Source organism: Sturnus vulgaris, chromosome 2 (genome assembly GCF_052056855.1).
Source record: "Sturnus vulgaris isolate bStuVul1 chromosome 2, bStuVul1.hap1, whole genome shotgun sequence".
NCBI classification, from domain to species: domain Eukaryota; kingdom Metazoa; phylum Chordata; class Aves; order Passeriformes; family Sturnidae; genus Sturnus; species Sturnus vulgaris.
This window is the reverse complement of record NC_142244.1, coordinates 11,278,818-11,383,801: the sequence shown is the minus strand read 5'-3', so window position 1 is coordinate 11,383,801 and position 104,984 is coordinate 11,278,818. Positions and strand designations below refer to the sequence as shown.

The window sequence follows — 104,984 nt, the reverse complement described above, 5'->3', positions numbered from 1 at the left end:
CCAAACTGAATTTTGCTCATGATTTTGATATTTAATAGCAGCCGTTTTTTAATACATAGGGACCATCTGAAATATGACTCAGCAGAGTGCAGATATGTAGGGATATGTTTTCTAAAAAATGCTGATACAAGCCCCTCATTTCAGAGATTTCTTCCTTTTCTGGAGCAGAGGCCAAGCTTTGGGTTTTGTCCTTGAGGTTAAACCTCTAAAAGGCTTTGGGATCATTTGTTACTATACCTGCCCAAGGACAGAACTCGAATGCCCTTTCCTGTGTAATTTCCGTTCTGTTTCTCCCTAGCAAAGCAGCTTAATGAATTCAGTGTGTCAGTCAAGGCCTCCTCACCTGACTGACTCCCTGGAGGCCGGGCTGCTCCCTGCAGGATTACACAGCACAGGCCACCTGCCTGGGAGTCAAGTCAAGGGGAGCATCCCAGCATCTCAGCAGGCTTTCTGCCCTGCAGCAAAGCTCTGCCCAGCCAGAAGCTTCTGCAGAAGCCGCTGACTCCCCTATAGTTGGTTTGGGCTCCTGCAGAGTTTGAAGGCTCAGTCCACCACACATATTCTGTAGGCAGCACATGGACTTCAGCAGATGTACTTAGAAGAAGTCCAGAAGGACCTCATTCTTTCCCTCCACATCTTCTCCATGGACTATTAGGACCTACTCATGGATACTCCTAGACTCTGCACAATGATGCCAAACTTGTCTTACATCTGCAAAATAGGCAGAACTAATCCTAGTAATCTTGCCCTTGTGTTTTGGGGCATTATGTCTTCTGTGTCTTCTGCATCACCTTTTTTTACCTGCTCTCGTTTTTGAGAGGGAGGCCTGTTTCCATTTTCCTCCATTATCTGAGGGAGTGCTACACTCAGTAATGGATTGTTCAGGAACAGAAGAGAACATTCAGTGTTTCTGGAGAAAACAGCTTGATTTTGCACAGAATAATTCAATATTCATTAGGCAATAGAGGGAGGGGTTTATTTGTCTGGGAGAGAAAGCTATGGGTAGACCCTGCCCCATGGAGTGCCTTGTGGGGAAAGCATAAAAGTGTTTGGGGCAGACACTGGAAAGCTAGTTTTGTTTTCCTGGAATGCTGTGCTTTTGCCACTTCCCTGTAACAGCAGGCAAGGCACATACTCCGTGGTGAGCACCCCCACCCGAGGGTAGGCAGTGCAGGTTCACACCTGCACCACTGCTTAGCAAAAGCTGTGATAAAGCTTCTCTGGATGCCCCCGAGTGAGGGGGTGCGAGGTGCTGCGGTGCCAGGGGCTGGCTGCTGGTCCTGGGCTGCTTGCCTTGGATACCTGGGCTGGGCCACACCAAGTGGCCTTTGGCCACCACACGCTGGGACCCTGACACCCGCCTGCCTCTGGTGTGAGTGTAAAGGGGGTGTGCAGCCAACTCCCTCCGAGGGGCTGGGCAAATTCTTGTTTGTTTATCCTTCTTAGTGCATCTGTTCACTCTGCTAGTAAGCTGTTTATAACATTTCAAATGCTTTTCAGGGATTAATTTCCTTCAAGGGGCTGTTCTTTTCCCCTGGTGCTTTGATAGGTGGAGGTAAACATGTTTTTGTCTGCAAGTAGCTTGAGGGAGAGAGTTGTTCTTACAATGTAAGAGCAGAGGCTGGTTTTAAAACAGTCTCCCATCAGATGTGAACTGGTGTCTGCAGGAAAAATCCTGCTTCACTGGGGATTATCACTCAAACCCTCCACCTGTGATGTGCTAAACACAGTTCAAGCATTTGGTGTGCGTGGAATCAAATACAGCTTGTTTTCATTTGCAGGATGCTTTGCACCAGCTTTATCCATGCATTTGGAGAAAAGGGAATTGAGTTTGCAAAGCGTCCTCTCTTCTGCTGTTGTACAAAACAGGGTTTTATCATTCTAGGGTTTACTCAGTGAGTGTTTTCTGCATTGTCTCCATCATTTTAAAGCCAGTGTCTGAAACTGAAACACAGGATGCTGGGATATGGTCAAAGCACAGTGTGATCCCGTCAACCCAGGATGATCAATCCGTGTTTTCCCACTTTGAAGGAGGAAGGGAGAGAGGGATTGAGATTCACTTTGTAGGTGGAGAGTAGAATCAATGTCTCTCTGAGAAGGGAGGTGATTGATGCTAGGCATTTAGGAGATGCTAGAATCTGAAACCTCATTTTCAGTTTTTAACTTAGATTACAGCGCCTTAGTGCGAGCACATTGTCAAAATTGCAGAAATCACTGATAGTTCCTTTCCCTAATTAAAACATTGATCTTCTGCTGTATATGCTTGGGAAAGAGAAGAATTTAACCAGTTTTCCTCTGACAGACAGTTCAATGTCAGGCAGCTGGATAGAGGAGCATAGCCTTCAATTTAGATGCAAAAGTTTCCATTAAAATTCCAGCATATAGCCTAAAGATTTCTGGCTCCTGTTGAGTGGCTGACTGGCCATGGCTGGGCAGGGGTGTGCTGAATTCTCCATTAGCCACCAACTCACTCCCCAGCTGGAGGCAGCAGGAGCAGCTCAGGGCTTCTCCCAGGATCCACAACCCCGGGGAGCTGAACCATGAGGCGTGGGAGGAGTGCAAGGAGCTCCCACCAGATGTCTCTGCCATGCAGCATTCCTTCCCCAGATTGCTTTTGGTGTCTGACAGATACCTGCAGATTCATATAAAGCATATTAACCTTTAGCAGTAGTTATCCAAAGTCTTGTAAAGGTGTAAGTCATGAAAACGGTGCCACATTTTCATTGCAGTTTCTTTAATTGCTTTAACATACCCATTTCACCGAAACCTCATGAAATAATTTTGAGGTTAACAATGAGATTACTATTTCCCCTTTCATGAATACAGTTGCAGTGATGCCAGTATAATGTAACCCAGTAGATGTCTAAGAAAAACAGTTAGAAAGAGGAAAGAGATTTTCACAGATTTTTTTATCTGTCCCACTTTTCTACTTGAATTTCAGTTGCTCTGAATGCTGATGCAGCTTTCTGTGGTGTGAGAAATAAAAGCCAGACACATTTAATTGAAGAGACAAAGCAGTTTGGTACTTACTGGTCTGGTAACTGAGAGCTTGTCTTCCTGCTTGACCATGGTGAATGGCCCAGTGTTACAAGGCCAAAAGGCAATTGTGAGCTTGGCAGGATTCTCCCCAGCTACAGCAGCCTGGGGTAATAGCCCTGAATCATGGCTTGGCTTGGATTTGTGCTGGTGCCTGGACACATCTTCCACCTTCTGCTCAGCTTGGGTGTCCTGTGTAGGAGCAGGGAGAGTGGTACTGCACAGGGTGACAGGAAAAGTGATCACTCACAGCAGTGTTTGCAGCACCCTGCTGTATGGGAGGCTGCAGAGCTCAAGGATGGGATGGCTGGGAGTCTCATCATCTGCACCAATCATCATGGTGATAATGATAATGAACAAGAGTTCCAGCAGTCTCCCAAGAGGCCTCTTTACCTCATTCATGTTGTTGCTGTGTATATGAAATCCATACAGATGTCAGTCAGGCTTGTCAATTTGGTGTATTGTAAATGACAGCAAAAGGATAAACACAAGAATGCACTCAAATAAATATAGCTGCCTGAACAGTGAGCTCCCCAGGCAGAGGAGAAGTTTTGCAATATGTGTGGATAAAGAAAAGTTCTGTTCTTTCTTTCTTTCTCTATTTAATTAATTTTTTTGTGGAATACTGAGGCTGAAGTATCAAAGTATCTGTTTTACATTTGTTCTTTTCCTGGAGGTATCACCTACAGTACCTCAGTGGGTTTGTACACTGGATAAGAACTTTTGGGTCTTTACTGTGAATCTTTTGACTGGCACAGAAGATCTATTTCAGTCACCACTTAGAAGTAGTGCTATGGTACTCCAGGAGCAACTATGTTCTGCCTATTTTCCTAGAAGTCCTAGCTTCCTGGCCCATATTGTTTCCAGTTCAGGAAGAAATAATAGGTAAGAGCATGCATTCCTCTTTGCATTGTGTGAAGCAAAGGAACACTGAAGGTCAGTGACTCAAGAATAAATAACAAGCTTGGAGGGCCAATGCAGTTTGAAAAAAGATGTTTCAAACACTGTTCCAGAGATTTCACAACAACATCAGCTTTCTTCCATTATTTTTAGGAATCTGTATTAAACGATATCATTAAAGATTTGATGGGAGAGAAGTGTCCTCATTTATAATTGCTCTTTGGGCAAGGTGGTAATGGCACTTCCAAATGATCTTTATAATACACATCTGTCCTGCAGGAACCAGAGTCACCATTATTGTGTAAATGCCCAGCATACTTCACTTTAGTGGATACTTTATTCAGATGCAACTGAGATGTGAGCAAGCTCATCCGGTATTATACAAACTCAGTTTGGTGTTATTCCTGAGTGCCATATGTAAGACCAATAGCACTTAACAGCATAGGCCACCATGCTTCTTTCATACTCCAGACCCTCTGAAATAAGGAAAGAAATGTTGAGAACACAGAAGAAGAAAACTGTGTCATCAGCCTAAGTCAAGGTCCTTAGTGTTGCTTTGTACCTTCCCAGAACCTCTGGTCAATTGGCAACCACTTCACGTTGGCTGTTCCCTGTGCCAAGGCTTGCAACCTACCTGGAGGGCTCTTAAACCTATTTCTGACAGTATTGATGGAATCATTCCGACGTTACTCGGATTACTCTTACAAGACAAGCAAAGATGTCAGCCACACCATGTCTTCTTTTTTCAGCATCACTCCCCCATGCACTGTCGTGTGTGTAGCAAGTGTCTGTTTAGCCTGGAGAGAAGTTTGTTGGATGCAGATACTGTAAAGTTAGAGACATTCCAGAAGAAATGTGTGTACAGCTGGGGAAAATGATCCATCCACAGAAACAGAGATTAGCCTTTCTGTGCAATCACAATAAAATAAAAGTCCCATGCCAGTTTCCTCTCTCTTTCTTGAATGATTGCACTGTATGTAGGTCTGCTGGACTGTATCAACACCTTCGTGCAGCCCATAATTCATTGCCATGCTTTTGGCTCCGTTCTGCAGCTCAGATATGCAAGTGTTTGAAAAATCAGCTACTGCTTATGCACACTCAAGCACAGGCAGAGACTTTACAAGAACTGCAAAATCTGTGTGCCAGCATATTTGTGGGCGCTGAGCCCTTAAGCTTCAGAATATTTTTACCAAATACAAAATACTGATAAAAATGCAACAGTATGTTTATGTCATGGCTCTAAGAAACATTTCTGCCTGTGTGCAAACAGTCGCATTGGGCTGGACTGCCTTTTTTTTTTTTTTTTTTTTTTTTTTTCTGTTTGCAGTACATAGCGCAGAGGGCTCTGTGGCTGTCATCATGCTAAGGTGCTCCCACAGCACCCACAGGTGCAATTAACCAGTGTGAGGGAGCTCAGAAAGAGGAAGTAAAAGTATATAAATTTCTGCTGAATTGTTTGGACAGAAGAATGTATCTCTTCATATGGTCTGGAGAAGTCCCAAATATTTCCCATCTCAACGTAATGCTCTTCTCTTGTTGTAAGTCAGTCCCAAAGTGAGCAGAGCTGACAGATGTCGATTCTTTCAGATTTTCCCTTTCCTAAGGACCTTGACAGCTTCAGTTGCTGAACAACAAACTTACTCTTTCTTTTTCTCCTTACCTGTTTACTCCTACTGTAGCTGTCCTCTGTCTCATGAGGAGATGTAGATTCAGTTCACATCATGCAACATCAATACTTTGTGCTCACTTTACTGAAAAGGATCCAAGGAATAATGCAACAAACTACTTGTCCTTCTCTCTCTGCTGTTTATTGTAGTCACCATCGTCTGCTTTCATTTCAGAAGCAGTTAGGTATGACAGAAGCACTTTAGGATAGACACAGATATACAGTGCTGTGCCAATCAAAAAAATAATACAGTTAAAAACCCTGCAATATGTGTATCAGCAAAATAAAACAAATGGAAAAGAAAGGTGTTGCAATTTCAGTAGTAATGAATAACTCAAATTGCAAGATCTGTCTGCATCCTTGTTGCTACTACATTAATTGAAAGCAAAACAATACTTGTATATCATGCTTTGTATGGTTACACCTACTAAAACACAGCTTTTTGAAGTTGGATTACACATTCTGGGTCTATATATGGAAAACATGGCATGACTGGATAGTTCCAAAGTGTATGGAATTGGGAGCCAAATAGGTAAAACTCTTTGGTAATTTGATTTCGTACAGGGGATCTCCTATACAATAACATTGAGTTTTCTGTTATCTGCAGTTATTGAGAGTTAGTAATTCACTGCCATTTTGTTTCTTCTTTCTAATTATTGTGTGAGTAAGAGTTCTGTTGGTAAGCCTCATTCTGTATAACTTTTACATATTTTAGTTTCAAATTCCCTGGCCCTAAAATCTGAGCAGGACAAGCAAAGTTTTTCTGTTTTGTTTTGTTTTGGTTTGGTTTGGTTTGGTTTTTTTGGTTGGTTTTTTTTTGGTTGGTTGGTTGGTTGGTTGGTTTTTAGTTAGACAAAAAGCTCTATTAGCTGAAACCTTTTCCCAATTCTCAGAACTCCTTTTTTTTTACAGCAAATTGATAGATTTTAGTTCAAGTGTGTGATAAACAGGAGCAGAGCTCTTCCTGTAAGAGACAGTCCTGAGAAAATGCAGCTATGATAATGAGATAATTTATGGACGGCCTGTCAGGGAAAGCAGCTTGCCATCTCTATGCGATTTTTAAACAATGTGTATTATTTTTTTCCCCTTCACTTTTTACAGAAATACGAAGCTTTCTCTATATTACACTGAAAGATGGCAATGGAAATGGGAGAAAAAAGCACTTTTCTTTTTAAACACAAACATTTTAATCCACCTGGGTGAAGTGATTTCTGTTAGGTAATGGATCCACCTCTCTGCTTCTCCTACTGCTGATCCCCATGCAGTTGGGTGCTTTGTAGCCTCCCTTGCACTGACTTTGTGTGGCTCCACTGGCTTTTCCAGCTGGTGGAGCATCAGCAGAGCCCTGCACATGAACACAGTGACTCACATTCCTGCCCCTCTGGGGGGAGTGCAAAGCCCAGTTATGCTGTTGGTAGCAGAGTCTTCAGGCCTCCTTTTCAGCAGTTAACCCAAGAGCCCATTGCAAACCCATCTATGCAACAATATTTGGTGCTAAAAAAACTTGAGAAAGTCAGGACTGGGGAGAAAATTGTTCATGATAGAAGAAAAAACCTGCGTTTGTTGGGTAGTGCTTTAAACCAGCAGAACTGTCTGGTTTAACCTGCTCTCTTTATTAGACCTTTTCCACGTCTATTTTCCAGCTCTTATTTTTTTAATATAGAATAAATGTTCTGTCTGTAATTACATTTAAGTTATTCTATGAGATTATAACATTCTGCTTTGCTGTCTGAGCAGTGTCTGTTCCATCTGAATTGCAAAATGGATATAGGATTGCAGTAGTTAGAGAAGGAAAAGCTGTATTAGACTGGAGTCCATCATCCTGTAAGGGTATGATATAACACTGTGACAGAGGCCGTATCAGATGTTAAATTGCTATAATACAGAAGTGTTTTACACTTTCTTAAATTATAATGAGAAAGAGCAGCCCAGGAGTGGATTTCTTATGAGTGCAGGAGCTGGGTTACCATAAGAGCAAGAGGTAATGCACAGACTATTGGAAGAAACAGTCTGCCAGGTTGGTTCATGTGCTTAAACCTTCTCCAGCCTCAGCCCTGAACATTTGGGACCATAAGGTCCTGGGTGACCTGCTATTGTACTTCCAAGCAGAAGAGCCTGGTTCTGTTCTTGGAAATAACAACTGTGAAATAAAAGTAAAAACTGAAACAAAAACTGTGAAAACCCAGTGGGTCTTTTCCTGTTATTTTGGAGCAAAGCAATTCCCATCTCTGTACTTCCCCGAGGCAGGAGGGGACTCTGTGCTGTGGTAGATTCACTCTGTTCCCAGGCAGCCCTGTGCCCTTACAGAAGGCACTGGGCAGCTGGACGTGGTGGGTTTGTGCTTAGCACCTGAAGGCAACTTTGTCTTGTTGGGAGGATGAAAAAATCCCATGGCATGTTTGCACAGGAAGAGATATAAACCTTTTGGCATCCTGGCTGCTCCCAAAATTCAGTGGCTCAATTCTGCTTAATTTCTCCTGCATTTTAATTGATGCAGCTGTAACTGGTGCCTTGCTTCACCCAGAGTGAAGTGGGCTTTGAAATAGCACTTTAAATGTATATACACTCATCTCCATTCCCCCAAATAACAAGTAAAACAGCCTTGTAACACTTTTTGTTAACTGGTACTGCACATTAATGCAGTTGTGGAAACCACCACTTTACAAATATCCTCTTTCATAACTATTTTCTGTAGAATTGTTTTCAGCAGAGTATGAAGCCATGGGATAGAAATACTTTTATAGTTTTCTGCTTCTGGACATATTATCGAGAGATAAGGAGTATCTTTAGTGCAGAGCTTTAAACTCTCACAACAGTTTTTTTTTCTCTCAAAACACTTGTAACAAAAATACATTGCACCAGGTGCCATGGTTTCATTTCTGCATGCTCCCTTCTCAGAGGTTTCACATAACTCAGAAATGGAAAGTCAAACTACACGGTGTGCATTTGCTGCTGATGGGCATATATACAGGGGCAGACTAATAAAAATACTGTATTTTTTCTCAATACAGTGTACATTTCCAGTGCTGAGTAAATACTAAACGCAATGGCTGAAAGATCCTGTTACTAAGGCAACCAACTCCCATGTTATTCTTAAATATATATACATAGTCTGTCTGCTACTTGAAAAGAAAAATTCTTGTCAAGATTTGCTGAACTGAATTCTTGATGAGGTCTGTCTTATAAAAGGCTAAATGTTGTGGGTGCCTCAGACTGGACTTTCAGGTTGACAATAAGAGCAAGAACAGAAGCTGATGGGGAGTATAATGATTTTCAAGTTGCAGAGTTATGACCAACTTGTACAAAATGGTGGTAGGACAAAACTTTTCTAAGGCCTGTGCATGCCATAAGTGACTTCATAGAATTAATGTATGTAAATGTTTAATAGCACCTTCTTCTGAGACAGCTCTTGTAGCTTGCTATGTTAGGAAGACCAGTGTATTTCTATGGTAATTCCTGTAAGGAATGAGCCTAAGCAAAGCAATGCCCAGTGACATGAAGGTGGTGTGCAGCCTGTACATTTTGCTGTTACTAGTTATTTCCAAATACATATTTTTGATGTTAGAGCACATCATATCCTACAGCTGGCAAGAGGCCATAATTCAGTGCTACTCCAAAAGAGTGAAGAGTGTAGTTGAGATACCACTATAGTAGTATTAAAGTAGATCTTTCCCAGCTTTCTCAGCTATGACTAACTTTTTTTTTGCCATAAATGTTGATTTTGAGGCCCACTCAGCAGCAGTTTTCATCCAATGTAAAAAGAAGAGTTCCCTCATGAAGGTTTAGTTCTAATGCAGGTGCAGTGTCAGTTTACTTCAGGACTGAAAATTAACTCGGCAACAACACCCCAGCAGAGAGGGAAGTTGAGAGCCCAGAACTTCATGGCCTGACCTAAACCATCCTTGGAAGCAGTCTTTGGTTTCATGGCAGGTGTCCTGTGGAGTACAAATATTTTGGTGGACCTTGGACTGGACAAGTTTGCAGCTTCTTGACCTCATCATGCTTTCAGTGAAGCACTACAGGTATTAATAAGTTCTTAGTAATAAGAACTTATAAGAATTAATAAGTATTTAGGCTTTAGGAGTTACCTTAAAAATATATATATATGAGTAGCTCCAGCTTAGTGCCTTATCCCAGTAGCTTGTGACACTAAATGAAGTTATCTGTGATGGTGTTAATCACCCCATGTAACTCTGAAGAGCAGGTATAAAAGCAGATATAAAAGAGGTCACAGAATAAGCTTGAGGAACAGTGAAATGGTATTAGGTAAGACTTTCCTCTCCTAGTGAAATCTTAACCCCAGTCTGTCTCTCAGAGACATAAGTAATGAGGCAATTCACAAATACTTTTTCCCTCTTCTGTGTTAAGTCTAAGAATTTTTTGTCCAGAACCAAGGAAATTCACCTGTGGGGCACAAAGATCTCTCACTGCTTTGCTTTCCTTTTTTTAACACTGAAAAAAATGTCTCTGCCCTCTCTCAAATCATGTAATAAGGCTAGGAGGTCCTTATCCGTGTCCCTCAGTTGGGTTGCTCTCTCTCCATGGCTTGAGTCCAAGTACTTTCAGCTCTTTTCAGCATCTCAGAAGTGACACCATTCTGTTCCCATTTTTAGAAAATACCAGGGATACACTGAGGCTGAGAAAAATCCTTGCTCCTAAATAAGCTGTTCTGGATAAAACTTTCCTTGTCTCATTTCTTTCTGAGTCTTTTCAGAGGCTTCCCTAGTGTGGTCGTAAAGGCGGTGCTTGTAATTAGGGAAACTCATCATTCCAAGCACAATTGATACAGTGCTTTTGTCAGTTATCCCCCAATAGGGATAATAGTATTTTATCCTTAAATCCAGAGGTTAAATGCGTTTTAACCAAAGTCCCTAACCCGATGCTTAACTGCAACATGTATGAGGTCTGTCCCACACAGTCTTCCTGGCTCACCAGCAGATGCTCGAGGAATGCACCCCTCCCCTTGGAGACCTCCGTCCATCTGGAGTTCCCAAGCAGCCCTCAGGCTGCACTTCTCCCTTTTCATCCACAATAAGCTCCTTGCTCTCAAAACCTTCAGGGAATGTGGATTACACAGGCATGGAAATGGGATTTTTAGTAAAAAGTGGCCAAATGTTCAGACATCTCCTCTAAAGACATTTGTGCTTCTAGTGAAAAAAAGAGCCTGATCCCAATAAGGAGTCTATTTCTAATTTAATAATAATTTTTAAACCCCCTCAAGTCTGAGATACATTAAAATACAAGGTGACATTTGAATATGTGCTATGGGTCAGACTCTGATGCTCTAAGGCACACTGAGTACTGTTTTACTTGCAAGTAGTTCCATTAATTTCAGTGACCCAGTTATGGAGTAAGACACCACTCAGCAAGGGAAGAGATGTTAAAAATCTGCCCACAATATTTGATGATAATTTGATTTCTCTACTGCCTTCCAGACCCAGTCACCCTATTCTGCTTTCACTATAGTGCAGCATCTCTTTCATAGATGCTGACATCTCTAGACGGCTGTCAGCCTTTGTGTTGAAGAATATTAGAATAACATTGCAGCTGTGTCAATAAAGCAGATACGCATCCATTCATGAAGAGAATGTTTTTGAGCAATTCTTGTAAAATTCCTTGTTTTTTTTCTCCTCTAAGTTGATATTCAGGTTTCTGTGACTATGGTAACTTCTGTGCATTTGCATATTGTAGGCTGTGCAGCCACAAAAGGAGATAATTGATTTTCTCCCCAAAGTAATTTGGTGCTCTTCACTTCAGAGATCATCCTTTGGATTATCGACTCCTTATTATTAGTCATTTGCAAAATTATTGCTGTAGCTATGAGGTTCATAGCCCTGTCAGACTTTTGGCTTCTTTTCCTCTGGGTTTTCTTCCTGACCAGGAAGGCTTTAATCCTCTTGTACATGAGAAAAAGAAAAAGAAAAAAAAGCCAGCCAGCTGTACTGGCACCTCCTCCCATAAGGCTGACATTTCAAATCAGTTCTTTATCAGCACATGCTTCTTGCTTGCCTTTACGATAGCCTCAAAAAAATGTTGCAAAGAGCTTGGTCAGTGGTGATAACCTCTCCAAAGCAGTGACCTACAGCAAGGAGAGGAGTGTTTCTGAGCAGCTATACTACAGTAGCAAATAAGTAGTTTGTACTTGACTGTCACTCTTTTCAGTGTTCACATTTGGACTAACACTGTGCCTGTGCCTGCTTTTTTTTTTTATTTTTTTCCCGTTTCAAATATATTTATAAAACTTAAGTAAAAACCCTCAGTCCAGGTTAAATGGTATGTCAACATTAATCATATTATTTAGACCAAGATTTAAAAAATTCTCAGATTAGCTTTTGAAGACTCGGAGTGGACCTAGTGTGGGAGCTTTTTTGGTTTGGGCTAGACATTCTTTTAAGGACAAAAGGTGAAGTTAATGTTTTTTGGAAAAAAAAACCCAAAAAAACCCAAAAAAACCAAATGTACTGATAGCACCGTGCTTATTTTCAAGTGTAATTTTCAAAGCATTTAGGAAGTGGTAGGGCTAATATGAATTCAAGGTAATATTTGAGCTTCAGACACAGCTATTTCTGTGTTTGCACTCTGTTTTCATAGTGACATTTCTCGGGCTCTGCACTGTTCTAACACTGCAGGTAGCAGTAGGAGTGACTCAGTGCTTCCATTTCCATCTGTGGTTCTCTGCCTATGCCTTTGATGATTTCTGGCTTGTAGTTAAGGTAACCAGTGAGTAGAAAGGGCCGGGTGTTGTGCAGTTGTATCTGAAGTAGGCATGGAGGTGAAATGCTGGAGCTGTCACAGTAAGCTTCCATGGCAGTAGCATGGTTGGCAATCCATGGCACTTCCACATCCTGTGTTATTTTGGTTGTAAATCAAGCTCTATGAGCTTCCTGCCAAGCTCACCATCCTGTGGGACAGATAACGTAGAACTGTAGAACCCAAATATCTATGTATGCTTTTACTGATGTCCCAGTCATGACTTCCTTGGTGTTGGAAAAAGACTGATGTGGGACAAAGCATGTATTAACAATAAGGGCTGTGACTACTGATAGCATTTTTTTTGTTGTATAGTGTTAATTACAGCAGTGCATTACATTCATGTGCACACACACAAACCTCTCATTTTCCTTTCTGTTTATTAGGAGCCATCCTTGTCTGCCTGTGAGGGGCTCAAGATCACCTCTGTGCAGTGAAGAAGAGCTTTGTATGTCCTTAGTCTTAGCCTAGCCCTGACAGACAGGCCTCTCATCTCAGCCACATATTTCTCCAGTAAAGGAGATTCTGCAAACTTCACTGTAAACTTGTTCCGTAGCCTCTTTTCCAACAGTTAAAACATTTGCCTATTATTTAATCTAAATTCCCCCTTGCTGCATCTTAAACCCATTGCTTCTTGTTCTGTTCTTGTTCTCTAATGAGAATAATTGGTCTATGTCATCTCTGTAACAGCCCTTTGCATATCTGCAGACAGTAATGCTTCCCCTCAGTCCTCTTTCCTCCAGACCGAGCAGCCCCTGCTCTCATAACCTTTTCTCAGAGGTCTTATTTACTAACTCTTAAATCATTTTTGTTGCTCTCATCTGAACTCTCTCCAGTGTCTCTGTCTGTTTTAAAATGCAGTGCCCCAAAATGAGCGTTGTTCTCCGAATGAGGCCTAGCTGGTGCTAAGTAGAGCAGAATAATTATCCTGCTTGTTTAACATGAGGTATTCCTCAGCATGGCTCTTGCCTCGGCTGCCAGGGCTGGGTCCCCTGGCCTCCCCATCCATTTGTTATCCTCTGCAGCCCTGCAGAAAAACAGGAGCTTTCTAATGCAACGTTTTTAGGGCAAAAATAAATAAATTAAATCCTGATGTCTTGATCATTCCCCATTCCAAAGGGGAGGCACTCCCCTCTTCATCTCCTCACAGCATGGAGGGGCTGGCAGTGTCTGCTGTCTCCCCATGTGTGTTCCATGTTGGCTCTTGGATAAATCCAAGCCTGAGGTGATGGCTGCAGACCCATGGCACAGAGCTCTGTGTGGGCAGTGCTGACCCAGGGCTCACCTTTGGCTAAGGTGCACCCCATCATTTTTAGTGTGGGAGCACTCTTAACCTCTTGGCCAAGCCTTGTGACTCAGCCATTGCATTTTCCCAGTCCACTGCATCTCTGGAGACCTGCACAGGAGCCTTGTGTAGGTGGGAAAGGCAGGTCTGGGGAGTGGGTATGTGGCTGCCACTAGAAATAGCAGGGTCAGAGGAGGAAGAGCACTTGAATTGTTTCAGTCCCATTCAGCGAGGGAAGGATAACTTCAAAAAACGTTATCAAAGCAAGCGCCTTTATTCTGTTTTCATGCCCATACCAGGAACAATTTGCTGGAGCATCATTCCTGATATTTGTTTGGGCACTTGGTGTTTAAAGCTTGAGGGGGAGGCTGTCCAGCAGCGTAGGAACTGCAGGGACACCATGGCCTCACAGGGAAGGCTCAGTCTGGTGACAGGCAGGCACTGCTTTGAAGCTCCCTTGCAGATAGAAGCTAAGAGGTTATTTCCAATTCTGTGCTGGCTCACACCTGTGAGAGCTGAGGTGCTGATACCCTCAGAGGTACATCATCCAAGGAATACATGGACAAATATGGGATATCACCTTTAATATCAGCCACCACCATTTTGTAGGAGCCTGTAGCAAAACTCATGTCACTTTATGTTACAATTGACACCCAATATACAAGGAGTATTCCAAGGAGTGCCATGTGGCATACTTAAAATGTTTGACAGGCTTTGGGGCTAAATACAGAGCCCTCTCAAACATCCCCTTTGACTTTGCAGAGCTTGGAGTCAGCTCTGGAGACCCTCTGACTGGAAATGCTGCTGAAGATTATTACTTCTTTCAGAGAGTAAGACAATACCTGCTGACACATTGTTTTGCCTGCAAAGAATTAAAAACTTACCAAATGAATTCTGCATAAATGTTGCAGTCAGACTGCAATAGAATGTGAGTGGTAAAAATACACCCACATCTCAGGCTCTGTGTTCAGCAAAGGCTCTGGGCCAGAGCTTTGGCTTTGCTGAGTCCACGTTTGTTGAAGCAGAGCGAGAAACTGGTTATGACTTCCTAACTCTGTCTGGCTGCCAGCCCACAACCAGGCTGGGGAAGCCGTGGAGCTGCTCTAGTGTAGCATCTAACAGCGTGTCCAAGGCTTTAGTCCCAATGCATACAGATGGCATAACCTGGGCACATCCCCTTGCCCTTCTTTCCCTTTCTTGTCTCTGCCTCCCCTGCTGACATGGGCCTTGGAGCAAAGGTGGCAAAGGAGCAGCAGCACAGTCTGAGGGAGCATTCCAGTGCTGGCAATCCATCACGCATGCAGGTAGCACAGCTTTTCTCTTTTACCTCAGCACCTCTTAGGCGATGCAGAGAATGTGCCCGGGATTTACGAGGCTCGTGCTGAATGCAGCCAGCATCACTGCCTGCTACATTTTTCCACCTCGGTGCACCAGTATGCTGCTTAATAGACCTCTGGCATAATGTGCAACAGTACCCAGCTCTGTACCTTAGAGCTAAAAATGAGGAGACAGGAAGAGATGAACAGCATAGCTGTTTTTCATGCCGCACAAAGGGAAATTACACAGGAAGTAAGTCACCTCCTGAAGAGACTAGACACAAGGAGTTATCTCTCTCCGTTAAATTAAAAAGAATGATTAAATGCCAGATAGTTCAAGCACGTCGGGCAGATACTGCACAAGCACTTTTCTTGCTAAGAAAGTAACCAGGGAAGTTACTAACTTTAAAACAACTGAGAAACTCTAGTTGTAAAAAGTCACTATTGCTAATTTACCTTCTGGCAGGTGTAGGAACCAGTTTGGGTTCCAAGCAGAACTTCATGCAGTACTACAATACTGCAGCTTGTAAAGAGCACCTGAACATGTGAGGACATGGTGTCTGGGTTGCTCCATGCTTGACTGCTGAACTTGAATGGCCCTCACAAAAGGTTCACATATTGAGCAAAGAACTGTGAAACCCAGCCCCAGCTGAATGCATAGTCTGCTGTCTCTTTTGGCTTTGCAAAGGTATGCAAGACTGGATTCACATAAACTGACTGAAGCTGGAGACACTGGAGCAAGGTATCCTCGAATCTCCTATCACATCCAGCATCTCTCTGGCATTTCTTGTTAGCTAGGTCAATACACCTGCCACAGGAAATCCTTTTCTCTTGCTGTCTCAACACTAACCCTGTTCTGTCTCAGTCACAGCAGGTAAACTAAACCTGAATAGTCCCTCCAAAGTGTTAGAGAGTTTTCAGCACAACCTACGTAGCAAAGATCTCCATATTAGATCTTGAGCTAAAGGAAAGATTTTTTTCATCTTTCTATTTTTGTCACTTTACTTGTCACCAGCAGCACATCAGTCATATTTAAAGGAAAAGTACAGCTCATTTTAAGACTGTCCCATCCCAGTCTGTATGAAAACCTTTCCATTCATCTCAGCAGATACTGGCAAGTTTTAAACCTTACTGCTAAAGGACAATCCCATAGGGAAAGGGATTCATCTCATCTCTAAGCTCTCTGATTCTGGGGTTTAGCAATTTTCTCTTAGTGAAGATTTGCCTCCACTAAGAAATATGTGCAAAGGGTTTGTAACTGGGGTGTAATTGGAACCGATTTGTACAAAAACTTCCCCTAAAACCCTCATAAGGAGGAAAGAATTACTGCAGCCAAATAAAATTGTCTGCTCAGAGACCTGGCACAGTATTGCTACCCCACATTGGCCATTTCATGTGATCAAGATTTACATAACACCTACAGGCCTTTCAGCTCCCCAGGCAGCAGGAAAATTAGGGGAACTTCCTCGTAGTCTCCTGCTTTTTCAATTACCAAAAAAGTCTCTGAGTCAGTGGAATTGTAGTAAAAATAAAGTAGTGGTGTGTGAACTTATCTCTTTGGTGTCCCAAGCTGCAGAGAGAAGCAGAAAACCTTTGTTATTCAGATCAGCTGCTTGTCTTTGGTTACTGCTCTGACTGCAGTCTGGGGGCAGGAGGGGAAGGAGAACAGCACAAGCTATCATTTGCAGCTCACATCAAAAGCTGAACAAGCCAAAGCAGCCTTTTTCTCCCCCACCCTTATAAATGATAGTGATAACTTTTATGGGATGGGATAGGAAAAGATCAAACTATTGTTACTATACCTTGCTCCTTTGAAATATATATATACTTCTAATATATATATTCCTTCTAAATCCATCTATTCCAGTTAATAGGGCTTGGCACAGCCACTATGTCTACTATTCCAGACCTTAAAAGATAATTTATAACAGAACTTTGAATGTTTCCTGGCTCAATGCATTTTTTAATATACTGGATCATTTGCATTAGTGTCTCTGTTCACCTTATATTTCATGAGTAAGTAAATTGTGGAAGGTTAACCTCTTCAATAAAAAAATAGGACTTTATGTGGAAGTCAATATTGGCAGAGTCTGGAGAAGAACTCTGTCTCAGCTGTCAGGGTAAATGTTTTGTCTGGCCTTCATTGCAATTTTGGTTTTACTCAGTCTTTCTTTCCTTTTATTTTTTTTTTCTTTTTTTTTTTTTCCCTGAAGCTAAAAAAAGAAATTTAATAAACTAACATTAGCATCAAATTCTCTAAATTGCCAAGTCATACTCTGGCTAGCTTTTCCCCCATGCTGTGCACCACGGTGAACATTTATGCTTACAGCACATCCCTTCTTGAGTAATTTATAGCATTTAAAAGCTTGGTTGATCTTGTGGGCTGCTTAGTTCCTTGGTGCTTAAGTGGACTCTTGGCTCTGAGGTAGTGGCTCCAGGTCTAGCAGGCAGCAGTGCCCCCTCAGTGTTTGATTGCTCCCCTACCCATCCAAGGACATAACTAGCAGTATGAAAGATTTCTCCCAAGACTGATGCACACAATTAACTGAATTACTTCAACAGGGTGTAGATAGGATAGATTTAAAGTGGAACCTATTACTGTGCCAGTGGCTGGATGAGGATCCTGCTGTGCCAGTCACAGGGAAGAAAATCCTTCTCTGCCAGTTCTCAGTGAAGAAGTTCTTGCTGTGACAGCAGATCCAGCTCACACACTTGATATAATGCCCTCAATTACCATATCTTTGTAATTATCATCCCCGTCTGATAAGTCTTGTGGAAACTATCAGATCTTGAGTAGAGGATCTAGCAGACTTGTAAGAATATAATGTCTTGAATTGATCTGTCTGTTTAATGTTTCATCACTCTGCCACCGATTGATCATTCTTTGAATAAAATGATAGCATAGCTGTATGCCAACACTTGTGATTCATTTTCACTTAGCTAATCAAAATGTTGTTTCACAAGACCCTTATGATGTTCAGGATGCCTTTTAGGAGGTATTACCTTACACCAAGCTGGCTGACTCAGGTGGTCTTTTTCTTATAACGTTACCAGACCAAGCCCCATGATTTATGAGGTTTGCTTTCCTCTAGCAAGTTCATACGAGGGCAAAGAACAGTTTGATCAAAAAGTTTATCAACTAGAGAGAAATCATAGTAAGTATCTTTTTTTTTTTAGTTGAAGGAACTGCAACATCCCCACATATCCCGGATCAATAACTGAACATTTTCTCTTTTTACATGAAATTTAAGGATTATCTGAAGATTTCTGCCAGGTCTGTACAGATCACCCATTCATCATTAGCTAGACAAGCCAAGCATCTGTTTTCACTCTATCTCACACTGAAACCATATTGCTAAGATTCAGACACTGACTTGCTTTTAGGAGGGCTTCTTTTAGCAATGTGAAAAAATGCAAAAAACCCTTCTTACTGCTTCTGTAGTCATGAACTGTGTTCATGTTTGTAGCTGAGCTTTGAAAGCACACACTCATCAGCCAGGGAAGTGACTCTTACTTTTTTATGAATGCTGGTTGTTCTTTTTACTGCTGTAATCCTGATGAGTTAAACAGTGTAATGCAGTTTGATGTTTGCTGTAGCAATGAAGTGGTAAGTAAAAATCACCTCTAGGAAGAATTAAGCACTGAAGTAGAAGGAAGCAGTGAGTCAGGATACTCTAATGTCGTTAAGAGACTGTAGTTTTCAGACTACAATTGTAGGCAAGTATTTCATAGGCCTTAGGGACACAGGTGAATTTTATCCAGAAAACAAAGCCTTTTCCCATAGGTTTATGTCTGGTATAATTATGTTCTAAAGTTCTCGCTGTTTTTTATTTTTTTATTTTCTGTGAGCCTCAGTAGCAGTAGCACTGGAAAAATTTCTTTTTAGCACTGAACACTGTCTGCCTACAGCAAAGGCAAAGTTCATAAAGGACACAGAAAGCACAGAGCCCCTGTTAACCTTCTGAGAAGGAAGGTGTGTTTGTACGCACCAAGAAAGCAATCTTTTTTTGCCTTAGGTCTTTGTACAGTCTCCTATGATTTCCTTCTAAAGAAAGGAGACACCACTGTAGTCATTTTGTAACTATCATCAGCTTTAAAAAGACTATAGAAGCATCTGGCAGGGCCAGAATTGTGATTCATCATGTCAGCCACCACCTTGCCCATTATTTTTTAAGAATTGAGTTAAACAGCCTCTCAAACACAGACAGGTTGGATAGAAGCCTAACTCAATGGCTGGTGGCTGAAACGTCCACTGGAGAATGTCCTGCTAAGTGATCAATAATCCAGGTCAGTTTTTTGGGTTTTGGTTTGGGGGTTTATTTTTGAGTGTGTTGTTTTTCTGGTTTGTTTGCCTTTTCTATTTTTTTATTTTTTAATTAACAGTGTAATTATTAACTTTGACAAAATAAGCAGTTCTCTAAGTCCAGGGATTCACCTGTGTTTTCAAGTGTGATTTCAAATATTTAATGCTTCTCTCCCAGACCAATATGTCAGAGTTCTAACCACTTGCCTTTTCCTTCTACAACATTGCTGGCCCTGTGAGTTAGTGATGCTTGTGCAATTTCGGATGAGAGCTCCCAGTGCTCACGTGGTACCACTTCTTCCTGATTAAGCAGAACAAGTGAGCACCTGATTGACTTTTACCATAAATGCTGACATTCTGCAGCCAAAGGGGGGGGAAAACCTTTTGATAGTGTTTAAGGCACACAGGCATTTTCAGCAAGGATTTCCATTTCAAGAGATTTGTTAGTGTAGTCTTGGATTAGTGTATGCATCGAAAGCTTTACTTAGGAAGATTTTCATCCTTTGAGGCACACACATACCAAAGCTCTTTGTTGTTTCGAATCCATGATTATGTGCTGAATAATGAATATTTTTAAAAGCCTTATGCAGCCACACTGTGATACCTTGACAATTTCAGCCAATCTCACTCTTTTTTTTTTTTTTTTTTTTTGACATTTGGTAACGTAAAAGTTTTAGCAAAGACATTTAGCAATTTAGAAGTTCTTCAGTGCCAGGCAACCAAATTGCTGAGATACTGATTTAAAAAAAAATGAAAGGTATCTTATGTTGATTTTGTTTTAGAACAAGCTGACTAGCTGCAATTGAGGTTAATTGACCTTTATAATGGATACACAGGACAGTGCTAAAGCTGTATACATAAACTGCAAGTTTATTTGTTAGCAAATTGTGTTAATTGACATTCATTGTGCATCTTTCTGTTGTTTATTGCTAGTTGCTCATGTGAATAGTTTGTTGATATTATAGATAGGACAAACATTTGTTTCAGATAAATAGGATTTTCAGTTGAATAGGTTTTAATTAAATGATCCCCTGTATTCAATTTTGAAACTATGAAGTACTGTGCAGTATGTACCTAAACCTCTTATCTAGGATCTTATATTGTTGAATCATGTCTCACGCTAATTTGTTTACTTTTGTCAAATAATGCCTACTTTTTCTGCCAGTTGGGCAAGATTTAGGTATTTTGCCAATGGAAAAAAAACCAAAACTAAAGTGCTGAAGAGACTGAATTTATGCAAGGATTATAGGTGACTGCTCTGCATATGTTCATGCCCAGCTCCTGTTCTGCTGGACACTCAGCCATCGTTTTCCATTCACAGACCTCACTAAACAGCTGTAGGGCTGACCCATTTAGCTACAGTCTTCATGCTTTTCACAACATACAAAGTTTCTCATACCTTAACTAAGTGTTAAATATATCTTCAAATTCAGTCCAAACCAGCCAATTTTCCCTTTTTTTTCTCTAAAGATATGAGACTGTAGCTGACAAAGTCACTGGTCACACAGCCCTTTCCACTGATGATGGCTTTCCCTCCACTCTGCAAGCAAATGAAAAAACAGCCCCTCCAAAGCCTTTTCTAGGTCACAAAGCACGTTTTTCTTAACCAGGTTAAAATAAGAAAAGACTGCTATTACATTCTGGCTGAAAAATAAGGCAGAACTAAGACAGGTAGATGTCCTGCAGGCATGTACATACAATTGAGTGATGCACAGCTATTAGTTAGCTGTTATGATCTTTTAGCTCCTTCTGATACTTCAGCACTCTCTTTAAATAGCCATGTAGCCCAAAACATCAATAAGAAAGTATTTGCTGTATATTTTTACCAAAGAGACATTTAAAGAGAAATAACTGTTCTTGAGTGAGTTACATTTTATTTTAATATGCTCATGTAAATAATGATAGTCATTCAGCTGTTATGTTAGAGATGAGAACAAACTTAGAAGGCAACATAGTTAGGTAATAATATACAGAGATTTCTTTAAAGGAGTGCAAGTTCCTCGGGTTTGCTGTATTCATTTTTCTCTAAAGTGTTTTTTTCCCCACATGAGTGGCTTTCTATTTCCACTTCTTTTACATTTGCACTCTCTAAAGTCTAAGGTTATTGCCTACGGTATTTTGAGAAGTGCCTTCCCTGGAGGATTTTTTTTTTTTTTTGATAGGTAGCAAGGGACTGCTCTCAAATATAATGGTGAACATTTTGGAGAGATTTGTGATGTAATGTGCATCACAGGCATAAAGACCTTGTTTCTTTTCAAAGAAAAGTGGCAAAAGGCTGAGGCCTGATTTTCATCTCTGGCTGAGGTAACTAGCTACAGGAGCAGTCACTGAGACCTGCACTGGGTACTGGGTATCAGAGCAAAGCAGGTCAGTCGTGTCTGGACGAGGTGCTGCAGAAAATGGGAATAGAAACAGCACAGGCTGTCTGTGATGGTGGCAGAGTGTACACTGCATGCAAACTCCACCCCAAATCACTGAGTAACCCTCAACACTTTTATGTTTGTTTGCATTCAGGGTATCTGATGTGATTTACACTGTTTGGTTCCTTCTGCAGGAAAGCTGAGGCTTGGGAATGATTCAGGTTGAAGCCCTCCCTCAGCCTATGGACATGACTGGTAGCCAAAGGGTGTCAACCAGCCTTGGCCAGAGTCTGTCAAAATTTCCTGATGGTCCTGCACGGTCCTGACCTGTCTCCATGTCCTAATGCTGAGTTGCACAACATGGCTACATCTTTGATGTTCCACCCTAAAAACCTGTGTATGGCACACAGCACTAGAAGTCTTCCAGAGAAATATTCTGATTGGCTTGGGGAAAGGGCCTTAGGAGCTGAGGACATGTGCTCTGCCCAGGAAGCATGCACTGTGTGGGACACTGGCCAGGCTTAAATTAAGCAGCCAAGGTGTGTGAACTGCTAAGGAACACCACTTGCCCTCCAGTCCTCTCGTCCTTCATTTGTGTATGACTTCTTGGCACAGCAAGATTTTCTATGCTCTTGGTGTCAGCAGACAGTTCTCAAGCCTAGCAGAGATTTCTGAGCATGTCAGACATAATTCTGCCTAGGCACAAAAAATAAAATGACCCTCTCAGACCCTCCAAGCCTATCATGGATCTCCTCCCACATGTCCTCCTTCTAGAGAATACGTATTCCCCTGAATACATAATTCATGCTCATTGCAATGACTGCTGTTTATGCATACATGATGTAACTCTGTAGATTCAACAGCTGTGTTGCCCTGAGTTTATTACTGTTCTCCATCTCCTTTTTCCCATGTATCTGTAGTGGCATTTGTTGGCCTTTCCTAGCCAGGAGAAAATAGAAGGATTGAAACCACTTTTGTTTTGCAGTGAACAGACCAGCCCTTCCTCTAGGATCAGTTAACCACAGAATCACAGAATTATAGAGCCATATAGTGCTTTGGGTTGAAAGGAACCTTACAGATCATCTATTCCAACCCCCTACTCTGGGCAAGGGCATCTTTCAGAGGACCAGGTTGCTCAGAGCTTCATCCAACCTGACCTTGAACACTTCCAGGGATGGGGCATCCTCAGCTTCTCTGAGCAACCTGTTCCAGTGCCTCACTGCAAATATTTTTTCCTAATCTCTAATCTAAACCTACTCTGTCAGTTTGAAGCCATTCACCTTTGTCCTGTCATTCCAAGCCCTTGTAAATAGTCTCTCTCCATCCTTCTTGTAGGCTCCCTTCAGGTACTGAAAGGCCACAATTAGGTCATCCCAGAGCCTTCTCTCCTCCAGCTGAAAATTCTCTCAGCCTTTCCCCATAGCAGAGCTGCTCTATCCCTCTGATCATCCTGGTAGCCTCCTCTGGCCTGGCTCCAACAGGTCCCTGTCCTTGCTATTCTGGGAACCCCAACACTGGCTCAGTTCAAGAGCCATCAACCTTCAGCAAGGATTCCAGCTTGTGTCAGTCCTCTGGCCAATGCTCAGGACTGACACAGGCACTTGAGGAGCTGCAGGCTGGTGTGTTCATCAGATAATACTGGGGACATAGAAACTGAATGCTCCATACAGCCATATTATAGCCTCCTCCTTGTTCTCCTCAGTTGTAGGCAAAAAAATCTGCTTATTGCCTACCAGGAACCGAGGATCAGGGACACAAAATAATATCTCATGCAGGAACTCTTAAACCAAAGGAATATACTTGTACCATTGATGTCACCTATTCCTGGATCCAAAGAGTGTCATTGTACAAAGCAGTACTGCAACATACGCAGTCAGAGCATGATGCAAATAATCTATTCAGAAGCTAACATAGCCCAAAACCTCATCTTTGAGCTGTGGAAAAGGCAGAGTGCTTGCCAGGCTGTTACTAGACATGTTGAGACTGCTTCTCTCTGACGTGACAAAAGGCTCAGGCATCTGTGACACTGTGACTCAGTTGTACAACTGCCATCAAAGCTGTCTTAGTACAGATACCAAGCTGCCACTGTGACCAAGGCACTGGATCAGTCTGTGCCATCTTCCCTTACCTGTTGGCCACAGATCTGTGCGTGTTTGTGTGGGCAGAAAGAATTGTACTGGCCTTGACTTCATAGAAAAGCTGATTTCCAGGCAAGGGGCAGGTTGTACTCATCCTGTGAACACTGTGACATCTGCAAACTGGCTTGTCTGTTTCTCAGCACCCATTTATTCTTTCAATATTGCCTTGTTATTTGTGCACCAGCCTTCTTTACAAATGGGTCTACCAGTGTCATGCAGCTCCATGACAATGCCAGAAATTATTTCAATTGCCACTATGTAGGAGAAAGTGCTGTGATATAAAGGCACCCTTTATATCACAGCTGATGAGCTGTAGGCTTCTGCATATCACAGACAAGACACTCAGGGGTAGAATTGGTGATGTTTGGGATGGAAAACTGAGTGGTAGGGTGGGTGAAAAATTATCTGGGTTCAGGGTCGTATGAGTGCTGTGAAGTCCAGCTGGCAGCCTGTAGTTGGTTGAGTCCCTCCCTCAGAGATGAACCTTCTCCAGAATTTCCACAGAACTTCCCACATTCTTCTTTGTGCTTCCTGTGCTCAGGGGCACCTCAGCAAAAAGAAAGCAAACCCCTCCGTGCTGATAGCCCCTTCACTGCTGCATTCACACACTCTGACTTTTAGAAGTGTTGTTACAAATTCTGGAGAGCAGGATGCTGCCTCCTGGGATCTGCAGGCTAGCCCACACGGATCATAGGGCTGAGCTGGCACTCAGCTCCTCTCTTTGATGGTAGAGCAGCCCTCCTTTAAAGTGATGACAGCTGTGGATGGGGCTGAGCACGGGGCAGCACTGTTAAACACTGCTAACTTTGACCAGAGATGTTTTTGCTTTGGGGAGAAGGAGGCCTGCCACCACATGAACTTTTGTGGGGGTCACCAAAGTCTCTCTGAGTTGTGGCTTTCACTGTGGGCAGCAGCAGCACACGTGTCAGTAGTCAGCCCTGGAGAGTCTGCTGCACCTGCACCACAGCCCTGCACAGGCAGGAAATCCCCACTGCCTAAAGGCCAGAAGGGCTGCCCTCCTTAGCTCTGCCTCTGCTATTACTGACTGGTTTTGCATCTCTTTGTAACTGCAGTTACAAATAAGAGACTTGCAAATATTATAGTCCTCCTTAAATGTAGAGGAAGGTTAATAAAAATGAAAAGGGACGTGACACTCTTGAGCAAGTGACAGAGAGGAATAAATTCTCTACTGCTTTCTTCTCTTCCCTATCTCAGGGACATTTTAAGGATTACTTGAAAGTCACTCAGATCTCCACTAGACTTTTTCCAAGAGTTCCTACAATGACCTTTTCAGATTCAGATTCCCCAGCACTTAAACCAGTTGGAGGAATGCTTCTGCTATTCCAAACAGTTTAATCCACGATCAGTGTGATTAATGAGATCACCAAGAGAAGAAAGAAAGTTGGGTCTTCTTCTTGTAGGAAACATTTTTTTTTCTTTGTGGCATAAAATTTCCTCATTCTTTTTCTCAGAACAGTGTGAGAGAGAGGAAGTGTCTCAAGTTTGAGATCTAATCTGCTCTGCCTTCGCAGGCAGCTACAAAAGTCTCAAACAAGTTTTCAGTTGATATATTTTTCTAAATAAGAAGCCCTTTGGACAAAGCCTTACTGATTACAGATCAGAGTGGTTACAACTCATGCCCTTCGTTCCCAACTACTTTACCTTACACCTGCATCCCCTTGCCATCAGCCCAATAGGCACAGTTTCATTCCTATGAAATATAGCAGCTGTTGGGTATTTTACTTTGTTGAAAGCTTTGCCTGTCTCACTGCAACTGGCTAGTTGGAGGCCTATTTTCATTTGCAAACCTGTGCAAATAGCATTTCTCAAAGGCACAGCTCTGGTCTCTGTAATTGTTAGTCCTTGATCCAGCTAACTGAGCTGCTTCTTGACAGTCACAGTCATATTTAAGCTCACCTTAACATACTTTTACAGGTTTTGCAGATGGCTTCAGAACCTGAAGATTCAGTGCCTCTGCCACAAAAGCCAAAAGATAAGCTCCTCTGAGAGGAATTCAAGCTGAATTTAGTCCTCTAGAATGAGGAGATGATAGAAGCCAAATCAAACCCATTATTTCAGACTTTAAGTCATATTAAGTAGTGTCAGTACTGCATGTCATGATACACCACTGGCTGGAAGAGCATTAAGAAACAAATGTAGCTGCCTGATACAAGCTCTCACATCCTTCATCCCCAAGGGCTCTGCATCCCCACCATGCCTGGCAGTATGAGGTCATTGCTGTTAAATGATGACATCTGTTGCTGGTATGAAAAGTGAGTTAAAAACAGAAACAAATTATAGTAGCTCCCTTTCTGGTGTATTTTTTCTAAACAGAGTTTATATATTCCACATCTTTGAAATCTTGTTAATGCAGTTTTCTAAAATTGCAATTTTTATACTGCAGTCTTCAAAGCAGATTTGTGTATTAGGAGTCTGACAGCAGTAGTCTTTTGAGAAGTCATGAAAAGTACAGAAAACACTTACATTGGGGAAAAGAGAAATAAAGGGAGAAAAGCTTTCCATTTGTTTATAGCTTCTTCAGAAATACTGTTTTTGGGGTGGAACATTTTGTGTTTCATGTCTTCTGAAGGTGATTTTCTTTCAAGCTGTCAGCAATATGTGGAAACTTTTTAACATAAATGCAAAATTCCTTAAATTGTGTGAAAACTGTGACTAATGACTGAGAAAAAAGTCTCTCTTATTGATTTGATACACAGATTCTTATGCATGCTAAAAATGCTCAGTGGAATTACTATTTACTGTGTTAGTCTTAGACGAGAGCAGAGCAGTCTTTGAAATGCAATGACTACTTTAAAAATCAAGTATTTTTAAAGGGCTTAAACACATGATTCTGTTTATTATTGAAGGAAGTACTCTAAAAGAGGACAGGCAGTTAAAATGTGTATTCCAGTGTGAAATATACTGGGAAAAGACAATAAAATCTCATATGAAAGACAGTCATGTACAATAACCATGTTAGCTTCCGAGTTCTGTATACAAACAAATACTCTATTAACAAACTTCACACCACATACAAAAAGAAACATCTTCACAAAACGTTATCATAAAAGCATAGCATTGATCCTGTTGTTTTTTTTTTTCTCCGAGTTTGGATTCTCTGTATAATGCTTGGGACAAATGAGAACAGGTGGGAAAAGAACCATTAAAAAATTGCCACTGCATAAGCCATCCACAAGACAAGGATCACAGAGAGTTGAATTCAGATTCAGCCTACAGTTCTCTCATGCCTCCAGGAAAAAGTACAGGAAATGACAGCCTACTTTAGAGCTCATTTTGGAGAAAAGTGGTGTGAAACAGCTTTAATATTAGTGAGAATTGGCTTGGTACTTTCCAAAGTAGAGTGTGACGGCATCCACCTTTTTATTATAATGATGTATAAATGAAAATACATTCCGTTCACAAATCAGCAAAACACAGCTGAAAATAGAGACAATATGATCAATCCATATATTTTTAAAATAAATATGTACAATATTTACATTTTGGACAGTTCCAGAAATGAACATCTCCAGTATGAACTACTACTTAAAAAAAAATTCTCAAATATTATAGAAAATGCATTCGCTGTACAAATATTTATAAATACTTTTGTATAAACTTTTTCAGGGAAATACTTGTGAATTCATTGAGAAGAAAAACATGAGAAATTCTTATTATCAATTAACATTTAGCTATCAAGTGAACACATATGAAACAGAACATCGTGAATCAGAAAAACAGTAGATTTTCAGTGTTGAGAATATTTTGTGTTCTGCATCTGTGTCATCATACTGACAAACGTGACTGTCTTTTCTGAATATCTGCAGAAAAGCAGCAGGACTGAATCAGTTTGACTCACTGATTGTTATTGACTGCACCATGTCAGACAGGGCTTCTGAGTCGGCTTCTTCTTTACCATTATCTGAATTTTCTGATGAGATGTAACAGCCAGAATCTCTCGGACACTCATTTAACTGTGATTTGTCAAAACTCTGGTGAGGGCTTAAGTTCTGCGTCTCCTGACCACCTTCACTTTTCTGCTGTTCTTCAACTAGAAAGAACAGAAAAAGAAAGAAAAAATTGTCAATACAAGTACCTTGGGAAAGAGCTGAGATAGCAGCATGACTGCTCCTGAAGAACTTTGGAAACAGAGCTGGTAATCTACACATGACTGCATCAATATCTTTTGTCCATCAGAAACAGATACATCAGCATCAGAGAATTAGCAGTATGATTACACGAGTGTAACAACATCTGAGTTGACATTGAGGTTGGTCTTTTTCCCTCGGGATGTTTCTCAGAGAGGGATGCTGGGGGCTTTGGCCGTGCCCGCAGCAGGGATGGAACCTTTCCCCCTCCTGTGCTCGCGTGTCTCAGAGTGGGATGCTGAATTAACCACAGAGCCCACTGTGCCGTGTTTATCGCACACTGCACTATAGATCCGTGTCTTTTGAGTGCAACCCCCGCCACCTGATGTGCTCTCTGCAGGGAGAGAGATTGTGCTGGCCTTCAGAAGTGCTGGGCACAAAGACGTGCTGACCAGCTTTTCTAAAGCACCGAGCTTTTCAGCAGGAGTGGGCGGCCGATGGAAACTTCCTGAGCTTAGCTTGATATCCAGAAGGTTATTTTCCAAAACACAGAAACCTCAGAGGAAGTTAAGATGCCTAATTTCTGCTGTATGGTTTTTTGAAATCTGTTCCAAAACTAAGTAGAAGCAAATTACCTTGCAAATAATTTGCCCTTGTTTAGCTGCTGTATGACTAATCTGTTCAAATTCAAAATTCTGGAACTCAGTGGCAGTATCAACAGACCTCTCAAGAAAAGCTCAACAAGAGAGGACATACATGTATATAATGACTCTTATATGTACTGGTTTTAAATTTCTTCTTCCTGTTCTCTGGCTGTGAAATACATGTTTACTCACAGTAAATTTCTTAAGAAAATAAACTATGAAATACAAATATTTCCATTTCATACATTTTTTCTTGTGCTGTTACCTTGTGCTGTTATTCCTTTAGCTGTAGTTTTACTTCAAACTGTATGTGGCTTTCCAAACAAAGTATGGGGAACACATCTCAGAGGAAACAGATGGTTTTGCTCCAGATTTTTAGCCTATCAGAAAAATGCTACCTTTGTGCTTTTGCAAAGAAAGTTCCCTTCTTCCACTTGATTTGTTCCTCCTTGGTTAAACAGTCAGATCTGGATCTTTAGTCATATTTAAACTCTCTCAATTTAAGTTCGGGCAGAATGGAAGTCCAAAGATAGGAAGGATTTAATGCTGTGTCAAAATCTAAATCTATTTTAGTTACTAGAATTTTAAAATTTCCTCGAAGAACACTCACGCTGACTTTTATTTCAATTGTTGGAAATGATAACATTTGGTAAAATGAGAAAGATTGTAAATTTGATTTTTTTTTCTAGCTTGTATTGAATAACACAGAATAAATTAGAAATGAAAGACTGAATTTTTTTCACTCTTTTATAATGAAATGGAACAGTGGGAGAATTTCTTTGGATACATTTTTCATTGTGTGAGATTTCAACAGCTTATTTCACAATGCATTTTGATTTATTGAGAAGCATTTTGAGGTCTTGATGGAAATCTTGTAGATTTGCTTGGCCTGGTTAAATCTGCCTAATATCTTCCAACTTCCAGTTGCCTAATAAATTGAAAAACTAAGCCGATATTTTAAAGAATCCAAGGTATCAACTTAGTTATTTTTCAATAAAGTCTGAGGGTATAGGCATAACCAGATGTATTTAGAAGAATAATAAAACAATCACTTTAAATATTTTCCAAGGAATAAAAGTTCCATCTTGTTCCCAAATAAATTAATGGTTAATTGCACTTGTGTGAAAGAGTACACGTTGCAGCAGATTTAATTGATATCTGTAACTGTTTGATCTCCTTCTCACTTTACAGAGCACAGTTTGTCATGTCAAATGTTATCTCTCTCTTTGCAGGGAAAATATTTGATCATGTAGGGTTCCAATTGATTTCTGATTGAAGTCAGGAAGGAATTACAAAGGCACCACACGGGTGAAGGTATTCCCGCTGCTGTTGGCAGCGACAGAAGCAGCTCAGCACAAAAGACAGGGATGCCCCAGCAAAGCCTTGTCCTGAGCGTGTCTGCAGCTCCTGGCAGCACCATCCCACCGGGGCCAAGGGAACCGAGCCCTGTGCAGCCCTGGAGCCCTCCTGCCCTGCTGCCTCCCCCCTAATCCCCTCGGCTGCCTAATGCTGCTTGCTGCCTTCTCGTCTGCTGCTCCAGCATCATCTGCTGCCCTGGCAAGCACTGACCTAAAAAGTGTTAATCCTGTTTACATTTTCAAGGTCAGAGAGGAGCCTCCATCCACTTTGTTTGTTTTACAATGGAAAGAAGACTGAGTAAGTAGTGGATTAAAAGGAAAATGTAGTCTCAGTCACTGTATTAGTGCCTTGTAACTGGCTGTCTAGATAATCTGAGCCATTCCTATGTGAACAACAGATCTTAATTTTTTTTTATCAATGTTTCCTTAATGTGTTTCAAGGAAAATTGCACGAAAAACTGAAAACTGCGTTTGAGACAGTAAAAATGTTATATTTTCTATTTTTCATTCTAAGCAGAAGTTGGAAGAACAGCCCTCCCTCTCCATTTTTATGAAGAAAAGACTGAAAGCAAACTTTGGTGTCTTTTTTTTTCTTTAAAGCAATCTTGAATATCATGCAGTAGCTACTAAACCACTTGAACAGGATGCTGAGTATTATAAAAATACATTGCATGCAATTTTAGAAGTTGCCGCATGAGAAGAGCAAAGCAAAAGTTGCTCTTTTTTTTTTTTTTAAGCTTTTGGCTCTTCTATTCTGCTTTACTTAAGTCATTTCTCTAACATGTACACCCTCGAGTTCTACATTAAGAAAGGTAGGTTTGCTGCCTTAATCTTTTGGACATCAGAAGAAAGCCACGCTGCACAGAAAACAGGAATTGATAAAATTAAACTGCCGTTAGATGTTGCAGAATCATCAGAAATAACTATCTTATCAACAAATGGAAGTCCTATCATTTTTCTACAGTAAAGCAGTTTCACATAAGATAAATGGCTCTCAGTCACTGTTGTCTATGATATGGCCAGAAGAGCCCAAGATATGCATCATTTTGACACATATATTCCAGTACTCTTTTAGACAGTAGGATTATATTCAGACTTCTGAAAAAAATGTGAGGCCTTTAGCCTTGGTAAGAGATGTGTGATGCATCCCTTATCTTCCTCACTATTTAGACCCTTAAAATGAGTTTTTGTTATTCAATGACTTAGATGTGCATGACACGCACAAGGATATATTTCCTTTTTCCTTCACCAGCGCTTTTTCCCTTCCTAATGAGGTTAAAGTCCTGATTAGGGAAGCACTTTAAGCTTGGGTTTAAGGGAATTCAACTCAAGAATGCACAGAGGTCACTCTGACTTCTGTGCAGTTATGTCAGTTTAAACCAGATGAGTGGCAGGAGGCTTGGATTTTGTCTTGGGCAAAAATAAGGTCATAAAAGAGCATACCAAACTTCATGAGTGTGCTGTCTGAGGGTTTGCCTTTGTGAATCTTGTCCAGGAGAACTGGGCTAGGAGCACCATGCTTTAGGCTGAGTCACTCGCCTGCCCTCCTGGGAGTTGCAGTGGTGCTGTACTGATCAGTACCTTACAATAACTAAAGACTCAAAATCACAGAGTCACAGGATACTTGGAACAGACCTCTGGAGATCATCTGTTCCAACCCCCCCTGCCAAGGCAGTGTCACCTGGAGCAGGTGCATGGGAACGTGTCCAAGTGGGTTTGGAATGTCTCCAGAGAAGGAAAACTCCACACCTTCCCTGGGCAGCTGCTCCAGTGCTCTGCCACCCTCAGTGCAAAGAAGTTCTTCATGTTGAGCTGAAACTTCTTGTGGTTTAGTTTATGGCCATTGCTCCCTGCCCTGTCACTGGGCCCCACTGAACAAAGTGAGTTTTGGAGGATGAAGCCAGACCTGTGTATGCACATAGGTCACGTATCACCTGTACCACTTAGACCATCTAAGTGTGAAAATGAAATGAGAACTCACAAAGCATCAAACTCAGAAAGGATCATTTTGGAGCAGTAAAGGGAGTTCTTGGAAAAGATGCAGAAAAGCCTGAAGTGCAATACTATGGGCATTCAAAAGACTAAATATTTGTGGATATTTACAGATACGCAACTTAAAATATTGCATTCACTGAGGGAAAAGTTCTTGGACTTATGTGAGAACTTGTGGTGAAAACAGAAATGAGAAGCTTCTTTTTTATCTAAAATCTGAAAGCAAACAGATGTGCCTGAAAAAAAATGTGAAAAATGCTAATATCCATGCAAGGATAAGCTTTCTTGGGAAATCTGTCAATTTTATGTTCAGGCCAATGAGTTGTACCACACTGTAAAAGGGGAGATTGTGTTTGAGCACTATTTGACCTTGACAAGATACTGTGTGATCCCATGCATTGAAAGGGACTGCCCAGTGTAAAATGAAACTCTGGGTGCCTGATTCTCACGTAAGGAATGTGACTGAAAACTGAAAGTTGTGTCCTTATCTATCTCCTATCTTGCTGTCCAAGAACAATTAATAAAGAATAAACCTTATTTGGTATTAGTAGTGGAATTTAAAGTATGATCTGCACTTAAATACGGAAAGTAAGCTAAGGAAATGGATTTGGGGAGATAAGTAAATATGATAAGATACATATTCACCTTTTGGGGTTTTTCCATAAAATTAACTGAATGCACATATCCAATGAAGTCTAATTTTTCTTTAGCTCAGAATAGCTTTGGACTAGTGTAACCCAGTGGATTTCAGGGATGAACTTGTTGATTTAAATCATCTATGTGAGAAGAGAATCAAGCCTATTTTGCACACACACAAACGTGTGTCCTGGGAAGCGGTCAAGAAAAGAAGTCCCAAACTTCTTTTATTACTTTATTCATTAACCATCCTTCACTTTGAAATGCTTTGCTTTAAAAATAGCATCCTACAAAAGCACAGACATCCATCTCCTGTCTAGAAGCCATCTGGGAGAAGAATGGAAAGCTATTAAGAAATACTTTATGAAACAACTTTTTTTTTTTTTTTTTCTCACAGCCATGAATTCATGGAAACCAAGACTTTTGCCCCAAGTATATAGGTCTGACCAACTTATAGAAAATCTAAAAAGATGTCTGAGAAGGGGTCACGAGGAGCTTAAAAATCCTTGCAGTTCTAGGATAGCCTTACTACATGAAGTACTTGAAGATGATGAATTTGGGCCTGGACTCCCAGGCAAGGAAGAAAGAAGATAGTGCAGTAATAGAAAGAAAAAATCTGCTTTAAAAACACTGTGTCACAGCATTTGCTAAATAAAACTTACTCTTTTAAATTCATGCTATAAGATGGGAAAAATTTATTCTTTCAAATTCATTCAGGTCTAAATCAAATGTAAGATTTAAAAAAAAGTCACTGCCAAAAATCCTATATTTTGCATGGCTTTAAGTAGCATATAATGTGGAAACTACTGCTTCAGGTCTTTTGGTTAGAAAATTCAATAAATGTTTATTCTGCAAAATGAATTATACACCGTGAGTATGTGTCATGAAGAAATTACTTAGTATAACATACAATAAATGCCAAGAAAAAGCCAAGGAATGACAAAGAAATTAAAAGCCTTGTAAAAACCTCTGGACATCTCACAAGATCAGATTTCACATGAAAGAAATATGAAATCTTGTCTTACTGCATTTATAGGAGGGTCTAGTAAAATGAGGCTATGTTCCAGCACACTTGGCTGTTCTGAGTAATAGCAGTGTCACAAAAACTCAGAAACCCTTGTATTTCAACTCTGGGCCATACCTGACTCTCCATCCATTATTCAAACACGTGCTTCATGAAAGCATGAATGGAATGCAGAGGCATGGAAATCTTCCAAGCTCTGTGAGAAAGATGGGCCTGGAACAGTAAATACAGTCTATAGCCTTAGCTTATTTTTTCAGAAAGCTTTTTTTTAAAAAGTGAACTTTTTACCTGGAAAGTGCTGAAATTCTATCTAGAATTCTCCTGGCCAGTAAACAGATTACATTGTAGCTGTGGGTAATTATGCAGCTCACTTCTAAGCAATGCAGAAAATCAATTTTAATTAAAAAATCATTTATGCTGGACTGAGCCATGCCCATTTAGGAAAAAAAAAAAAATTGACCCAGGAAAGTTCAGTCCAGATGCAGAATTCACTTTCACAGTAGCACCCAGCTCTTTCAACCCAATTTTCCAATCTGATTGACAGAAGGACAGAGAGGTCAAATGATTAGTACAACGTCAGACTCATGCGGAGCTTATCCCCAAGATCATCTTGACTCCCTGTCTTTTGTTATAACAACTTAACAGATAGCTTCTATCCATTTTGGTCTTTAGTATCTTCCTTTCTGGAACAGGTTGTTCAGTTCTGTCCCCACCAGTCATGTGACAAATGCTCTGATCACTTTGCAACCAGAGGAGGAAAGGATTCAAGAATCAAACTAGGACAGTATTTACTCCTGGCTTACCTTAAAATAGACACGAGTCTTACAGAATTTAACTAGACTTAAATGAATGCTTATAGCTGGCATGACACAAAAGGATGTTGTGGTTCTGGTCCCTGTGAGCATTCATAAATTCTGGGAAAACTATTTGATTGAATTTGAATAGTGGAAAGATTTGCTATACCTGTCTAAAGTGCATGTGAAACAAATGTTCATTTCATCTCTTGAAATAAGACTACAGTGTTGTCACTGATTCTGAAGCATGGACCACTTTATAAGATTTAATGTAATTATTCCCAGAACTGTTACAAGAATTTGAACTATTAGACTACCATGCAGATAAAATCAGGGACACTGTTTTGCCTGGAGAAGCAACTTAATCCTACACTGCCAATGTAGGAAGAACCCAGTTTGGATAATAAAGGTGAATATATTAATTTTCAGTATATGGGACATGTAAGGACCTTGTTAGGTTTGGTTCTTGCACAGGTGCATTAAGTGTCAAGACACCTTCAGTATCAAAAGCTGCCTGCTCTGCTTTTTGTTACCCAGCAAATACAAACAGCAAACCATACTCTCACCACTACAGAATACTTTGGCACTCGTGTGGTCTGTTGGAAACCATTACATTTCGGTTTGGCTTTCACAGTGATGCAAAACTGCAAAATTACAAACTAGCATTTTTCTTTACTGTTTTTCTGGTGTTAAATATGTAAAAACATTCACAGTAAAAGGTGCAGAAAGCGCAGCAAGGCTGGTTTCCACAAAAACACTCTATACTCAGCATATACTTTTTCAGGTGACTTCCTGGCAGATCTCTGTGATAAAACTTCTGCAAAATGTAACCCTTTTTTTTCTGGATGCACTCTTTCAATCATTGCTTCTACATAGACAGCCCTTCAAGAGTTCTTTTCAAACCTGCCATCTCACAAAGCTATAGACCAGAAAGAACTTCTGAACCTGGAGGTCAAAGAGAACCTTTCCAATGCCACTCCAACACATCTGCAAGAGCCTTTCTCTGGAAGCTGAATAAGAACAGGAACAACTTAATGTACAAATGGGGTTCCAAAAAAATCCCATTCAGTAAAAAAAAGAAAAGCTGCCTACATACTGAGGTAATAATAAGTGGATGCCTGACAAAAATGGATATTAAACTATCCCAGGAAAACATTGTTTTTCTTTCTCTCTCTTTCCTATGTTTCTCAATTGGAAGTGCACATTTGATGACATGACTGCTCAGCATAGGGGGACTATGCACAAATATTAATGAAGACAAAAACCCCTCCTGTTTTGGCTGAGTGTCTAATTAAGTAGATACTTAGCTGTAGTTTCTACAAAATTGATATAAATTATTTACAATTCGAAGTCAGACTGGAAATATCATTAAAATAGCATGAGAAAAGTTTTCCTGTTCTGTGTCCTAGCTTTTCCACTCCCCACAAAAGGAACTATTGAAGAAAACAAAATGGTAATCAGTACATGTGCATATACACACCCCATATGTTCAACTCTTGGAAGCTCACCAGAAACACAAGTTAGATTAATTTTGAGAGAAGAATGAAAATCAGCTATTAGTGGTTTTTGGTTTTTTTTTGGTTTTTGTTTACAATACTTTCCTACCGAAAAAAAAGCTAATTTGGATAAGGTTTTAAGTGTGGAATGAAGTGAGGGAAAGAAAAAAATTGTAATTATCTGCAGAATATTGTTTAAAAAAATAAAGAAAGTTCTTTACTGAAGCTATTTGAATTAAGATCTCTTTTGGTTAAGATACTAGTGCATATACTGTTAACAAATCTTTAACACTTACTGTCACAGTCGTGTAGACTTTCAATTACTGATAACAATCTTGCCCTGTCTTCTGGGTTGGAAATATTTAATTCAATAAGGTGGCTTTCCTGTAGATCCTTTAAGTCCTCTAGAGTTTCATAGCCATTCAGCAGGAGGCTTGAGGCATATTCCTACGAAATGAAACAAGCACTCTGTTTAGTGGAGGAATAGGCACAGTTTCACTTTTTCTTTTAGGCCAGGTTGAAATGGGCTCCAGTCCACTTGACTTAGCTTTGGTAGAGGTGGAGAGCAGGAGGGAGCAGAGGCAGAGATGCCTGGGAGCCCTCCTGGCCATGCCAGCATCTGTGCCTGAGCTCCATAGCACAGTCCAGCAGTAAACAGCACCAGGGCAGAGCTCTTCCAGAAATTATTTAATCTGCTTAGTGTCTGGGCTTTTGTGGGTCACTCCATGAGTGTCTCCCACGCTGAGCCCAGGAGAGCCTCTGAGGAAAGGAGTGCTCTGCCTTTTCACAGGAGGAGCCCCTCGATACCAGCAACGGGAGAAGCAGAGGGAGCCCTGGACTCTGCTGTGTCACACAAGGTCCCCCTTGAGCTGTGTGTTGACTCAGTACAAAACTCTGTGCATGCTCCAGGGAAAGGAGTGTTAGCATCAGCAGCAAAGCAATTACCCTTATTAAAAATGTTACTTGTAAATCATGACCTCATTACACTTTGACACTCAGTCAAGATCTAGGGTTGCAGAGAGCGAGAGAGGCTCAACATGAGCATAGTGCAAAACCATTGCTGTTCCCTAAAGAACATTAGGAATTAGAAACATAAATTCTCCGTTTTGGTGCTGGAGTCAGACTGCAGCTGTGTCCCTGGAATGTCCACAGCCACACACCTCCTATACTTGAGCACACAGCTGCAGTCAGGCTGACCTGACAAGTCACCAGTGTCCCTCTCTGAGTGGAGTCTCCTAGCCCAGCCACATGATGAGGTCAAATGCAGTTCTACAAGCCACTCGTGATGCCTTTCCTGGTCTTAAAAACTGAGAGCCAGGCATGGTTAAGGGATAGGAGGTTTTTACCTCTGTATTTTAATAAGGTGCACCACTTTGCCAAGGTGGAATGTGCCACAGTGCACACACACGATAGATCCCATATACAATTTATAGACCTTACAAATTAGAATATCTAACAAGGATGCCCCAATGGGAGGCCTGGATGAATGGTGTGATATTCCCCCATCTGTGGAATTTCCCCCTGGATGGGCCAAATCTCTAGTTTACAGGACATGTTCTAGAGAGGTCCTTGGTTTCCCTAGATAGTCTTGGGTCTTCTGGCCTCCTGCTATGAGGCCTTTAGGATGTTTGGTCTCCTGGCTTAACTAAATACTAGGGCCACGCTAAGTTATCAGACTTAAGGAATTACAAGGTAATTCTTTCTTTCTCCTTTTTCTTAAGGAAATACAATCTTGCATGCTAAGAATATTGAGGATACACTGAAGTTATATAAAAGGTATATAAAAGACAAGGCAAAACATCATCTTGGCATCACTCACATCAGATAAAAGACAGACACGAGGTTGCTTTGCTTTGCATTGCTGACATCAAAACTGCTGAAACCTGCCTTTCTCCTCCTGCCTGTAAATGACATTCAAACCCGAGCGCACAGAGAGGGAACGTTTCAAATAGAGCTGGGAAATGCCTTGGCTGACCTGCAGGTGGACACATTCCAGGAGCTCTTGCAATGTTTTAGGCTTGGTCCTTTTGCTTCCTCTGCATGGGTTTATCTTTCTGGGTGCAGCTTCTTCTTCCAAGATAATATCCACGTAAATGAACTTGAAATTTCCTACTTTGTTGTTCAGCATGCCAGTCCATATGCCCATGGGAGTTTTGCAGATGATATCTATGATGTCTCCTTTCTAGAACAATAAAAAAAAGCACACCACTGCTTACACCTCTGGTTTGTTATATGTAGCTTTTCCTCTATGGACCAAAACCAGCACGAGTCAGTATGAAATAATTTTTTTTTTATTACCTAGATTTAGTGCCTTTGCTTTTATAAAATCCCAGGAAAATAATTACAGAAAGTGGAGCATGTCCTTATCTCCAAACCTTTGCAAAGCAGACGTGAGCATAAGCAGCCTTCTCACTGTTTTGTGCTCTACTTGGTCCCTGAAAAGGGATAGGGTTGCATCAGCAATTAACTTTTGTCATGGGAAGTGGGCATAGTTTTGGCAAAGAGCAAGGAATTACTGTAAGGTTATTTTCAAAATATGTGCCATAGCATTTACAGAATAATTTTATTATCTGGCCTCTCAAGGGTCTTCAAAAACAGATAGCTGACCTATGTGAAAGGTGGACTCCTATTCATTTTACAGTAAAAAACGCTGACTACTCTTCTCAAAGATAATAAAGAACATTTAACTCCCTTTACAAATATGAGTGCTTACAAAGGTGACAACACAGCTATTTCAAGAGGGTTTTTTGGTAAAGGTTTTCACAGCCACACTGTGGGAACCAAGGTCTCAGCTCAGGAAAATGGTCATTCTGAGTAATTCTCATAGTAAAAAGGCTCTTACAAAATCATACACCCTACACAACTTGCTCCGAAGGACCTCAGAAATGAGCCCTCTCTTGGCACATATCACAGAAAAACGTTGAAAGCCTTTGAAAAGTTATCCAACTAATGCCTTCTTCGTTTGAGATGCTGTTACAAAGTTAGAAATAAAACTCAGTTTGTTAAGATATGTCCACAACTCCAAGAATTACACCTTTTCTGGTCTGGTCAACGACCAGCAAGTCAAGTGGTCACCCTAGTTTTGGTACAAACCCAAGTACAAAATTGATTGTGAGCTGGTGACCTGGTTTAGTTAGAACATGGGGGCTCAGAGCTGTGAGCACATTTGAAATGGAAACTAAACAAACATTTATTTAAATCTCTATAAGCACATGTTATTCTACAAACTCATGCATTCAGATGTGGATGCAGGTCAGGATTAGGCAGTGGCTCCAAGCCAAGCTGCAGAGGTACTTTGAATTCAGATTCAGGGTACTGAAATTTTGTGTGATAAATATAGGGAATTTCAACCCTAAGTATTCGTTTATCATTCCAAAATACACCACCCTAGTGACTAAAAAAGAAACCTGTGTGAGCCAGCAGATATTTGCCATTTCATGACCAGTTAAATAGTTAAAACAGTTAAGCTGCATTAAAAGAAATGCCCTAGATGTGGGTGGAAGTGGAGGGCAAGTGCTGAGGGCTGCAAGTACCACCAGAGCAACAGCTCTCATGTAGGCCAGAGAGGAGGAGAGGGAGTGTGTGTGAGATACAGGATTTGGCAGAAACGAGAAGCTGTGAAGAAGAAAAGAGTCTGAAGGGCTGGGGTTTTTTAGTAATGTTCAACTGGGCCCCTGTTTATTGCTCCTCTTCCTCACTCACTCAGCCCAGACAGCCCTTGCCATATCTGGGCTGAAGAACATGCATAGTTCAAACATAGGCTTAAAGAAAAGTTTAATGAAAAGACAAACTGTTTTTCTTAAAGGCAATGAGTGCCACTGAGCTTTGAATACATCTTAGCTGTGACTGGGAAAGCTTGAGGAGACAACTTCACATCCCCTGAGACTTTACTCTTTCTTACTCCAGACCATGTATATGGGTAGCAGCATGTATTTTACTCTGAGGAAAGCTGGGGTATTTAGGGTGATGCCAGGTTACTACTTGGAATTTGTGCCTTAAAAAGCCTTTAGCATCACTTGGTTTGCAGCCTTGTCTGAACTAAGTCCTTATAGAAGCACTGCGAAACCAGATCAGCCTTGCTTTTCGAGTGCTCCACATGCTTAAGCAGTTAAAAACTCATTATTAAACTTATAGTTTGTATGTAAAAAATAGTCCCCTGGCACTGTTAGAGGGAAGGAAGGAATCCTGGTGTCTGTCTCACCTTGATTTTCAGCGAGTCGGTGTCGTAGGGGCTGGGTGTGAAGTCGGTGTGGACTTTGGCTCTGCCGCAGAAGGGGCCATTGTAGGGCACCTCGTCCTCCAAACGCAGGCTGTCCCTGTTGCTCGTGCCATCAGAGCAGCTGGTCACCCCACCTGGCAGAGAGGCACCTTGAGACACCCCTGCACCAAATGCCCCGACACACAACCCTGCTCAGCAGCCCAAAGGAAAGCCACAATCAACGCCACACAATCAGAGACAGAGAGGATTCTGTGTGGGTTTGACACCTTCCAGGATAACTACATTCAATAAAAATCATGCTACAAGAGACAGAAGAAAATGGGTAGGAGATCTTTCATCAATATCTTCCCTAAAGTAATCTTTTTCGGGTGATGATACTAATAGACTACGCATTTTATTTACAGACTTTTTGAAATATTACCTCTGCAGATTAATAAAATGTACCCTAAAAGTGCAATTTAGGGAAATAATTCTGCTGAACTTCTCCTGTTTATTCAGAGAAATGAAAACAAGTACCGTAGAAGTTATTTTATTTCATTCCACAGCTAGCTGAAACATCAAAGGAACCTGCATTGCAGAGGGAAATTTTAATCTTATCAACATTTCTGCCTGTCATTTTATCCAAGTTGAGCAATAAAATATCAGCAGAGTAATTCAAGCAAATTTGAGCAAGCTCTGCAATATCCCATCCAAATATGTTCTTAGATAAGAGCAGCAGTGTGTTGGAAGTAAACTCCCATATACGATTTTCACAAATCACGTCACAGAAAATGATCATAAAAACGGTTTTGTTTGAGGTGATTGCTTAAGTGCACAGCTCCATCTCAGGGCCAGATTAACTCTAAGTGCAAATGGTCTGGACTGCAGCTCCAGTCTGCACTCAGAGCTCAGGCAGTGCCTGCAGGGTGGCACAGCAGTGTCACCAGGGACAGCTGTGCCTGCCACCCAGCAAATATCCACAGCAGAGCAACACAGAGAGAGGTGGAGGCACATTTATCATCACGGACTCCTCTGCCTTCCAACTGAGACTACCCTGATGGGAGAGGGTTTTCAGAGGGTTTCAGATGGGCTGTGTCTCCCTGCATCATGCCCCAAAGCTGCCAGGTCAGACCCACATCCCCCATCATCTCAGAGAAACTCTGTCTGCCTCACATCTCCAGGGCAAAGGATGAGCTCACAGCCAAGCCACCAGGAGAGGATGCTCGTGTGGCTGCACCCAGTGATTGCAAACCCAGCACTATGGCACTGATAACCCCACAAAAATTTATGGCATATATACCAGCAGTATGCACTATAATTCATGGTTTGTTTTTTTCTTCAGTTAATATTTCCACTCTTAAAAACACTCAATTTATTTCTGGATAGATACATATCTACCCCAGCTGCTACCCATTTAACCAAATTGCACTTTTGTCTGCCAGAATGAAGGGCTCTCTACCATCACATTTTTGATCACCAACTCTGATTCCACAGACATAAGCAATAACTATATTGATCCAGTGACTGAATAAGAAGTATAGGTGTCTTGTACTTACTAGATGAGCTCTGGCCACTGTTCAGACTATAGAGACTTTCCAAAGAGTCACTGGCTTTCAGGGAGACCTTCTCAGTGTGTGTTCCACCACCAGGATCATTGTCATCTTTTCCCTCTTCATTCTTTAACACAAAAATCAAATATTAACCCCCAAGAAACGTATTTTAGAGAATTTTTTTTGTTTGTTCTAAAGCATCATTGGAGATTAGCTCATCATTGCACTTTATTAAGAACTCCTTTGTGAGAGAAGGCATTTTAGAAGACCGTGTCCTACAGTCACTCCCAGTATTTTATGATCCTGGAGAAACTCTGTCTTGTTTCTGCCCCACTCACTTCATCCCATCCCTGCTCAAACTAGGAAGTCTGCAACACACCACAGCAGAGCTGAAAGCTTGTAATTGGAAATTTGTAGGCAGCCTGATAAGATTTTGTCTGCTTGTCTCAGAGAAAGGAATGTAAAGCTCAGTTCTGAAAGCAGGTGGTGAAGAGCTGGCTGACACAGCTGTGTTTTACACTGAACTGTTTTTAAGCTGTGTTTTACACAGTTTTTAAGTTTTTAAGATGGTGGTTGCTTGGTGGCAGGCTGGGGACACTGGTGTGTTCTAGCACCCTGCTCACCACACTTCCCAACATTCACCCTGTCTTCAAAATCCAGTGCATTCCAGAATTAACAGGTATATATGTTTCTCTCACAAAGTCTAATGGTGTATGAAATTGGCCTCTTGAGTTTATACCAAGAAATCACACCTCAGGAATCACAGCCTGTTCAAAACAATAAGATCCATATTCACAGTTAAGAGAATGTAACAGATAAATTAAATAGGGATGATCTTTCAAACTGAGGGATTTTCCAGCAGAATCCATCATGTTGCCAGTGCATGTGATATCCTGATGCCACTGAAACTTCCTTCAGCACATAGTATTTGGGGAAAAATTAGTTATTAACCATTTAGATGATGAAGCAAAGATGACAGTGCATGTGTGAAGAAGACTCATACAGGTTCATATCAGGCAGAGCACTGAAATGAAGAACTATATTGGTTCTCAACAAGAACTGTGCTTGTTACACCAGCCAGCAGCATAACAGATTAGTCAGGAGGCTGGTGCTGATTGTCATCATCTCCTGAAGGAATGAAGATCATGCTACATGTGTGTCCAAACAGATAATCCATTGAATTACTGTCATGGAAATTGTTGCTTTAAATGTGCAGAAAGGAAATATAAAAATATAATATAAAGATAATGGATTGCATTTTAGAAAAAAAAAAAAAAAAGAAAACTAAACTAATGAAATACGGATCCTTGTCTTGGTCCTCCAAAAACTATTTAAAGGTATCCTGTGAAAAATTATTTTCTACTTGTGAGGTTCCTCATTTATTTTCCTTACTTGATATTGACACATGAGATAGGATGCAGACTAGCTAGATTTTTTTGGATTGTTAAGTGTGACAAGTTTTTTGCCTTGTGTTTTCAAATTTTGGAACTTACTGATAAAAAGTACTGAGAAAACGGGGTTTGCAGTATATGCAAGATTATGCTTTTAATGTTTAGTAAAGATAGTTTCACTGAGATTAGATAAGGTAAAAGGAGATAAGGCATATGAGTTGGAATTCTCTAGGATGCTGGCTGACCTCTACAAAGTGGACTTCAGAAACAATTATTGTATAGGGAGATAAATTCTTGTAATGAAGCTCTTTGTACAAACTGAGCATCAGACTGATGATAGGGTTCAACCAATACTCCCTTGTGTCCACATCAGGAGGGGTTTTTTGTGCTCATACACACATACTCATACAATTGTTCCTTGATGAAAAAGCAAAATTAAATGATGTAAAGCTCTTATGACTCTCTCGGGCCCTTACTATGTGATTTGTGTGTACACTAAAGTGCACATGAAAGAACAGGTACATAACAAAAGCTGGCTTAATTCAGTATGTGTTGTTACCCTGGTTTTATGGTTTGTCACAGCTGAGGACAGTTGAAACATGAACAGAAAAAATGCACATAATATTTTTACTGTATTTCCAACAAACACAGGGCTCTTAGGGTGTATTTACCATCTCCTCAGAGAGTGCCTTGATGTATTTTTTGCCCATCTTTTTCTTCATGGTAAGTGAAATGGCTCTCATCTTCTTACTCAGACTTCCTCCATTGTTTGCTGCTTTGATTTGTACTGTTTCCCCAATGTCACTTATAGTCTCCAGCTCAGATATCTGTTTTGAAATCAAAAAGCAAGCAATAACTCACCACAAAAATACATGCAGCATACAGAAGCAGGAATTATGGGGAAATATTAAGGACACTAACAAAGTTAGCATGACAAAATTCAGTCATGGCCATTTTACTTGGAAACTGTGTGCCTAAACAGGTTTGCAGCATAATACTCTATGCATGAATGACAGAAAGAAGATATGTTATATGGTAGGTGATGCTGTTTCCCATTATTTATTGTCCCTAATATCAATAAGAATTGAGGGAAATTTTGCAGAGGTCTTGAAAACAAAAGTGAGACACCTGTGGGTTACTTGTAAAGTGCTGGTTATTTTGGGCATGTACCAGTGTGAAGTGCAGGTTTGTTTTTTTTTTTTTAATTGTTTCTATTTTAACATCAAAGTGCCAAAGTTTAGGTGTGATTCTCTTGTATATTTTTGTCAAGACCTCAGCCACTCAGATGCAGGTATATAAGCAAAATTCTCACTGATGTAAAATTTACACAATAGCTTCCCAATGTTTTTGCATAACTGCCATAGGAAAGGGAACTGCAGAAATTTAAATTTTGTGTTCTACAGACCTCAGCTGAATCATCTGTCTTGGATATCGAGTGATGCCTGAAACGGTCAAAGCTTCCAAAGCTGCTGGTGCGCTGCAAAAGAAGAAAAGACAAACCTTCACCCACTGCTGGTGGTCTGCTTTGTTCTCTTATCAAGACTTAAATAAAGCTGTCAAGCCACCTGTTGGTGTTAAAAATTCCTTCCATATCAGTGGACCATGAACTGCTACATCCAGCTAGAAACAAAATATGAGATGCTTGTAGGGGGAAAAAATGGTGACTGTACAGGCAGAAGTAGAAAAATACAAGTAAGAGAAACAATGCTGCTTCAAATTAGGTAATGAATATGATTATGAGTTGTTTTACATCACATTTCTTCTGTGTATAGATAACCATGCATTATTTACAGATAAGAAAGGTTTGTTTATGAGTTTCAAAAAAAAAAAAAGGTGTTTTCATAAATATGATACAAGCAATAGACTTGGTTTTGGTGTTGTAAATTGTGGCAATTCATACAATGTATTTTTGCAGCTGGGGAGACAATTTATGGTTCTTTACCATCAGGAATGAGCAAGGACTGCTGAGGATTATGAACACATCTCATCCAAAATGCACACATTGCAGAGGAAGTAAGTAACAGAATAATCAGGCAGGCCTCGTGCTTTTCTTCCCAATTTCCCAATTAGAAATTCTGGTTTTCAAACATAAATAGGTACAATTTTCTGCCATGCCACAGCTTTACCTGGCATTAAAAGGCTTCATTGCCTGAGCTGTGCATTAAGAAACAGTGAATGGATTGCTCTGACTTCCCTCTAGTTTTTCCTCTTTCTGCATGTGGATAAATGACATGAAAAGGAGGGAAGTGGCACAGCAGATTTTGAGGAGTGGGCTCATACAGAAATACCTGTCAGACATGACAAGGCAGAGCTGCCTGACACTGCACTGCCCATGGTGGCAAAATGCATAAAATTGGCATTGATGACAAATTGGGAGTGTGTCCCTAGAAAGAGCCAGAATTTGGACATCTCTCCACTTTACAATGTCTTTAAGAGCTTGTTTTTATGTCTTCACCAATACTCACAGCTAAATCTAGAATGACTCGGGATTTTATAAGTACTTCCCTCTTCCATACTAAATGAAAGTCTTTAATGCAGTATGAGAGTTCTTGAGCAGGGTTCACTATTATATATGAGGCAGTACAAGCTCAGGCTATTTTGAGTATTCAAATTCCCCTCTGCAGGGGAAAAAAACACTAAACTAAAATATCAAACCACAAAATAAATACATTCTGCCTGATTTAATAGGTGATTTCAGACTATCTGGGCTTCAGCTTTTCCTGTACTTGTTCATCCTTTTGCCTTGCCCATGTGATCTCAGACAAACTAGTTCCTTGTTCCATTGCTTTCTTCCCCCACCTCCAGCCACGAGTCATATTTTCATCTCCCCCAGGTTTCTAAAGCCTCCACTGTGCACTCTTCACCTGGCATCTCCAGCTCCCTCCTTTTGCTGTCAATCCAGGAACTTCACAAACCTCCTACCCCAAAAAATGAATGTGGACATAGAAATGGGAGCCTGAGCAGAGTCAGATGGAAGAGGAAAGTCTACCCATATTCTGGCTCCATATTCTAAGCAGCACAGCTTAAAAGAATAATAACATCCTCTTCCCCTTCTGCCCCCCCATATTTCTGGGCTCATCTAACCTGAAAAATATTTCAGCCAAAGGTTATTTGAAGAAGCTGACCCAGATTTGTGAATATTTTTGGACAACTATAATGACATTTACTATTCACTGAGGGGGGAAAAAAAGAAGACAAAATTCACACAGCTCTCCTCTTAACTGATTATAAAATCTCTGTTATCTAAACATTGTGGTGCATTTGTTTGTTTTCACATTGTGACAATTGAAAATGACAATTTGAATCCTACATTTAATTTTTATCTAAAATTCCCATAAAGAGCTTTGCTATTAAGTAGATGAAGAACATCCTGTGACAAGGGGTTAGCTCAATAGTATGATATAAAAACACAGCCCTGAGGATTATGGTTCTATTAGACAGGATTAACACCTTTCACTAGCTTGTCAGCCCAGCCAAATGTACCCTGCAGCACAGAGCAGGAGGAAGAAGGGAGCCTGGGATTCACAGCAATACTGGGAAGGGAAAGTACAAAATTGTCTCAGCAATCTCTAAACACACACTGACCTTTCTGTTGCATTCCAACACTTCAATATGTCTAGTAGGAATAAGTGCCTATTAAAGTGCAGATGTGCTTGAAATATTTTAAAATGAACAAGAGGGAAAACATTGTTTAGTGTTGGTCTTACCTATAAACAGCTTGAGCACAGGGAAATCAGTTATTCTTTTTTGACCCTCGAAACAACCTTATATCCTACATGTGCAGGAGCCTTGGGCTATTTGGTGGTGTACTTCAGTGTTGCTTCATCCTTATTAAATATTAATAAGGGTTACAGGATGATTTCCACTGTTCTAGATAATGGTCTTGCTGCACTGGAGAGCACTGAATAGGGCTGCTTCAGCAGTTCTCTATACTAACTTTTTCCATTAAGTAATCAATAGGCACCACCTTTTAAAAACGTATCCAACCCCATTATACTGATAACGAAAAGCAGATTTAGGAGCTCCTGGCTGCAAAGGAAATGGGACTATTACTTTCAGTAGTGTCAGTCACTGCATTAGTGTCAGGGAACACCTACTTTGTGAAGATATGGACAGGCCTTATTTCCAGGTGAAGGGAAGCTTTTAAAGTAAATGCAAAGCTGCTAAGAGAAAATACGCTATTGACTTTTGATACCAGGATTCAGCATCCTATAAAGTTAAGTGGTTTTTCTGGCTCAATTCATGCAAGAGCTACCCAGGGATATGTTAAGCAAATATGAAATTGCTCAGTAAAATCTAATGGAGGCCTGGGCAGAGGGAGAAACAACTGTGTTTTCCCGCACAAGGACTGATCAAATCATTTCTATAAATCAACGTATTAACTTTCATCTCTTCTCATTCAGTATCCCACACTAACATGATAGAAAATATCAAAGATACTTTAAAGTATTTGAAAACCTTCTTCCATCGTCTCCTATATAATTTATTCCCTGAAATCCAGGAAATTTAAATAATCCTTTTAAAGGGATAAGTGCTATGTAATTGTTGGTTATTTTAATTTGGACAGTCTGAAGTTGATTGTCTAGTTTTTCTGTAAATAGCCTATCATTTTTCCCTAGAAAATAATATGGTATGGTATGCAAATAGTAAGACAACAACAGGTTCTGCAATAATCCATGTCTTTCTTTTATAAAACATCCTTCCCTTGTAGGACATATCATAGGAGAAGTAAGTTCTTGTCTGTGACAAACTAGTCAGAGCTTCCCTGTGTCTAAAAACAACCTTTGAGCCAAAACTGACAGCAGTTATCCTGATAAATAATCATTATGGGAGATATTAATCCCATATTTTTCTTTGGACAATTCACACTGCTCACCAGTCTGGTTGCCTGCTGTCTAAAATTCTGGCCCATTATATTTTGCTTCAAGTCCTATTCAAAATATCTTTTAAGTCCCAGTGTGTGTCAAAGGCTTTGTACTGACCCTCTCACACAAGTAAATCTCTTAAAATTCCTCCATGCATTTTAATTTTTAGCTTCCATTCATCCTTAGACTACCCAAACCATGTAAGCTGTATAGGGGCAAACGTGGACACTGGAAGTAATAAAAAGGGAGCTCAGCATGTTGCTCAATTTCCTTGCCTGCCACAGACACTTGTCTTCTTCCCTCTTTTTTGAAAGCAGACACAGCAGCCCTCAAGAGAACAGCCTGTTCTTGCTGCTCTGATTGATGGAGATAAGTGGAGATCAGGATTTGATTCATTTGTTCTATTCTCTGATGGTTCTTGTCCCTTCAGAAGGAGGAGACCACTCTGAGAATGAAAGAGTTACCAAGTAGGGATAAATATTTCCACTCTGCTAGCTTATCTTCTTGCATAGATAATCAAAAGAATTGTCTCCTACTTTCCCAGATGGCAAGATAGCAATTTATAGCTTTTTGGATGTTCTGTGGGAAAAAAAAAACCACAAACGAAACACCACCAAAAAATACTCACTTCAGTATAAAGAATGAGAATTTCCATAAAATATTACTCAACTCTCCAAAGGGTAAGGGAAGCAACAAAAGAGAAAACATCATGACCTCTCTACCACATGGAATTTTTCCTATTTACACATTAATTACACATACAGAACTTCTGACCACTAACCAACACATTAATATAACTTTATAGCCCACATGAAACACGGCCTAAACCTTGCACTTCACCAGTCAAAAGCAATAAAAAAGATACAGCTTGTTCCTGCTAACTCAAATAGAGCAATCTACTGAAATGGCATTTTTAACTGGCTTAAAAATGACTCTATAAAAGACTGGTTGTTATCATGGCCTGGTGTTCAGTAGCTGCATGGAGGTGGGGGAGAGAGGGAAGCAAAGTGAACTTTGAACAGAACTGCCACCATGAAGCCTCAGATCAAACATCCTAATTTTAACAGCGGGAAAGGGCTGGAGAAGCAAAGGTGAATTAAAAAAAAAAATGAGTTAATCATACCCAACACTCCCCCAGGTGAACAAACTGCGCTCTCCAAAGCAAACACTGAGCAGCTGTTTTATCAGTGCCTCTAAGTGGTACCAGTCTCCCCAGCCTAAATCCCTGCTGACACGAGGCACGTAGTTCCCAATAGCCCAGCCAGAGTCTCCACTACAAACCCAGCCTCCAGTGCTTCCTCCCAGGGGCACCTTGCCCTGGGCAGGCACTGGGGCAAGCTGAGAACAAGGCACAGCTGCTGCTCTTGGACTTAAACCAGGGTGGGATGGCTTGCAAGATCTGCAAGTCTTCCTCTGGAAAGGGGCAGCTGTGTAGGACATCTGAGCAAAGAGGCAGTTTAGTCTGGCAAAAAATGTGCTGCGTTGATTAAACAACTTTGTGAGGGACTAAATAAGGAAGCAATTTAGGCAACGCCAGTCTTAACACTCAGAATGTTTCCTGCAAGTGAGTATTGCAAAATGTGCAAGGGGGGAGAAAGGATCAGACTCCACTTTCTTTAAATGCACATTGACCCTGAATTTTGAGCACCGTCGTTCCTGCCCAGTTGCTGCAGAGCACTCTGAGTTCCCGGTGAGAAAAGTCACTCCAAGTGCTCTTCTGGCAGTCTGTCCAATTCTGGGAGTGTGCACACAGGTATTTGCAATAATTATGTAATTAAGACTTTATTATTTATATGACATTTAATTAAAAGTGACTTTCAGTGGCACACAAAACCATGAAAAGAAAATGACTTTAAAAGAAGGTTAAGGATGTGTGACAAACTCAGAGGAGCTATGAAAATGACAGTTAAGGATTTGGCATGATGTGCACTTCCACCTCCCTGCTATCCTTTTTTTACCCTTCATTTACACATGGGCAGAAACACGGAGGGATGAGCCTTGAAATCCACCCCCCACAAAACCACCACTGCAGTGGAGGGGAGCACTGCCTGAGTAGAGGCTGGTTGAACACTTCGTAAGCATTGCAGGCTTTGATCTTTAATCCCTTAAATACCAACATCTTTCCTCTCCTGAAACTTCCTCCTCTTCAAACCAGCTGAGTTCACAGACGAATTCTCACATTTCAAAACCAAATCACCTAGCAGCTTCAATTAAAGTACTTTCTCTGCTTACTTATACAGCATGATTTTAATAATGCTGTGTGTTATCTAGGTCCTGACCTTGCAGGGTTTTGCTGGATTTCCTATATGGGAGAAATTACTCCCAAGCATGTTTGCTTTAAGTGAAGACAAAAATGCATATGCCCAAAGAGGAGCTGAGAAGAATGCAGCCCCAAAGGTTCAGTTTTACAGACCCCATGCCTGGCCAGCACACTCACAAGTGGGGCAACCAGCGTGCTCTGGCAGAGGAGGTGGGAATGTGGCTGTTCAGTGGGAGGTGTTCCTTGAAATGACCTTCCAGATGAAAACAAGATTAAAAAAAATAACCTCTAAGTCACGGTCAAGTCTGACCATCCCAAAAGCTCGTTTGTTCTTTTTCTGAAGAGTAAGCAAACTTCAGAAAGCCCTTACACGAGTTTTACTGCCCTACTGTAGTCTTACCCTTGACAACAGGTAATGACCAACAATAAGCTAATTCTAAGAAACTTGGGGGAGGGGGGCAGAAAGAGAGTTAGTTTTTATTACTTTTAAATGAGTGTTTGATACATCATCTTGGTTCCCCTGATTAATGTTCGCAGCAAACTCAGCCATTGGAGTTGTAATGTTTCTGCAAGCTTCCCTACAGCAAAGCCTAGCCATTAATTCAGTGGCATATGTCAGCTCAGCAGAGCAAGGTCACTCTTCTCTTTCAAGGGGAACCTTTTTAGAAATAATAAAACTGACAGAAAGTTCTTTTTTGCATGCTTTATGTCACCTGAGGTTGAGTGCTGCAGTTAATATAGCAGAGCTTATAAACATTCCCATCTTCAGCAGTCTCCAAACCCACCGGGCTCTTAGAACCTCAACATTTTTTATTTTTTTTAAGTAATATAGTGTCAGCTTTATGTGGGGCAGATATACCATGTGTAATCCTAAATGAGTAAAAAGTAAGTAAAAAATGAACAAATCTTTTCTTGGGCATTTCAGAGGAGAAATTTTGGAAGACACTAAGGAGTGCTGATACTGCAGGATGTTAGTGCTTAGAGAAAAAGATGTGGGATTAGGGACTTTATCTCCATGGATGCTTACATCTTTGGATAAAGGGAGGAAATTTTAAAATGCAGCAGTCCACCTTGTTTCCATTTCACTGCTAACTGATACTGCATAGGCATGTGATGTAAAGACAACATAAAATTAATTGATCTATTTATGGAATGATTTTGAATTTGTAAGTAAAGATGTCCTAGTCATCTGTTATGATAATTAATTGCAACTGGAACTTATTTATCAGGGTACAAATATTATGGAACACGATAAACAAAATAACTAGCTGAAGAATAAGATCCAAACACTAGGCCATTTTTCCCCCTCATTATCTCCCTTCAGACATCCTGACTACACTTGATTAATGAATCCATAGTGAGATTATCTGAAATTGCCTTAATGGAGATGCACTACAGTAGAGAAGCAAAATTCAGTGCAGCATCTATCATCAGTCACTGTGAATTTGAGTGCTTCATCAGATCTATATGTCCATTTATTTAAATTATTTTTATATTGGAAAACAAAGCAAAAAACCAACAAAGAAATAAAATACTACACTCATCAGAGTGGGTTAACTTTTGACTCCTTTGAAATGTAGACTAGGGTCACCATTTTTTCTCTTTCTCGTGTCTTCCCTTGTCAAATGGCTGTGTCCCAACATTGGCTTATTGTCATCCACAGGCCAAAGTTATCCTTATTGTCCAGTTGAATAAGGCACATGTGGTACTTCATTGCAGCTTGTCAGGCTTCAAAATTGAACATGCTCATACAATTTATGCACGGGAATCCTAAATATGCCCCTTGGAATTTTGAACTCATAAGTTCAGCAAGCTTTTGGTTTTGTATGGAAGCTGAAAGAAGGTTGCCAGCTCAGGGATTCCATATGATTTGGGAGTGTGTAAGAATCCTTCTTAGTGCACAAGTTATAATGCATTAAATTCCATCTTTGCTTTGTAGTGTCAACTCAATAATCGCAATCCTAGGAAAAAAGGTAATTCTAGGAATCTGATTCTGTTCAAGTCACTCCAGGAAAGGAATTCATACAATCAACACCTGACTGAGGTGCCAGTAAGGGCACATCAATTCCCCTCTCTCCATTTGATTATCTCTGTGGCATGGGTCCTTGTGATGACAGCGCAGTAGAAAACTACAGCTTCATTTCATGAAAAACAAGTGTACCACAGGTGCCTGAAGTGTGTTTTCATCATGACACATGAGAAAAGTGAGACTGAGCACTTCCCTCCTGCCCTGCTCCCACAACCTCCATGAGAGCCACATGTAGTGAAAAGACAGCAGGGAGGTGCTGCTGCTGAGGCAGCGACAGCTGTTAGGGCTTTGAGGTGTGCTTTCAGCCCCAGATTTAAGGACATATTCCAAATCCTATTGAAATCAGCCCTATCGGGGACAATTCCTAAGGGAACTGTGCCAACTACACGATTTTAAACTGTCACAAAGGGGTAGGAAGATGTTACCTCTTCCCATTCCTTCAGATACTGGCTAAAATCGCAAACACAAAGACATTTTCAAACATTTTACCACAATTACCAAGATATATTAGTCAAGCAAATATAAACTCCGTTACAGAGACAGAAAGAAAATAATGTAAACATGCCAATAGCCAGCATCAGAAGAGCCCTGCCACCTGCTTGTGCTAGAGCTGAATGCCTGCTCTACCATCATCAGCCATTTCATGCATCCTCCACAGAGGTTCTGAGCTGCTTATCCAGCAGTGAACAATGTCCCCTTTCCAGCTTTTTGAAGTGGTTTTTGAACCTTACATCTGATCTTAGAGAAGGAGGCAGAGAGACAGAAGAGTAAGAGCCAAAGAGCAGAGCTGTGGTGAGTGAAACAGTTCAGGGGCAGTAGAGCCGAGCATCCCCTGTGCACAGGTGGAGGCAGCACAGAAGCTGTGTGAGCTCACTCAGCTGTCTTGGCCACTGTCTTGTCTCCTCTTCACACATCTGCTTTTGGCTGTTGCTAAGTGAAGTTGATTTCTTTATCTCATGGCTGCAGCCTGGCAGTGACACATCTCCATCCCTGTCTCTAACATAATGGTAGAGGGAAGACATGAAACCTCACCATGTTTTCTGGTTGAGCAGAACTCCTCTAGTGTTTATATTCTCCCTGAAGAAGCCATGGGGAACACTGCAGAAAAACCTAAAGCCAAGTACTCAAGTCTTTGGGGACTCATGTCCCACTTGTCCTTGAACATACCTGGAAGAACAGCAAACCTGCCACACTTTCTGATGAGGTCAGCATGGACGAGTAGAGGAACTCTCACTTCTTACAGCTCTCAAGGAAGTGACCATTCAGCACTTCATGGAAATCAAGTTCAGCAGTGTTAGGTTACATGGTTATTCTTGTGAAGATGATAAAAGAGATGAAGACATCGAAGGGTAGCAAAAGGACTAAAACTCCACCCAGAAGACATAATGGTGTAAAACAGCAGGTCACTACAGCTTCTTGCCAGAGAAAACTTGTCAGCTTCAGTGCTGGGTGATGAGATTAGAAGACCCTTTGCTCTTGACTTTCAGCTTTCCAGAAAGGGCCCAGAAGATGTTATGACTGCTTATTAAGCAGCCTGAAGACTCTGTACAGGTGAAGTCATTATCCAGATTTCTGTGCACCCATGGAATAAACCAAAGAAAGTATGGAGACGAAAAACTGGCAGAAAGGTATATATTGTGCATAGTCAAAGAAGCAGCTTCCCTGAAGAAGTCTCCAGACTTTTTCCCAGGCTGGAATTTAGCTCTCAAGTTGAAGAAGAAAAATAGTAAGAACATGCTCTTGGGTGCACTGTCAGTTTAATAAAAAAAAAAGCCACAACGGTAAGAGTAAGCATGAATACAGAAGAGATTTCACTTAGGAAAAAGATAAGTGGTCGTTCATCTTCCTGTGGAATAACAACACACACACAACACACCTCTATCTGATTTATGAAACAAAGTTTTCCATTAGGATGGTTTAAAGGACATATGATATTCTAAATATTCAGAGCGTATATAATCTGTAGCCTGGTGCCAAGCAGCAAATGTTGAGCAAAACCACTGACACTGCCAATTTGTGGAACAGAGTATAACTGTTTCTAACAACTGGAGTAACTCTGCTGCCTTTGTTGCAGCCTTTCAGGAGAGAAGGCTTGAGGGATATTGTGATTATAGAGACTCAGAAGACTTTTTTCCCTTTCTCAGGAGTGGGTATTCCCAGCTGGTTCTGCCCACAGAGCAATGGGTTGATTCTTCTGGCTGAAGTGTTTGTAGCCACCTGGAAAGTGCTTATACAGCTGCCAAGTGATGACTTTATAACAGCTTTTGTCTGAATTTATGCTGTGACATAGATTAGTAGATGAATACTGAGGTACAGGAAATTGGAGGCCACATCCTCTGCTAGTCCTGCCCCTACACTGTTACTGCTTTCTTCCCAGCAATGACAGATATCCTGACCAGTGTTTACTTTGGGGTATTTTGGTTTTCCTAGAAACACAGTAAGTAGGTCAACCACTCTTAAACAACTCTTAAAGAATTAGGAGACAACTAATGCTGATTTATGTCACCTTGGTGGCTGTGCTATGTTATTTATCAGAGAGCAGAGTTATAATGCTGTGGCTGATAGTCTGGTTTCTAAAAATGCCTGGATAAGGTGGTTCAAGCAGACTTCTTGAAATGCTCCTACTTGCTTAAGAAAACAAATAAAACCCTGGATTTGTTACTGTAAGCAAAATGAATATTAATGTGCAAATATTCCCTTCAGAAGATTGTTCTCACTTGTTTTAAAATATTCTGCTCTTAAGGGTTTAAGCCTTGCTAGTGAAGGAAACCAAGACAGGTAAGAAACAAGAAAATTAAATGAGTATTGTTCAAAGTTGCTGAAAATGTAAAAGATTATTTAATGAAGGGAATACACAAAATACATCAGTACTGGAACAAGCCACAGATATTATTTTTCCTTTGTAACAGAAGTTAGCCAAGAGTTGTGAGAGTCCTCAATGAGATTATGTCTTGATGTGAGCATCAAAATGGGGAGTGTGGTCATCCTAATCAGCCTCCTGCCAAGGGCCAGGTGAGAGATGGCTGTTCTTTCCCCACAAACACTCTGGACCTTAACTTCCTGCTGAGAAAAAAAATTCCTCGAATTTCAATAGCTTTCTAGAAAAGATATGTTAATAAAGTTAAGACACAACTTTCTGAAGCTGCTCTTGAAAAAAAAAAATGATTAGCTGATGACCGAGAAGCATGATGAGAATATAAATAAAGAAAAAGAAAAGCAGAAGTGAGAGGAACAGTAATATGATTGTAGAACCACCCCCTCACACAAGGAAAATAACCCAAGGTTCACTCTAACCTTGTTCCAGTATTTTATGAAGCCTAGGGGAGACAGAAAACACCTTCTGAAGTGTCACCTGCAATCCCTCCTTTCCCCATCTACACACACATGTTTTTTACAAGTATCATTATTTTTTCTCTGAACCCCTCCCACCAAAGGCCCACAGGTATTTACACCATAAACCAGGTTCTTAAAAATACTTCCCAGATGTTGTCATCTGTTCCTGCTTATTTACCAGAGTTCAAATGGATTTTGACAAACAGTCTTTCTTCAAGAGGCAATGCAGTAAAGCCCTTTAATGACAGAACTATGTGTCATCTTTGCCTATAAGCATAAATTTGCACAGCGGGCAGTACGGTGAAAACAGCTTATCATCAACTCATCACCTCTCATCATTGTTAGAATGAAATGCAAATGGAAACGAACATCACTTCAGTCATGGCTGTGAAAATTAGCATCTGTGACATTAGCAGTGGCTCATTTATTATGCACTTGAAATTTCAGGGGGAAAGAAAAGAATATAAAACTTCATAACTCTACTAGTCTTTACCTTTGAAATAAAATTAAAACCTTCAGCTTTCCCCACTCAAGGATAAATCCTAGTTAATATTCATTAACACTGAGCAATCTCTTCACTGCAGATCTTGTCCTACAGAAGATCTCATTATATCTCAAATTATTTTTGGTGTTTAGGTTTGCTGTACCTATTTTCTATTTTATTTTTTTTTAATAAGTATTCCCCATTGGAGAGGCATGAGCCGCTGTCTGAGAAAAATGTGGCACCAGAAAACTTTCTTATAGCATCTGGCTGCATTACAGGCTCCAAACACTTAGGCAAGCGATAAACTTTACTCAGATAATCCCACTGAAATCAATGGGATCACAGCTAATTTATTCATTTAAGTCAGAATTAGGATCAGGCCTTCTGTGAAGAATATATAAAAAGGTGAAATTCTGGCCTCAAGTCTGTGGCAAAAATGTGCATTGATTTCAGCAATGTCAGGGTTTCATTTTAAGCTTATGAAAAATAAAATTACTGGTATGAAATTGTACTAGGGAATAAATTTGCATATTAAAATATCTCCTCCTGTTGGATTTGCCACTTTCCTCATACCACGAAAACAAATAATTGGTTTATTACCTAAGTAAGCAAATATTGATTTAATTAGAAGCTTGGACATCTTTTTGCCTAAACAAAATGTAGAGGCATTGACCCTGAATTGTCTTACACATCAGAAGTAAGCTGAGTTTAAAGCACCAAATCCATTTGGAAGCAGAATAAGGAAACAAAAACGTCTCAAACCTTTAGCATAAACATAGATCAACTGTCATGTAGAATAATGACACAAGACTTTCTTCAGTCAAGCCAGAAAAAAATGGCACAAAGTCGTCTTTGCTTCACGTTGAAGTAAAGCCAAGAATCATCAGGCAGTTCTCAAGTTTGCTGTGTCCGGAGGAAAGGGGAAGAGAGAGACAGAGAGAGAGAAAAGGAGTAGGCTCTGCCCATCACGTTACATGTGCTGGCAAGTGGGCAAGACAATGCAGGGTTGTTTTACAGATTATTTGCACCTGGACAAATGTGTAAAACAGTGCAAAGTGGAATGCAGAATAGCTGTGAAGTGCTTTAATGAGGTTTTATGTGTATGGTGCTGCCTGAAGGGTGTACAAAAGAGAAGACTAGAACCTGTGTAATTTGTTAGAGTGTTTTTTTCCTACCATCATTCTCAATCTGCTTCATTCCACTCCCCAGATGCACTGACATCTGTAACATCATAAGGCTCAAAGAGGCTGAAATCCAGGTGATTTCAGGACTCTCTCCTTCATCCTCCAGGTCAACTGCTCTCCTCCTCCCCAGCTCTCTGAGGGGTGGTGGGACAGACTGCACAGCCCCATAGCTGAAACACATCTAGGACGCTTTTCCCCTCTCGTGTTCCCACTCTGCAGTGCTCCAGGATTGCAGGAGCCACACGCTGTCCCTGCAGTGAGCTGCTCCGGCCATCAGCGTGACCATGGACCTCAGGGCTTTGTGCAAGACCTGCTTTGTCTGACCTCACCTGCCCACAGACATTTCCACAGCTCTGAGCAGCTACACCATGCAAACCAAGCCGTGTCTCATCTGGCAGAAATGAAAGGAGGGCAGGTAAGGACTCCCTAAAGGAAGGGGTGGGAGATGCACAGGTTCTCTTGTGATAGAAAGTCATTTAAGGTCCTGGATAGACACATAGGTTAGATTAGACACTCTTGGAATAGAGAGTTTAGCCCTTCAAATGGTTGAATTTCTTCAACATTAAGCAGGGTATTTTTAACCTTTAGGACTTTTCCTTTATAATTCAGCTTCCTCAGCTATTATACAAGGTATAAATGTACACTAGTATGTGCAGCTACAATGGTAAACATTTGCAAAGGATCAGAATCCTTCCAGTATCTCCTTGGAATGTGTTTCTCTCTCATTTCTCTCCTAGTTTTCTCTGGAATGACACCTGGTTTAGATGTCTTTCTGCCTAACAATAAATGTTTATTTATATAAACGCATTCAGTAGTTATATGCATACCCACGAATACACAAAAGCTGCCAGACATTCAAAGAAGTTATTAGCATGGCTGCAGCACTACTGAAATCTTGCTGCATGACAAAAAAACCTTGCAAAACTATTCTTTTGTGGCATAGATCAACTTTTTTGTAGTGTACACTGAGAGTATTAAAATAGATTTTTGTCTATGCAGCATATAACACACCTGCAAAAGTCCCTTAAGCACCACAATAATAAATATATTTAAATGCATTGCACATAGTGAACAGTGAGATACTGAACCTGTATTACTCTTGCACTGGTCATTGAATTGCCCACCAACATGAGGGGCTTTATGCAGGGACAGAAAATTGCCTTGAGAAAGGCTTTAACACCAGCCTTCTGTGATATTCATTCTTCTTTATCAAAAGGCATCAATTCATGCCACTATTCTTCACATTAGAAAGTAATAAAAAGAAAAGGGTTAAAAAGATAATATTGGCGAAATACTAATTAACACACAGAAACTCTTACAGTTGTGATAAAGACAATTAGTCACCATGGTTAAGGTTCAATTACCTAAAAATATATTTTTGGTGTCCCCTTTGAGGGTCTAAGGCTGAAAACCTGATTTTCATTTAAAATGAAAAAGAGGCCTTATGGCTCTCCCACAGGTCTGTGTGGATGTGTTGGAGACACTGGGATGTCTAAGTGGCCTAAAGGCAAGATGAGGCAGCCCAAGACCTGCCCAGTGGCAATGGTATTGTGCCCCGTGAGCATGAGGAGGGACCAAATGTTTGTGTCACAGAGCAGGACCAGCCAGGACGTGACCTACAGAGGTCACTTGTGAAATCCTGTAACTTCAAGGGGTGAGGACCTGGGTCCCTTCTTACCCAACTCAGCATTAAGCAACTTGAGCATTTACGTTGCTTCCCTGGGACAAGTTTCGAAACGTGCTACAACAAACCAAGATTCCCATTCTATGCAACGTGGGGCTGCCTGCTCCCCTGCCCTGGTTGTGAGCAGCACATTCAGCAAAGGTGTTCTCCCCGTGGAAAGTTTACACAGTTCTGTGCAAGACTGGGCTTTTAAAAATAAAAATCAGACTATTGTTAAAGAACGCCTTATTCTGGAAGAAGAGAGTGAACAAAACTGGCTTTTGAAAATATTTTACAGACAGGGAAACAAAGCCCATCCCCAGAGGCTTTCATGGTCATTTCTTGATTAACTGATAATGTAATTAGATATTAATTATAATTCTTTCCTTCCGTTAAAAAGTATGAGCAGAAAAAAATGCATACCACAACAAGCAGTGCAATGCTTGAAAATATATTAAAATGTGGGGTAAATGTTATCAAAATCGCTTCAAATCCATGGAAAAAGCCGTTAATTTTAATTGTTAGTGAGTCATAGTCTAAAATTGCAAGCACAATCTACAAAAGCCAATGCTGTGTAAAACCAGAAGGCATCCTTGCAGAAACAGTGTCTGCAGAAATCTCTTAGGATGCAGAAGTCACTAAGGGAGGTCTATTCCCCAACAATGAGAAGGTAGATCTGTAAATTGGGAGACACTCATTCTTGAGAGCAGAGAATACTTAAAGGCTTTTCTAATCTTGTTAAATTCTCAGCACCAATAAACTGAGGCAGAAATGGAGACTGAAGTACTCAGGTCGAGCAGTAGCTGTTGCACTGCAGCCTTACAATACTGTACAACACTTGTACAATACCATGCACAGAGGTCATTTTGCACTCAGTCCAGGGACTAAAAATAAATCCCGAGCATTGGACAAATCCTTATGCATCTTGCAAAACTCTCACTTCCATTCTTACAATTCCAGGTTGTGGAAAGTGTGCAATACAGCACATGGTCAATCTGTTCAGAGTATTTCTTTCAGACTGATATTTTAATGATTCCCAGAGAAATTAAGATGACAAACACTGATTGCCAAGTACCCTCTTCTCCTGTGGTTATGGTGATGCAAAAGCGAATTTATTAAAATAAGGAACAAATTGAATAGCTTTTCTAATTCTTCACTGATTCTAATGCTCCTTTCTGGGGCATCATTGGTTTATTATAGATACAATGGAGAAAGGGGATTTTGTGTGCTCATCTGCTAAAAGACTGGTGCAGAGCATAAAACAACAGACAAAGTCCAGCAGCAGAATTCTTTAGCACAGCTATAGCAGCTTCACAATGATGATTCCTTGAATTGGATCTCTACTATTAGAAAGTGGGTATATGCAAACAGATTCCTGAGATTATAGCAATGAAGTACTTGCAAGTACATAAGAAAACCCTGAAGTTAGGATTTAAGAGAAAACCCTCATATTAAAAATTGTTAAGAATTCCTGATATTGTAATTAATTGATGATAAGAATGAGGAGTTCTTACCTTTGGCTTTTGACTTTTCTCCTTATCAGACACGTTAGATGGTTTTCTCTTCAGCATGTTTAGCTCACGTTTAATCCACTGGATGTGCAACTGCTATGAGTTTGTAAGCAAACTAAGAGCAAGGGAGGGCACTCCGGACGTGCACATGGGTTTTGCAGTTCCCTGTTCTGTCAGGATGTGACTTCACACGGCTGCCTTGATGCAGGGGGGAGTAAAACTGAATTCTTCCTTTGGGGAGGGGGTGAGGAAGGAGAGGAGGAAGTGACGGGGATAAGAAAGAGAGAGGTGCACTAAGGAGATGAGCTGAAAATTAGGGCAGGGGTCAAAGTGAGAGATGCTTTAAAACTTATCTGCTGCTGTGTCACCATCAGGCCTTGGTAAGACTTTGGACAACCTCAAGAAAATAATTCTCTTTTCCTTTCTCAATGTTTCCCTCTCAGCCTTATGGCTCTAAGTGCATCTTTATTTCCACCTGTGCTGGGACTTGAATGTGAAGAAGGTGTGCTGATATTCAGAGGACCAAGAGATATTCTTGATATCAGATGTGAGCTACACTGTGGGTGTAGCTGGCCCCTAACTCCTCCATTCCTCTCTTGGCTCTCCAGCAATGCAGTAAAAGCAATGAGGTTAAAGGTTGCTGTTTGGTAGAGAAGGGAATTACCTAAAGGGTAGAGAAGGGAATTACCATCTTTTTCTCTGGCATGGTTAAATAATTTCTTGCCATTCACCACAGAATTTCCCTTGGTTTGCTGAAAAAGTCACAGGAGAAAAGGCAAGTCTTTGGAGAATTTAAATAAAGAGGCTGAGGGAAATGGCAGGCGTCCTCTACAACTTCTTGAAAACCAGCCCAAAAGCTAAGAGAAAGTGGAACTATTAAAATTGCTTAAATTCCAGCTTCATTTTGCTTGAATTTTTTCATCTTAAAAAAACAAACAAAAGTCTTGAGCATCCTAAGTAAAACTTATTTGTTGTGAATCATGGGCCACAAACCTTGAAACTATGAAATATTCCCAACTTTTTGCTGAGCAATGGAGGCAAATTTTCAGTTCCAAACTCCAAATTTTCAGGCTCCCCACAGAGCTTCAATTAACTCTTAATTTAAGATTACTATAAACGTAAAAGAAATATCTTAGTAAGTTGCAAGAAAAAGGTTCAGGAGTAATTGCCAAGAAAAACTTCAGTAATTTTTCTTTTCCAAAATTTTGTTATTTTTTCAAAATTATCTTTTTTCAAGCCAATATATTCTAAGCAGCCTTAACTCATAATTTTGGCATAAATAAAAGCTCTTTAAAAAATACTCTTCTTTCTCTTCTACCATATGAATATTCCAAGGAGGGATAAGACATGCTCATCAGATGAATTTTGGTTTGCTATTTGGATTTCTCTTTAAATGTTTAAGAGAATTTTGAAGGGTATTTTGGGTTCTGATGGACGGGCAGCTGGATGGACAGAGACTGACTGATGAAGGAATAATTGTTATACACTAATAATGAGGTTTTCCTTTCCAGGCCCTCTAAGATGGAGGTTGGTAAGAAGGGGAGGAGGAACTGCAGTTAAGGTACTGAAATTCTGTCAAATATAGCCCAAAACTCTCTAAGTTAGTGGGTTGCAGTAGACCATGTTTTGAACCTCAGACCATGATGTTTCACTTCACATTTTAATCAGAATAACACTAATTTGAACCAAAGCTGAATGTAAGGGTTTTATTATTGAAAATAACATATCCATCAGAGTTCCTAATAATTGAGATTAGTAATAATAATTAAATAATAACAATGATTAAGTCAGAGATATTTTTCCTTATATTTGAAACACCACCTGAGACAACAGTTTAAGTTTCTATGGAGAAGGAGGTTTTACCTTGGATATTTAATCAGCCTTAGTAATTCAGGAGGACCATAAGTTGTTACAAAAGCTGTATGTATGTTTAACAGTAATTAAACTTGATTATTATCTCCATAGATTTACATTGCAGTATATTGGTTTTCTTTTTAATCTGATCCAAACGTAAGGATTAAATCAGACTCTGCTGATCATTAGACTGTGATTTCCTGTCTCAGGCCACTGTTAAAATCTTCATGATTAATAAAATGGGAACTCAGCTGAAGAGTAATATATGAGCTTCCTTTCTGTAGAATATTTATTGTTAAACAGGAAGAAAGAGGCTATTTCAAGAGATATAGTACCCACCCATATCTATTTCCTTTCCTCATCCACATATCAGAAAAATTATAGCAGCTTGAAGGCTGACCTGATTATGTTCTTGCCCTTGGAAGGTTGACCCACCAGTTTTAAAAAGTAACAAAGTGAAGAAAATCAAACATGTATAACATTAAGTTAATTTAGTTAACCATTAAGTTTCAAAAGGAGCCCTTCGGAATTAAAAATTAATAATAAGCTTGGTGCTTATATCCTCTGTATTTAAAGCTAATTTTTCAAAGGGGAATGAGTACCTGTGTAAAATTAAAAGAAAAATTCTTATGCTTAGTTTTCTGTTGGACACGACTGCATGTAACTTATTTCATTTCCTTGCTGGACTTTGAATCTGATCCAAATCCCAGCGAAATCAATAGAAGTTTTTCAGGTAATTTTTATGAAGCTTGGACTGACTCCTCTATTCTGAAACAACCAGGCAATGTCACTCTTTTATCTGGAAAGTCTTATGGGCAAAAAGGCTATCCACTTAAAAATAATTAAGATGACCCCATGAGAATGATTCCCACTGTCATTATATTTATAAAAGGCAACATCCCTTATAGCTCATTATTATCATTACTCACTTTTAATGAATGGACCGTGATGAATGGTCCTGGATGTTCAAGTGCTTTATGTGCCTCCCTCCCACATGGTATCATATTCCCTCAGGGCTCCATCCAGTTACCTTCCCTGAGAGGAGAGATCACTTCCAGATTAAACTGCAAGAGTAAACTTATCCTTTCAATACTTGATTATTCTGATAAAACTAGAAAGTAGGGTGTGAAGCAGATTGAAGCGTTTAGCACACTGGCCACTTGTCAAAAAGCAAATGAAATGAGACTTTTTCTGGTCCAAGTTTAACTGGAGATTCAAAGATACCTGCTTTCCCTAATACTAAACAAGCCCAGAGTGTCTGAGTCTATTTATTTTAATTAAAAGAAGACATATTTTGAACGAGAAAGGAATCCTGCCTTCAGCCTGTGGTTTTATGGCCCTGTGTCTCCCTGTGCCATCTAACTCAGATATTGCAGAAATCTCAGAATAGCAAGTGTAGCTGAGTGAATAATTTGCAGTGAATAATTTACGCAACAAATTTAATCTTTATTTCCTCAAGGAGTGTTCGTGAGCAGAACACAATTTCCTCAAATGTATTAATTATGGGCCAGAATTTAGCTAGATACTTCCCTCTCCTGGTCTGATTTGAGCCAGCCACAGTTATAGTTACTCCTAATCCTCAGCAGAGCTCTCTCCAGAAACCACCACAGCAAAGACTCTTCAGAAACTAAAAGAACAAGTGTGGAAAAGTGAAATCAAGCCCTCCCTCCACTGACAACAACCCATGAAAGAAGACAGAGGTTGAAGGCTGGGCTGTAACTAGTTAAACAGCACACTCGCTTTAATATTAGTGCCAAAGATCAACCTGTGATTTTCCACTGGGATGCTGGGGAATGGAACTGGATTCATAAAGCCCCATCTTTAAGACTTCCACAGTTTCTGAAAACTCCTCATCCAGGACTTAGTATTGAAAATTGGTCTAAAGTACTTAGGGACTTCATGCAACAAGGTGTATGATTTCCTATTGAATAGGCTGCCCTGTGCTTTCCTCATCAGGAGTAGAAAATGGAGAAGCTACAAAAACTCAGAGTCTTAGAGAGGCAGGACATGATTAAAGAATATTTTAAGCATACAGTTTTGATTTGTGGCTGTGTTGATCCTATATCAAGAGGACTCCAATCCCATATATAGTATAATACTTATGAAATCCGGCTATGCAGCAAAGTGAATAACACCTCAATTATGCTTCAAAAACTTAATTTTTGTTAAATCATTTACATTGGGTGGATTTTTAATGACATACATAAAATGAAAAGGCATAGGACACCACAAAGAGTGAGATTCTAAGCTTGTTCGAGCAACCATCAGGATGCAGAGCAGCAGAAACACCCTCATCACGCCAGGTCCCAGAAAATGTGATTTTGGCCTCTCAGACTATTGAACTTCCTTATCTTCCTGAAAAAAAGTTACTGTAATTCTTCCTTCTTTTATGCTAATCCTTTGCCTTTAAGGTCAATGGAGTCATGAAGAATTATGGCAGGGACAGGCCATAGAATACCACTACCAGGGTTTAAAGAAGTGTCTGGTCCAAAAGAGTGGTTGATGCTCTGTGAGTAAGAAAAAGTGTCTCATCTCCAGGCCCTCAGACTGTGTCCTTGGCATGTTCCCAACACCACCTGGTCTAAAGGGAAATTGAAGTACCAGGAACTTATCTCAAGCTTTGATCCCAACGCATTCTCTTGCATTAGCAGTAGATGAACAGATCAGTCATACCTACACTATGTCAGGTTAGCCCTAACACTAATAAAAATCTATACTACTGTGACATAAGGATTCTCAAGGAGATTGGCTTTCACCTATTGAACAAATCCCTTTCTTATTAGCTTGAAGAGTAAGAGCCAAAGTTGTGTCTATATCCTCCAGGTGTTCCTGCTGAGAAAACTCAAAGTCAGCAAGGTTGGTGTCTTGTAAAGCAGAAGCCGTCTTATCCAGCATCTGTGTAATAATTTACTACAGAAACGTGCGTCACTGGTGGTTTTCCTGTACAATTCCTGTACTCTGCAAGCAGAGTACACTTTACAGTCTGTGATGAGCAGCAGAAAGCCACTGGCAGGATGCTGCTGCTGTGAGTTCAGACGTGCAGGAGAGCACTGTTTCTCAGAGTGAATGTTAAAATCAAGGCTACACTGCAGTGCTCATACCTAGAACATCTCAGTGGATTCTGTTAGTGAACGCTGTGATTACTAATCAGCTACAAGGGCGTTTTATCCACAGAATTTGCAGGTTTGTATGAATTGTTTTATAGTCATCCAGCTGAAGCTCAGCCTCCCAGAAATGTACTTACAGATAAATAGTGACGGTTGCCTTGTACATCTATTTAAAAAGCTCAGATATGAGATTTTTCAATAAAGGAAACCGATATAAAATAAATTTAGGCTCTCTGTTTTAATCTCATACACAAAACATGACATGCATCATTCGGTATTTAGAAGACCAGCTTAACACAGGAGCACTGACAGTGCAGCAGGAGATTTTTTTCAAGGTATGTACATGATGTCTGCCAGCTTATCTCTGATTAGAATCAAGATCAACAGAAGTAAATTCTGATTAACTATAATGCCAGCCTGCTGTCAGAACACTCTGCAGTTGGAACCATCTTTTCCAAGTAAACATCTCCTGCTGAATTTCTTCACTGGTGTCAGAGTGTCACATTGCTGTGCCATCACAGTGTTGGGACTGCTATGCAAAGGCTAACGGGAAAAGGAATAATACAGCATCCTGCACATCCATTCATTTACAGGGCTTGGATTTCATACTGATTCTAGAGGAAAATGTTGTTATCTCCTTCTCCTTTAACATGGTTTAAAATGGGTGAAAATAGTAATTTGGAAGTGACAGAGAGAGACAAGATGGTTTTATTTGTAATTGGTTTTAAAAATCTATTTCTACCCGTTTAAATGATGTGATACCTGACTGATAGCCAGCAGAAACAGAACCTTCATCATTGAGGAAAGGTGATAATTTTAAATCTTAATCTTCCCTCCTCTCCTCCCCAGCCTCTGTACTAGAGCTGTAGGCTTACTGTAGCAAGCTAACATTAATGGCAATACCTTCAAAATCTGTCAGGATATGGGTCAAACTATCTTCATCAGCAGACCTGCCAAATCACATACACTGGGATGAGGCTTGAGAGGCTGATTTTCTCTTATTTCCAGGTCTGAACCTCAGTGTAGGGTTACCTGACTCATGCTCTGTGCTTGTCTGGCAGATGTAGGAGGCTACCTGGATCCATCCAGGGCAGGAGTGAGGGAGGGTGGGCAAGCTGCAGCCACACTGAGCTCCCTGCCAAAGAAGAGGAGATGCTTTTCCTGCTGGATTTTGGCACCAAGGACTGGCAAAGTGATTGCTGCACCCTGTGCTGGTCATGGCTAGTGCCTCTCTTGCCTCATGAAGGATTTCATGGATGCTTCAGGCTGTGGCTGAATGGCCACAACTGAATAAGCTGCCCCAGGTCAGCTGAGCCTCACTAGGAGGGTGGGGACTTGCTTTCAGCCCCTCAACAAGAAGTGAAGCCCAGTCACATAAATTTATTTCAATAAGGGTTTAAGATAATGTGTTTTATCTCAGGCTGTAGGCTAAAGGCACTCACAGGGACAGTCACAGTGCTCAGTATGTTTAAGGTAATTACTTATGTGTCAGTAACTTGTCTTTGGGGAGACAAGGGAATGGAAATAGAAGGCTGTCTCCAAAACTGTGCTCTGTAGAAAGAGATTAATGCTTTTTACCTCTTCACAAACATACCACTTCCATATTCCTTCCACCAATCTTTACCTTTTTTCAGTCTATTATCAAACTCCTTCCCCTCTCACTTCACAAGAAGTGTATGAGCTTTTGATTCACACCTTGCATACCTCTTTTCTAGAGAATGTTTTTACCATCTATTCTCACCTATATGATTCATTTTTTTTCTATTACATGTATTATTTTATTTGTTTTCTGTCTCCTTTGCCTTACTGCTGCCACAGAAAGCAGAAGCTGATGAAAACAGCTCCATGATCTGATAAAAGTTCTACTGAGCTACAGACAGCAAACTGGAGAGGATCCTTACTCCAGGAAGAAACTCTGAAAGTTAGATTTAGGCCTCCGAGTTTACAACAAGTCTTTTGGGTTTTTTAATATATGTACAAACTGGTGGAGAGTTATTGATATTATGCTCCTCTGGTTTGTGAGGGGAAAGTTCACAAGAACCTTTGAAATATCTTTAGGTTCAAACACACGTAGAGGTGGAAAGAATAATACCTAAACCCCTAAAAATCAGCACCCTTAGATACCACACACAGACATACTCATTAGAGGAAGAAAACAAACTTTTGAAGCCAAGGCAAGGCAGAATTATTGCTGTCTGTGATACCTGATTTCTCACCCCTACACATATGTGTGTCGTGGTGCAGTTTTAATAAGACAGCTTTAACATTAACCACATTTTCTCTACTGAATGCCTGTCTAATTTAGTGCAAACTATGAATCTGAATGACAGTGTCAGAGCCTGCAAATAAACTGTTTGAACTGCTGCCCTTCTGGGGCACAAGCTGGAATGTGTATCCTTGCTCGTGCAGCACCCGTCTGATGTGTACAAGAGCACACCATCCCCATTTTGCAAATGAAGCCTGAGGCAGACGAGTGAAGTGATTTGTCTAATTTCACACAAGAGGTCTGTAGTAGTGCAGGGAATTGAATCTGCATTATCTACATCCTTAATCACTGGATCATGATTCATGGGTTTAAAGAAGCTATGCTGCTGTAAGGAACTGGAGCAAGGATTTATTTTGTCATTCTAGCTCAGGCGAGCACTAAGAAATTGTGTTAAAAGTTATTTACTTTGCAATTGATCATTGACTGCATGTAATTCTCAGGGTGTGACCCTGTGGATAGATGTGCAGAAAATTTGAGCAAATATAGCTGCAAGCAAAGTTTGGGGAGTTTGATTTCATGTCTTTCAGACTGGAAAACCTGAATACTATCCTGCCATAATTTTTTAGGGGAGTTGTGTCGAAGCATAAATATGAAGAAGGAAATCTAGGTATTAAAACACTTACGCAATCTAGAACTAAATATAGAAACCCTCAAGATATCTGCAAAAGTTTCTGTCTCATGATCTTACATTATCTGAACTCTTGATTTTCCTACTTCCCACACAGTTTGTCATCATTTCTTGTACTACGCTATCAAAGATAAGTAGAAGCGAACAAGAAGTTTCACATCATTTAACTTAATTAATTCGGTTATTTTGCAAAAATTATTCAGCCAGATTTCTTCAAATGGACTGGAGTATAAGCACTTCCAGCAAGAATTATGTTATGTTCAAGTTTTTAATTTGCTTTCCTTATGTATTAGGAAGGTGAACTTCTTCAATCAATTAAATGTCTACAGAAAAACGGTCCAGAAATTTCATTACCATAGGTGAATTCCTTTCAAAATAAAAGTGACTACTCAGATACAAATCACTGTTCATTTTTTTCTGAAAAGCCCTGGTCTTTGTCTTCCAATGATCTGTCCATATATCTGAAAGTATTTAAATAGCAGAAATACAAGTGTGTCTACTCTGTGCTCATTGTTTCATTTCCAGTCTTATTTTTCAGGCCCCATTCTTGTTCATTTCACCCACAAGTATTTTTTCCAAGTTGGATGAACACACAGTTTTCACATTAAATTTTCAGTTCCTAAAAACAAGCTTGGAATTATGCAATACATGCCCTGCTTTTGGAGAATGTCACAACAGAAGTGCTTCTTTTAGAGGGCTTTGAAACACATTCATTATAATAATGCTGCAGCCCTGGAAACCTTAGTGCCTCACTCTTCCATTTGTGCCATTGCTGAACACTGATATCATGTGACTTTTTCTTCACTTCTATGTGAGGGAGATGAAAACAGAACTAATTTCTTCTGATTTATGAAAGGCTTATTTCACAAATAGGCTTTAGGGAGCACTTTATACAAAAGTGACTTACTAAAGAGAATAACAAGCTTAATCTACACTCACAAGAGTAAGCAAACTTCACCAGGTTCTGAGCCATCTCAGAACTACCAGAAAATTGATGTCCCCAAAAGAAGAGCCATTTGAATCATCTAGAGAAGACAAGGAGCATCAGGCACTGTGGTGTGCACTGCTAGACACCACTCAGCTATTCCTGTAACTTAAGGTCAGTAAGGATCCTTGAGTCATCTTCAGCCGTGGCTTCCTTACCAAAGCCTCAAAATCCTTACCCAATTAGCCACATGGGTAGCACTTCAATTTCAGCTTCATCAGGGATTCTGAGGAAATCTGAAGCTAAGCTTGCTCGCTCTCCTGCATGAAGATGAGCAAACACAAAGAGTGCACTGAGCTACTGCAAGCACAGTGAAGATTTAAACATTTTGGCTACAAGTGAGAAGCTTGTCACCAACTCAACAAGCACAAGATCTAGAAAATATTTAGGTTTCAGCAGTGAATCTACACTGAAGTAGAACGACATTACTTTGTGTGAGGAGATAAACTGCATTGTAAAAATTTTAAAAGTTGCCTGATGGTTTCATTGGTCAAGATGTCCCTACCAGCACCACGAGATAATGCATTAGCACAACACAGCATGAAAGCATAGCCTGTATTAGCTGATTCATTCAGCAAGAGATCAAGCAGAGTAATGTGTTGGGTTTTGGGTTTTTTTTGTTTTGTCTTGTATGGTGTACGGGAAGAAATAATATCCTTAATTTTATTTTTTTTTCATTAAAAAAACCCGAAAAACAAGAAGAATGTCATCTGTACTGCACTGACGCAGATCCACATAAGGATGATATTGCCACAGAGTAAGTAAATAAAGCAGCAGATAGACAATGCAATCTATTTCCTTCAGCATGCAAAAGTGCATCATTTTGGCAGTTCTGAAGCAGGCTAGCAGGAAGTCATCCTTTCACCAGACAGTTTGTTACCAACAACGTCACTTAGCTTAATTATATTTTGGCTCTTAATCATGTTTCATGAAGCAGGTAGCACTCTTCTTTTTCTATTGAGAATTCATATGCTATTTACAAAGAATAAGTCTACCAAATACATAGTTTTCCCTCCAATTTCAATGATCACATTGCCCTTCATACTACATTCATGACAGAAACCCAAAATCTTTCATTTCTCTCTCTAGCTGTAGCTGTGCAGGACCCAGCAGCTATGCCAGAAGCAAACCCATGAAATCTGCTGAGGTGAATCACAATGTTCTTCTGCAGTTATCTGTAGCAATATTAAAAATGTTGTGGTATTTTAAAACATCTTTTAGTGCAAATAAATTCACTTCATTATCGTTCTGCCTCATATATACTAGCAAGTACTAGCAATCCAACTTCACAAAACAGCCCAGAAATTTTTGGCAGAAAAAGTTTGGGAAGCTTTTTGCTAGAGTTAGGTATACATGCCTCTAAGATTAATGGAAAATATGATATTATTTTCTATATAGCTATGAAAATTCTAGTCAGGTATTAAAAATAAAAATAGGACAAGAGTTACCACAGTGAAGAATAACAGCATCAGATTTTTCACATTTTTTAAAACCTGCTTTAAGACTGCATGGTCAAAGTCATCACAGATGAGGACACCAAATTTTTTACGTTACTATGCAAGAAATAGCAAAAATCTCTGTAGGAAATGGAATGGTAGTGGCAGATATTTGCTATCAGCACAGTGCAATGATGCATCTTTAGAGAACCTGGACACTCTCCCAGTTTTCTGTCTTCCCAGCACAAAGCTTGAGAGAAGACTTGCACTTTAAGAGGTGTTTTTCTCTCACTTTTTGTATTTGACTGAAACAAGCCCTCTAATGTTTACCAATTTGTTGCTGTAACTGTTTCTTGAATAAAGGTCCCCGTGATGGTAGAAAAAGTAAAACTCTACAGACTCTGAAGCATCAAGAAAATGGATGTTCTTAAGTTCACTAGGATTTGTGTCTTTTTATTCCTACTCCTTATTTTTCTTTATACGTCCATGAAAAGTAAACATTGAAAATTTGGTTGTGGCTCTTGGCTTTTCATCAGCTTAAAAACAAAGCCATTCAAATGTCACCAGCACTTTTCTACAACAGATTTGCATAAATCTCAATCCCTACCCACTCACAAATCTTAAAATTCAAAATGAGTTTTCACAAGGTTCTAGAACGGAAAAAAAATGAATGCCTTTGTAGCACTGTTCCTTTTTGTCTATCAATTCCTGTATATCCCATTCTGCAGTCTGGGAATCATGGGGGTGTTTCTAGCTGTCTCTTTACCTTGCAAGAGAGATGCTGAATACAGAGGTAGAAAGGCTGAGCTGTTGGACCAATGGGGAGAGCAGGGTAACCATTGAAATTAGCTAGAATGTTATAAAAAGCAACAGGAAACCTGTTGAGGGCCTTGTAAATGAAGATATGACAAGATGAAAGAGAAGCAGCTGGGGACAGTTTCATATCTTAGGAAACAAATCATGTTTTTATGTCTCAGGCACAGCTTGTCACCTGAACATGCATGTCTTGATTGGTTTTGTTTACTGCCTTTCAGCTACCCTTTATCTCTTCCCTGGGCAAAGACTTTGGGCCTCAGCTTGGCTCTGTAACACCCATAGAAAATAGATTTATACTTGGTGAGGATCTGGCTTCCTACCTTGCCTCTGAAATAGGAACAAGAGCTGTAGCTTTTAAAAGGACCACTTATTACTGACAGTGAGGCAGCCAGAGTGACCAGAGCAGTTGAAAATTGGTGTCTCAGAAAAGCAATTTGGGGATTTCCAGGCATTCTTTTCAGTGCTATATTTGTGCCAAATGAGGATTCAAAATGCAATTGAGAAAGCTCTTCTAAGGCATGTTCAGGTGTCTCTCAACAGAAAGATATTAGCTGAAAAAAGGAAAAACTACAGAAAACAGTCAAATTGCTTAAGAAAATTGAGCAGTCAGAAAGTCCATTAAAGCCCACAGCATTCTGGTGTGCAGCAGAAACTGCTGGCTGAAATGGAGCAGAAATCTTCCCACAGCAATTCTCTGGGCAGTGCAAATAACAACTTTCAGCTTTGGAGCACATTTTGCTAGAGAAGAACACTCTGCCCTGTTTGTTCATTACCAGCTGTCCTTACCCTTCCTTCCCACTCCACTAGTCCAGGAAGCAGGGATGAGTCACTGGTAGCACAGACACTCAACACCTGCATAAACATCCAGGCAATATGCAGCATATTTTTGGGAATCAAACTGATCAGGAGCAGAGGGCGGGGTAAGAGCAACCACAGCAAGGCAGCAAGGCTGGCATGGGGCAACCAGAACCTACTATGTACAATGTGTCAGGAAAAGTTAGAGTAAGGAAATGTACAAAATCAGGGTTGACAATTAGAGTGTTTCTTCAACCCAAAAATAGATATCAAGCTAGCCATGTCTCCTAGGGGTCAAATGGAGATCCTGAGAAATGGCTTGTCTGACTAGGAAGCAAGCCAGACCAAGGAAGAAAGGAAAAAGCCACAAGGTCACTGAAATGGCAGAGGACCATGGCCATTAACAGCAGGGTAAACATAATTGTGATAAGACCATAACACTTTTCTGAGTGGAATATGGAGAGAATGAACACAGGAATTGGAATATAGTCTTTTGCAGTTCCCCCAAACTTACTGTTCATTCCACCACAATGCAGTACATTCATATAAGATAGAAGCTGATCTTTTGAAGCTTTCTAATCTCCTCTTAACCTGAAAATGGAAGAGAAAATGCATCTTCCTCTGCAGTACTTTAGATTTTTTTTCTTTCTCTTCATCAAAATCTCAGATCTTTTCAGTCTTGGGAAATGTCCCTCCTATTTCATTCTCATTGAATGCCAAACACAGGTTGCACCAGATAAATATTCTTATGGTATCAATGACTAAATCCTTTTTCTGTAAAACTTAACCATGTGCTAAGGTGTCTGAAGAAGAGAAACCCACTTCCAGTAACTCTCTGCTGATTTGTCTCCAGCAGAGGATGTTGTCTCCTCTCCCTTTCCTGTAAAGGAGCACTGTGTGATTCTACAAACACAGGTATTGGGAGAGTGGATGGGTCAGCCAGTGATGCAACATGTTGAAGTATTGAGGGAGAGGAGAAAAGGACTCATCTGCATTTCTTCTCTCTGTCTCAGACTGTCCAGGATAGTCTGGGAGCCCTTTTGTGAAGAGGACCTCATCTGTGACCTCACTGTGCTCCACGGTGCCTTTCAGGTCCATTCAAGCTCCTGTAGTTTACAACCTTCTGACTGTAGATTTTTCCTGCCTTATGAGCTTGCAAAAGTCTTATGCAATTGCACAGACTCAGAAAAAGCAACAGAAGGCTAGAAGAGCTTGAATAAAAGTCATATGGACATGGCACTTCTAAGCATACTACTTTGTCAGGGCAGCGAGTATCTTAGCATACAAATGACAGCAGGGCTGCTTTTAGTAAACACACACAAAAAAAGAAAAAACTAGTCTGAGACAGACAGCTTAACTGTTTTCTGCAGGGCTAAGCCTGAGGAATACAAAGAAGCATAAAAACCCAGTAACCTTTCCCATTGGGGTCAAGTGGTTGTTAAAGTGGTATCTGGACAATCTTTTCTTCCATCCTCTGCCTGCTTTTCAGCTGATTCATAACACCACAAACATCAGTCCAGACCTCCCAATATACTTTGTGATAATAGAAAAATATGCAGCATAGTAGTTACTTTATCGGAGCATGCAAGAACATTTTTCTTTTTTTTTTTCCCCTCAAGCATTCTGCATTTTTTTAAAATATACTCTTCCACTTTCTAAGGAAGAACTATTTATAAATTACATCTCTCTGGAAAGAATACCAGTAACAATAATTTAACACGGCAAGCTTGACACACCAAAAAAAGCAATGCTTTATGTTGCCCTTAGCAAAATTTTGACCAAACACTAATTATATTTTAAGAAGATGAATAATAATAAAAAAATATACATATATATATACACATATATATATATACACACATATATATAGATATATATGTATATATATATGTGTATATATATATACACACACACATATGTATATATAAAAGACCTGTGGTTAAGTTAACTCTGCACAAAGAATCTAATGGTGGCACCATGGCAGGATGGGTGAAATGTGAGTGGTGTGCAATATTCCTGTGCCAGAGGCTGCCCAGCTAATGTGGGTGGTTACTGAAGGCTTAACTGGAGGAGGCTGAAGGAAGAATTGCTGGAGGAGCCTGTTGGAGCTGAAGATGGATGTAGTTTTTGGAGTCTGTTCTCACAATCCTTGCCTAGATGACCTCCATCAGCCTTTTTACTGGTTGGGGTGACAGAAACAGGCAATGTGAAGCACCACAGGGAGGCTGTGTGGACTGCTGATGCGGAAGAAAGGAAGAGGGAGTCAAGGGAAGAAATTGGAGGAAGGGAATTAGGATTACTCATGTTTTGTCTCTGTAAACAGCAATCTGTCATGGAGAGATCCATGTCTTTCCTTGTGATTACAGGAGAGCACTACTTAATTTACTATCTGCCATTTAAGCTCTAATAAAGGCCAGGCTTGATCAGCTTTGCGTGCGTTGCTGAGATACGTCTGGATAATATTTGTCTGATCTAGATATTTGTCTGTCCCCCAAGCCAGATCAGCAGCAGTTTGCTGATGGAATAGCAGAGTCTTGGATCTTTGTCTTGCATCTACCAGTTTGGTCACATTTCAGGACATACCAACAAGTATTTTGATAGTTCATCTCCATCTGTCTCCTGCACCACTTTCTGCAGCAGAGACAACAGAGGAGTTACCAAGTCAAGAAAATGAAACCATACCTTCTTTCTCACAGAATAGGGAATAGTATTATGGAATATATTGGTTTTATTCTAATAAGTAAATCAACATCAGAAAGAACATCTGCACCACCCCCTCTGTCTGATCCTCTCATATTAAAACCACCAGTGTCCAGATTTTTGATCTTTAAACAACAAAACTGAAAATCCAGCCTTTGTAAACTTCAATTGAGCCAGCTGGTAGAATGAAGATGCAAAGAATGAGATGTCATGCCATTGGCTGTAATCTAAATCTAAAGACACTAAGCCCACAGAGATACATTAAAGTCAGAGAGCCTGTCAGGAAGGCAGATGGCAAAATAAACAATTCGGGGGGAAAAAAAAGCACTAAACCCCTTGCTGGCACTTAATAGTAATATGGGTAGGACAAATCTCACCAGGGTAGGGAACGTTAGCAGCCTGTTTGTGACAAAATGAAATAAAATTATTTGAATTGACACTTATATTCTCATAAATCTGACTGACACCTCTATTACTGTTTTTACCTGGGACTTCAGCCTTCACTTGGGATGCTGAAAGCTGCTTGCATAAAGGAGCCAGGCATATGATGGAGCCCAGCATCCCTGACACAATTCACTTTCTGCAGACACCCCCTATTTCCTGGCATGCAGGAACACTCCCCTGACAGACCACAGCCTTTGTTCACAGCTCCCAGCCCATTTCTGCCTCCCTCAGCTTTTTTAAGGGGTAGTTTCCTTTCTTTCTTTTTCTAATTATCAGTCAAAATTTTAGACTCTGTTTTCTATGTCAAATCCCAGGAAAATCTACAGCTAGATAAATCCCACATTTTAGTTCCTGCCTGTCATGTCAGCTACTGTCTCATTGAAAAGGAACTGAATTACCTCCTCCATGAATTCAGAAATATGGCTGCTGTACAGACCCACATCTATTACCTTTCTAGTGCTACACGGGCACATGTGACAGACCATGCTGCTCTCAGCAGGACACTCTCTGGTCTAAGGCTGTGCTTGCTCAAGCCTCCATTTGAGCACTCAGCTGGCTCAGGTTTCAGCAGGTGTCTCACCTCCTGTGGTTTAGGTGCACTTTCCTGGGAGCTGGTCTTATTTCACAGTGAGACACAGCTCTGTCCCTGGAGCACTGTAGAGGGAACAGGCATAAAGGGGAAAGTGGCTACCTTTTACTGCTTCTCTGATGTATTTCACTCTACCAGCCACCCTCCATGTGCTCACCACTCTGTGGAGTGCCAGAAGACCTGTTGTGCCCAGTGAGGAAAGGGAGAAAAGCCTTGTTGCAGTGTCTGTATTTTGTATATCTCATCACAAAGAATTTCTCTTGGTTTTGTTCTTCTAGCTTTGAATATCCCTTTTTTTAAAAAGCCAGTAATTAAAGTGCAAAAACCTCTGCACAGACCTATCCAAGGAAGATAATTTCAGTCCAAGATTAAACTCTGCTTCTTTGTTTCTGTCCCTGGAATCTTCCTGCCACACGGGTAATAGCAAAAATAGGCTCCACCAGCTAATCTGATCAAGAAGACAGAAACACAGATACCTCTGCAACCTCTGACATTTGCCTAAATAACTCTGGTGTCCTTTACTAGTATTGCAGTGACCTCCAGGAGCCTGCTCCAAGTCCATTGGCTTCATTGTCCCTTGCTGACTTAGCCCAGACTTTCAGAAAGTTTTCTAAGCCTGGAAGGATGAGTATAGTACAGATGAAAAAAAAACCAAAAAAACACAAGTGTGCTGATGAGAAACTGAATAGCCTAGAGCCTTCCATCTCTAAGCTGCTGATGTCTGCATGGTTAAAAATGAACTACCTAGGGCTATACGAACCCCTGGTGTTAGCCTGAGCAATGCATTCACATCCATTTACCTGAAATCTAAATTTGGTTTATTGCATTTCATAACCACATGGAAGATGACAGCATCTCTCTAATGCTGAATCATTGCAAAAAGTTTCCAATTTTTATGCATATCAGCACAAAAGCAACCAGTTCCACTTACCCAGGAGTACTGTAGATCCATATCAGTTAGGGAGTATGTAAGATGTGACTGATGAGAAGAGCAAGTACAGTTTTCCCATTCTTCTATTTTTGAAATTAAAAAGTCACAAGGACAGAGCTGGTTGTCAGGAAACGGCTTCCAGTCACTCCACAAGTGAAACTCTGTTTCAGAATGGATTGAAATAGTTCCTAAGTTATTAAGTCTGGAAGTGTATGAGCGGCCCAGAGAGGCAGAAATAAAATCTGTCCTGGTCTCAGTCTCTTCTTTTCTCCTTGTGCTATCTCTCCATGTCTTCTTTTCCTGAGCTTTTGTCAGCTTCATGCAAGAAGTTAGAGCTTCTTCATCCTCTTCAGAGAGATAAGCATCTTCTAAGGTATCTTTAAAAATGCAAATAATGCAAATACTTATTGCAACTCACAGAGTAAGTAGCACACTTTTTAAAAATTTAATAGCTGTCATTCACTCTATATAATGAAAAAGCCAACGACTCTGTTAAAAAAATTAACAACAAAAAAACTCCCCCAAAAAAGCCCACCAAAAAACAAAACAAAACAAAACAAAACAACCCCAAAAACAAACAAAAAAAGCCTCCCCCCCCCCCCAAAATAACACCAACAAAGCCAAAACCAAATAATTATGATAATTAGGAAGATGGAAAGGATTTTGTACTGGGTCAGGCATCTGAGCCAAAAGTGAGATTTATTCTCCATTTGGTATATTCATCTTGTTCCCTCAAAGGTGTGGAAAATTTTATTAGTTCTGCCCATGAAAATTTGCTAACTGAATGTCATATTGCTGATAGATTCAGAGAGCGTGAGTTGAGCTGGAAAAGTTCAGGAATCTTTCTGGACTATTGCTGTCTCATCTCTTGTATATATGTTGTAGTTACAAAGTAGTTGCTAAAATCCCTATTTCCTCATGTGTTTCAGCAGTGATTTGGATGGAGCAGTAGTTCAACAGATAGTTTAAACACGTTTTGCTAATGCTGATTTATAAATAATCGTGTAAACAAGTGCATTGTACATCCAATGTTAATTGTTAAAATAATGTTGGCAAAACAAGTTCAGAGGAAGAGCTGCTGCACAGTCAGATCAGAGAGCTGTAGGAGACTCCAGAAAATCAGCTGAGGCCAGAATCAGTTCAGAATTCCTGGGTCTTACAGCCAGGTGTAAGAATTACACAGATGAGAGACCGACTTGCTTATCACACCTCAGACCTTCCTGCACTCGCAGGTGCTGCTGACCCATGGATTAGCGCTGGAAATTATCTTCCCATTTGCGAATTTTGCCTTTCTGATCCAAAATGTGATCCAAACCCAGGAAACCCAAGGTGTCCCCAGCACCGAGGCCCTGCTGTTATACAATTCTATTTATCTAGAATCCCCACTTGCGAGATATACTGTTACAAAACTCCACTGGTGTCACAGGAAATGGGTTTTCACACCATGAGGAAGTCAGTGCCAGAGTGGTATCACACTAACATCTCACTTGAGGGTTCAGAATCGTGGGTGGTGAATGACAGACCAGGACAGGGTTGTTTACAGTTATGTTCAATCCAGTGTCATTTGCCAAATGTTGGGAAGAATGCTGATGTGATGCTGTACTTACTGAGGGGAACCAGAACGTGCTTGACATCTTCCAAGCTCTGTGTACTTGTTTTCTTTGTCCGGACCAATTTCTGCAATCTTTTTAATGTTCCCCTGGATTCAGCTTTATTGTCTGGTTCTGTACCCTGCCCAAAAAAAAAAAAAAAAAAAAAAAGCCAAAGCAAAACAGGAAAGACATTGAAATCATTCAAACCCTAAAAATAAAAACTAAGGGTAACATGGTGTTTATTTTGAGAATGATAAAGCGTTTATTGACACAATGCTTTGAAAGCTAGGCTTTTCCTTGCTTCAGACTAATAGGTTAAAAAAGGGGAAAAGACAAATTACAAGAAACATCAATCTTAGGCCAGTGTTCATATTGTTGTTTACATATCACTTTTCTTGAATACCTGAGTATTACTGAATACAAGCAGGATCTAGTGAAATAAACATACACCCACACCCCCCAAAAAAATCTGAAAGTGCCTTATTCTTTCAGGCACTATTATTTTAGAATACTCTTAGTTACGTAAAATATTACTAATGTTATTTTTATTTTTATTATGTGTCTAGATACACCTTTCAGGGCTATCTTAATGGGTGATATAAATCACACAGATGCTGATGGAGCCTATGCTGGCTTCTTTCCTTAAGGAGAGGGCCCTAGGAGTCCTTCTTCTTTAATCACAATAGTGCAAAAGTTCCCAGAGTGGATAGCACTTGGGTTTAGACTCCCTCCTTCTCAGCAGCACGTACATCACATGAAATCTGCAGTGTTCTGGAAATTGGGAATCAACCACAGGAAGAGATCAGGAAGCCAGAGAGTTGACACCTTTTCACATCTCCAGTGTTTCTTGTAAGCCATGGCTTCCTTGGTGTCTTAGTTTTGCAGTGAATTTTGCAGTTATTCCTGAAAGCTGCACATCGGTCTCAAAGTGCCACAAACTGAACTCGCTACGGATGAAATTAAAACAAAACTTTCCAGAAGTTCAGCTGATGACCTCCAGCTGCTGGTTGGTGTCCAAGAGAGAGGATGTGAGCACAGGTAGACCCCCCATAGGACACAGGGTGGGCATCAGCTCACCAGCACCAACTGTTCTGCTGTGCTTTTCCTGTCCTTCACCTGTGTGTAGATTTCTTTCCTCTTCCAAATTCAAGAGAGCAGGAATGCATTTTTACCTTAGCTAACGAGAGAAACCGAGGTGCAATTTTTCAGTCTTTCATTGTGAGATGTCTTTGCAAAATAAATCACAGTGGTTTAAAATGCTAATATTGCTCTCATATTAGATCTCTTGTAGCAATAATAATTTGTTCACTTATAAGGAACGACACAAAAGCAACATGATGACTTTGATTTATGATCTGGGGTTTCCATCATGGAGACATCAAATAGATGGAAGATAATCTATTCAGATAATTTCATTAATGGCAAACTCTAATCCTCTTTTCCTTAAAAGCACTCATTTCATAGAGTCTATTGTTAGGGAAAAGTCATAAGTGCTTAAATAATAAATGCAGTAACTCTCTTTCATGGAGGAAAAAGCTCATGCAGTATCAGCTGGTGGTGAGACAGCTTTTAAATTTACAGTATTTTATTTTGGCTTACCTAAGCATTTAAATATAGAACTTTGTCTGCCTATCCAAACATTCTTTCGTGTAGAAAACTGACAATCAGGTGATCTGTGCTTTTCCCCAATCTATAAGCAAAGCTATCTATAAGGAAAGAATTCCCGCATGAATAAGAACCAAGAATATTATTGATTTCCCTGCTTAATGGGTTTTAGTGATGAAAAATCATGTCACGTCACAAATCAAAATGAATTGTGTATAAAAATAAATCACAGGCTGCCTTTTAGTTGCAAATAATTTGCATGAAGTGTGCAGGAATACTTAAGCACAAAAAAAATATACATTTTCAAAATGCACTTCTAAAATGCATTACAGAAGAAAGACCTAAATTGTGTCTGATAAACTGTTTCCAGTTTCCACAGAGGTATGTAAAATACCTTAGAAATCTTTGCACAGTGAGATGGTATGAGGATTAACCTGGTGACAGGAGTACAGCAATTTGGGAGCTAAGTGTAAAACACTGCTGCTCAGATTTCTGCAATCTCAGTCTTGTTGAGCACTCTCTTTCCTGGGTGTAACTGCATTAATTTCAATAAAACTACTTGCACAGCATGTCACTTCTCAGCATAAAGAATTTAGTCATGGCACAGTATAATCTCTGTGATTTTTCTTCAACTGCTTTGCCTTTCCCAAAGTGCTATGATTTAATCATGACTACTAATGCACTTAAATTCAGAGTATAGTGTAATAGTGCAAAGACAAAAATTACTGTGTGTTTACTGTGTCCATTGTGCTAATTGTACCATAGAAATGTTTGGAAAGTTTCAGTAATAACATGGCTACACATAATTAATATTAAAATAGTATGTGATATGATGATAGACAACTTTTAAAAGAGTTCTGTAAAATGCACCAAATTTTCTGTTAAAAAATGTCAATAAAGCCATGGCCAACCAGTGTATAGAGGAACACTGTGCAGACTTCTTTCATGTGCTCCTGTCCATGTATATCTGACCTTTAAATACTCCCATGATGTTGGTCTGGTACTCCAACGAGTTTAAAATGAGTACAGAGTAAGACTAAGCAGACTAGGATAATAGGCAGATTCTTTCTTGGGAATCACAGCAATAATATAATATTCCATGAATGATAAAGAAATATAATGATTAATATCAGAGCAGTAATAAGGTATTCTACAGAAGACAAAGAGATATCATGATTAATTACATGGGTATGGATAAAGATCTTTCAGCTTTTGGAGAAGGAACATATAGGACAGGAAAAAGCAGCCTGTTCTTCCCAGCTGTTGGTGAAAAAAGTGAACAATTTTCATGGCAACTCACCATTTCACTGTTACCAGGCACACCTGGACTGTGAACTCGTGGTGGGATCCATTGCTCATAGTTTATCACCTGGATAGTAAGAAAAGTAAAATAAAAAAAAAATAATACAACTTACATAATATAAATAAGCATATATAGCATAATGTAATTAAACATAGATAAGGGCTCAGCAGTTGTTCAGCCCGGTACTGTGTGGATATGAAAGTAAAAGACTGACATACAGCAGCGGCCACCCATGGAAATTATTTTGGAATTGAGCTGTCTTGATTGCCTCAGTTATCTGTGACTCAGCAACATCTTGGAGACATCACAGTGAAAGTGGCACCACGGCAGAGCTGTGCATTATAGTATGGGATCCTTGGATCTCATCCTGGATCTTGGCTTTGCATGCTCAATGAACAGGAAAGCCAGAGAAGACTCCTCTCAGCAGCAACCCCCCAGCTGAGGAGCATCACTGATGCAGCTCTAAAAAGGGTCTTGCTTAGTCCACCTCATTTTTCCTGGGATGTTGAGCACCAGGGGTGTGAGTTTGAACTGGTTTAACAATGTGGAGAAAATGGGACAATCCCCAGAAGTAAGACAAGACTATTCACACTTCCATCATCTGCCCATCAGAGATTTGTTGGTCACTGTGTCCTCAGGAGAGGAACACCAGAGGAATGCACTTTCCTTGGGGCACTGCTGCAGTCCCTAGGGGGCAAGCCTAGCAGTGCCTGCAGCTCAGCAGGAAAGTGATGAACACTGGCCTTTTTCCTTCATGAATATGAATGACACGTTGAAGGCTGAATGCAACCTAAGAATTTACGTGAGAAATGAGGCATGAAACATTTTTGAAAATGTATTAGCCCAAAGACTGCGTTACTTGATATTTTATGTCCTTCCCAATATGCTACAAAGGCTTCGAGCCATCAAGGGAGCCCTGCTAGACATGAGTAAATAAGAACAAAGGTATGAAAAATAAATGCAGAAAGTAAAGGCACTTTTTATGGTAAGGTACAGTTATTGCAGTGGTGCTCATGCTATATCCCTCAACCTGCACTTCTGTTTCAAGCCCCATTTTCCAGCACTTACAGAATGAATGGAATGAATGAATGTCAATTTAGGAAATGGAGAAGGATTAAAGCTTTTGTGAAGCACTCAGGGAAACTTATTTGCTTTCTCTTTTCCTATTTTTTTTTTCCTTCAACAAGAGAAGGGTGTTCACCTGTGCTACTTACTCCTGCTTGTAAATTTGCCTCTTCCATGGCACACAGAATCACAGACTCCCACAGACTGGCTGAGGTAGGAATGCACTTTTGGGGATTGTCTAGTTTAGCTCCCTGCTCAGAACTGGTCACCAGAGCAAGATGCATATGTCCAGATCCTGACAGGAATGTCTCCAAAGATGAACTTCTCATATCCTCTCTGGAAGTTTCATCTGTCTGACCACCTCTTATACTAGAAGAGTGCTTTCTTTATGTTGAGTGAAATGTCCTGTGTCTCAGTTTGTGCCTGTTGTTCCATCACATTCCTGGGTGTAGCAGCCTGTAATTCCCTGGACTTTCTGGGACAGCTCAGTTGTGTGAGCTATCCCACCCAGTTTTGTAATCCTGAGGCTGCAGTTGTGCAATTGCATGCAGGCTTCTAATTCCTCCTGTCTGTTCCCCATGCTGTGTGCATCAGCAGCCAGGCACTTCATAAGGACTCTCATTTGTGCTGATTTTGCAGGAAAAGAGCTTCCCCCATAATGCTGTTCTCTCAGCATTTCCTTGTTTGTGTGCACAATGTAGTGCAGCAAATGAATACAGAGATTAACAGACTATTTTGGAAGCTTAAAAGAGAATTCTATCAATGTTAGCATGATGATAATGAAAACAAGAGGTAACAATCACTAAAATTGAAAATACTGATATTAAACCTGATTTTTTTTTTAAAAAAGCAAATGCAATAGGTCTTAAACTGATGCCGAAGTTTGCAGGGACTCAGGTCCCTATAGTTCATCGTTCATGCACCTGAAAAAAGCATCTTCAAATGCTTTGAGAAGTCAAAAAAGGGACTTTGCTTCTAAAATGGGGCAAATGGTTCACGGGGAAAAGTTTTAAGGGATTTTATGGGAACATATACTCAAAGCAAACATAGGCCTTATTTCCTTTTTCCCTCCATTGTGTGTCATGAGGAATGACCTCTGGGATCTTTACCAGGAGCCAGTCCAAAAGCTGTCATGGCAGAACAGGGGCAGAGCCAGAGATCCCCACACTAAGGGAAGAACTCTTGTAGGAAATCAAAGCACAATCTTTCTCCACAATGCTTGGAAAATGAGAGAAAGAAATCAGAGAATGGGAGATGCAAAAGAAAAAGTCCTTTCTTTCTTTTTTTCCTTGCTCCTCAGGTACTCTTTTGTCAGCTGTGAGAGGAGATAATCATGGGAACAAACTAACAGTGCAGAGACAGATAAAACCCTGGGGGAAAGCAGGAGACACCTGGGACACATTGACTTTGCAGGCACCAGTTTCCAATATGATTTTCTGTCCCCTGATATGCAGATCGTTTGACTCTTTTTTTTTACCCAGATCTCGACTTTGACCTACACTGGAGCTGAGCACTGCCTAAACATTGGGCCTTCACAGTTCTCTGTCTTATCTCAGATGCCTTGAGGGTGATGAATATACATTTTTTTCCTTGGTTTTAACCTGAATATACATTTTTTTTCTTGGTTTTAACCTAACCATCTGAAAGGACTCCTGACATTGTATAGAAACAACAGAGGAAGCTCAGCTCAGAGCTTTTTCTAAAGTTTAATCCTCACCTTGAATTTAAAACTTTTCTGCAAAGGAAAATTTAATAGCTTTTCAGTTTCTAAAGAATTTTATTGTATTAATTCCTTATTTAGAACACACACACATATATACAGGTATGTTACACATTTTTAGTCCCAAACTGGGTAAACTGTTATGTCCTGTGAAATCAGCAGAGCTAAGCTGGTTTGTCACAGATTGGAACTGAAGTAAAACATGATCAGAGAAAACATTGGACTGGAAGTGAAATAAAACCCAAAAACCAGTCATTCCAATTCCAGAGCTACAAGTCTTTCTCCTCACCTCTGCTGTTCACCAGCTAATGGGTTGTTACCTACTTTTATGCTTTTTCTATGATTATGCAAACCCAGGGGTCAGAATTCATTAATTCCTCGTGCCAGTGGGGTGACTGATAGAGATTCAGGAAGAAGAGATATGGTATATGTTTATAGAAATTCAGAAAGCATTAGGATACATATGCCAATATGGATCATGCAAGACAGATCTAAACTTATTACAGATCTTGCCAGACACAGCTCTAGCACATCAGTTTAGAAAAAATGTATTCACTCAGGGAAGGAAAAGGTTTTCTAGGCAATGAAATCCATATGGCCTGCATAAGAAAAATCATTAACAACTTTGGAAGTCACCAGAGTCTTCTTTTAAAATCAGCTTCTAGAATACAGGGGCATGTTGAGTATGAAGTTTAGGCTAGGCAAATGCTGAATGGAAACAAGAAATGGAATTTTATTTGAATGAAAATTTAGATTCTGAAAAATAAAGAGTAGTTGTTTCACCTGACATGTTGTTTCTTCTATCTTCTTTCCTTGGAGCAAATGTATTCCATCAGCAATAATATTATCTTCTGTGAATTATGACCAAAAAAGAGAAAACATGCTTTAAAATGTCCTGCTTTATGTTTTTATGAGGAATATCATTTGAATTGCACTTGATGTTTTGAGCTGACATTTTGACTCTCTGAAGTTAATCTTATATCATTTAAGCATACATTTTATCTTAAACTGCTTTGAAGTGAGACTGCAGAACAAATTGGCAAACTGACTCACAGAAAGAAAACTCATTCGTGCTTATTTCTTCTGTACTCAGCACTCAGTTTACTAACCCAGAACCCCACTGTGACTTTCCTTTTGCCCTGCTAATGTACAGCAGCAAAGTCTAGAATATTCATATGGAAAATGAAGGGCAAAAATGATCTTTTCAACTGAGATCTGTTTAGCTTAGATTAGATTAGAAATTGCTTTCAAAGGATGAACATCCCCCCGTCTCTTGCAATAAATGAATGTTTGGATGGGAAGAGTATTAACCTTCACTGCAACAATAGGTCAAACAAGTCTGAAAAATTATTTTAAGCAAGCTTTCTTTGAAAGATCTACATTTACTCCCAATCTTAAGGCAAAGCATCCACTACTGCACAACAGTAGGACTGCCCTAGTGATTAGATTCCATCAGAATAGATATCAGGATCACTCAGATATTTTGCAGGGAGAAAAAAAAAAACATGAAGAAAAATATCTGCTAATCACACCACATTTTCTAAAGTCACTAGAAAACAGCAGGAATGTGTTGGATTTGGTGTTTTTCTCATTAATCGTAATTTGGCATCTTTATTGCTTCTGTGGGATACCTTACAGCATCAGTAATTCTCCTGTTTGCAAAAGGACAGCTTATTTAAAATATAGATCCACAAAAACTAACTGTAGGCAGGCGAGACTGATTGCATAGTATTCTCTACAATTAACAGGAAAAGAAAGAGTAATTCACGGAATAATTCTGAGTGACTTAGATTCTTTAGCTATCACATGCAAAAAGTGTCTGATTGTGATCATTTAAATTTATATTCAGAGATAGATCCTGGTCCAGATTTTGTCTTAAGCACCTACAAATCTCCCTGAAGTCACTGGGGGCCTGGTGTCTGACAATCTGGTTGTTTATTTCATTGTATAGCTAGCTGGACTTCCAGGAGCACCATAACTCATATTAAGCAGTGCTCATGCAAACCCAGATTAACATCACTGGGTTCTTTCTGGTCCTCAGGATAACTTGTTTTCATCTCCTGCAGACATCTCTGTACACTACATCCCTATGCTCCCTGAGCTTAATCTGGAAATTAAATCTTGCAGTGTTCAGCTCTTTTCCCCAAAGTCCTCTTACAGTCTAATCCAAAATACTATTATTGAGGAGCTGTTTGCAGCTGAATCACAAACAATTGTGGGGAAACATATAATGTCCTTAATCTGAAAGACTACATGCAGTGACATTGCTTTTGACGTAATATTGTTCAAACCCAAATTCAAACAGCAATTTATTAAAGCAAACCTTAATGGTCCCCCCAGCCATAATGTCTCTTGTTAGTCAAAATAACCTGTACCCACAGTGCTCCTGCATCTTGCTTAGATCAGCTCTCCAGCACACTGAATTATGGAATAAGGTATTTGTGTAAAAAAAACAACCAAACAACAATACCAACCACATGCAAAAGATATAAATGAACTTCAAATAGAGCTGCAGTGTTCTTGTCTTCCTTGTCTGGCAACAAGTACCAGTCACTCTCCTGTGGAATAAATCAGGACCAGGGGAGACTTACATCCACTGGCTCTGACAGGTGTCAATTCTTTCCTGTTTGTCTCCATTTCATGGAAACCCAATGAATGTAACTTACACAGTCAGCTTTTCAACAATGATGCTTTAAAGCTGGGACATCTCATGCTGATGATTTGGGTTTGGCCTTGTGAGCAAAGGCAGGTGTTTCCACTATTGTGTCTGTGGGATAAATATGTGTTCACTGCGTTTTCATCCTGGAAAATTTGGGTTTGTAGATGTAATAATGCACAATATCATCAAGGGCTTCATCCAAAGGCTACCAGTGTCTGTGGATGTCTCTACAATTATTTAAAGAGATTTGAGACAGCTCTGTGGGTACAACTCAGAAGTAAGCAGAGAAGTCTATGGTGACCACCATACATGACTTTTAAAATATAACAGAAATTCATTTTGTGCAATAGACTTGCAGCCCTTGAAGGATTATCTCTGCTAAGAGAAAAGTTTGATCAATAATGACGAATTATCTTGATCAATAGTGATACACTGTGAATCTCCTTGCAAAGGAGTGAAGGGGACTTCCCTTGAAATAATTTTACTGCAGTAGGGGAAAGGGAGATTTTTATTTAGCTGCCAGCTTTGCTTCCTGTTCCCTCTGGGCCCCTGCCCTTCAATTACAACACTTGTCAGCTTTTAAAATGTGCACTGCTTCTTTTGCATGCTTTGGATATTTAAAAGGGTAAAAAATGCCTGGAGTAGAAAAGACTTCTGAGGAAGGTCAAAAAGTTCTGCTTTCTCATTCAGCCTCTCCCCACTTCCAATCCAGCAACCTTTCATTGGAATATCATTGGAAGAATCATTCCAAAATGATTTTGGTTGAAAGTAAGACTTGTCAGGAGAGAAATGCCTAATATTTCTTTCACCTATCATTAGGACCTGTTCCTTGCAAGCCAATGACACTCAGTGAAGGTCCCTTTCCCCTCACTAGTTCAGTACAAGAATTCCTCTAAATCTTCCTATCTCTCTGGCTCTTGTTCAAGAAACCAAATTTGCCCATAGATGGGCAAATGCAATATGTATTGCAATTCCAGATCTGTTTCCAAACATTTAATTGTTTAACTTCAAGTGGTGAACTGAACAAAATTCAGAAGGAAAGTTCCCTGTCCTTTGCTTTCTTTGACATATCCAGGTAATAGTGGAATCTCCTATCATTGGATGATCTCTAGACCATCTGTGCAGGAGATATTCCTACAGTTTTTGGTTTAAATTGAGAACAAGACATACTTCCACTTTAATCTCACATATCTTAGTTTCTGCTTCTGCTGAGCCTTGTGTGGTACGGTCTGATTAAGCAATAGTAAGAGAGCTACCTTAACTTTGAAAAGTACAAATATAAATGCCATTCCTGGAAGCAACATCAAGCAGATTATCAAAGCATTTTGATTTTTAAAGTCCAGTTTGTCTTTAAATAGGTGAGGTGACTGTTTACTTGTTAATACTCAATGTTATTTTAATGAATTTATATTGGTACACTCTTAAGCAGTCTCATAAGCAACTTCCCATGCATTAACTGTAAGGTTGTTTAATAAAGTTAGTCAAAAAAGGATTAGAAAGAGACTCAGACAAAGTACGTGCATCTAAAATTTTGCCAACTCTCTTTTGCACCTGCCACAAGAATTTTCTTCTGAGAAAAGTTCCACCTTTCCCTGTTGGATATTTGGAGCTGTGTAAAATATCCAGGGAACAGAGATTACTATGGCTGGCAAGCCCTATACAACACAGCTGTGGCAATTTACAATAGGGGAAGTCTCCTATGGACTACAGAGAGAATTAGTCATAGAGTGTGTTCTTAACTTCCCAGTTTTAAGATAAGCTTTATTTTAACTGCTTTTGCCCCTCTTGGGGACAAAATAAACCCCTAAACGATCTGACAAATTATTTAGCTGGATTATTTGTGAAAATGAGAAATTTTCCTAGGTGCCCTTTTAAATACTTCGTTGAAAATGCAAAATCAGCTGAAATCTGTTTAGCAATTACCTTCAAGCTGGCAGTGCCTTCTCATGTAGGAATCATTCTCCGGCTTCCTGGAACCCTGCCAAAGTGTGCCATTCACATTTTTCCTGTCTAAAGTAAAAGCACAGAGAGGAGTCACCTGAATTCACAGCAAACCTGTGAAATAACAGGAAATTCTGTAAAAATAGCATCAGCAAATCAAACAAGATAGCAGACACTGGAACATCTGCTCAGTTCATGGAAATGAACTGATGATTTTGAAGTATAGGAATTTTGATGGATGGATAGGTGGATGGATGGATAATATTTATTATGGTCAGACTTCAAGTTTTATCATCTTTTGCTGAGGTCTAATACCTCATTTAACACTGTTAACACAAGATCAGGATGATTATTATCTTAACCCTGGATTTAAGACCTAGCATCCCATAGAAGATCTGTGCTTTTGTTTTGCTTCCAGGAATTATAGTATAATAATAATAATAATAATAATAATAATAAGAAGAAGAAGAAGAAGAAGAAGAAGAAGAAGAAGAAGAAGAAGAAGAAGTTATTGTTGTTGTTGTTGTTTTGTTGTTGTTTTGTTGTTTTGTTGTTGTTATTGTTATTAAGTCTACCATTACTGAACTAGAGTGTTTGCAAGGAATCACCAAAGATGCCCACAGTGATGCCCCATGGACTCCTAGGCTTGGACTGTATCAGCCTGGATGGCTGAACTAGGCTGGCTTTGAGAAAGACATGGTCATTCTCCTGCTCCCTCAGTGAATTTCCCTCATGCTTCATAAATCATAGACAACTATTCAGGGTTTGTGCTTTCTGGGTTTGTTTGGTTTCGTTTTTGTTGAGTATTATTTAATGCTGGGTTTCGCTCAGAAAATTTTCTTTGTGAAAGCTCTTGTTGATCCTGTCAGGTGCTGGGAATTCATTACAGCCTGTTTGCTGTAGACCAAATGACACTGAATGCATGAAAGTGCTCCCAGTGCAGGGCTACAGAGTGAAGCCTTAACACAGGGGAGCTTTCATCTATCTGAGACACCTTGTGAAATAGATCCACATCATTACAGCCACATACAATAGCCTTTATACTCAGCAAGCACTAGATACAACAACTAAACCAAAACTCCAAAGAATAAATGAAAGCATGATAACAGGAAGCTCTCACTGAAAAAAAAAAAATCCAGGAAATTTTACTTTTAAGAAGCTGATGATTTTTTCCTATAGAGTATTTACAAGATAGAACCCATTGAAACACAAGTGTAGATAACAATACACAGTGTCAGGATGGGTTTAACAAAACCCTTGAATTTCTGTCTTGATGATCTTGTTTGTGAAATTCTCACAAAATAGTTTAAAATGGGAAAGGGACCTGAATTTTCTTAGATCAGAGACATTTCAGTGTTTCATTGAAATAATTAAAAGAAACACTGACATGCTGAGTATTTCTAATGTTGTCCTATAACGGTTCATCTCAATGTGGTTTCTATATTTAACTAGTTTGTTTTCAATATCTACCTACAAATGTGTGTGTGGAAAGCAGGGAAGAAGGGAGACTATATTGATAGCTTAATTCTATTTTCTCCTTTCCTCTGCATTTGCTCCAACAGCTGTAAAACAAATCAGACCCTTAATTAAAGTTGGTTCTCTGAGATTAGCAAGTAAACAGTAGATGATTTAAGCAGCTACTAACCAAATGCTTCATTTTCAGACATGGACTTCTGGATGGATCTAAAAGAATTAAAAGAATTTACCATTAGCTGAAAGTCAGAATGAAAAAATCAAAGCATGTTTAATGAAATACGGGCATTTTTAAACTAATTCTTCAAAGCAGGGCACAGGGATTATTTCCTGTTATTCCCACTGGCTTTAATTGGAGTTACTTGTCTCATTCACCCATCATCTACTCCCACACACCACAAAAAGCTCTGAAAGTATCTGAGGTTCCCACACAAAGACCTGAAAGTGTCTGAGGTTCCATTCTGCAAAAATATGTGACCCAAGTTTCTTTTTGAAAAGAAGAATTCATGTTGGAATCCGGGGAAGAAGAGATACTTTCCTTTAGAACTGAAGTGTCCTACAAGTTTTAGAATTACGCCCTTAATTTTGGTGACATGATAACAGATTAAACCAAAGAGCTACACATGAACATAGCATCCCCAGGACTCTGAGGGACATTTTATTGCCCCAGTAAACCCTGAGCTTTTTGCACATTTACATCAAGGATTAGTCCTAATTCTTGCTTCCATCTGTGGTCAGTAGTTCATAGAGGAGAACTTGAAGACTAGACTAACTTAACAGAAGAAAAAGAAAATCTTTGAATAGAGGTTAATTTGTTTCACTTTTTATCCATTAAAAACCCAAAGGAGAGTAGTTTATGAGCAGTGGTTATAGTAGGTGAGAGCAGGGACTGTCTCATCTGTGACAATGATCAGCAGAAGGGAAAGAGCACAAAATTTGGGACCCCTCTCCCATCCTCAGTCATGTAGGTGCTGAAGGGTTTCCTGAGCAAGAGGCTGCAGCTGAACAGTTGTGGGTTTTTAAAGGAACTGGTCTGTACCCACTGGTTCCTTTGAAATTTATTGGATTTTGTGATTCCAGAATTCCACAGTTTAATTCTTATTGCCTGGACAAGGAATATTTAGGTTATTTCTGCTACTCCATATAATTTGGCTCTTCCTTGTTGCTCAATTGCAGGAAACAGAGAATGATTAATTCCTTGCTCACTTCATCCATATCTACATGAAAGGTCAATGGGAAAATTTCCACATATTCACTGGAAGTGCCATGCCAGGATAGTGATGGCTGGACATGATAAAATAATTTTCATTACAAAATCTTTTCATGTTGATTCAGACTATTTTCTTCTACCCCACTCTTTTTTTTTTAATTGATCAGTCAAATTATCTCAACAATCCTTCTAAATTCTGATTTTTTTTTAGAATAGGATTAGGTTTCAAAGAGAATAGTTTTATTTGCATTGTAAATGTTGACATTCTAGCTATAGACTGCTATTTTTTTTTTCTGGGGCAGACCTAGTTCTTATCTAAGCAGGACACTTTTAGGCATCCAGATAAGGCCTATGCAGTAGTTTGACTTCATTTTAAGTGTTCAAAAATGATGAGGAATCCATGAGTAATAGACTTATGTCCATATTTTAATTAAGGAAATTTTGGGAGGAGTTTCACGGAGCCCTGACTGGGGACATATAGTTGAGATCTCACAGATGAGTGTACATCTTTGTGTTCAAAGCTGATAAGTTACTAGCGATTTTATCAGATGACAAGAAATAGATTAAAACTCTTAAGACAAAAGAGCTCTTAATTTTCTTAGAAATCTTTACCCATTTTGAGATATTTTTTTTAGCAAGAGACACAGATAACATTGATGTTCTGAATTAAGTGGGGCCCCACCTACAAATTAAGAAAACAAAAACCAACAAAAACTCCAGGGATTTTCATGTCTGTCACAGCAGACAGATAAGATCTGTCTGTATCATTCCATTAGGCAGGATTTCAGATTTCATTTGGAGGGGTCCCCTTCAGAAATGCAATAGCCTTCAACATGAAGCAAAAAAAGAATTTTCAAAATAAATTCCTCTCCCTGCTAAAAAATATTCATCATTAGCCCAAACCATAGCATTGTGTTCATGAATGGATTCAAAACATGCTGCTATCACAAAAATGATTCATAAAATTATATCTGACCTGCTTTATCCAAATCACTTTGCAAACGATTTTTTTACTTGGATTAAAAACACAACAACAACAAAAAAAAGAAACCTCTTCAGGAGATTATCAGGTCAATGGTGCAAACATGGTCTAAAATAGGTTACCACTTCAATCTCTCAGAAAAGCAGACATATGGTTAAACGAAGCTCAGATTAACTGCATTTGATTTTAGCTGTCCTGATTCTCATATTTTGGAAGAAAGCTGTGTGGAAATGAAAAAGTCATGGCAAAAGAGCCTTAGTAATGCATTACAAGCTTGTTATGTGCTCTTCAACTGCAACATTAATACATATACTCTATGAGAATGAAAGCAACATTGGCAAACATTAGTAAAACAACAAGGATGAAAGGTAAAGACAAATATAGTGACACTTGTAGACCTTGCACTGGTCTCAACTTACTTTCTTTTTTTGGTCAGTGTGTTCTCAATGTCAGGGAACTCCTTTTAAAAAGATAGAGAAAAAAGGTCTGTGAAAATCAAAGCTGCTTAATCCAAATATATTATTTTTGTCACTGAAAAGACAATGAATTATACACTTTGGATGTGTGTTTTTTAATATCCACTAAAATTTCCAGTCTTTCTTTTTCCAACAGCTGAACCTGTGGAGGGTGCAGTGCAGCAGAGAATATATGTAATTATGTGTCCTGATTTCAGAAGGCTCCAGTTATCCATGGCTCCCAGGAAGCTGACAACCATAACACCCCTGAAAAACCAGAGAACCCTGCTCATACCCCAGGAATGAATATCATATTTCTTCCACAGTATGATTCTTTGTAACTTTACGAGGATTAAAATGCCCACACGTTGCAATGGGTTGTGGTTTCCTGGCAGATCCGGGACACAAACTCTGTAAACCCAAACGTGCAGGGGGATGTGGAAGAGGGCAGGAAACTGCAGATAAAATTGAAAGCTCTGAAGGGGACCAAATCAGAATCAAACACTGTCTGGAGGCGAGGTCACCCAGTCCCCAGGGCCCAGACAATAAATATTTATACCCTGACAAGGTGTGAGAAGGAGGAGAAATGACTTAGCTGTTGAAAGAGACAACAGAAAGGTGTTTTCCTGGGCAAATGATACCAAAACATCTCAATGCATGTTTGCTGTGCAGTAAACCATGGACTTGAGGTTAATTTTAAGCTCAAGGAAAACCTAAGGATGTCGTGCTAGGACAGAAGAGACCTCTGTCCCTATATTATTGTGATATCTCCTTAGACAGGATATCAAAGCACTGTATCACTTTCTTATTTATTTCTCCCAGCCTGAAAAGCAGGAACTGGGCTAAAAATGTCCATGATGATACCACTTCAATCTGTTGTACAACAAGAGGCATTAAAAAATAATATAAGCATTCATTATTTTATAAATCTGAAAACTTAGTCTAACTGGACCCATTTCTCATAATATTATGTTTAATTTCTTTCCTTCTTGTAACTATATCTGCATGACTCTGACCACAGTAATTTAAAAATGTCATCCAGGTTGCATGATAAAAACCCAAAACCTGTACTACATAAAACCATACAAGTGCATAATTGAGCATTTTACACTTCTCCCCTCCTCTCAGTAAAACTCATAATAGATTTTTTAAGCTTTTTCAGGGAGTGCATTAAAAAAAGACTGTTTTCCTATGCTGTTATTTTAGCTGAGTGTAGGAGGTTCTTTTAGAAAGGATATTTGTAAATGTTAATAATTGTATGCAGTTTCCACATCTTTTTTTTTTTTTTCCTGTGTCAGTTTGTTCACAGATGCTACATGTAGATTTTAAAAGTATATAGAATTTATCACTCACTTTGAAATAATGTAAACAATGTAAAATAAATTTCTTGCTGAAAAAAATGTCAGCATTTTAGTCTTGGGACTAAAGGTAGGTATTTTCAATAACTCAAGAGAAATTACTAACTGAGGTGCACAAACACAGAGAAGTTAAAAAAAAAGTTTAAAAAGTGATTTTAAGGCTTCTTTAAATGGGTAGTGTCCAAAGTTAATTGAAAAATATCAAATATTTGATTTCAAGCAGTTTGAACAGTTTGTTTTGTTAAAGGAAGCATTATGCATGGTCAAAGGCCAAAGGATATTGTAATTTAAAATCTGTATATGATCCAGGGAAAAAATTGGAGACAGGCCCCATTGTGGCAATATACCTTGAAAGATTTGATTCATATGTTCACACACCAAAAAGCTGGAGTAGACCATGAAAAAGGGTTTAATCTTTTGCTCCACAACTTGAAACCAATTCTTAAAGTCCAGTAAAGTTGCTTTGATGACAGCATATCATATATTGAGGTGATGACTGATGTGGGTTCACAGGATATCATGGGATGCTGTGCCAAAATAAGATATGTTATGGACTTAAATGGCCATTTAAAAATGGCACCTTTCAATCAACACACTCTTCCTGCTATTTCTGAATCAGGTGGCTAAATTGGGGTACAAGAATAAATTGCTCTGGTTTGTACTTTTTCAAAGTATCTTTTCAGTATTGACTACGTTAAAAATTATATGTAACTTTTAAACGAAACTAGTTTTTAAAAACATATTTTATCTTAGAATGTAAATAAAGGTTCACCTTGACTCTACTCTCCACATTCTCTAAAGAGCATAATTATCTTCTTTATGGGAACAATTTTTTCCTTCCTTATCCCAAATATGAACAATCTGTTTCCTGGAAAAAACTGCATATATGGAAACCCTGCACGATGAAATTATTGATAAAGTCCTTTTCTTCCTGGTTTTATCAAATAACTCTCAATTAATGAATTGAATTAAACCCTCTGGTGTTTCCAAGCTGGCTGAGAAAAGCTAGAGCTCCTGTGGTGTTAAGGCTTGCAAACAGGGAAATGACCATTTCAGATAACCAGCCCTCTTCTTGCCCTCACTGGGACCAAAAGCCAATTATAACACTGCAGGTTAAGGCAGGTATCACAACTGATTTTTGTATTCCTGGCAACAGCTAAGAACGACTGATAAATTTTTTGGCACTCTTCTGAAATATAAGGTAGTCAATCATATCACTGCCAGCAGTTCAAAAACATGTGGATCTTATGACACTTGGTGATTGCAGGATACATATGAAGATGGTTTTTATACTAGAGACTCTTCCTCTGAAGCTGGAGACAGCTCATGAGGTAGAAGACTGTAACACCAGGTGACAAGAGGTGGAAATTCAGTTTCCCAGTTAATAGCAGAGTTACAGGCAAAGAGTACCCATGTGATTCATTATGTGCTCATGGCTACAAGCTGTTTTTGAGGAAGTCCAATTCAGATTTGCTATGCATGAAGTACAAAAACAACTCCATAAATCTATTTTTTTTCTTTCTTTTTGAGAATACTACTGAAGCTGAGCAACAGGCAAAGTAATCACAAAGTTAACAGGCCAATTCTCCAAGAGGATTAAAATCAAAAGGCAAATGTGCATAACAGGCTTAAGATAGTAACACAGGAACCAAAACAGAACTCTGGAGTTATATTGGAGTTATATGAAGGAGAAGAACAGTGTACATGAAAAGCAGATTTTTCTTCATACAGGATGTGTCATTTGGGCAGATGTTTGGCCAGGAGGAAAAGGATCCATGGTTCAAAAGGCAATGCCCAAAGACTATGTTCAGTGATGTCCTGCAGAGCTTCAGTGACCACACTACCCTGCATTTCCCACATCTCCAGAAGAGCTTCACAGCCCAGCCATGATTAGGACAAATCACAACAGCCGAGTTCACTGCAAGAAAATCACTACCTCGCTGCATTACAAGGAAGAATTTTCTCTAGCCCTAGCCACCCTTTTTAAATGTGAGGGAAGCTGATCCTGGATGCCTGCCCTGTTGATTTTGAAGCTATATGGGAAAAAGGAAGGAGCAAAGCCTCCTGAGGAGGAAGTGTGCTGTGCCAGGCTGCTGCACCCTTTGGAGATTTAGCAGCTCTGTGGAACCTGCCGTGCTTCAGCCAACCATTTAAACCTTCACTCGAGTCCATACCTACTTAGCAGTGCACTTACATATGTGCATTACTGCATAATGATGGATGGCTAAATGGAGCCAATAATGTCCTGAATTCATCACGCTGTGGGGGCTGCCCTGCAGCCTGGAACCGAGTGACGGAATTAAAAATGGGAGAGAAGTACAAATGGGCTCGGTTAATAAGCTTAACGGCTTCATCCAAGGTGTAGCTGTAATAACTCACAGGCCAGAAATAGCAGATAAGATTACACACAGGCCTCTGGCCTTAGCCACATTTTTCCATAGGTCTTTCTGCCGACACATCATCCCTAATCTTGTTTTCCATTTCTAGAAAGTATTTTATAAATAATCGTGTTGATTCTACAGCCAGCACAGTGACACAGCATCCAGCCGTTATTTTTAGTTAAAGGCTGAGCTTAACTCTTTTATTTTCTCTTAAACCAGAAAATAAAACCCAGGGCCAGCCTTGAGAAGCTTCTTGTTTATACCTAGTGAGCCAAGTGTGCCTACCCTATTTAGTGTTGTTTTTATTGAGGATGAACTTTATATTTAATGATGAATAAATATGCCAACACCACAATATCTCCTTTAAGAAAACAAAAATATATGATAAGAGGTAGCAGAAACCAAGGTGCTGGATTCTTCTATTCAGTGTTATACAGATATTTTCATGGACTCTGCAGTGCTATCCCAGAAACCACTGAGCAATGTGAAAAATCTTTTGCTAAAATTTGTTCAGATTAATGTATGTGATTTTCTAATCCTACACTAGTAGCAAATCTGCTTCTGCAGGTTGGCTCAAGGAAAACAAATTTCTTTACTGAATAGGTTGATTATTTTTCTTTAGCCAAATAATTTATGAAGCCTAACTCTAAACCAATACAACAAAAAATCTGAAGATACTACCAAATAAAAAGCAGAATAAAACAAGAAAAAGCAAGAAACAGCCTGATGTAAACTGCAGTTTTAAGTCTTAGTTTTATATATTGTGCAAACTATAGCAGAGCACAGTGCTGTGGGAGTGTCTTTACCATACCTTGAGAAAATATAGGGCAATTTCTATTAGTTTTCTACTGCAAAGTCCATTAGGATATCATAGGTCTTATTCTGGGTACAAACCAAAAAACAAATCTGCCTTTTTCATTTTACATAAAATACATTTTACATAGATACTGCTTCTAGCAGACGAACACCTACTGGCCAAGGAAATATTAGTATAGCAGTCAATGAAATTTAAATTGGTTTGGAGCCACAGCAAAGGGGGAAAAGACTGAATGGATGTAGGAGCTGTACTATAATGTTCATCTTTGGGCATGTAGAATGGCATGCAGAATACAAATACAAATAACTAGAGTGTTCCACAATGACCATACTCCAGTCAGGCTAGGATGAGCTCACAGCCATATTTCACAACCACAATTATACATCCTTAACTGGAACATTGTAGAAGTAGCTCATTACTATAGTGACAAGGCCACAGCCTGGTAATGGGGAAAAATCCTTTTACTCAGGAGAGCATCTCCCACCTATTGCAGGAAATTATAATGTGGCGACATTTCAGAGCCCATAGATCTGTGCTGATGCTATGAGGAATCTCCTTGAGATCTCTTCACTGCTACATTCTCAAAACCAGAACCATTATTTACAGTCCTAAGGTGATTATCTGGAAGAGAGGGGCATGCACAGAGTGAGATGGTTGCAGGAGATGGGTCTGAGAACAAGTTGGTTTTAGTCCTTTACCAATTTAACAAGTGCATGCCACAATTCCCCAGGCATTCTCCCATCCCACCAGCTGCAGCACTTCCTCCAGGCAAATCCTGTGTGCAAACCTGCTGTGTGACATTTCAACACCAAAGGCCCAGCAGTCTCACAGGTACATGGTACCTAACCCAGAGTGCATGTGAGTAAACTTGGCACAATATCTGAAGGGAGGACAGTGTCCTCTGAATGATGAACATCCTGTTTTCCCCTCTATTCTATCACCAGACTGCATCATACATTAAAATAGAAAGAGTAATTATAAGCAAAGGCACATTGCAAAGAAGAGAATAGAGATTATGAAACTAATTTTATGAAATTTAGTATGCCATGTTAAAGTATTTGTCAAAGCATCATCTATTATACCAATAACATGCAAATAAGAAGGAATTAAGTAGGATAACATCATTTAGGAAGGAAAAAGAAAAAAACTAGAAGACAACCTTCTTCCCATGTTTGCCTAATGAGGTCTTGTAAAATGTCAAGTTTATTCCAGAGGCCATCAGTTACAAAATTCATGCAACTCAAGCTTTAGAAATACATTTTTTTGTATTAATAAAAAGGACAACCAAAGACAGTGGTAGTATATTTTTTAGAGACAAATGATACCAATAACTGTACCCAGAGTTTTCATACACTGTTATTTGCAAAGACAAAGTCCCATGTCCAGTGCAGCTGCACTAATCTCCCTTTGCTGCTTGCTGTAGTGAAACTCATGACCTGCTTTCAAATGTGCATGTTGCAACTGGACAGAAATCAGGTCACTGGCTACAGAGATGAGATTTGAACACTGGCTCTACCGAGCCTAAATAGTTCAAACTGGCAAATAAACCAGTGGAGCACACATGTGCCCACGTACAGAGCAGGAAGTTTTTTTGCAAAATGCATTGCATGCTTTGCAATCAAATGTTGCTTACCAAAGACATAGACCTGTCAGGTGGCCCACAGGTTGCCTGTGTGCTCACTGGAGTCGTAGGCTGGCTTTCAGGAGTAGTTGTATCCTTGGATTCCTGATGTTCTGGGACAGGCTCGTACAAGCTGTCCATCGAGCCCTCCTAAAACACATTTAAACAGAGATGAACACTTGCAAACATATTAACTCTAATTTTAATAGGAAGGTGTTTGTGTGATTTGCATAATGGAATGTGTTTTATCTTCCCCGTCTTTTGAAATCTTTTACTTAGTTTTTTTTCTCTAAAAAGGCATTTAGATGTTGATTTTAGTAAGTACTCAAATGCTAGAGTTCACAGTATCATGACTTAAGACACCATAGATTGCCATGGTAAAGCTGAGGGTATAGTAAAAATTAATATTATCTGCTCAGAAGGAGTAAAACCAGATGTATATCTCCAACTGAACCCTACATGAAAATTCCTGTGAAAACTATGAAAATCATATGCCAGAAAACTTCTATATGAACCATAGAAATGTTTTATAGTTAGTACTTCTATACAGGAAAAAAAAAAGTTAATTTGATGCAGAAAGGTAACCCCATTACTCAGAATTAGAGAGAAACAATGCTGCCAGCTCCCAGAATTTGACAATTATGGTTTAGGCCCCCAAAATAATGATAATGTCTAGAATTAAAAATGCCATTTGCATTCAAATTTTTGAACTCTGTGTTTTAATGCACATGTAAGGTTCTTTTTACTCAACCATGAAGAATATAAACATTTTAATAAAAACTAAGATTTTCACATTTATCCTGCAACTCCACGAGCTAGGATTACATATACACACTGCCATTTCATAATTCAAGAGTTAAGTGAAAGCAGATGGCAAAACTAAAGACACTCTAACTGATGATCCTAAATTTTAGATGTTGCCATTTTGATCTGCACTGAATATTTTCCCAATGAATTTTGATTACTAATTTTAGCTGCATTAATTAAGGAATAAATCAAATTTATAGCAGTGTGACTAACAGCAGAGTAACACCATTGAAATTAACATAATATATTATTATTTAAAGGCATTTGTTCCTTTAGTACAGAAGATAAACACAGATGTATATTTGAAGTTATATTATTAATATATAAAGCTTTACTGGCAATATTTTTGACTGGTGGAGCAGCAGTTCAAAGGCATGACTAATTTTTGCAAGCACAATGTTTATCAATGGATATTTATTTGCCTCAGTCTGCTAGATTCTTGATAAACCAAAATAAATATTTTGGGAGAAATATTTTGTGGTGAACTTCTTGAAAATACTCAAGTTACATACTTGAGCCTATTCTAGGAACTAATGAGTTAATGCTTCCTGGGAAATTGGTGCCTAGTTTATGAAACACATGGAAGTACTGAACATCCAGCTGAGCCTGGGTTTTGACAGCAACTGCATTTTTTTTATTATAGCATTTACTTTTTATCACTGCAAGTATTTTGCCATATAGCAATGATGGTTCAGCCTCCCCATCTGAAGTTGTGGATGGAGCACTTTTAGACAAAAATGATGAGTTTGAAAACTTGTTACACACTTCCAGGGTTCTGCAATGTGAAATGCAATCATACACTTTTCCCACAATAGGGAATAAAACACAATTTTGTTGAAGAGAGTATTTAATGAAGAGATGGAAGAATAAAGGAGAACTCATGTGAAAGAGAGAGTATGAGAGAGCTAAAAAGGGAAAGAAAAGATAGGACAAGGAACAGTGAAAGCAGAGAGTGGTGGGGAGATGAAAAGGGTAAGAAAATGTAAGAAAATACACCAAAAGAATACAGAAAGAGAAGAGGGAAGAAGTGGGGGAAAGAGCAAGGATAAGACAGGGAGGAGAGAGAGAAAGGGAGAAAGAGCATAATGAGGAGCATGTGAGAATTAGTGCTTGAAAGAGGAAAAATGTGAGAAAAAGCTCAAGCAAGAAAGAGAAATCTTGTGTGAGAAAGATGGAGCTTAAGGGTGTGAGCAACATAAGAAAAAGCAAGTGTGCAGAAAAACCAGGAGGTCCACGTGGAAGAGTGAAGGCACAAAGAGTAGGACATGGATGAAGAATTACGAGGGCATGAGGAAGAGGATGGAAGTGGAGCACATGGGAAAGCACAACTGCTGTGAGAAAGAGCACAAGAAAAAGTGAGTGCACAAGGGAGAGCCAGCACTCAAAACAGGGAGGGGTGGAGAAGAGAAAGAAAGAGATGAGGTAGCAAGGGAGGGAGAGGGAATGTGTGAGAGAAGCCATGAATGAGAGCGGGAGAGGACAAGAAAGAAAGCATGAGACAGAAATACTGGATGAGAAATTTTCCTGAGGAAGAGTGAACATAAGGGAATGTAAAGGTTGTGAGTGCAGGAGGAAGCACAGGAGTGTGTGAAGTGGAGAGTAAGCAATGAGAAACAGCAGAAGTAGGTGAAGAGCCAGGGAATGAGAAAGAGTGAGCGTATGAGAGAGGGAGGGCACCAAAAAGATCAGGTGCAGGGAAATGAGCAAGGGTGTGACCAATGGAGGACATGGTCAAGAAAGCAAGCAAGAAAACAAAAGTGTGGGAAAGGGTGGCCACAAGAAAGGAGAGAAAGAGGATGGGACAAAGCCCATGGTGTGTGGGAGCATGGTTGCAGGAGAAACTACCAGCATGTGCAAGGAGGGTGCTGGAAAGGGGGAGGTCACAAGAAAAGTGAGGCCACAAGCAAGGGGAAATTCCAGAAAGGGAATGCACAAGAAATAAAGAGGGAGAAAGCACAAGGAGGAGGGTAGAGAAATGAAGTGAGAAACTGAGCAGCAAGGTGTGAAAAGGGTTAAGCACAAGGTTGTGAGAAAGTGTGAGCACACAAGAAAGGGAATGTGAGGGAAATCAAAGTGTGAGAAAAGGAGAGGGCATGAGAAAGTATCCCTGCATGCAGGAAAGAGTGAGATGTGAGAAAAGAAGTGCACACAAAATAGATTGAGAAAGCAAATATGTAAGACTGAGCAAGCCCACATCAGAGGGAGTGCTCACATAAAAGAAAACATTCATGAGAAAGCAGGAGGGCACAGGAAAGAGGGGGTGCAAGAAAGGGCAGGGTCGATGGCAAGAGAGCAGGAAAGCATACAAAGAAAATCACAAAGGGTAGGACAAGGGTGCAAGAAAAGCACCATCATGAGAGAGGGCAAGTACCTGAGAAAAGAAGTGTGCAAAGAAGCACAAGCATGCACAAGCAAGGCTGCACAAAAGTGCAGGTGTGAGAGAGAGAGATGAAAGAGAGTGGGAGAAAAAGGAAGAAAGAATGTGAGAAAGAGTGTGCTTGAAAAATATGTCAGGCAAAAAAAGCCCAGCAAACACAAGGAAGCAAGAGGGGGGGCATGAGAAGATGTGAATAGCAAAGAGAAGAGTGAGGAAGAGATGGTGTGCAAAAGAGATTGTTCAAGAGAAGGCATGTGCAAGAAGTGAGTGTGCAGGCAGGAGAGACAGTGAGGATGAGGCTGTGAGGGAAGGGGTGAGGTCATGAGAAGGGGGGAGACAGTGCAAGGCCACGAGAAAAAGGGGCTGTGAGGAAGGGGATAAGAAAGAGCAGGACAACTTGTGAGAAAGAGTGAATATTAAAAAATGGTGGACAAGGAATCCTTGTGACAAACAGAGCTCTGAGGGAAGAGGGAGAAAGGATGCAAGAAAGTGAGCACCAGGGCTTGAGATTGAGTGGCCATGAAGCATTAACCAAGCGAGAAAGAGCATGAGGGTGCAGAAAAGAGAGTGTGGTCACACAAAGAGAGAAAATGAGTGAGAGAGCAGAAATACACATTCTAGACAAAAAAATTGAGTTTAAAACCTTGTCACATATTTCCAGGATTCTGCAACATAAAGTATAACCATGTAAATTCTCCCCTTAATAGGGAATAATACATGACATTGTTGAATTAAGGGAGAAGCATAAAGAGAGCTTGTGAGAGAGAAGAATGAGAAAGACAAAAAGGAGAGAAAAGAGAAGGCAAGGAACAGTGAAAAGAGAGAGTGGGTGGGACAATAAAAAGATTAAAAAGGGACACAAAAGAAGATGGAAAGAGAGAAGAGAGGAAGAGAGGCTTTTGTGGGCTCAGGTGAGCTCAGACACAAGAAAAAGTGAGAAGACATGACAGAGAGGGAAAGGGACAACCAGGAAAGCAAATTCAAGAAAGAAAACGTACACAAAAAAAGCATAGGAGTGAGAAGGAGAGCACCCAAAAAGAAAAAATGCGTCTTCAATTTTCAAAATTATTTTCTTTGCTTGCTGGTTTTATACTTTATAAGAGTATATTTTCCTTGGAGCAATTGCCTTTTTTTGAGGGCAACTCAAACTATTTAACTGAAATTGAAATTTTATTGCTCCCTTCTATTTTATTTTATTTATCAGTTAAGTCTACTTTTTATACCAAAACCTGCCAAGTCAGTAAAGCTTTTTCATTTCATATGTTAATTCTTTTAGTAGTCCTGAGCACAGTAAACATCACAGAGGAAAATGAGAGATAACAGAATAAAATATGAACTTCTGGAGTAGTTAGCACATTTTCTTTATCCTACATGGAATAAGAAAGCTTTCTGAAGCTCTTTGCTTCAGGAGTTTTATGGGGAAAAGTATCCTAGTTCAGATCTAGAAGAAAATAATTGCCTTTAGCTCTTTCCTTTGCATGATATTATTATCATGATGGCATGCAGAGACTAGGTTGATCATAAGGTAGAGAAGGAGCATTTAGTAATGCAGTCAGGTAATTTTCTGTCTCAGGTTTAGGGGTGGAATCCTGTGTATGGTGAGATGATGGCAATCCAGCTAAAAGGAACAAGGATGATGATGATTACATTACTAGATCTCTTCTAGTCACACTCCCTTTTAGAGGAGTGGACTTCCTTCCACATTCAGCTAATCCTTCTTTGGCAAAATATATTTTTAAGACCAGTCCATTTCTAAGTACAATCATGTCCCACTAGTCATAGAAGCATTAGCACCTTTCTATTTATTCTGTGGTTTCTTTAACACAGAGGCTCTAGCTAATTCATCATTTATCCACTACATCACTTTTATTAATACTTATTCCCTCTGCATTTTTGCACTATAGAAACATTAGCTTTTAGTACCAAGGGCTTTTTCAGTTTATAACATTAGATGTAATACGTTTTACATTGTGCTGTCAGCACATCTTTAAACCAACAATCAAAATAAAACATAACTAGTCTGATGCTACTGAAAATCACTAAGAGGATTAGACTTTCACTTAGTACTTAACTTTACATTTTGCTAGCAAAAGTGGTGGTTAGAAAGGCACCATATGGGAAAGAAATAGATAAATGAAAGGGATCTTGTTTGGCTTAAATCCTAAGACCAGTGCTCAACTTGAATAACTGATCTGAACAACACTGTGATTAGGAGTGTCACAGCTTTTCTCTACTGGCTTTACACAGGTTTCTGCTGTGCTTTCTTATGAAAACTTTAATGAAGGGCAGGAGCTGTGAGTATAAGTCAGAATATATTTAACAGGTACTGTTCCAGGTGAATTGGTGCCAATCCTAGTGCATATATCCTTGATATTGGAGAGGCAGTTTGGGAAAATAATACAGGAAAAATATTCTACCTTAATTAAAGGATTTCACAGTTCAATAATAAATTTTATTTATCAGATTTGTAGGATTCTGACATTTATTAGGCAGTGTATCAAAACAGGTGGTTTGGCAGCATAATTTCTTGCAATTCATACAAAACTAGTGCTTGATTTGGGACTCTCTGTATATTGCCCATAATGTAAAGATTATCATTCTGATTCAATTTTCTGACATGTTAAGCACCATGAGATGGAAAAGACACTGCAAATTTAAGGTCTAAGGTTGACCTTTTAACATAATATATCTCCAAAAAAAGAGGGACATTTAGCCTGTTGATCATTTTGTAAATCGAAAAGGGACACAAGGTTTTGAAGGCAAATCTAATTTGCCTGCAAATCTCTTGAGAACAGGTCAATGAATCTGATGAG

At 39.8% G+C, this 104,984-nt stretch overlaps 1 protein-coding gene across 2 annotated transcripts; it reads right to left on the bottom strand.

The window, feature by feature from the left end:
- Positions 1-26,577: 26,577 nt before the first annotated feature.
- On the bottom strand, positions 26,578-90,368 carry SAMSN1 (SAM domain, SH3 domain and nuclear localization signals 1). Of its 2 annotated transcripts, XM_088157798.1 has the most exons (13): positions 90,336-90,368; positions 88,673-88,759; positions 84,874-84,941; positions 81,303-81,371; positions 78,413-78,536; positions 76,806-77,182; positions 44,331-44,402; positions 43,597-43,752; positions 41,541-41,661; positions 39,988-40,139; positions 37,762-37,968; positions 36,083-36,233; positions 26,592-27,805 (listed from the first exon to the last, which is right to left on the bottom strand). In XM_088157798.1, the coding sequence occupies exons 1-13, from the start codon at positions 90,355-90,357 to the stop codon at positions 27,600-27,602; spliced, it is 1,812 nt and encodes a 603-aa protein (XP_088013924.1). In that variant the 5' UTR covers positions 90,358-90,368; the 3' UTR covers positions 26,592-27,599. The 2 variants fall into 2 exon arrangements, with proteins under 2 accessions (XP_014728472.2, XP_088013924.1); XM_014872986.2 differs by lacking the exons at positions 76,806-77,182; positions 78,413-78,536; positions 81,303-81,371; ... (1 more) ...; positions 88,673-88,759; positions 90,336-90,368 and adding an exon at positions 60,258-60,476 and having other exon boundaries at positions 26,578-27,805.
- Between the last annotated feature and the right edge of the window lie 14,616 nt (positions 90,369-104,984).

What these genes read in the sequence shown, in the direction of transcription:
- SAMSN1 (XM_088157798.1), bottom strand. Translation starts at nt 90,357, where the DNA reads ATGTCTGAAAATGAAGCATTTG. An exon ending in GTCTGAAAATGAAGCATTTG is followed by an intron (nt 88,760 to 90,335) that starts GTTAGTAGCTGC and finishes CTTTTACTTTAG; the next exon opens with ACAGGAAAAATGTGAATGGC. An exon ending in AAGGCACTGCCAGCTTGAAG is followed by an intron (nt 84,942 to 88,672) that starts GTAATTGCTAAA and finishes CATAATTCACAG; the next exon opens with AAGATAATATTATTGCTGAT.